The sequence below is a fragment of the Liolophura sinensis genome, chromosome 1 (genome assembly GCF_032854445.1).
Source record: "Liolophura sinensis isolate JHLJ2023 chromosome 1, CUHK_Ljap_v2, whole genome shotgun sequence".
Lineage (NCBI taxonomy): Eukaryota > Metazoa > Mollusca > Polyplacophora > Chitonida > Chitonidae > Liolophura > Liolophura sinensis.
Window position 1 is genome coordinate 69,138,496 of NC_088295.1, and position 104,023 is coordinate 69,242,518.

The window sequence follows — 104,023 nt, forward strand, 5'->3', positions numbered from 1 at the left end:
TGGTCTACTGTACACAGAACCAGGTATGGTTTATTTGTAGCCTGCTGTTAGATTAACAATTTATTTTAGGACAGCTCCTATATACTGAAAACTGAAGTCTGGTATCTGTACAAGGTATTAATCTTCAGACAGTTTTTACTAATTTGCCCATAAAGTGTCTCACCAGAGACATTATATCCCAGGGAAAGCCAATTTTCGAGATGTCCTTGCTTTGATTGTTCTTATGTCCCTTGTGGGACCATTCAGGTTGTCAGGCGTTGTTCTTTGGAGGTCACTCTGCAGGTAAAAAATTCTGTGGATCACCTGTGAGACTTTGTCAGTTACTTGCCAGTGTTTGTTCAGGCTCATAGTGTGCATATCTATGTGTCAAATATGGGAAAGTTTATCAGTAACATGTTGAAGGTTGGGTGTTTACCCTGGGCATTGCAACCATAAAACTGACTACTGAAATATTGTATAACTGAACAACTTTTGCGTATGGCAGTAGCAACAATCGGGTAAATAAATCTATCTATCTATGGTTTACCTGGACCTTTATAGGCTAAGGGAGACCTGTTCAAACATTGTTGATTCTCAGAGCAAAGAATCAGTCCTCCTATTTTATCATCTGATAAGCTGACTCAGGTAAGGTTACAGTAGCCAGTTGAGGCATTTGTAAATACAACTTAAGTGTAGAACGTCGTAGCGAATTGCCTTGTTACTTTAATAGCATGAATGACAGATTCAGGAAGTGGCCCTTGATACCCTACTTCAACTCAGACTGTTGTAATAGGCCATTTCCTCATGTTGATATATGCATGTATAAATTTCCTCCAAGCTCTCATACCCTTGAGATAAATTCACAAAACTCTCTTGCCCCACATTTGCCAGGGCTTGAAATATTGAGACAAAATGAGCAGAAACTTCAGTCAGATCATATCAAATACAGTTTTTGTGCATTTAAAGTTAGCTCCTCCAAAAGGTCCACCAGAAAAACATTTCTTCAGATAAAATTTAAATCTGCATTCACAATGTAAAGTGTGAAACAAATGGCCATGAAAAGCAAATGTAATTTCTCTTTTTCTAAATGATGTCACAGATGATTAGGGTCTTGAATCTATATTGGCAATTGATTGTGACATGACAAAAGACTGTGAAAAGTAAAAGTCGTTTTTGATTTTCAATAGACATGACTTTCCAACAAGATGAATAGAGAGATTATATCCCATTTAAATGTGCAACGTTTATGCACAGGTCCTGCTGTGTTTTTTTACTTGATCAAAGGATTTCCAAAATTAATACGCACACAAAACGAAATGGAGGAAGGTATTGCATGAACCCTAAGTGTAACAGACAGACCCAAGTTGATATCACTTGCATTTCATGAAAGTGTGGGTTAAAGAAAGAGGCTGTTACATATTCAACAGCTTTGGCACGTGATTTTGTAATCTCAGTGTGCATTAGCAATTAGTTTACAGGTGTACAACATGTGTACATGCCTACTCAAGTGCTAACTGCTAATCGTTAGGCCTACCTTGAGGCTTGATGGCTACCTGCTTGCAGAAATGATTTAACTAACCCAAGTCATTACAAGAGTATATTACCATACTGTATTAGTGATGAGTAAGTTGTGTGTCTCAGCTTTCAAACACCCCAGTTACATCTGTATCTGTATACATGAACACCGCAGGACGTATGTTATCAGACCTGTTGAGTCTTGCTCCACTGCCAGCCAAGGTTTATTAGCTGCTGAACCCTTTTATCTGTGAAAACTACTGCATTATTTATCACTATCAGCAAGAGATGTAAATGTACACACCTCATCTTACACTAAGCTAACATGTCACTTAACATGTACATAAGAACATAAATGTGTATCTCAAGAAAGCGAAAGGAAATTCCAGAATTTTCATGATCAACAGAAATATTTATTACCATACTACATGTTTATTAAATAAACATATACATATCAGAATGTAACAAAAATATATATGTATTTCTTAAAAATCACAGAATTTTCTCAACATACTCATCAATTGTTATGTTGACAGTTCTACACAGATTTCTCAATACATGTATATAAGCATTAACAACAGAATATGGCTGAATATTTATTTATTTATTTTATTTGATTGGTGTTTTATGCCGTACTCAAGAATATTTCACTTATACGACAGCGACCAGCATTATGGTGGGAGGAAACCGGGCAGAGCCCGGGGGAAACCCACGACCATCCGCAGGTTGCTGGCAGATCTTCCCACTTACGGCCGGAGAGGAAGCCAGCATGAGCTGGACTTGAACTCACAGCGACCGCATTGGTGAGAGGCTTCTGGGTCATTACGCTCGATTCACAGATGAGAAATACTTCCACATTTTGCATTAAAAAAAAAAAAAATGACCCATTCAGCTAAGCTGGCTCAAATACTTGGTAATGGAATGTTGAATTTTATTCAACGGTATTAATACTGACAAAAAAAGTTTGTAAGACACAATGCCATGCATAGAAAGTCACTTTTATCTGAAGTACATGTAGGGCTAGGAAATAAATATCCCACAGACACAAAACATTCAGAGATCGCTCCTCCTTACTCTTGAGCAACACATCAGTTTACTATCACATGTTTCCCTATCACAGTGTTTCCCTATCACAGTGTTTCGTTTATATTTATAAGCATAAAGCTATAGTCCACAATCTCATTAATAACAAGAACATCCCATAGCATAATGATAGGCACTTTAATGGGAATATTAAGACTTGAAATATCACAGCTATAACTTTTTAGTTCATTTGTGCCCTCAAGTATAAGTAATGTGCACACTACACATGCACAACCAACTGTTACATCTAACATATTGCTGGTCAAGAATACCTAAAATGTAAGTCACAAAACTTCCAGCGTACATGGCCAGATTTATCTTACAGCTAGTATGTATGTATGTATGTAAATCTTGTGTACATATCCAGAAAACAAACATACAAAATTACTTTTATGCAAAATAAGTTTTATCCTTCAACAAAAAACATCTGCCAGGAAAAAATATGCAATCACTATTCGCTAAATAACCAAGGATGTAGGATGTAGTAGTTAACCAATATTTTAAACACATCCACACAGTTTACTATCATTACAATAAAAAATGGCCATAAAAATCACCATCACTCAGTCTGCATGTCCAGAGGAGTCCTTCAGGTTATAAATGCTTTCACTAATATCACAGATGAAAGTTCACGCCAGCATATCCAACATTACCTTCTGCAAAAATGCCAACATCAAAATCAACCAATCTGAGAGAGTACTTTTTAGGCAGGAAATTATTAAATGGTATTAACACTGTCAAAAAAGTCCATAGGACAAAGCCCCGTGCTTAGAATATCACCTTTCCCTTAGGTAGGGCATGGAAATAAATACCTCACAAACATGAAACATCTAGAGATCACTCTCACAAGTTAATTTCTCATGCAGCATCTTGAAAATTAACTAAAAATGAAACAGAACTCTCAAACTAAAACACAAACATAACAAAAGTAGTGTTTCAAGAGAATGATATATTTGGACACAACAAAGAACAAATTAAAGTCTAAAATGTAATTCTGTAATTTAATTTGCCATTACTGTAATTCTTCAACCATTTTGCGTGTTTGCAAGGTGTTTATTCAAGCATATTCTGAAGGCATTATTCTGTGTTGACTGAAAACATTATACTTTTGGTGAAACCCAGAAAGTAGTCAACTCAACAAAATTAATTTTGTCTCCATAATCAAATTAAAAATGTGCACAAATTGCATTGATAGCTGCTGTTTCACATGCGAAAAGGTTGAGGAATTACACAAATTGCATTGATAGCTGCTGTTTCACATGCCAAAAGGTTGAGGAATTACAGTACATCATCTATGTTTACTGGTTGTCTTATCTGTACTACCATAAGCTAATTGCAGACCAGCACAAGAGCCATACTCTACCATCTTGCCACTAGATCTTCATATCCACACTGATACAATACACATGAGTCCATCGCTTCTTCCTCTCCCCCGTTTTACTGAAATGGATCCAGTCACTAGGCACCCGCTACTTGGCACTGTGCAGTGAGATTCCAATCAGACACCACTTTAATCAGACGCCACTTTGGTCGTCTCTTGCTTGAATGGTTACTGGATGTTATTAGGCTGAGGTCTGTCAGACACCTGATCCAATGATCAGCCTGTGTTATGTCAGTGTAGGGTATCCTTAACCCTTCACCCCTGTCCCTTTACACAGTTGTTGAAAGGCTGATGAAATATGGGATAAGACTGAGAAACTCCACCTTACTGAGTCTTTCCTCCTCCACCTAAAATAACAACAACAGTAAATACTGTATTCCTTTCCTTCCTAACAAACTCCAATACTGTGTCATTACTACCTGACAAACTCGCTGACAAAAAAGCTTCCGCCAAGCCAGCTGCATGCTCTGACCACCACTCTTGGGAGGAAATTGAGTTTTTCTTTCAATTGAAACTGATTTTTTTTTTGTTTTGACCCACCCTTTAAGGTACCAAAAGTGAATACTTTTGTACTTTACCATCCATGGATTGAAGTAATTATCACTGCCACATGAGCTCAGTTACAGCTGACCTCCTATATAATATTGCCAACTGATAGTTGGCACAAATTACAGTTATTGTTAAATGTATGTAAGGCTGCCTGGCACAAACTGTGTCCAGCGAAGGCCTGTGAAGTGTGAAGGCCTGTCTAGAAAACAACCAAGAGCATCAATATAGGCTGACTGAAACTCAAAACATGTGCAATCGGTGTTGACATCATTTCCCAACCATATTTCAGTCATAAAACAAGACATGATGGTCACGCATTAATGGCATAGGGAATATGTGGCTGTCACTTTCAGTCTGTAAAAGAACATGTCAAAAATGATGTTGGTGAGAGGTAAAGAAAAATAAAAATATTTATCAAATATTTTAATTTAAAATCATTAAAAACCTTACATGTAAGCTATACTAGAAACTAACTGTGCATCTAGATGAATGTTCCAGATAGCATACCCTAAATAACCTCAAATTTTGCCCACAAAAGTGCATTTTAAGAGGCAAATACTTACAAAATTATTTTTGGTACTGAAACTTACAATTTTCCAGTAGAATATCATTCCATGTTCCTAGCAAACCTCAAAACATATTTCTAAAATCAATAAAAATTTATGGCCATTTAGGGTAATTTAATTCTCTTGAAACATCATCCTTATTTGTCAGAAAAAAGCTAAAAACCCAGACATCGTGGTTATAAAACAAACTTCTAACATGCTTCTTCTGGCGAAACAATTAACGGCTGACCTTATTTATGTTGTGAACAATCTCGGTCCACAGCTGCTCCTCTGTCATTAAGTCCTTCTCCAAAGTCGTAGATAAAATTTCTTTCAGTGAATTCATAGAGATGTATCCTTTCTTTATGCGATCAACAGAGTGAAACAACTCCTACAAAGTGCAAGCAAGTATAAATTATTGATGAGATCACATAATTAACACTGGTTCAGACAATACCAACAACAGGCAGAGCAATAACACTAATACATCTATTTAGCAAGAGATTTTCGGAAAATAGTATTAAATTATTTGTTTGACTGTCGTTTAACGCTATACTCAAGAACTGTTCGTTTGTATCATGCTAGTCAATTGAGTGGGTGGTGAAAACCAATGCCCCTTGGGCAAGATACATATGAACTTTTCCAAATACACCATACACATATATGCACACTACAGAAGACCATTAGAAAAACCACACAAGCGTTGTTGACTATTTACTGTCACCAAGGCCCCATCAACAGTTGAAGCGAGGGAATCCACAATTCCGTTTCCAAGACCAGGGTTAAACCCAAAATTTGTGTCCCAGCAATTGAAAGACAAGCATCTTTAACCACTCAGCCAAGAGCCCCACTCGAAACTGGCTGTCTGTGAAAATACTGTAGACTACTTCACTGAAGTCACGTTCAAACAGTTCAAGTTGTGGTACTGACTCATCAAATTTGACTAGTTAAACTTAAGGTATAAAAGACACATCAGCCGGCACGTCATAATATCTCTGTATTTGGTGGGAAAACACTTATGACTTCCAAAGTATCTACTCTGTTCCATTCTTAAGACTTTGCTCAAATCTGATATTAGAACTTCCCAACTCTCACATATTTTTGTCATAACAATCCTACTGGCTCAGAGTGAACCCCAATAACTGATTGTAGTGTCCACCTGCCACATTGTAATAATGTCTCCATTACAATGGATGAGAAATGAGTGGCATCAAAGGTTACTGAGGTTCTAGGATGACTTAAGGGGTCTGATGAAAAACACTCAACCATTGAACATTGTAATGATGGATGTGTGCAAACTGAAGCCAGGGCTGGCTAAAGTATGGAATCCAGGCGAGACTAATGAAACCTTTTATTCCCCAAATTTCTGAGGCATTATCAAAATGTATGTTATACCTTTACATTTTTGTATACATTGTTGAGTATAATGACATACAGGGATCAAACACCTGAGAATATGAAAAATCTGCTGTACTTACAACATATCTGAGAAAAGACATCTCTAGGGAAGCTGGATCTAACACATTGAAGGCATCAGCAGGTGGACCACTGGAAACAAAACAGACACACAATCACACAATATAATAGTCAACACATAAAATTGTACAATAATGTCTTTATTTATAGAACGTCACAAAATGAAATCATACATGAAATCATAAATAAAATGTTAGTTACAATGGAACAGTTCTTCTCGTAACACTGAAAATGTGTCCAGTATTCTTTAAGTTTGGTTCAAGTTTAGCCTATATTTCCAGTCTTAATGAATAAAAAGAAGCACACATATACATATGGAATGAGAAAAGAAAGAAAGACTAAAGGCAAATATGAGTGCCATTCCCACAACTGTCACAACAAGCAGATTAAACCTGGTGGGTGGGACAGCATAACACAACAAATGTATGGATCACAACTTCTACTTTTTATATATAAGTATAATTATGCTTGATAATGGTATTACTACCTGTACCGAAGCGCCGCTCACTAAATAAATAGAAGTTGTGATCTATATATTTGCTATGTTAGCCAACTCAACTTCTAAATGCAATTGAAAAAAGAAAGTGGACAGGTTTCTGGATGGAGAGCACGACAAGTGGAAGATCAAGCCATATTTCTTTTGTTTTTAGAAAACTTGTTACAACAATGCCATTTATTCCATAACTGCAGTTTCATGTTAAGATCATTGATGAAGAAGCTTCATAATAACAAACCTTAGATCTTTGACTGTATTAGCTAGAGCATTCATTGTTATGAATTCATCCACACCAAAAAAGCTTTGAGAGCTGGAGATGTCATAAACCTGTAGAGGACACAAAAATCTGCTAAATATACGTCAAAGATATTTACATTTCACAGACCATAAGTATTGCAGTGGACACAGCAGTTTTTCAACCTGTGTTCAGAGTAAACCTCTTCCCTTGCCTGGCAACTGACAACCTTCCAGACTTAAAGCTGTAGCGTAACTAATGAGAGCTGCTTTCAAATGTTATATCACCAGTCACACACACATTGGATGGGGTGAGGCAACCCTTTATTAAAACGAAACAGCAGTTGAAGTGAATGCCAAATACATACATAATGAAACTAACAGCATATCAACAATATTTACTTCTGCTCCAAGATTTACAGCAGTATTTTTCAAAAAAAAAAAGATGGACAAAAACTGTGAATAGTTAAAAATGATAAATGTATTGACACTAATATGGCAAACATGACTTTGATGAATTTCTCAAAACACATACCTGTTTTAAATATTGTTCCTGGTGACTTGGTACTGGAAGCTGGTCAATCAGCTTTTCATATTGAATATGACTGAACAAAATAAACAAGCAAATGTAAAAATATTATCACATCACTTAGTGAATCAAAGACATTTAACAGAGTTTGAAAAATCACCTGTAGAGTAATTTTGTTTGATAAATATTAAACAAAAATAAGTACTCTTAACTTCAAAAGTGTCCTAATAAAACAGCATAAAAAAATATATAAATGCAAAAGTTCTTTTCTTGAGGATATTTTAACACACTGCACCACTGTTTTGTCTGCCTGTGCTCACTTACCCATCCATATCTGTATCCAGTCTCTGGAAGGTTTCTGTGAGCTCTGTCCTCTCTCCAACAGACACTAACTCATCAACATCTGCTCCCTGGGGATGACAACATTTAGCTTTTCAGCTGTATTCTACCATACATGTAGGCATACATGAAGGATAATCAAGGAATAGATCAATACTTGACTTGTATTTCCTCAGTATCACTGAAAAGTGTGTAATTTTCAGCTATCTTTACACTGATCTAAAGACAAGAGTGACAGGGGTGTCTCTGTCTCAGTTCACAGGCACAATAGGAACAAGGCAGATATGAAAAAATATCACTAGATAAGGTTCAAATCCGGACTACTTAGAAATGACTTATACCCTCAAACCGAAATGTCTAAGTCCAGCAAACAGTTCACTCACCTGTAGTGGGTTGACAGGAGATTTCTGTTGAGTTATCTCCCCTGACGCAAGTGTCCCCTCTGCATCTTCAACCTCTTCAGCTGGAAATGGCGAACTTACTCTGGAAAACATGATCAAAATTGTTTGTGATGTAACCATGTATGTCTCATGTGCGTGTAACAACCTGATACCAAGATGTGCACGCTTCACCTCTATCTCGTAATACAACTACAGTATCATTCTGCTCTAAAATATAACAATGAAAGTCAGCTTGTAAGGTCAGCTTTTAGTAAGTTTATATCTGCACAGAATCTGGCATGAAATCACTAAGATGTGCACCTAAAAGAAGCTCAGTAGATTATCCTCCATCATGATATTATGAGACAATTGGTGATTTTAAGCAGAAGAAAAAAGTGTGACAACGAAGATATCGAACACAACCTACAGGAGCCATACTGGACGGCAACGATGAACATCAATCCCAACTGACCTTTCGCTAACATCAAGCCACAGTATATATGAATTTAATTGTTGTATAAAAACTCCTGACAATCACAGTTGACAAGGACAGGTGTGACAGCCAGGAAATCAAATATGGTTTACAGCAATCTATCAGTCATAAGAATTACTGATGAAAATCAATCCCAAAACATCAGACAGATGTAAAGAAGGGTAGACACATGAACAGTACTTCTATATTCCCTAATCACCTTTCAGGTGGGGAGAGTTAAAGAATTAGGAGAGGTCACAAGTTCACTGACATACTCACTGACTCTACTAACCTTTCATCTTGCTGCACATCCTGCTCTTTGTTCCCAGCATCATCTGCTGTATCATCATTCTCATGCTCCCCAATTCCCACATTAGGTGCTGGATCATTTTCCTGCTGATTCACCTTCCCATCATAATCCACTTTATCATCAACCTCCTGCTCTCCAATTCCCACGTCAGCTGCTGGATCATTTTCCTGCTGATTCACCTTCCCATCATAATCCACTTTATCATCAACCTCCTGCTCTCCAATTCCCACGTCAGCTGCTGGATCATTTTCCTGCTGATTCACCTTCCCATCATAATCCACTTTATCATCAACCTCCTGCTCTCCAATTCCCACGTCAGCTGCTGGATCATTTTCCTGCTGATTCACATTCCCATCATCATTTGGTGTATCATCAATCTCCTGCTCTCCAATTCCCACGTTAGCTGCTGGATCATCATTCTGAAGATCCACATTTCCAACAATAAGTGCTGTATTATCTGTCTTTTGTGAATCAGGCGAGACTGTCTGTGGCATGGGGGATCTCGCAGTCTCCCTGAAAAAAAAAGAAAATTATTCATCATAAAACACATTTATGTCAACCTTCATATTGCTACATTATGCAAGAAGACACTACATCATACAATATGTCATGCCATATTCACAAATCTGTGAATGGCTACAGTTAAACACGCTGCTTACACTTGTTCAATCACACAAAATCATGTCAAAATATAAATAATAAATAGAACATTGCACAGTGACGGATAAATATCACAAATATTTTTCAAGTTAAAGGTGGAAATAACACATGAGATGCTCTGCATCTCATGGGAAACAATTTCTATATCTACTCAGAAAATATTTGATATTCAACCTTTATGCACAATATCCTCTATATATCTAAAAAAAAGTAACAAGTCACAAATGGGGTGTTCTTGGATGGTCCTGTGGTTATGTCGGACGTTTAAAATTGCATAAGTTGAAGACCTATCTTCAGGGCAGAGATTTCCTTGTTGGTACATATTTAGTAACTGAGCTTTAATGACCTGGTGAATTCAAAGGAAAAGAAGCTCCTAACCTTTGCATGCACATAGCATTTTAATAAAGGGGAAACTTTAGTGTCATTCAAACTCCCACTACCATTTTTTTTCTATCTATAGGAAATTTTGAAAGCAGAAGTAGACAGATTGGATGAACTCTTGTGCATGTACTTGAGCTGAAACATCAACTCTGTTAAAGATCTATTGAAATTTCTGCAATTCTCAAAGCCTAATGTCACTGTGTTGCCTAGAAAACAGTTATCAGTGCAACCTTCAGCCTACAAGCTTAATTAGATGGCATCTGATGCCTTGTAGTCTCATGCTTAAAAAACTCTTGCATTAAATATACATCACAGCTACTGTTCTGTGACTAGACAGCAAATGCCAAGTGAAGAAGCACCAAGACTGTCAATACCAAATGAGGAAGCATCAAGATAGCCAATACCAAGTGAGGAAGCACCAAAATTGCCAATACCAAGTGAAGATGCACCAAGACTGCCAATCCCAAGTGAGGAAGTACCAAAGATTGCCAATTGCCAATACCAAGTGAGGAAGCACCAAGACTGCCAATACCAAGTGAGGAAGCACAAAGATTGCCAATACCAAGTGAGGATGCAACAAGACTGCCAATACCAAGTGAGGAAGCACCAAGATTGCCAATATCAAGTGAGGATGCACCAAAATTGCCAACACCAAGTGAGGATGCACCAAGATGGCCAATACCAAGTGAGGATGCACCAAATTTGCCAATACCAGGTGAAGAAGCAACAAGATTGCCAATCCCAAGTGAGGAAGCAACAAGACTGCCAATATCAAGTGACAAAGCACTTAGATTGCCAATACCAAGTAAGGAAGCACCAAGATGGCCAATACCAAGTGAGGAAGCACCAAGATTGCCAATATCAAGTGAGGATGCACCAAAATTGCCAACACCAAGTGAGGATGCACCAAGATTGCCAATACCAAGTGAGGATGCACCAAGATTGCCAATACCAGGTGAAGAAGCAACAAGATTGCCAATACCAAGTGAGGAAGCACCAAGACTGCCAATACCAAGTGAGGAAGCACCAAGATTGCCAATATCAAGTGAGGATGCACCAAAATTGCCAACACCAATTGAGGAAGCACCAAGATTGCCAATACCAAGTGAGGATGTACCAAGATTACCAATACCAAGTGAGGATGTACCAAGATTGCCAATACCAAGTGAGGAAGCACCAAGATTGCCAATACCAGGTGAGGATGCACCAAGATTGCCAATACCAAGTGAGGAAGCACCAAGATTGCCAATACCAAGTGAGGAAGCACCAAGATTGCTGATACCAAGTGAGAAAGCATCAAGATTACTAACATCAAGGGAGAAAGCACCAAGTTTCCCAACCACTGAGGTGAAAGTAACGACCTCCTTAAACTAGTTCCAGGTGATTTAATACTTACTTTAACTGATCAGAGTTGTTTTTCTCTTGGTTGTCAGACTGTGGATGGCTGACACTGTTCATTGGTGGAAAAGTTGTCTTAGGTAAAGGTGACAGTGAAGGTTCTCTGAAACATGACAAAATGCTGGATCTTAGATCAGAAACTCAATCTGCTATTCCAATTTCTGTGGCAATATTCACTATTTAGTTGCGACCAAATTTATAATAGGAAGCCATATTTAAATGCAACACATTAATACAAGTGTGATATTTTAAACATCCAGTGTAAAATTGCAAGGAGTCACCTGAAGTTTCATGAAACATACTTCACAAACATTATCTAGCCATTCAGCAAATATAATGCAGAGGCCAACAAGGTACAATTAAAACTTAAGTTTTACTTTTCAATAGTTTCATGTTTTCAATATGAATCACATTGTGTAACATGGAAAAAATGGGCTGCCACACAAAAGGTACATGGACGTGACAAAATTCTGGAAATAAGTCTGCAGAAAAGTCAATCGCAGCTTGAATCAACACGTGGCCATGTTGGTCATTGGTCTTTGGACTAAAGACTCAAACAGATAAAACTTTTAACGAATATGGCAAACTTGCATACAGTCATCATCAATAGAGCTACATGTACATGTACCTTAAGCCCACATCAAGCACTCACCTGGTTGGGTCTGCCTCTCCTGAGGCACTGTAGCTGTGGGTTGGGAGGAGCTCTAGTCTGGGGAGAGGCGACGGCTTACTCTGGGGCAGGATAGACCCTGGGGGCTGGGAGGGCTTACGACCTGTCCACAGTTGTGCAAAACTTTAATTAAAATTTGTAAATTCTTTTGAAGAATGTTTAAGTTTTAAAGGTTCTCAGATAATTGGCTGTCTTGTAGGTACTAATTCATAGTGACATTGCCCATTTTATATGTTTACAGCTTTGGCATAATTACCACAAAATTATGAAAGTAATATTCTATATCTTCTCTGATAAATCATGTGGTGTTGAAATCATAACCATCCCATTCAAAAAAGTGGATGTATAAAGTTTTGTTGAAGTGAACTATTTTCTTCAGATTTTCCATGGACCTTATTCCATTAATTTATTCCATTTATTGAAGGACACAGAAACATATCACCTTCATTTAATTTCAATGAATAATAAAGAATTAAATAACCTTCAACCTTGCAGTTTATTTTATTTTCAAAAACCAAAATTTCCAGACTGCATACACTGCATGCTTGTGAATGTATCTTGTTGGGAATTACATAATCTAAATGTTAGTTGACGAGAATAAAAACAAAGTACCTTGAAATTCACTTTCTTTAAACCTTTTTATTTTTCTAATGTTTGACACAGTACCTTCTAAATTTCATACATGTAAGCTTACATAATTACTGCTGATGCAGTAATACTGCTACTCTATATTCTGCAGGATCCCACTGAGAAGTACACAGACATGACAAACAGGTGCGTTTAGTACAACATACAAGGAAAAACACTTGGTTAATGGCATAGTGCATAACAATTTATCAAACACAAAGAGTCTATAAATTAAAACTGAATATTGAGGTATCAAGGAAAGAAACTTTTCCCCCAAAGTTTAAACATTTGAATCAAGACACATGCGAAAGCCTGCAAATGGCACAGCAAGCAACAACATGGAACAAAAGACAATGACAGGAAATGAGGTGCGTTGCAGGTGCATCTAGTGGCCTAAGCTGCAGGTGCTGTCAGTTGGGTAAGAGTCAGGTAACATAGTCTAAACTCATGAGAGCCCGCAGACCTTTAGTGACACGGCGAGCCTGAGAGAGGGACACAGCTGTCTCTGACACGGGACCAATACCTGTGACAAAAGGTGAGTCTGTGGTCAGACGTGCAAATGCACAATAAAAGGTTAGTACAGCACATGGTGAGTACAGACAAATGGTGAGTAGAGACACATAATGAGTACAGGGAACTTCGCCTGTTCATATTGAACAGGATTTTAAAAAATTCATCATTTTGCCAGATTCTAGGAGTTCTATTGATCTTAGAAAGGTGTTTTGAGGTTTGTTTGAAGGCTGGGATACCCTACTTAAAATATTTAAGTTATATTTAAAGGAGAAAAAAAACAGTAACAATTTACAACATTTATCTGGTGAAGTCTAAAAAAAGTCTTTTATAGGCAAAATTTTAGGTCATTTACAGTGAATTGTATATCTATAAGATTTAGATTTGGTTCCTGTTTTGGAAACGTACCAAATCCTAATAAGGCTTATATGGTTTAATATTTGTTCTCAGTTTTTGATGACTGCAACATGAGGATTATTACAACACATAACATACACATATAACAAAGTCCATATCACAACATTCAGACATATTACATGACAACTTCAGAATACAGATTACAACACCTATTCGCCTGCATGGACACGTTTGTCTGGTTGTATCCTTACCTAGACGTAAGCTGTTATTTCTGTTGATGCTGGGTAGGAGTCCGGGTTTGTCTGAACGTCCTGACAGCCCCTGGGTGTTGGACCAGCCTCGTCTGATATCAGGGTCCAGGGCCAACTTGGGATTGAGTGAACGCAGGCCTGATGGAGCTGACGCAGATACTGAAACAGCAAACGTATCATTCATGGGATCACACAGCTTTTATACAAGACTCCAAGAAGAAGGAGTGGAATTAAAATTGTGAAAATCTAACTGTGAACATAATAATGTTCATTAGAAGGGATACAAAAAAAAATCATGGCTAAATAATTACAGCTACAGGAACTAGATAACTACCAGCTTTGACACATATATACCGATACACATTTACATGTAGCTTATAACACATATGTAAATAAAATGACTAAACACACTAGATTTAATTACAGTGAATCAGTAGCACATGAAGGACTCAATAAGCACGTGTGCTATTAACAAAAAACAATGAATGTAACAACGATGTGAGTATGTATCTTACCATCAGCATACATTTCCATGTAAGTCCTGTTTGGGCGTGGTTTGATCGATGCATGGTTTCTGAGAAAATGTACCAAACGGGATATGACATATACTTGACAAATTCTCTGAAACATCTTGCGTTAATAGACATCACATACTTTTTGGTTTCATAAAGAGTTTCTTGTTACAATGTAAGAATAATTTACAGAAAGACATTTACAGTGACATGGATTTTAAATGTATCAATACAAAATTCCCCATCTTCATTGACAACTTGCTCTTTTTTCCAATGACAAATGAAGCAGTTCAGCATCTACTGACATAAACGGTTTTATAAGAAAATGGATTTCCTGTCTCACCCAGGAAGTTTGATGCCTTTCCCATGGAAGAGATCCTTGGCAGCATCAGGCATTACCAGTGATTTCAAGTGCTGAAGTTCTCCATTTAGATCAAACCTGGGATACAAAGACAGGGGAGAACGTTCAGGCAAATACTGTACAAGAACAAGTTCTGAAACTGCATCTTCCATGGGCTTATTTCTAATTTCTACTGACAATAGAAATTCTAGACTGCTTTATACTCATTCAAGTGAGGGCATGTGTTTGAGTGAATTTTAGTTTAATTTAAATATTAAACAATCAAAAGAAAATTACATTTACAAGATGAGACGCTTGTATAGCCCACAAATGATATTTATATAATGACAGCACGGGGGCTTCATGTAGTTCACAATCACATTCTATCTCTTACTGACCAAATCTGTGACCACAGTTTTCGGTTTTCTAAAAAAATGTTGACATGAAAAAAAAATCTTAACGCATTACCACATAAACAGGTCATTATGGAAAAGCATTTATAATGATTGCCTGAGCATCAACAACATCCCAAAGTATATATACTGTGTAAAGATATACATTTATACATCACCATTAAGCCAATTCCCATGACTCTCCATTTAATACCATTAGTATATATATATATAAGTGGATAATAAACTGCTATGTGAAACATACAGCGAAACAACCCACTCACTGGGTTACAGTATACTTCACCTCTCCTCAAACTCTATTCTCCTGCCAGCCATCAAAAGGTCCATTTCTGCTCTGTGTGGCCATACTTCTTTGCGTTTCTTCAGCCCTCGAAGCTTTTCTATATAATCTATCTCTAATCTCATTCGATCACGTTGGCTTATTGATCTGCAAGTAGTAAAGAAACAAAATCATTCAACACAATAATTAACTTTTGATCAGACATTTATTAGCTTTGATCGATATTTATTTTGAAAATTATGACTATTGTTGACTATTTGCCCTAAACATTTTTCCATAAAGAACATTATTAGAACCAAGCAAAGATCATGAAATATCAGTTTTTGTCATGAAACTTCCAATTTCCTTTAGGATATCATCCTACTTTCCAAACAAACTTCAAATCAAATTCTAACATGAGCAAAATTCTCAGAATATGGCAAAATGAGTCACTTGTCTTAGTCATGAATAAAATTTTATTACATATGAGAACACTGCTCAAATTTTAATTCAGTCTTGACATGCTTGAGAAAAGCATAAAACTATAAATTATAGAAATATCAGCATGCCAAGATAGTATACCACAGCCTAAAACAATGATGGAACTCACCCATCTAATGGCCTTGCCCCCTCCCACTGAAACAAAGAAAATATAAATTAACATCAACATATGATGACTGCACATATGCAAAATAACCCACGCACATAAACTTCAATTTCAGTAAATAATATTTCATACAGTTTGAATGGAATCTTGTAAGCTCACTTCACAAAACTTTTCACATAGTCATATTTCAAATGCTGAAACTCTGAGTTGTCTTTTCAGCAGGCTGCTGCAAGTTTTTGCGAGGCACACGCACCCTGTAGGATCTGTTAAAGAGGTCAGTTATCCATGAGGGTTTGATGGGATGTGAGGGGTTGGAGGGCAGAGGAGAGGGCCTGAAGGAGTAGTGGATGTGTCCCAGGTCTCTGTTAAACCAGGAGAAGGAGCTGGCTGTGGTGACACGTGATGGTCTACCCTCCTCACTCTCATCCTCCTCAATGTGACCCTTCCGTTCAGTTTCACTCCCAGCAACCTCCATGGCCTGACTCCTCCACCAATGAGCCCCTACATGCTCACTTAAAGACCTCTGTAGCAGACAGCACCTGTGGGTAGTGGGGTGCGGGTGAGGTAGCAACACCAGGCTTTTGATATCAGACATTCCTGTAAATGTGGCTCCATTTCTCAAGGCTGGTACTGTACCACATGAATGTAGCTTGGGTTTATCCATGTTTGCAAATGTGGCTCCATTTCTCAAGGCTGGTACTGTACCACATGAATATAGCTTGGGTTTATCCATGTTTGCAAATGTGGCTCCTTTTCTCAAGGCTGGTACTGTACCACATGAATGTAGCTTGGGTTTATCCATGTTTGCAAATGTGGCTCCTTTTCTCAAGGCTGGTACTCTACCACATGAATGTAGCTTGGGTTTATCCATGTTTGCAAATGTGGCTCCTTTTCTCAAGGCTGGTACTGTACCACATGAATGTAGCTTGGGTTTATCCATGTTTGCAAATGTGGCTCTTTTTCTCAAGACTGGTACTGTACCACATGAATGTAACTTGGGTTCATCCGTGTTTGTGAATGTACCTCCTTTTCGCAACACTGGAACTGTATCAGATGAATTTAGCTTGGGTTTATTCATATCTGTAAATGTGGCTACTTTTCAAGACTGGTACAGTTTGCATCGCATGATCACATGCAGTATCATATTGGCATGGCAGAAATGCAGCATGTCCTCATCAAGCATGTATAAAAAAAACTCTATACCAATACATGAAGAATTCTGCCTTCTTGACCTAAGAAAACACCCTCTGCCAGCTGGTGCCTGCTCCAGACTTTACATTGTATGCAATAATTCTCCTGTGGAGTATGTCAATAATAAATGAATCACCATATACCCGTATGAAGGCCTATCATATGACATATAAACAAATACTTTAGGCTTCCAGCACAACGCTATTTGTGATGAATATCTTATGCGCTTGGCCCATTGTTTATGTGAATGAGTTGAAATATCAGCCGTCATTTTTCCCTAAGAAGCTCTATATATCAAAGGTAGCTATAGAGAGGATGTGTATTTCTCATATTCACTGAGCAGGTGGAGTTATACAGAGAGGCTTTCTGTCCCAGACATGAGGTATAGTTACGGAGGACAAATGGTCTTACACTGTATCTGTCAGAATGAAGGATGATTCCCCTCTTGGAAGGGATGGAATACTCTGGGCCGCCAAATGTATCCAAATGTCTCTTGGAAATGTGAACTTTCTTGAGCCTTGTGGAAGACCTGAAGAATGGGAGTAACACACAAACGATGATGTGAGTTATCTATAACATGTTGAATTCAAGTCATGAGGATGTATTTGACTCCTTTGCTAAAGTCCATTATTGAGTAGAATTGAATTTCGCTGAAGCTGAGGTTTCTAAAAACATATGTACTGGTAAGAATACTTGGTAACAGCTTCAGGTAGCGCACTACAGGAATGTGCTTACCCTAATTCCTCAGCCTTTTGCATATGAAAGAGCAACTTTCAGTTCAATTTATGCACATTTTTAAGTTGATTTTGGAGACTAAATTACATTGGTTGGATTGGTCCATTTTAGGTCCTCACAAAAAGTGTACCTTTATCAGTCTACATGGAATGCCTTCAAAATATGTTTGAATAAACACCTTGCAAACATACGAAAAGGCTGAAGAATTATGCTATGCGTGTAGAGCAGTGCAAAAATAACAAAACTAGGCTCCAATCTGGTTACCTAGATCTGAACTCTTACCCCGAACACAACTTTAAATTTTGACTTACATGAAATTCTGTGGCTGGAAGGGAATGGATTCAGGGTTTTGCTCATCTGGGGTGTTAGTCCTCATACTGCTGGTCATACTTGTCCTCAACTACAACACACAAGTAAACATAGGTCTCTGTAGCGAAGGGGTGTAATATCTATGGTGTAGGTAAAGATCTACACATATGACAGTTCTGGGCAAGATGAGTCATGATAGTACTTAGGTAAATGTCTTCCTAGCATAACACAAGTATTGAGACAGATCTCTAACACAGATAAGCCTGACAAGATAAATATCGGTACTTGGCTTTAAAAAAAAGGGCATAGGAAAATAGGAAAGGTGAAGAGAGAGAAGGATACGCGTTACGAATGAACAACCTAGGGTTAAGTCAACTTAAAGAAGATAGTTTTGGTAAAAATCTGTTATTATGTATTCTAGTGTGAAGCATTTCCATATAGTTTAGTTCTAGAATAAAAACTAAAAAGTGTGACTGCTGTCAATGTATGGTAACATGCAACTACATGTTCATATCTAACTCAGGATATTACATGTCATAAATGTATATTACTGTATTCTTTGATGGACAAAACTGTACCTTAACTCCCTCCAGAATATAATCTGTAATAGGCCCCATTCCGCCGGACGCTAATCTGCTAAGCAGCAAATCCTCCAGATTTAACTCCGCATTCATCAGATCCATTGAAAATCTACTACAGTTTTGAAACTGTCACACAAAATTAGACTCAATGATATTGGGTGATCTCTTGCACCACAAAACATATGTCAGACCAATCTGAGAATGGAGCTACCACAAACATATTAACTTGGTCTTGTATGGGTTAATGTTGTGTTTAACAAGGCCAAGCCAATACTTGTCTGTTTCTCTAACAGCAATGCTCACAGATAGTGTTTGTTATCTTCTGCACAGCATTACAAAACTAATGGTTTTCACGTCAAAGGAAAAATAAAGGGCTGTCCTAAACTTTTGGAGCACCTACTCAAATTTATCTGACAAAGTTTGCAAAAAAAGGCTGACAGCTGGAATGATAAAATCAAACTTTGCTTAAAGCACTGCCTTATTTATTTGGCTTGATAAACTGGTAATTAGTGTCAGAGATTGGTTTGTAGTTGTACAGCGAACATGAGCAGGAATTGGCAGTGGAAGAGTAATGTGATCACAAGAGGGTTGTGTGCAGTGAGGTGTTGGTCGCCAGGAGACAAAACAAAGGCCAACCCTTCACAAGGACGTCTGCCCTTATAGAGACATGCCTAAAGGAGCACATATCATTACCTTATCTTTTTGTGTTTATCAGACATGAAGTGCAGACAGACAATGGGTAGATATCTCAAAGGCAGGACTAGACACTCAGAGAGGAGTTTATTCTTCTTAATATTCTTCACAGTACAAATGTCAACAATCGATACTAATTTTTGTTTTCACAACAAATATTATGTATGGCCTGATTCCCAACATTTTAAAAATTTGGCATCTAACAGGTCTGTCACAATGCACTGAAAGCCATAAAAGATTTAAATACATACAGTAGTAAAGACGTACTAAAAGGAATACAAATTTTAGGAAGACAACGCTGGAGTTTTTGCCTGACAACTGTCCAGGAACTGACGATCAAGGCTGAAGTGCTACATGTTACAACATATTTTACTCCAAGAATTCAAGCTATGTGGGCTCTTTAAACCTATGAAGACGATGATCTGTAAGTCCAAACATTTTTAGGAAACGTTTTTAAAATACCTCACTAATGATAATGTGTTACATGGTGATAGACCACTTATAAGTACATGTTGTTTGCTAACAGAACTTAGATTCCATGCTTGGGGTTGATTCCACAAAGTGATTTCTGACTTAAGTCAAACTTTAAAATACTATGCTAAAGCTTATTTTGGGGATTTGGAAATTAAAATTTTGTCCACCTCATCAGTTTCATCTTAGTACAAATGTGTCAAAATTTTAGCTTTCATTACTAAAAACTAAGCATTCTGACTTAGGTCAAAAATGGCTTTGTGGAATCGGCCGTTGGTTATGAAGCATGTATCTACGGCCTATACTCTGGGCTCTGCTAAAATTTGTCTAAGGGAACAATAATGTGAAACTTCAAGACTAATTTCTGCCATCAAGAAAAGATAACAGGGCATTCATATAAAATCAGAATTCTGTAAAATGCTAATGACCATACTATTCATATAAGCGAGGATTGATTAAATATGTAAAATGCAATGACATTACCATTCATATGTAAAGTGAGGATTGATTAAATATGTAAAATGCAATGACATTACCATTCATATGTAAAGTGAACATAACTGATTGAATATATGTAAAATGCCAATGGCATTACAATTCACATAATACATAACTAAAATACTGAATGACCTGGCATCTGTATATTGTGACTAGGTGATGTGACATGTCTGTTGTCTTCTGCATGACACTCTGGCATATTCAGTGGATTAGTACTATAAATATGATGTCGGCACTGGCTACAAGGACACCATCATGATATAAACGATGACAGTTATTATGTAAACTGCTAATGCCATCCATATGGACATATAGTATGTGATGACTGAGTGATTACCGGCATGTAAAACACCAATGGCAATATCATTCACCAATGACATTCACTAACAGTATATAAATTATGAAAACAAAAATCTTTCTCTACGTCACTATACTTTAACTGCAGCTTGATACTGAATTATCAGATACATATCTGATGATTAAATGATTATGCAAAAGTACTATGCTAGTAATATATCAATTAAAATTTAGTAACTATGTACATGTAAAACACCAATGTGATAAAAATTGGTAAAATATGCTTTTTAATCAAGATACCATCTAATGTCATATGTAAATTAAAACAAAGCAAAACATGCACACATTTACAGTAACCAAACAGATATTCCAACAAAACCAATCCACACTTTTCCAATCTTTTCATTGAATTTCAGTCATAAATCCTCAGTACACGTATTGTAAATAATTCACGCATGCTCATTTACACCTACATGTACATCATCCTTGTTTTTTTTCTTTCAGTTGACTCACCTAAACATAGCAGCCAACAAATGATAACTGCTTAAGGTAAAAATCCCAGGTTAATTTCCATAACAGCAAGCATGATGGAGTATTTTGTCTGCACCAAAGGTGACATTGTGGTCAATATTTTCGTTGGTCTGAGTGTAGTGGTCAATATAAATCAGTTCTGTTATTAGAACAGCTTTAGATATATGTACACTATGACTTATTTGTACACAATGCTTATTAGCTGAGAATACAACGTTCAGTATTCAAAGGGTGAAATATACCTGGTGCAAATCACAGTTCTGTATTTGGTATGAAAAAGTTTTCAGCAATCCCGAGAGGCCTTTAGGTCTCACTATAATCCAGATTTGGCTTTTAAGAGCCTGGATATTTCTCCAAGACCTTTAGATTAATGTCTTAATCTGATTAAAGGCATTCACATACAGTACTCAGTTTCACAGTACTGAGTCGGGTGCTATATAAGCTACCTACAGACCCTGAAGTAGCAATAGTAAAGGCCAATGATCATACATACCTGTAACTGGCCTGAACATTTAGTCTGAACACATTATTCTAATGATATCCCCTTCCTTAAAATTCATATATGCCAAAAGATACAATGAAATAAAATGAATCAATATTAAATTAATTTAAAAATCCACCTGGTATGACAATTTAAAGAAAGAAACAAACAAAAATCGAAGTTCATCAGTTAAGCAAGACAATACCAAAATAATCTTGCAGAACAAAAATCAGCGCGCTCAAAATTAAGGAAAGTGAGAAATTTAAAATTACTCAACTGTTAACATTTATTCCAGAAAAAGGTGAAAGAATGTTGGTTGTTGTCTCTGGATGCAAATAATATTTGTGTTAAATGCAAATCTCAAACACATGCAGTAAAATATTATCTTTATGCTGCCTTGAATGAAATAGATGAATTACTAATAAACAACATATCTTACAATAATTACCCTAATGTTTTTAATTTTTGGGACAACTGGTCAGCTCTTTTTAACCAATATACATGTAACTGTAGCGGGAATATTGAGTTTCTCTTTTCTCCCATGGTGAGATCATGTAATCGTAGTGAACAACATATTCATATTTTTACTTTTCCAAATAACTGTGAGGGAAACGTAATTCTTTGCTTTCAGACGTATACCTTGGTGAAGTTTAACAAACAACAACTATCAGAAAGACTCCACTGAATTCCAACAAATTTTGCAAATCAAGCTTGGTAAGTATGCTGCCACAGATCAAGATGCTGCTACATTTTTTAACCTTGTCTCTTTCAAGATGAGCTATAAATGAAAGTGAACAGGAGTCAAATACTAAGGTTTTCTAAATGATTTTGAAGGATCTACAAGCCAGATTTAAATTATATAATCACTTCATTCTCTTTCCATCAAATATAGACTTATGCATCTTAAACACATAAGGTAACTGGGAACTTACTTTAGATTTTGGCTTCCGCATAACTTGTCCGCTTCTGTTTTTAGTGCCTCGAGCCTGCCAGACAGAAGTTGGTGAGAGACATCTCCCTGGCTCGATTGGAGGCAACTGAAAGTCACTGAACTCATTTCCTGACCTGCCAGCTAGGTTCATCCTGGCTCCCAAGGCATGATTGATGTGGGTTTGAAAGGCTGCTTCACCATAAGCATCAAACAGATCACTGTCAAATGTCCTAGGAGGAGGGGGGCTTAATGGCACACCTTCTTCTTCACTCATACTCAACATCTCCACATTTATCCCTGGAGGTTTTCCCTGCTCATGTCTTCATACACTCTGTTCACTACCCTTTAATAGGAAAACAGTGACGTTTGAAATCAAACTTAAGACGACATCTACTTCTTACATAATTTTGATACTGAAGTACAATATATATCTTACAAGCTGCCATGAATTAAAATCCCTCTCCAACACATCACTTTCATAACAATTTCTAAAGGTTAGGGTCTAATCTTCAAGAATAAGTTAAATATTGTCCTAGGAAATAGTTAAAACAAAAACATTGAATGAAAAAATAATCGGACATGATCATTTGGAATTCTCTTGTGATATGGCAGAGACAGAGAAATTCATGAATATAATGTGCACACTTTGAACAAACCTAGGGGCTTAACTCGGGATTTCATCAGTCTGGTGCTCTAGGACCCTAAGCATCGTTAAGGAGAAAGCGGACAGGTCAGTGAGATTAGTAATCGACTGTTTTCTGAAACTTTATGAAGCTTACTACAGGTGTGAATAGGACCCAGCCATGACTATGCGAGCGTCAGAACAAATAATGAACTTCGTATAAAAAGGCGAACTTAGTTATCCAGGACTTCTAGTTCAGCTGTTTTTCTTTTGATCCTGTGTGGTTTAGTGGTGCAAAAAATCTATTCTATTTTGATAGAAACGAAAAGAAAATTCCGCCTAAGAATTGTGCTAAGTTACGGTACCGGTAAGGCGGTATTTCACATCACTTGATCAGTCACTCATGCAGTTCACCTATTCACTAATTACTTATCAGTCACACGGGATTGTAGTTATTTCTTACACCGGGGAAAACTTTCCGATTTGTTCTGGCTTCCGTGCCAAACACAGTCAAGGATGACAGATGACATTTAATTGTCACATGTTACCAAAACTAACTTGTTTCGTCTTGTTTTGACGGGCACTACACACCCACATCCATTCAGACGGTTGGCAAGCACGCTTTTTGAAGTGCGCATGTGCAGAAAGTGGAGCGCGTGCCATTGTCGCATTACTCTAAAAATGTTTTGCATAACAATACAAAATATCTTGGTCTTGTGATTTTTATTTATACGTATATCTAAATATAATATATTGGCACGTTTTCATTTTTACTGCACAGAACAATGTGAATGAGCAAGATACGAGATTTGTTTTCAAGTATTACTTCCGGTATTTCACAAACCACGTGCAATTTTTTATTCCATTGATCTGTCAAATAGATTGCACAACATCTCTGGCTCTGCACGGGAACGTATAAAAGTGACAGACAGCAATGGGCATCACAAAGAGATGTGAACTTACGAGGAACAACCCACACCGTGGGGCTTTAACAGCTAGTGCTTTGCGCACATCAGTTAAAACAGCGCAGATTCTCAGAAAAGGTCCAGACAAGCTGCAAACTAAACTGAAAGATACAGATATAAAGCAAGAACATGGTATGCTCCAGCTTTTTTATTTATTTATTTTTTGTCAGTGTTTTGCTTGACGTTTCACATTCACACTTGTTTACTTAGTTAGTGTAACTCATTTTGACGGAAATAAGAGTATGGGTATTTAAATATGGTTTTTTTTTTTTTTTTTTTTTTTTTTTTGATTGGTGTTTTACGCCGTACTCAAGAATATTTCACTTATACGACGGCGGCCAGCATTATGGTGGGTGGAAACCGGGCAGAGCCCGGGGGAAACCCACGACCATCCGCAGGTTGCTGACAGACCTTCTCACGTACGGCCGGAGAGGAATATGGTTTTTTGACTGCACACAAAGATTGTCCTTTTCGATCTGTTTAATTTTGTAGGGTCGGTGTTTTATACTACATGTTTCTGATAATTTTGGAAAACTCCTGCCTTCTTCATGTAGCGATGACATTTACAGTTCATAAATCATGCTATTTTAAACTATATATTAAAATTTTATTATCTTTTTAAGGAAATTGCTAACAGTTCTGGCCTAAACTATTTTTAGGCTGTTATATTTCATTATGTTAGATGTATTTTTCATCCAGTCAAATGCTTTTCTTTAAGTCTAAATTCTCAGCTGACCAGCTAAGATCAGTGATGGTGTGCCCATCATCAATCCGGAATGTATCTGTCATTGCCCATGTGGACCATGGAAAGACAACTCTGACCGATTCGCTGCTCTCCCGAGCTGGAATTCTTTCAGAAGAACAGTCTGGTGGCCGTAGATTGACTGATAACCGTGAAGATGAGCAACTAAAGGGCATCACCATTAAATCCACGTAAGAACTTAATTAAATTAATTAAATCATCCATTCTCTCTTGGCATGTATGCCGGTTTGGACAGACCAGAATGAGTGACCCGGACTGGTATGAAGACCCGATTCGAGATTGGTCAGTTACAGATAAGCGCGTAAAACTACTTCCTGAACATCTGTTAAGACAAGAAATCACATTTCAAACTATTAAGAAATGTACAATATGTCACACTTTAGTGTAATTCAGGTCTTTTTCTTGGACCGGAGGATAGAAAAACACAACCCCAAATGTTAGCCCGGGAAACCTTTTTTGTTATGGATTATCTCCACTGTTTGCCCTGTTAAGTTTGGTTACCTGACTTAAACAACATATGACTCCGAACAAGAGCAATCATGCTCACGATCTTGTTAGTCTGGTCCAAGAAATAGACCTGAACACAAACCATAACAATGCATGTATCTCTGCGTAGCTTGAAATGTGCTCCCTTGAAACATGAGACCTTGCATTGACAGAAGTCAAGGCATTAGTTTCTATGTTATGTGTAGCTGATCCCTCTCAAACCCAGTCATTACACTCATCCAGTGTATTATTCTGGCGTTTAATGTATATATTGAGTACACACACTGTAACAGTGATATTACATTATAGAATGTATTTATATGAATATATGGTTTGTTATGCAATATCAAGTTTTGACTTCATAAATGAATTTAAATTATATGGTCTCAAGGAAGTTGTTGATGAGCCTACAGTTTGCCTCATTCTGCAGCCTTTTACCTACGTGGGTAAATGTTGTTTGGAAGTGGTATATCTGCATCTAAGCATCTCAGTGTGAAGCAAATAAGTCTAGATTCGTATATGTATAGTATCTGTGTATTGTGTACTTACCGGTACACAAAGTACTGTAGGTCATATACATGCACTTATCCAAACATGTTTTATGTTCAGGGCAATTTCACTGTACTATGACAAAGAAGACAGTCATGCTAAAGGCAAGAACACTGGATTACTGATAAATTTGATTGACAGTCCAGGCCATGTTGATTTCTCCTCGGAGGTAACAGCCTCTCTCAGAGTGACCGATGGTGCTTTGGTTGTGGTGGATGCCATCAGTGGTAGGTTTAAACACTCAAGTGTTATTGTTCTATTTATATATCAAAGTAAATGGTTTCTTACATGTAAGAACATGCAGGTTGACAGTCTGCAGGGTAATTTACTTGAAGAGGTTAAAATTTAATCCAATATAATTTATGTCATTATTTTATAATAAATCAGGAATTACCTTTCATAACATATCTGCCTGCCACACTATTACTTTCAAAGGTGGCAATAAAGTTCCTAGAATTTTATAATGCGGGTCACACTTTAGGACTATTTCAACAATATAAACTATACAGGTACAATTCAAGGTACTAAAAGGTAAATTCCAAAAATTTATGAAAACATTGCATGTGTGATGAGCATTCTGATGAGCTATTATAGAATCAAGAGATTTGTTAGGTTTTAAATTTTCTATTGTGAATAGATGTGTTTGCTCTAAATAATAATGCCTGATTTCTACATATGTCATTTAATTAATTATTCTACCAAAATTAATTCACAACTCTGCTGTTTCTTTGTCCAGGCGTTTGTGTGCAGACAGAGACGGTTCTGCGCCAGGCCCTGACAGAGAGAATCAAGCCAGTCCTGATCATCAACAAGCTGGACAGGTGTGTGTTTGAGAAGCAGATGAGTGTAGAGGAAATATTCCAGCAGCTGAGGTCAATTGTGGAGTCAGTAAATGTGCTGATTTCCATGTACAGTGAAGAGGAAGGACCCATGGGCAACATTAGTGTAAGTGATCAGTCTCAGTCAGAATCACAACATCAGTGTGGGTGATCAGTCTCAGTCAGAATCACAACATCATTGTGGGTGATCAATCTCAGTCAGAATCACAACATCAGTGTCAGTTAAGAGTATCAGTCAGACACACAACATCATTGTGGGTGATGAGTCTCGGTCAGAATCACAACATCAGTGTGGGTGATGAGTCTCAGTCAGAATCACAACATCATTGTGGGTGACGAGTCTCAGTCAGAATCACAACATCAGTGTGGGTGATGAGTATCAGTCAGACACACAACATCAGTGTGGCTGATGAGTTTCAGTCAGACACACAACATCAATGTGGGTGATGAGTCTCAGTCAGAAGCACAACATCAGTGTCAGTGATGAGTGTCAGTCAGAATCACAGCATCATTGTGGGTGACGAGTCTCAGTCAGAATCATAACAACAGTGTGGGTGATGAGTCTCAGTCAGAATCACAACATCAGTGTTTGTGATGGGTCTCAGTCAGAATCACAACATCAGTGTCAGTGAAGAGTATCAGTCAGACACACAACATCAATGTGGGTGATGAGTCTCAGTCAGAAGGACAACATCAGTGTGGTTGATGAGTGTCAGTCAAAATCACAACATCAGTGTGAGTGATGAGTCTCAGTCAGAATCACAACATCAGTGTGGGTGATGAGTCTCAGTCAGAATCACAACATCAGTGTCAGTGACGAATGTCAGTCAGAATCACAACAACAGTGTGGGTGATGAGTCTCAGTCAGAATCACAACATCAGTGTGGGTGATAAGTCTCAGTCAGAATCACAACATCAATGTGGGTGATGAGTGTCAGTCAAAATCACAACATCAGTGTGAGTGATGAGTCTCAGTCAGAATCACAACAACAGTGTGGGTGATGAGTCTCAGTCAGAATCACAGCATCATTGTGGGTGATGAGTCTCAGTCAGAATCATAACAACAGTGTGGTTGATGAGTCTCAGTCAGAATCACAACATCAGTGTGGGTGATAAGTCTTAGTCAGAATCACAACATCATTGTGGGTGATCAGCCTCAGTCAGAATCATAACAACAGTGTGGGTGATGAGTCTCAGTCAGGATCACAACATCAGTGTCAGTGATGAGTGTCAGTCAGAATCACAGCATCATTGTGGGTGATGAGTCTCAGTCAGAATCATAACATCAGTGTGGGTGATGAGTCTCAGTCAGAATCACAACATCAGTGTCAGTGATGAGTGTCAGTCAGAATCACAGCATCATTGTGGGTGATGAGTCTCAGTCAGAATCATAACAACAGTGTGGTTGATGAGTCTCAGTCAGAATCACAACATCAGTGTGGGTGATAAGTCTTAGTCAGAATCACAACATCATTGTGGGTGATCAGCCTCAGTCAGAATCATAACAACAGTGTGGGTGATGAGTCTCAGTCAGGATCACAACATCAGTGTGAGTGATGAGTCTCAGTCAGAATCACAACATCAGTGTTTGTGATGAGTCTCAGTCAGAATCACAACATCATTGTGGGTGATGAGTCTCAGTGAGAATCACAACATCAGTGTGGGTGATCAGTCTCAGTCAGAATCACAACATCAGTGTGGGTGATCAGTCTCAGTGAGAATCACAACATCAGTGTTTGTGATTAGTCTCAGTCAGAATCACAACATCATTGTGGGTGATGAGTCTCAGTCAGAATCACAACATCAGTGTCAGTGATGAGTCTCAGTGAGAATCACAACATCAGTGTGGGTGATCAGTTTCAGTCAGAATCACATCAGTGTGGGTGATCAATCTACTCAAAATCACAACATCAGTGTTAGTGATCAGAATCACAACATCAGTGTGGGTGATCAGTCTCAGTCAGGATCGCAACATCAATGTGGGTGATGAGTCTCAGTCAGGATCGCAACCTCAGAGCTGATTTCTGCTCATAGTCTTTGAAAACTTTCATTCACGGCACTCATTCTTTTGTATTCTTTAACATTTATGCTATGTTTATTTGACTTATTGTGTTGTAGCATGTATGTTAGATTTGTTTGACTCATTCTGTTGTAACATTTATAGTAGATTTTTTTATTGTAACATTCTTTGTATTAAAAGATGTATGAAGTAATACATTTGTTTGACTCCCTTCATGGTATTGTTATGTTACTTTTGGTTCATTTACTGCAATTAGAGTTTCAGATGTTAAACAGTTTTATTTCAAGGTGAATCTTTGAGAAGAGTAACAAACTGCTGTGTAAAAGACTGTGCTATAAATTTGTTTTTTAAGATGACTTTTTGTGTTTGTTCATTTACTGCAATTAGAGTTTCAGATGTTAAACAGTTTTATTTCAGGGTGAATCTTTGAGGAGAGTAACAAACTGCTGTGTAAAAGACTTTGCTATAAATTTGTTTTTTAAGATGACTTTTTGTGTCTATATTGATAATCATTTGTGTTGACAGTTGGACCCAGCTAAGGGGGACGTGGCGTTTGGAGCGGGAATCCATGGATGGGGCTTTACACTGCAGCAGTTTGCTCGTATGTACGCACACAAAATCGGTGTGAAGGAGGACAAAATGATGAAGAGGCTGTGGGGAGAGAACTACTACAACAATAAAACTCGCAGATGGTCCAAAGTACCAGAAGAATGCAGTGTTCGTGGATTTAACAAGTTCATCCTAGAACCTTTGTGCAGGGTGTGTAATATACTTCTAACATCAGTACCTTTTAAATTCTTATCATTTTAAAGAAATACAGACTCATCCCTGATTGACTGACGTGACCAAGGTTGCAGGTAATAACTGAGCCAGTGGGCAATGATTCTGTAACCCGTTAGGTTTGAATATTAGATCTTGTTTGAGTTTCTATGGCTGAACTGGCTGCCATCACATATACAGTAGAAATTTAAACATTAAATTTGAGATTAAATTATTTACTCTCGTAATATTTTTTGGTATCTGATTATTTCACAGTGCAATTATGCCTTGGCCCCAAAAATGAAGTCTTTCTCTTTGACTAGCTGTAGTATTGAAAATTCAACATATGGACAAATTCAACATGTGGACAAACTTTTTCCTGTAGGTTTTACACTTAGCAACAGAGAACAAGAAAGAAGAGCTGAAGCAGGTTGTGGAGAAGCTAAATATTCAAGTGAAGACCGAACAGTGGGAGAAAGAAGGCAAATATTTGATGAGAATGGTGATGAAGAAATGGCTGCCAGTTGGAGAGGCCATGTTGGAAATGATAGATCGCCATTTGCCCTCGCCAGCAACAGCACAGCGCTACAGGACAGAACTGTTGTATGAAGGACCTCAGGATGATGAGGTTGCCATAGGTAAACTCAGCATCCATTGTTGGATGCACATGTTGACCTATGTCCTGCATGAATCAGCAAGGAGTCCTGTGTAAAATATATGCAATTATTTAGATGATGTTTGGTGAGGATTGTGAAATGCTGTAAGCTTTAGGCCTAGATATCTTATTGAATAGTCCAAGCCAACCGTCATCTCACTTACGGCACACCTCCATTTCAAGGTACCTCAACCCAGAGGCATCTTGTTCAAATACATACCTTGTGATACATCCATAGTATATGGTCTCTCAAGCTTTTTCATTGGCTAAGACCGCCAGTTGAAGCGATGATATGTGCAAACTGTACTTACAATATCAGTTAGACTCAAAACTCTTGCTTATATGTATCAGTTTAACCAGTTATCAGCTTGAAGGCTTATTTTGTTGAATTTCTAAGGGTATATTTACTGGATCTTGGATAGTGAAGGATTTTGTTTGTGAAACAGTCCACTAGTAATTGTATGCCTTGTGTTTTCAGCAATGAAGGAATGCAACCCAAATGGACCTTTGATGGTGTACATCTCCAAAATGGTGCCTTCATCAGACAAGGCCCGTTTTCTTGCTTTTGGTCGGATCTTCTCTGGCACAGTTAGCTCTGGACAGAAGGTTCGGATCATGGGACCTGACTACAACCCAACCAGAGCAAAAGAAACAGATCTGTTCATCAAGAGCATCACAAGGTAGGACTCCTTTTTAAAATGGCTATTGGTTTGAGGAAGTCAGAATTCCTGAGGTAAACCGTTTCTTTAAATTTAAGGTTGAAGCCTCTCTTGTGTGACGTGCAGAAATCCATATCTGATAGTTGGAAGACAACTGGTTTTCATTGACCATTTGACTGCATAAATAGCCGTACAAGCATTGTTAACAGTCACCAAGGCCCCACATACTAAACCAGGATATTGAATGTAATCAAAATATTAGGGATCCATGAAAACTATTGAGATGTCAGTTTGCCTTCATTGAAATGAAAATCTTAGATTTGGAGTACATAAAACTGTTGCTGTAAAAGTTCATTTGAATGAATGATTATGGCGTAAGGCTACATCGGAAATATTTCAGCCATATTGTGGCAAAAAGTCCATATGAAGCCTTGAAAGCAAAAGTATGGCATTTTGTCAAATTCGTGTAGACATTCAACATTTATTTATTCGTGTCTACAGAGCAGTAATCATGATGGCTGGAGGAACAATGTCAGTAGGAGACGTGCCTTGTGGCAATGTGGTGGGCTTAGGTGGCATCGACCAGTATCTCACCAAGACAGGAACCATCACAACCTGTCCTCTTGCTCACAATATTAAGGTCAGCAAGCAAGATTATAAAGTAATGTCTTATATGGATAAAACAGTGTAGATTTGAATCCTAAAAATGTTATAAGAAATTATGAAATTATGAAGTCCCAAAGTTTGTCTTATCATTAGGATATAACATAGATTTACTAAATCAAAATTCAAATTTTAATTTTTATTCCTAAAAAAGTGTTTGATACTTGATTGGTTTTGAAGTATCTATTTTATAATAATAACATAACATTGTCAGCATGTACATGTAAATAGATCGTGTCATTTTCATTATAATCTAACTTTTTAGATATGAACAGATGTTGAGGAATTGAAAAATGTATTATCAGACTATCTTTTTCAAATTCTTCATTTCTTTAATTGTATTTCTACTGGAAATAATTCTGTACCAGTATTTACCTTCATCTGTCCTGTGATGGAGATAAGTCGCTGAATATGTCAATTTCCTTTCACACAGGTATTGAAGTTTTCTGTCAGTCCGGTTGTTCGTGTTGCCGTTGAACCCGTCAAAGCCTCTGAGCTGCCCAAATTGATTGAGGGACTGAAGAGATTATGTAAATCTGATACCATTGTTCAGGTAAGATCATTATTTCATCCATTACTTGTAGGTGGAACTAAATCCATATGATATGGATAGTATGAATTTTTATCTTTAGAATCAGTCATATTTTAAGGGGCTTATTGAGTTAGAGGATAGGATGGATATGAATATTTTGGCATTTTAAGATGTGGATAATTGCCATGGGAATGACATATACAATGCTTCAGGCAGTATAAGTTAAATACAGTTGTAATGTTTGTACACAGTTGTACTTGTTGCCAATTTTTCTTGTTTTTTTTTTTTTTTGTGTGTGTAGTGCACATCAGAGAATGGTCAACATGTGATTGCCGGGGCTGGAGAACTCCATCTAGAGATCTGCCTCAACGACCTTGAGAAGAAAATATGCGGGCATTGCACTAAAGGTGAGTGTGATATAAATTTGATGTGGACAAGGGGAGATAACCAGTAGGTAGTAAACTAAACCAGTGTTATATGTACATTCAAACCTAACTTCCAGTTTAAGCCTCTGAAAAGCAAGTACAAAATCAAAAAACCCTGAAAAATTGATTTTGTTATTGCACTCAGGCCCCTGAGGAAGTTGAACGGCCCATGTTAATGGATAGGATGTCAACAATTTGACCAACATTCCACTGATGGATGTCTAATTTTCTACTGCACTGAGGTGCAAATGTTCTGTGGAATGAACTATTTTTCTATCACTGATTTTCTGAATTGTATTCTTCTGTAGAAATCAGACCCACTGGTGACATACCGGGAAACCGTAACGTGTCCCTCTGACCGCGTGTGCCTGGCTAAGACAAATAACAAGCTGAACCGTCTGTTCATGACTGCCCAACCCTTCCCCGAGGGACTCTCTGAGGAAGTGGGATGAGGTTAGTGGATTTGAACAAATTTTCTGTTATTATGAGGTCTTTTGTGTGATGTATTTTGTAACACTCACAGCTGTGTCATTCTCTAGTCTGATAATTTTTCAAAAATGCACATGCATGTATATTTATGTATCTTTCTCTCTAGTTTTTGATGGTCAAGATTTTCCCATGCTGATAAATTGCCTGGTTTTACTCAGAATAAATAGTTTAGTCAGTTATGTTTCAGGGCATAATTTGTTAGCAATGTTGTATTTATAACATTTCTCTCAAATAAATTAAATTGCAAATTTCATCCCTAAAAAAAAGAACCTTCTGAAAAAAAAACAAATATTGAATTGTCAAAGAAAACGTATTGTGAACAGACATGTAGTTTTAATTTAATTATTACAGGGTATAGTGACTTCCACACAGGACTTTAAGGAAAGAGCCAAGTATCTTGCAGAGCATTTCGATTTCGAGTCAACACAGGCCCGTAAGATCTGGTGTTTTGGTCCAAACACCAATGGCCCTAACATGTTGGTGGACACCACAAAGGCCATACAGAATCTGAGCAGCATCAAGGACTCTGTGTGCGCCGGCTTCCAGTGGGTCACTCAAGAGGTGGGTGTCTTGTTATCAGGCCGTGAGGAAGCCAGCAGGAGCTGGACTTGGACTCACAGCGATGATATTTTCATAATTACCCCCATTTAGGAATTTATGTAAGAGTAATTATCCATATATTCAGATTTTGTCCATGCATCTCCTCAACAGCTACTGTGTCGATTTTGATTAAACTGACCATGCATCTTGTCTACCATCTGAACTTATGTATGCTTAAGTGTAATGGCAATCAAAGGATGATTTTCAAAATTACCCTCAGTTAGTACTTTGAGTAATACTGCTTTTCCATGTACTTAGATTTAGGTTGTGCGACTCTTCCTAAAGTACTGAAATTATTTCCATAAAACTTAGTGTACGTATTCATCTTCAATGTTAAACAAGCATGTTCATGCTTAAAATGAACATAAAGTCAGCCACTGAACTGAATTAATTAATAATGTAGTATTCCAGAAATGTTTTAAAAACATTTTAAAAATTCTACATTGCTTATCAACAAAATACACAGCAAACAATGGTCAGAACCTAGCCACTCATTTGGTGATCCCATTTTGCCATGTTATAGCTATCTAGAGTGACATCACAAAACCTAGGAGTTCTCCCATACCATATGTATTAAACAATGTGACAATGAGGAAATACAAATAAGAATGCCTGATACCCAACCAAAGAATATCAGCTCTGTTTCATGTTCAAAGGGCCAATATTTTTTTTTAAGTTTTGTGCTCGGTCAGGGTGATCTTTGTGGACACAAGCATTGTGTTTTAGCGGTTCTGCTCATCCTCCATTCAAACTGGATGTACCAGTAGTGCAGTCAGCGCTCACCTCAAATGGCCCATGAAACAATCCATGATGCCAAACTAAACAATATGATACCCTGTCATTTCTTTTAAGATTTTCTTAGTTTCCTGCCTTTTATTTTTGGAAATGTTGAGCAATGGAAGGGGGGTATTTTGGACATCTGGATTCTAGTTAATCACATAGATTATTTGGGTTCACATGTAACCTGCTGGAGTAAAATACTTGTATGTTGAAACTATGCCATATACCTGTTTCAATGGTGCAGAAGTAGACGCACAGTTTGGGTCATACATGGGACTAACAAAAGCCGGTGGCTATGTATGCCTATGCTACAACATCATAGACTTTGGCAAGAGCAATGGGTGAACCTCATTTCATGTGTGTGTGTGTGTGTGTTTTGTTTTTTTTTGCATCTGGTTTTCTAAGTGTTTGACTTGAATACTAGAAGATTCAGGTGTTATAAAAATTCATATAAATTGCACGAAATTTGCTGAACTGCGTGTGACTGCAGACGGTTACAACACTTTAAGATAGGGACACGTGTCGTTTATCTTGTCCAAGACCTGGATGTGCCATTCACATGCTCAAGTGCTGTTTGGCTTATTGCATGATCACAATCTCAACTTAAATTTGATTATACTGATCAACACTGATCAATATCACAGCCATCATATTTTGTGATTATGCAGCCATTGGCCCACAGTGACATGAATATCAATGTCCCATGTTACAGGGTGTACTGTGTGAAGAGAATGTCAGAGGGGTACGGTTTAACATCGTTGATGCTCACATTCACTCTGACCCCGCCCACATCCGGCAAGGGCAGATCATCCCAGCGACAAGACGCGCTTTGCTAGGGTCTCTGTTGACTGCCTCACCCCGGATTCTGGAGCCAGTGTACATGGTGGAGATACAGGTTAGACTTACATGTTTTCTTGATGTTTGGAGTAACTTTCAGCATTTAGTTTGTTAGTCAAATGGTAATCTCAACTGTTTGAGTATAAAAGTTCATCCAATCCTATTAGTGTAGTGTTGTTATTTGTGTACAGTAGTATTTTAGATAGCCTGTACACCCATATGATGTGTGTGTGAGTGGTGGTGGGTGGGCGGGGCGGGGAGGTGGGGATGGGGAGGGGATGCAGATAGAAACTAATGTTTTTTGTGTGTATTCACCATACATAATCACTTGGTAAACATTATAGTTTTACCTAGATCAGGCTAAACTTCAAACAGGCTGTAGAGGCATGAGAGCATCAATAGGGTTAGAGAAAGAGGCCTTAACAGATATGTCAGAATTATGGTCAGAAATATTTACCACCTCTCAGAGATGCATTAAGAAACAAGGTTAATTTCTTTCAGTTGATACTCGGCGAGTTTGTGTACGCAATAATTGCACATCAGCAGAAAACTGCTTATGATTGGAATGAATGAATGTCCTGATGCTGAGATGATGGTGCGCTTATAAAAATGTGGAGATCATTTTCTCAGTGATTCTGAATCAGCTGCATTAATTAAAACAAACATTTTGTAAAGAGATTTAGACTTGTTCCTTCCAAAGATTAACAAACGTACACAAGGTTGAAGACTTTCAGTCACATTTGTTTCACATGTGTTTACATATTAAATGCTTCATGGAGGATGGTATACATTACAGTTTTCTTTCACGAGAAAAAGTAATTGTAATATATTTCGGAGAGTTGTCTGTGCATTGTGTTGTAGTGTCCTGAATCTGTGCTGGGGAATGTGTTCAGTCTTGTGAACAGGAAGAGAGGTCAGGTAGTACAGGAGTTGTCAGTGCAGGGAACACAGGCCCGGGTTGTCAAAGCTTACCTCCCTGTCAATGAGTCTTTTGGTACGTTCATTACAAGATGAAGCATCCATCAGAGAAAAAACAGATCGTAAAGCTGAAATCTTTTTGAAAATAGGAACCTACATGCTAGCCTATTTTAATTAGTTCTCATTCTGCCTAATTAATATGTGCACATTCATTAGTACAGGGCCGTGTGATTGGTGTCTTGAGGTACTATCCTCATTGTGATCGGCCAGTATTTCATACTTTGTCTTGCAAGTAAAAATAAAGGTTAGTACTTTAAATTGCCATCTGCAGATGATACGGCTGTACGTGAACTGATCGTTGTTTGCAAGATGCATGTAAAATTGACAGATCATTTAACATTTATTTTCACTCAGTGATACTCAGTAAGATGTATGTCAAACTGTTTTTAGAATAACGTTTTTTTTTTTGTAACAGGTTTTGCAGCAGAACTTCATAGCAGTACAAGTGGACAGGCATTCCCACAATGCTTTTTTGACCACTGGCAACTGTTGCCCGGCAACCCTCTTGAGCCCAGCACTCGAGCTGGCAGCGTTGTGACTGATGTCCGATCACGTAAAGGACTCACCCCCCAAATCCCCCCTGTAGACTTCTACGTGGACAAGTTATAAATGACAAAGTATAATAAAACAAAATCTAGTGTCCATGTTTCAAGTCCATTATTCTGATAACTTTGAATATTAATTTTACCTGATAATAAAGAAATTTTCTGTTCTCGATGGATACAATTATAAATTGGATTATAAGTACAATTTTCGTAATATAATTCTGATAATAGGTTTAGTGCTGTGCTTAAAACTCAAAGCTACAGTACACGTTTTTGTAAAGTGTTAGCATAAATTATTTTAAAATTTTTGAGAGAGCTAAGTTTGTTGAAAAAAGAAATCATGAAAAAATAAAATATTTCAGTTGTTCACAAAGAGTGTGATCTTGTTTTGTGATAGTGTCTCCCATCTGTGAGTTGAGAGGTTGTTGGCTTTCTGATAATCATGTCACAAAAGCTGGTATGTCACATTAAAATCTCCATGTGATTTTTAATGGCAATGATCCAAGGTGTGCTAATTTACCCTGATCTGGCCAATGCAAATATCAAATACACCTTTGTACGATACAACACTGATTAATATGTGAATGCTCAGTGGCATAATATAGGAATTTTATACAGTGGCAAACCGTTTTATTGGTGGAGAGCCTGGAGTAAACCACTAGCCTTTAGCAACTAACTGTAGAACTTACCCCAGTGTTTCACATATTCAGTTATATTGGTGGAAGAGTCTTGAATGGACACAAGACTGGATATTCTTACAAGCACCATCAATTGCTCGTTGCCACAAAAAACACTAGCAGAGTAAACCACAACTTCCCTGTCCAAGGCCAGGATTGAACCCATGCCTGGTGTGCTACGTGAAGGGATGGTACCAGAATCTAAATCAGTAAGACAGGTGTTAACAGCAACCAAGTCAAATCTGATGTGACAGTTAATTCATCAGATTGTCATTACAAGAAGTGCTCCTGTTCCTAATGTGTTTCATTCATTTTACTTTATTTGCTTGATTAATGCTATACTAGGGGCCCCAGTGGCTCAGTTGGTTAGTGCACTAGCGCAGCGTAATGACCCAGGAGTCTCTCACCAATGCGGTCGCCGTGAGTTCAAGTCCAGCTCATGCTGGCTTCCTCTCCGGCCGTACGTGGAAAGGTCTGTCAGCAACCTGCGGATGGTTGTGGGTTGAACCCGAGCTCTGCCCGGTTTCCTCCCACCATAATGCTGGCCGCCGTCGTATAAGCGTAACACACCAATCAAATAAAAAAAATAATAAATAATGCCATACTAAAAAATTTTTCATTTTAAAGGATGCAGTTATTATTTTGATATGTGGAGGTAACCTTTCTGCCTGGGGTAAACCATTTACCTTTGGCAAGTTAATGTCATACACTTGATGTACATGTACAAATATCAACATCGTACATGATAAAATTGGCAGAGAAATGGCCTTCAACAAGTGTTAAGCTGTGCAAACAGCCAGTGACTGCTTATTAGAACTATGGCTCCATGCACAGCGAGAGAAGCAGAATCTAACCCAAAGTGTTAATGATTTGAGTGTTGTTTTAACATCGTGCTATAATTTTGCATTTTCATGATGGCGGTAAGTATCATGGGTCGAGGAAATTGAAGTGCCCCGGGAAAACCACTGTAATATTACAAAGTTACTTACAAACTTCACTATTAAGCTTTTTTTTTAGCACTGGAAAATATGGAAAAAAAAAAAATCAGGAATTAACGTACCAAATCTTTTTATTTCAATAAACGATACAAAACGATACATGTACAGACTGGTTACACAAAAACATGGACAAAATAGGAGTGTTTCTTTTTTCGAAAAACTGATTTGTAATGATCATTATATAAAGTGTAACGTTTTTGATCGCATATAAACCAGAGTAACATTGACTGAGTAGTACCCGGAATGTTCAATGTACAACAAAACAGAAAAAAGTACACACTTCTGACCGGTCTAACAATACAGGTAAAAGCACCACAGAAGCATTCATCCAAAAGTACATGAACAGCTCTGGAAAATATTGCTGATTTTGATCATCAGGCAACTTGCCGACAAAAAATCTCGGAAAAAATAAAAGGTAGGGAGGGAGGGTGGGGGGGGGGGGGGGGGGGGGTGAGGAAGGGAACAAAAATACAAACAAATACAAAACAAAAATCAATGGTGATATGAAAAATGGTAACAATAAATTAATGTAGGCATGTAATAAATATTAATAACCAGGGGAAATCTTTTTGGGGTCAAATAATTTTTCACTGGTTGAGAGAACAGAATTCGTTGTGTTGGAAGCTCCATGGACATGATTGTACAAAGCACATTAGAAAGGAATGACAGAAGACTATTACAGTTTACTATGCTGTTATACTAGACTCCACTCTACACACTAAACATCAGTTACAAATAGATAACTATGACTGACATAAATAATGTCAAAAAGAGGCTTGAGATTCTTTTATAAATCCACATCCAAAGCAGGGAAGACTAGCGACCTATGATGTAAGTACTGTATGTTTCTATGCGGTGGTAAACCCCTCTCTACACACACCACAGCTTCTGTCAGATTCCATTGTGAAGTACTTGATGTGGTGTTACAACAAGGACTATATGCTGGTTATCCAATGAGCTTGACTAGGTCAATAAGTTTCGGATACATTTGCATAAAGGCTGTTCTTTTCTTGCATCTGAATACATGACAGAATAGGCGTAACATTTCAAGGAACATACAAATGCATATTGACAAGCATGATTAGAACAGATTGATATTTAAATATTTATATTTTTTTTCCCTTGGATTCAAATCATAAACTATGCTGTTGGTCGAACTCCTTTTGGCATTAGTCTGATGACGAGAAACGTAATCTGACGTATCTTACATCTACCTGGTTTTCCAGTCTTCATGTCAAAAGGTACAACTACATGCTGTCTTTAATAGTGCCTCTTATCAAAGAATAGATAAAATAATCTGCTGTAATTAACTCCAATGTCTGTTTTCATTAACTCCAATATCTGTATTTGAGCGTATTTTAATTAGAAGATCTGATCAGTAACCTGAAGAAATCTCCTTCAATGAAAGTGAATACTTCATTTTCATGACCTGAAATGTATTGCATTTTGATTAGTATCTACTCTCAAAAACTGAGCAGTAGTTATGCAGTTGATTTGCTTTCATAGGATTATATTAACATTAATGGAACAGAGCTACATGTATTGGGAACATCTTGGAATACATGTATACTTGCTTGGCAAATAACATTCAACTACAAATGACTAATCTGTTTGGGCAACTGTGTTGCAAGAATGGCTAAAACAAATGAGTGATCCAATTCATAGTGGAATCTGTTGAAACTGACTGAATTCTGTATGTTTTAGTTACGTGACAGGAGACCTGTTCATCCCAACCAATGTGAGGTACATTCCGGTCTCATCACAGTACAAATACAGCATCATTTTATACAAACAAGCAAGACAACAATACCAGCTCTAACCTACAATTCTCCACAGACTCCCCACCCCAGGCCTGACAGTAATCAGCAGCGTTGACACTCTCAGACATCTCGCTCATTCACGAGGCTTATGACTCGTATACATTGCACCCTGACAAGACAAGTCTTTATCAGACAATTGGTTAAGCACCATTCAGTTTACATCGTAATACATGTATCGTCGAAACGAAACGACGGAGAAATGTTAAGTCACAAAGGCAGTTCTGAAGTTCATGTGTGATTTTGTTCATTCAGACAAACCATGTGATCTGAGCGCCAATTATGTGGAAGATTGAATGGAATGACTTGCCCAGATTAAAGGACTCTGCGACTTCACAATTGCCAGGTATTGTTGCATGGTCCAGAAATGGACAGGCACTTAACGGGTTTAAAGATGGTTTGGACTACTAAAGGGCAGCTAATTATTATCGTCACTGCTCTCTTCTGATTAAGACAGTGACCATGTTACACTTGCAAATACGAAACTAGGGTTTCACTGATACAAACAACACACAGAGTACAGCATATGAGATCTTTGGAAAACTGTCTACATACACTTCTGTACCAGCCTACATGTAGTCCGTCCACATGTAATCCACACTTAACCCCTTAGTGTACGGAGAACACGTACATGTATACATTAAAGCATTCAAAAGAGCCTCTTGATATTATGTAGAATAAATATATACCAGTAATAAATTAGGTGATACTAGGGAGTGTACATGTAGGATAAAAGAGTTATGTATGTACAAATTCACTTTTAACAGTAAGTAGAAAACAGTGAGCATCAGCCATCAACTTGGGAGCGCATAACTAGTGTGTATCCTACCCATGTGCAGTTGGAAATTTTGTGGTTCAGAAAATAGAACACAAAACAAAACTTAGTATTACACCAAAAACTTACCACAGAATGTACACACCTATGTCAAGGCCTATTGTTGGCTGAGCTCAATGAGTATTAATTAGTACAATTAACTCTGTTTTAGTTACACGTAGTTAACGGTGGGAAGAGCTGGTCAAATTGAACATCCATGACATCAAAATTAATACATGTACATGTAGGTCTACACTATACAAGATGACTAAGTTAAATATATCATGTATAAATAATATCTGGCCATATTGCCAACAGGCCCAAATAGAGGCTCTCTTTGACTCCATTTTATAACAACAGAATATTCAATGCAAATTGACACAATAAACAATAACAATAATAACACATTGCTCTGAGTCCAAACAAAAAGTACATGTAACTAACAAATTATACATTGAAACATTCTCTAAGAAAATATCCAGAGATGAACCAATACCTAGTTCACAAAAATAAACTATAAACTTCCTACAAATGTTAGGTGCAATATGTGACCAAATACTTTACAAACCTGAACAGAGGCCAAAGTACATCCAAGATAAATTTCACGTTTCTAATCTTTCTCCTATACTGAAGAACCTAGATATAAACTCATTCTTTAAATCAGATTCGCATTCCCTTCAAGTACCAAAACTTGATCTGCTATAGGACAATTAACATCACTATGAATACCAACTAATGACAATGAAAAAATGCACGGACGATGTACATGTACCTCTATGATTCTCTGGCAAAAGTCTGATGATAAGCTGTATAATTAATAAGTCAGCTGTAAAAAATTGTCAGAAAAAAAAACTAACAGCGTAAAAACAAATTACTTTCATGTGACCATTATTATAACCTCATTTCTGTGTCCCCGCAGGCCTTGAGCCCATCACTTGAAGGCCTTGCGGGGTGGGGGGCAAGGGGGTGGTAGGGGAGGGCGTTTCAGATGCCCAGCCATACACAACTAAACCATCATCACTGTATGAAAAATTTTCTCGCAGTCTGCTCCAGAGAACTGAGGTGTCAAAATGAGTTATGGGCATTCTCATGGAGCAGTCTGGTTGATCATGTGTTTGTTTCAAAGCTTTTTCAGACTATTTGATCAAATACTGATGTTCACAATTGATGAGAGATACCGGAACATGGGGTTATAACTTCTCATCCACTGAATTAATGAAAAACGTTTTTTAATTCTCACAAACATGGTTATCCTGGCCAAGTACACCATACATGTTTTGAAAAATATCAACACTAATTAGCATAGTTAGGAAGATACCTGGTCATACGTTTTAAAGTTCCCGTTCACAAGATTTCTTCCTGAGCAGGAAACCTGTTTTGTCCCTCGGGTGTACACAGCTTAACACCCTCAGACAGACAAATGTACTTGCTGCAGGCTGTGGCCTACCAGTAAAGATGCATCCATGATTTCTTTGCAATGTTGCACACAAGCTTGTTCAGGTGTCCTGGATACATTATTGGTGCGCTTTCTCTTACACCTGCCTGAGTATATTAGAACACAACTTGAGGGAACTGTTGTGTTTGTAAGGCCATCATTAACATGTGATATGATACAACCAAAGCAGCATCTCCTTGTGCCCAATACTGAAACTTAAACAGCAGTTTCACATCTTACTACCTAATTATCACTGTACATACCATTGTCAATTACTACACCTAACTACTTCTTTGTGTAATTAATGTTCATGTTATGCTCAAGGCAATAATTAAATAAGTTACTACAATGTTTGACGATGTGACAACCTTTACAAATTTCTAACAGTACAAAATCTCTTATTACAGAAACAATGGCAGTTGGCGCATGCAAAATGTCATCATTAACTCTAGTACATGCTGTTTTCACTATTACATACAAACATTGAAATTTCCAAGTAAAAATTTCATGACAAAATATATATACATGAATCATTGACGAAAATGCACAGTTTCAAACTGATATGAAATGCATCAAGTGTCTACAGAAAAACATGTAGTTAAAAATTTAGCATTAATAACAAAAGTGACTTAGTTTGAGCAATATTTGATACCAAAGCTTTAAGATGGGATGAAAATTCAGATCTGCTGACTCCAGGGGCAGCCGAGTCATGCCTTGTCCCCTGATTAGTGTGGAGGGTACAGAAGTCATCAAACTTGACACCTGTATTCTCTCTCTATCTGTGCCCAGACCACAGGAAAATAAATAAGATCAGATCATCTGAGTGTAAATTGAATCTGCCCCTTGCGGCGGGGAATTGTGGCGATTGAGTTCTGTTAAGAACATGTTCTGAGATTGTCTGGCAATGGCAAGAATAACACTTCTGTTTGGGTTTAAGTGGCAACATACCAGTCACACTGGGCATGTGCACATGTGTAGAGTGTATGGATGGTACACCTAATCAGTTAGACTGCACACGGTAAACTGGTCATGATGGTTAATGTAGCGGTTGTGGATATGAAATAGAGCTGCCTCAAACCTTAGTCTGTGTGACTTTGGAAAACATTTTGTTGACAGCCAAAAATATATATGTATATATATATATCTCGCACCTGTGTAGTTGATAGCTCTCTCCATTTCTATACTGGATTTATTTCCTAGACATTCTTAACATTCCATCGATATTACTCGTTGTTGTTGTAATGACTCCATCTGCTGGGTGCCACACTGGAGATTTGACATCGAGAACGGGTTTGAAACTTGACCCGGGCCATCATCATCAAGGTCATCTTCTGGATCTGCATCAAGGTCAGCATCTGCATCAAGGTCAGCATCTGCGTCAAGGTCATCCTGTTCAGGATAGCTCAGGTTACTGACACTCTCTGTGTCAGTGGATTGCGACCTCTTCATAGAGTTGGGGCCTGAAAGCTTACCCTGGCGACACGCCCAGCAGGGGCTAAGCAACTGGGGGTCCACCAACACCTCATCATTCAGGCCCTTGAAGATGATCCCGCAACACACCTCTGTCCTGAACAGAAAAAACCAATAGGTGGGGTTAACACAATATCGAAGCAACAAAAGTGAGAAAGATCTCATCCTGAAATCTTAAGACACTATGGGCTACCTGGCACTACAACCAGACAATTTTCAACTTGCTTCAAGCCAAGAGTTGACCACATTTATTTCCGGAAAAAAAGGATAATATCTATAACTGAAAGAATGTCACTTAGACCTGTAAATTGCTCTAATTATTAATTTCACTGGTAATGAACGTTGTATGGGATGAATGAACCAGCAAGGTCCTTAATATTTGACACTTGACCTGGGCCATCCTCTATGTAATATGTCTACTTCGGCTATACAGGCAGACGCTTTAGATTAGCTACAATTCAAGAAATTAAAATCGCTTACTTCTTCCAATAGGTGAGGTCCAAAAATGGACTGATTTGTGCTTTGGTAGCTCGCTTGAGGGTTTTACGCTGGGAATGTTTACTGGGTATATCCTGACTGTCCTCGTTGTCAGAGTCATCGCTGATACTCGGGCTTCGTGTTGAGGAGTTGCTGTAGGAAAAACCATCCGTCCTGTCCAAACTTTCCTCGAAAGCTGAAAACACAAGGACATTTCTAAACTGAATGACTAAACTTATAGGGACCGGAAATCAAATGTGAAATATATGCTTTGCCGTGTCTGCATAACAACCAATTCTTACAAAACTTGCTCCTATCATGAATGTCGGTGATGAATGTTTCATAATTTATTTAACTGTTTGAAGGTTGTTTAACACAGAGAGCTCAGAGTATAACCAATGCCCTTTTTTCAGTACCTGACAAAACCACCTGACTAAAAACAACAGGTGGATTCGAGTCAGAGTCAGGGCTTGATTGGCAGACAAAATCATTTTCACTTAAGACCAAAGACCTTAGAAAAATCTACCAGGGCTGACCTACTGAATGTTTATTCATGTATGCTATCATGTCCAGTCATACGGTACTTGTGCATAGTTAGGACTGAGAGTTCAGATAAGCTGATCAATGTTAAGTGGTTTGCTGGGTGTTTAATGTGTCTCTAGCTGGATAAGATACATGTACATTTACAACTTATGATCTCGTGTCTATCCCTAACACATATCATCACACAGCTTCAGTTAAGATCACTACAAGTAAACACAAGTATCAACTCCCAGGATGATAACAGAATACCTTGTCAAGGTTTTTCCTCTTTTATGGAATGAATGGCTTCACATATATGAGCAAAATAGGAGCCATAATGTGACAAGAAGTAGTTTACACCAGGAGACAGTAAATGGTTTTTGAGGACATATTTGATCCAGAAAACATCAATATACACAAAACAGTCCATTTGTATTTTTATATATTTTCTATTAAAGCGCTAGTAGGACACATTTCAAAATTCATTTTACATGCAAAATACTTGAGGTGATATTAGATTGCTGTTAAAAGGGCTTTTTTTTTTAAAAAAGCAACTGGAACGGTAAGAGATATGTTTACGAACGGTTAGTCTCGTAAACTACAACAAATTGATCTTCAATAAATCCTGCAGGTTTGTGACAATTACAGAGGCTCCTAGAGAAGATGTAACCACCTCAGCATGTTGTCACATGTGCTTGGAAGCATGGCCATACATGTGAGGCTGCTATCATAATCACAGCTATTACATACTCTCCTTCACACACACACATCTCTTTCTTTCACTTTTTTTCTCGGACATCTCTGAAGGCCACTGCATAAAAAATGCAATCAGGCTAGTCTGTATCTAAAGGTTACAGGGTTAAAATCTGACAGAAGTCATTGCCCTAATTAGGGCGTAATCTCTTTATGTAAAAGTCGATCGCAAGGTGGCAGGTTTTGCAGCCTGTGTTTTGTTCAGGCTTGCAATGTTGACAAACAGGATGAGTATATATATCAAGAAAGAAGTAGGCTCCCGGCACTTCTTTACTACACATTAATTGCTTTGTATGTACTTTAGATGTATGCATATATGTGCATGTGCACTGTACTTCGATCTTGATGCAAAGCCATGCATTACAAACTACACAAAGCTGGTGTAATCAGCAGTACAATCATAAATGTTGAACGGCACTGAAGACAACACCAAACGACAGGATTGTACATATGTACATGTATGCTGAGGGTTTAGCATCACACATAATAATTTATCACACAACGACGAGGAGTCCATTAGGTGTGTGTGCATGTGCTCTGTTTACCTCTGGCAGAGAGAGTCCATGCTGCTGAAGTGCTGTTGCCACTGTATCATGCCAAAGACACCATGCATGACACCCCACCCAGTCACACTATACGAACCACAGGCCAACCAGTCCTGTTTCCTAGCTCTAAGCTCTCTTTGTTGAGCATGTACATGTGCACATGTACTGATGAGAACCAGAACAACCGAACCAATTGTAGAGAGTGTACCATACAGTGCGCAAACACAAACAAGCACATGTTTACAGTTCAGGTGCATGCTCTGTGTGCTTGATGAAAGTATTTAATTACTCATATCACAGGATTACGGTATAAGACCAAAACTGACTGTATTTTGCCTATTTCTGAACGTTCTGTTCATCTTAAGACAATGTTTTGACAGGTCATTTAAATGCAGCTACTGTATATGTATAAGTGTACGTGTGAGCCAATGGTATATACGGTGTACATGTACTAAGATACTCGCATCATTAGTTATTCCCGACTTCTTGTACATGATTCAGATTCACTGGCATGCAGTAAGAAACTGAGTACTTGTAGCAAATGGATATGGGAAAGAAGACAGCTGGCTGGCGTCATTTAGTGCCGGCAGGTCATAGAATGACGTCAAACAAGGAATGACCATCAAAGGGATGGCCACTGATCAGTTAGTTATTGGAAATGAAGTAGATCAACTGGTGTGTCCACTCCAGCCCATCCAGCTAAAGGTTATGGCCTGTCTCAGAACAGGCTGACCCAGGGGCTGTGTTACAGAACAGTTCAGAGCTGTTTACACCTGGGTGGACTGAGGTCAGCACAGGTTGTTTACAGTCAGAGCTGACTAAACCCACCAGCTTAGTCATGGCTACAAACTTGTACAAAAGTTACTATACATACATCTACATGTACACTACTTCATGTACCTGCACTCCATTCAACTGCTGTATAAAATCACAAGCTTTTACAGCTAAATCTACATGTACCAAAGACACAAGTTTAGTGAGTGAAAATACCATGACAGTAATTGTGAAATGTGATTTGTTTCGCTGACTCACCAGATTCTTTAAGAAATAATGAATATCTCCTATACCAGGAGGAATTACATAATACACAAATCACATGTACAACATTAATAAATGTAAACATAAATCTGTAGCTATAAAAATATGACAGTGCAAAAATTTTCAATCGTTGCCGGCATATTCAGTACAGCACAGTTCATGTACAGTTCCTAGATATAGTTGGCGGATCAGTGGTTCACACCACCTTAACCCTTGAGTACATCACAGACAGTACACACTGACTGAAGGACCAAACACCCACATCATAAAGTGAGAAACACCCACTCCCATTGGCGTAATGTGGGGCAGTCACAATGAACACACACTCCTGTGACTTCACCTACAGAAGTACTCACAATTATAAGCTAGCTGTTGACTACAGCTTCTTGAAAGCCCACCTTCTCAATGTGGGCAAAAAGAACAATGGAAACTGAACTACATGTACTACATATAGTAATAAACCTCTTTCGAAGTCTTACGTTTACTACAGAATCCTTCCCACAGTACAAGTAGTTTGCCTTATGAATTTTTTCCCCTACTGACATTCTGTTACATTAATATGTGTAATACATGAATGTAGAAATGAGTAAATTGTGAATTGTGATGCTGGATTTTAATCTTAATCTAAATCAGCTTAATATCACGACAATCACTGAATAATTACATGATAAAGCCAGTGAATGAATCTGAAGACTTTTTTCACAGAAAACGTCAACAAGCAAGAAAACGTTAAAGTAGGGACATAACTCAAGTCTCTATTCCTGTATAAAACTCTACATGAAGTCATTACCATTTTCAGACTTATATGGGCTTTGATTAGGTGTGCTTTACTCTAGCCTGCGTAAATGTAACTGGCTACAAGTCTATGGGACAAGTTTTCATCAACATACAACATGCTGATTTACAGCATCTTTATGTGTTAATAAATCTAACCTGGTGTCAGATAAGTAACAATCAACATTAATTAAAACTTTGTACCATTAAATAAACTTTTGATGAAGGTTATCAAAGATAAAGACAATGGGACTGTATTCTTAGGTTACTTTGTTAATAATCATCAAACAGTACAATAATATAGTATCGTTCTCATGGGGTAAGCTACCTGTACACTATACGGTCTAGATACAAAGCTGTGTGGCAAAACCTGTTGTAATAGCTGTAATTTTTATGTATGCCTCATTTATATGAATGTATACTGTATCTTGTAGTTGATGAAAAAACAGTGATAGTGCATCTATTTTCAAGGAGACAAGTTTCATCCTTTGTGCAGATATATACATGTATATTGCTGAAGGTTTAAAAGAAAAATGTGCACTCTACTCAAAACCATATTTAAAGTAAATTAGGTCAAGCCAGCATGGTTGAAAGAGCTTAATTATTTTAAGCAACCTTATACAATCTATAACTTAGATGTGACATACATTTACAACCTGCATATTATCTCGAGGAAATCTTAACCAGTGGTTAACTAGATTTGTCGGTGGGACCTCCCGGCAGGAAACGTGCATCAGAAAACCACATGAATATATAACCTTATTTGGTTTCCTGTTTACCAACTCTAGCTACAGAAGTTCTGACGTGCGTACAAATGTACGTAATCACAGGTGAAAGAAAAAAAAATATCACATGGTAAACTAGGAGGTGTTTAATTGAATGAGGTGTTTGGTAGTCCAAGGTTACCCAGATTATTGTGTTAATAACTTCCAACAAAAAGCATAGTTGTCATCTTTAACATGCTCACAGGATTAACCTGTACCTACATGTACAGCAATAAACGAGTCATTGAAGATGCAGAGTGAATTTGTCCAGGTTAACAGGTACTTAAGAGCTGACACAAGATAAGTTAATACTCAGGAACATGTGTGTATGAGTGCATTTGTGTTTAGGTGCTTGACACCTAGTAAGGGCTTTCCTTATATCTGTATCAGTCTTGAAAGCAGTTACTGGTATCATGCTTTTGCTGTTACAATGGCCAATGGTGTGATCCATACACATAAATGCCTTGGGAAGGCAGTGTGGCTCCTGATCCACTAAGGACATTTAGGAGATTTATTTGTTTATTTGATTGGTGTTTTACGCTGTAAACAAGAATATTTCACTTTTTAGACGGCGGCCAGCATTATGGAGGGAGGAAATAAGGCATAACGTAGAGGAAACCCACGACTATCCACAAGTTGCTGGCAGACCTCCCCACGTTCGGCTGGTGAGAAAGCCAGCACGAGCTCCCGGCAACGAAATTAATGGGAGGACTCTGGGTCATTGCGCCAGGCTGGCATGCGAATCCCCTCGGAAACAAAGGCCCCAACACTTAAGACAAAAAACTCACCAGACAGGTCAGTTTGCAGTTGGCGCGGGCTGGGGATTCGGTCAACCTGCATCTCTAAACCAGCTCTTCGCTTCTTCAGAGAGCGGTGTTTGTGTTTCTGGAATGGCCGGGTCTTCAGTTTTAAGGTAGATTTGGTTCCTGGTCCAGCTCTGGCATCTACGACCTACAACAGCCAACAATACAACATTAGCATGTATTAGGTTTGGTACAAATAACCCATGACGAAACTTCCTAATGGAACTATGTAATCATTTTTATCTGTACCCATTGTACATCACCAAGACAAAGCCAGGAAATGCTTTTTCAACTTTTGTTTCCTCACATGATAATGCTGGCTACATTGTATAAGTGAAATATTCTTGATTATGGTGTAAAACACTAATCAACTAAAATAAATTAAATAAATTTGCAGGTTTCAGATATATTAAATCTACTTTTTACAAATGAAAACCACAAAATTTCCAACAAACTGAAACCACAAATCACTGCATACAAAAATATTAAGTGCATTTTTTCCTTCTTTTTGTATCCAAAATGGAGTGAACCTTGATTGTCAAGCCTAAAAGAGGCTGTTTAAGGAAGACAAGATTGATCAGAATTTATGATAACTACAAACCTTCTGACCGTTCACAAAAATTTTACTTCCTTGTTGAAAACATGCAGTCTTATCTAACATTTGTATCCAAGCAGAGCAGCTGCTAATGCCTGCAACCATGGAAACCAGACAATTCATGTGTACTCATGGATGTTATATATATATAGTCATAATTTGCACCCTGTGTTTTGTAACAGACCTGTAAATGTGTTAATCAACTGGCTGCACCCAGTAGCCCTGAACACTGAACTTTGTATTTGCATGGTGAATAATATATGTTTATCAATCATTTGTTATCACCTGGGATAATGGCTATACAGGAGTTACATACTTCACTCATTAAGCAGGCTGGAACAACTTAACTTAATTTCTGCCCATAGACACATAATGAAATGTAAATAACTATTTTGTTTTTGTTCCAAAAGAGCCACCTACAACAAAATGTACACCAACATGTGGGCAGAGTGTTGTAAGTTTCTCTGAAGCTTGGATTTACCAAAGGCAAATGTACGACTGGTAAATCATAGCACATACCAAGAACTGAAATATTTTTTCTTCATTTCACTGAAATTGAACTGAATCCATTTTAGCTAAGGGAAGGATCTTTCACACCAGGGCGATGTGTCTCCATAGCAAGTGTGGCCACTATAGTTGCACTGATATTAACATGCTTGATATCAAAGAAGTTGGAGATGCCACATTAAAGCAACGGTTAGTCTATACCTCAGTTTGAAGCACTGTTAAAATTGACAATGTATTAGTGTAAGAGGAAAATTTTAGTGATTCTATAACTATCCTTCCCCTTTTCACCACTCGCTGACCAAAACAAGTCAAGCCACCACACGCATGTCTACAGCATGACCAGCTACATGTACATGCATATATGGAGCTACGCAAGAAGTAATAAATTGAAACGGACACATGAGTTTTTCGCATAGCTGTACATACATGTACAACTGACATTCTAGGGTTATTAATATGGAATGACCAATAGACACCTTGAGAAAAACATGGGTGTTCAAAGGATTCGAGAAGCACTCAGCCTGAGAAATGTATGCTTTAAACTTCATCACGCCTTGTAAATTTTAGTAACAGCTAGAAATTCTTTTATGTCTCCTTTACAAGAGCTACGCAGACACCAGTGAATAGGCAATGAGAGGAGAAATCAGAGCAGGCTTAATCCTATTGATATATATTGTTACTGGAAGGACATAATCACTGCTGCATAATTAAATCCACATAATCACTGCTCATAGAATTGAATCCAGTATGCCGTCTGTAGGTGCACAATTAATTCTACCATTTAAGCGAGTAGTTAGGTCTTGTACCAGACCTACAATATATTGTCATGCACCTTGTATTCCCTCAATTGGCAGGTCATAAAGAGGTGACATATGGCCTCTACAGTTAGTTAATTAACATGGGAGATAAAGTAAAACTGATGCAGAAATCTGCGATGCCTGAGTGAATTGAACTGTCCTATCCATGACCTCGATGAATAAATCGATCGGATCAGTCTACACCAACATCAGTTCGACAAGTGCCTGATGTTTATCATTCTATATATAAAACATGGAGCCTGATGTCTGTCTTGCTTGAAATACATTCTACCTGATTGTGATTGCGGCGAGATATAGAGACAAATTGAATACCTGTGATCAGAGGTGGAAGAAGTATAGTGTGAGCTTATTTTCCATACATCTATATACCTTAAAACATTATCAGACGTACACATTTCATTTTCACAGTGTGTAATATACTTTATTCATTTGATTGAAGTTTAATGTAATATTTAAAAATTTTAGGTAAGAATATGTATGTTCGTCCATCAAATTTTTGACACTGTATCTGTTAACTTGTGTTATTCACTTAGCAAAGAGCCTGAGTGTAAGATGACATGAAACCCTAGGCTTGTCTGAGCAATATGATTGACAGATGAGTTTGTAGACATTAGGATCATAAATCAATTAATACCTATATGACAACGTAACACAAAAGTAGTAGTAGGGAGGAGCCAACAATGAACAATGTGAAAAAACAGCTGCAGAATGTAGTCCTTCATTCTTCACTACCTGCACATGTAACAGCAAAATTGAAGAATAAAATTAACAGGCCAAAATATTAATGTATTACAAAATTATATTATCAGGTGGACAACTTCACTGGATACAGGAAGGACATACACACATGTTCACGCACAGTCCAAAACTCAAACAAACTCAACCTTACCTTAGCTAGGTTTTTGTTATAGATTTCATCATGCTCTGTTCAAAAAGCAGGATAGGTAATATGTAAAACATCACTGTTGAATTGTCAAGAGATGTACATGTATCAACAGGCTTATTATGAGAAATTTATATGCATGCAGTTACAAATGTGCTTCATGGCCATTACCAATGCAAATTACCAGGGATATAAAGGTACAGGAACACCCTTGACTGGTGCATACACATGGACTTTACCCATTCCGCATTGCATGTGGTGAGCTGTGAGACGAATGATGTGCCTGCATTAAAGGAACACTGGCTGGCATGTCTGCCTCCATGGCGTGGCATACATGTACTCTGGGCAATCTGCCACCCATTATGCTTCCCATGTCGAACAGACGTATCATTCGTTGTGGGAGTAACAATTTACTTTGTTTTACACCGTGAAAAATGGAACTGACATTTATAACTGGCCAGGTGTTCCAAAGACATGATGCAAAATTGTTGGGAGAAAATTGTCCATTAGTGACTACTTAAATAACCATGCATGGGCAAAGTATTAATTAAGGACCATTGTTCTAAAGGCAGTTGATAATGGCTCCACTTTTGTATTCATGAAGGCGTGTGATCACTGACAGGGTTTCTCGGGGAGTGTGTTGAAAAGACGTATTGCAATTTATTGTCAAACGTCAGATGATTGGTCAGATAATGTGATTATGTATAACGTCACCAGTAGCCCAGTAAGCCTTGGTGCCTACTGTGGCCGTGTTCCCTTTACCTGACCCTATTGTTAAACATCACTCAGGTGAGAAATATGACAATTGTCAATGTCATGCCAGTTAAACTTTTGTTTGAACACTTCAGCTCAGGCATGTCTTGGCTGTCCTCCCTTCCCCTAATTTGCTCGCTGCTTCCTGCTTCTTTTCTTTTTTCCTAAACGACTGGTGACAAGAGCCTCCTGACATACACAGCCGCAGGAGTGTTTCCATTTATTCTCGTCATAGCGGCCCAAATCTGAAAATCAATATAGAGCTGGGTTCATCTTCAGGTCTTCTCTCCTTGTCTCAGTGTGCTAGGCAGGAATGTTGGCTCCTTCTCTCTCATTCCCACACAATGTCCAGCCTTGGCTGTCTCTTGACAAAGCCTGGCTGGCTGGATCATTCTACCCAGACAGCTTGCTCTCTTCAAAGTTACTGCCAGACACAGACCACGCATGCATGTACCACTTACAAGGTATGTCCGCAGACAACCATCCTCAAAATGGTTCAGCATCTCGGTCTACCAACCAGTCATGCTAACAAACCACTTTGACACATTTACATCTTCACAGTCTACCAGACATGTTTACAGAGTCAGTCTACAAACCAGACAAGTTTCCATCCTCAGACTACCAAACAGTCATGCTAATGTATCACTTTGACACATTTACATCTTCAGTGTCTACCAGACATGTTTACAGAGTCCGTCTACAAACCAGACAAGTTTCCATCCTCAGACTACCAACCAGTCATGCTTACATCTTCAGTGTATCATTTAGACACATTTACATCTTCACAGACACTCTTCTAGCCAGAAACACTACAACCTAATTCCTTAACCTTTGTGCGTGACAATTTTCAACGCAATTTATGCACTTTTTCAATTTGATTTGAGGCAAAACGTTGTCTGTTAGGATGGCCAATTTCAAGGTTTCAATAGGTGTACATTTTTATCAGCCTACACAGAAAAATGCATCTCTGAATACTCCACAGAATCCTGTACTATTTGACAGAAAAATGTTTCTCTGAATACTCAACAGAATCCTGTACTATTTGACTTGTACTTGAGGCTTTTCTCTCATATCATTTACATAAATTAACATGCTGGTACCAGACTTAGCAAGAAAATATTGGATAACCCAAAAACAAAATACAGGAGATGGATTCAGCTCAGAGCAAAGACAGAATATTGTGATCAAACAGCATTATAGTGTATTGTATTTCGTCAATCAAGAGATTTGGTGGGTTTACATTTGCTGCAACTACATGCATTGTATATTGCCTTGAATCAAAAAAAGATTGCATCACAGCTGGTTAAGACTACAAAGCTCGCTAAGGGCAACCAGATTATTAAATGGGTGTAAAAAGTTACTGGGAAAGTAAATCGAGTAGGGGTAGTTCAAAGGCAAACAGGTAATCAAGGGAATCTACAGGTCTTCAGAGCGCAGTTGGCTTAGGCCCTTCTCTTGTTCTGAAGATTTGGCAGGGGTCTGTTAGCATAAACTTAAACATCACCCCGGGCTTTTGTTTTATCGGTGGTTTACATGCAGGCTCAGGGCTCCCCGGAGGATATGATTAACACAGGAACTGGGCCAAATAAACAAACCACTCTGTTGACACCACAGCCAACTGGTCAAGAAACACATACCCCGATATATGTTCAGTAAACTTTAGATAGAGCTAAGAAATTTTAAATCTTTAGGGGGTGGGGGGTTTATAGCTAATACAAGGATAACAATTTCAACTACTATTTGATTGTCACGTTGAGTTTTCTTGACGTGATTTCATGTTGTTGCGCACGTAGAAGGCAAGTCATGTTATAACACTAATCGGCTTGGCCAGCAAATATAGCCCCCACATGTCCTTCTCTCCGGTTACATTTGCTACTTGTAATTTTGCGGCCAATGTGCACAGCCTTATGTCAGAATAATGAAGCTAATTTGCCCAATAATGATCACAGGGTTAAAAGATCACGTCAGTCTTAGGGTTGAACAGACAAGGTTTAATCAATGACTTCGATAAAACTAATCATCTACACTGAATCCGGCTGTCGTATGTCATTACATGCAAATGTCATTTTGAAATACCCTTACATACGAACTAAATTAAAATGGCATGAAGAAAAGAAATGCTACATGTACATTTTAGTCAGTATTACAGACTAACATGTGTAGAGAACCACTCATTGTATTCAACATCTACTTAGGTTATCTGTCCTCATTCCTCAGAAAAAGTAAACCAATCCAAGGGCATAATGATTACCCATTAAGCTGATGGGCAGTTAACCAGAAAAGAAAAACACACAAAACTGTAAACACATTTTTTTTTGTGAGACTGTTTTGTAGCTTGTTCTGTTTGATCTTTTGAAATAACTGCTCTCTCTCTCTCTCTCTCTCTCTATATATATATATATATATATATATTTACATGTATGAACAAATGGTATAAAATACATGTACATGTATTTTCTGTACAAATACTCAAGAAACCTCACATGCAATCTGGCATATTTTGAAGACATTTCTGGTCTTCTCCAAACAGCATAAATGTATACCTTGGATTTTGACCTGGGTAATTTGTAGACAACATTATTTATACAATGTTAAAAAACCGAGATATATGCTTTAGGTGAATGTGTTCAAATGTTAACTTGTCTCACAATAGTTATTAATTATAAACCTGATTAGGGATTTGTGTCATACCAGGAATGGTTCGCCAAATCATGGTGAAAAAATTTCATTGCAGTGTAACTATGCATGTAGCTGTATTTATACTGACTGACAATGGCTGGGATGTACATGGATATACAAGTTATACGTGGCTCTCCTAAAATATGTTGATAACCCTCTAAAACTGGCTGAACATCACACAAATCTGCCTGATCCTTTGTTCTTGACACACTCAACAAACTTGCATGTACAGTGCAGAGTATGTCAGAAATACATGTACACTGTACAAACCTTATCAAAAGTACAAAACTCAATACACAACTATAAATTTAACTTAACCATATGGATTGGCAAAAAAACAGGTGAGAAGAAAAATAATAACAAAAAAAACAATTACACATCTGGAGTATTGTCAATTACAAGAAAGGTTGCTTTTGCTCAATAAGCTCAGTATGGATTCAACTGACATTTTTACACATGAAATGAAAAGTTATATTGTAATAGTAAAAACAATAAATCACTGTGATCAAGGCCAGCCTGGTCAGAGCTTAGGTTTCATCTTAGCTATATGTACAATAGATTGGTGGAAAACAACGACCTGGGGCACTATATTTATCCACAGGTGAACCGCAAAACGAAAGCTAAACACACCTGGTTAAAATGAACTTGCTAAACTTAGAACCAGAAGTGTACTTGTACATGTATATTTATCAGTCATGCTTAAATGCAATGCAATGTTATAACACAAACAAGTATACATCTCATTTCACCACCAAAACTGTGGCAAGTAGATCATAACTAACTTCCCACAGGTGTAAGATATGTCAATTCAGTAATAACCTGCTCTAGCTTCTGAGTACAATGAGGTTACAGTATAGTTACAGTGAGATAATGGCAGTTACAAGCTTTGCTTAGACAATAAAATGATTGTCAATTAGGAAGGTGCAAAACCACAGACTAAAAATATCTCCTGCATATAACGATGGGCTGGATGCTTAGCTGTCAATTTGGTTTGCATATTTTACATACACATAGAAAAAGGTGAATATATTGTACAGAATAATATTACGGGCCTACTTAATATGAATTTTATGCGAACAGGACAGGATATTAGGGGCACCTTTCACTGTCCAGGTTTCACACAACACAGTACACACACTCTCCTGTATGTGTTTATACGGGTGGCTATGTACTGAAACACAGCTGAAAACACAACTCAGGTGGAGCCTTTCCTTAAGTTAATTTGCCTGTCTATAAATAACACATGAAGTGCCTCATTACAAAAACTTAGAAGAAATAAACTCAAGTCAGTTCTTTATATACACATATACATGTCTTTTGTGCATGCAAGGCTGAACATAAACTTTAATTTTAAGAAAAAAAAACAAAATCAAATAAATGTACATAATTTTTTTTTTTTTTTTTTTTTTTACGGAAGTTGACACATCTCCAAAATACCTGGTCAATCATCCCTCCCAACTTATCTTCAAGTTCAGGAATAGGATGTGCCCAGGTCAGGTTTGTCCACAGCCTTAAACCCAAAAGCAGTGAAAAGGTTGAGTATTTGCTGCTCCTTTGTGGGGATCATTATCTTAGCCCAGGATCATGTGTACTTTACATGTCAATTAAAGCCAGACAACTCCTGTCAACACAACTGTTTTCTGAGTCGCATCTCCACGGGAAAGATACCTCCAAAAATCCAAGTAAACCTTGTAATCAATTGCCATGGCAAGGATGGATGAAATATACACCAATGCCAGTGAAGTTGACTTCAAATTTACATTGCGAGATGAAACAGTGCTAGCCGGACTTTATCTGGCTTATTTCTTAAGCCAAAGTACATGTGTATGCATTATAAGCATATCAGCAGATACATGTACATGTACCTCAAGATTTCCAGGAGTTTGCCAAAATGCGTTGCTAAGAGTTCTTGACTGAAAGAAGACAGGAGAACTCCAGATATCATAACTTGGTTTCATCATCATGTGTTTCAATACATCCCTTCATTCACGTGTAATACAGTCTGTTATATGAATTAAAGCCATCTTTCTGGTGACAAAACAGAATATGCTTGCAAATTCAATTCAATATTTCCAAATCAGAACTATTAAATTATAAAAGTCTGACAAAAGAGCTTGAACTTTAAAACACAACCTTCATGATACATGTTTTCTGATTACTAACAAAAAGTAAATAAGGTAATTATCATGGTAAACCTTCACATCAATTTCACAAAAATTTAATTAATTAGAATGTTTCGAAGACTTTATCATTCTCAAATATTACAGAAAACAATTCATTTTAAGTATTTTATGCATAGTACACAACCTTCAGTCTACAATATTCTATTTATTATTTATATTTTGACAATATTATGAACTTGTGCATTTGAATACGATTTTATGTTAAATATTTTTAGTTGTAGGCCTTCACAGACTACATATTGTCATGTAGGGAATGTTAGAGTTGAATGAACCTGTATTATGACATAATCTCGCTGATTGAAGCATTATAAAACAATATGTTTCTTCACAATGACGTGAAAAATTAAGATGTAATAACAAAAGTTAGTAAATCCTGACTTTACACTTACATATGAATAATAAATTGACATGTATACATATATACACATACAGCAAGACAACCTTGAGATTGCTTACATGTAGTCGTCCCCCCCTCCCTCTCATAAGTATGCAAATTAATGTGATATTATAACTACACACAATGGCACTGTATTCCGGTTGGTGAAGTCAGACAGCTATTACGATATGTCAATAAATGATACTTTCACAGTGCTGATGTCCTCGGCCGTCTGCGTTCTCCTGCTGGTGACGTAAATCAGTCTGCAGCCTGAGTGAGCCGACGCAGACAACAACGCACATCTTATATTGATTTTACCTACGCCTCTTGTTATATTCTTTAGAGGAACAGCATCGCTGCCGGCATGGAATTCTCCGGAATCTCACTAATCAGATTAAAACTCATTAACCTGACCCTGTTTTTCTATATTCCTCATCAAATATGGAGTGAACAACACAGTTTATACAGGTGGAGTTTCTTATAAACATGTACACTGATCAATGCTTAAGAAAACAAGCATAAACCTTTGCTTGGCTATCTGGAAAACTTATCTTCTGGGTAAAGACCCAGACTGCTTAAAAGATCGCTTAACACTCCACAATGTACATGTAGATAAGAAAACAACAATCACTTGACTGGTGCACAAATAAACAATGTAGTGATCACTTTCACCGTGCACATAAGAAACTAGTAAAATCTGTGTCTACATGGCTGTGATATGTGGGCATTTTATTTAACCATTAATACATGTATGGAAATGGAAATGAGAAGTTGTAAATGTAAAAGTTTTTATGTGTGTTTCCAAATCACAAGATCACATTCATAAATACAAAGACAATATCTAAAACAAAGCCTTCCAGTTGTTTTTCTAGTTATACATGTATCAACGGGTCAGCACTTGTCCAGAACCAGTCCATATGACTGATGTCACAAACGCATCTAGGATTTTTGTCAGATGTCACATAATGTCAAACACCTGAGGATCATTGTAATTCAGCCATCAACTCAGATAACAACTGAACATCAAATTTATTTTACTGGAAGGAGAAATGGAGAGGCTTCATGAATCTCATACATGTATAGATGAGCCTGCTCTAATAGCCTGACTGAGCTCTTTGGCAGATACATGATGTGCAAACCACAACAACTACATGTATGATGAGCTTTTGTGGGCATTTATTAATAAAGAAAAAGCAATTTGATGTTCAGGACATACTATGCCCCTTACATTTGTTTCAATCTACAATAAATTCATTAGATTTCTGAAGCACACTTAATACAGCTTTTCACCATTAAAAAAAATGACATAACTTTAAGTAAATGGCAAGGGCAAGGGCAAATGAACTAAACAGCAAATGAGGTAAGGTCAAGTAGAGATGGTCAGTTTATTTCAATCTGAAAATGAAATGGCATCAATTCCATTTCTAGATGTACAGTTTAACCGTAGCCTGTTTGACAAAGGTGCAGATCAATATAACAACATGTATGTGCTTGGAAAATTCAGAATAATTCAGCCAAGGAGATGACCAGGCATCAAAGGCCTAAGTGTCCAGCGCTCAGAATATGTGTTGTGTAACAAAAGGGGAAACCCCAACAGCTTGTCACTGGCAAACATCCAGGCCAGCCTAAGTGTTTGTGTTTGAAGGTGGAGGTAATCTGAGAGCTCTGTATGGTACTGGAATTCTAAAACACACAGATGGGCCCTACAGCCCACTTACAGGAGGGATGGGACTGATGTGGAGGAAGGTGCACAGTAGATGTTGGTCAGTTACATGTAACCTCTCTAATTTCAGCATTCCGGCCATTTCCTTGTGGGACTGCCTGGTACCAGATAGCACCTATTACTACCACATGTTGTCTTCACATTTTCACAAATATGCCATATACAGGTACATACATGGGTATACATTCCTCCATGGAACTGAGCACCAGTTGATGCACATGTAGAGATTACCTCTGTAATTGCATTCCAACCCATACAAAGGTTGAAGGCTGTATCTTCACATGTAATTATATCAATGAGTCAAATACATCTGCATGCTTTACTGTGAATACTACAAATCTAGAGCCCAAATCTTTTAAAAATAAGACTTTTACACATCTAACCATTAACTGGATAATACATGTATATGCAAGTTTTGTAACACACAAGGAAAGACTATGACATGCAAACAAAGAAAATAAAAAAATTAAGTTGAGGAAATTTTATGGAACTATTGCATATTGATTACCATGAACTTTCCTTTGTTATTTCAACTAAGATGGCAATGAATACATTTACGTGAACCATCATATTTACTGAAAATGAACAGCCTTTTCCTACATGTGTATATATTTATTGGGCTAAATTCACTAAATCCTACCTTCATTCTTTGATTTACATGTACTAGCAGAGTAGTTTTGTTAAAACTTAATGCTGATTTACTAGAGTACACAACATCGAGATATTCTGATATCTAACTTTTGAACTTTAATAACATTAATGCTGACATGCTCATGATTTTGTGTTACCACACTCAGCTTGCTGGAATGTACATGACACCCTGTATATGTTATCAAACAAGTGTTTGTTGGTAGGTAAACTACTGAGCCCTCAAACTACATACATGTATCTAAATACATGAGTCAGTGTATAGACTGGTTAGAGCCATGGCCTAACATGTAGGCTACGAGCTGTCCACTAAAGCAGCTACACTTATATTGAAGAGGTACCTGTACATGAAGTAGCAACAGCTACTGTGGTGTATTGGGTGTAACAGGCAGTACATGCTTTTACCTCTTTCTAACCAAATCAAGCTACCTGCAGCTCTGTGTTAAACCGGTCTGTATCATGATTGAGTCATTGCTTACTAATGTTCCCAAATAATCCATCACCCACATCCGCAGTCTGACCTACATTCTGGCCAGATAGAGGAGTACATGTACATATAGATATGTACCAGTTCATCTTCCTCAAGGAAATAAAGACGCCAGATATCCAGATACATTTACATGTACATCAAAAAACCATTTAGCTTATAGGTGTATACCTGTACTTGTAGTATACCGACAAAAGTGGACAAAGCCAGGCTGTGATTTGTAGGATTTATAACCAGACTTCACTGTGGCCTACATGTAGCAGTGTGAGTATACAGGTACTGACTGTACACATGTGGCCTTTCTCACTAAGCAAGCAAGCAGGGAGTCAGGCAGCAATTTTATTGACCCCCCTCTTGGCAGACAGGGAGGCTGGATGGGTTAAAGAAGCAGGCCAGCCATGGGTCACTGGGGCAGGCATGTGTACTAATCAAGCTGGAACCTGGGGCAGCACTTAGGTGGGAGGGGACCAGAAAATCTCTTACACAAGGAGGAAGTAAATGTCTGTACTACATGTGTACTGACCACACAGCACAGCCTTAGTCCTGGATCAGGAGTTCGGACATAAATTTTCATGAAAATGTGTTGTGTAATGGGAGTGTGATCAGCTGGTAAACCTGCTCCATTACACATTTCTTAATATGCATATACATGTACCGAGACTCACATAGCCACCTTCAGCCATGTACCCCAGGCCCACCAGGATGTAAAGCCTTGAAGGATGTTTGACGCCCAATATTTACATGGTACAAGTTTAGGGGAACTCCCTACAGGGCTAATCTAATGCGTAAAGCTACAAGCTGACCCCCTTGACACTTACAGCAAGAAAGAATGTTGGTGAAAACCTGCATATAGGCCTGTACACAACAACATAAGGGTACAGGAAGCTGTGGGTGCTACAACCACACCTACGGATATATAATGGCACAACAATGACAGAATTAGGCCTTTTGACATATATACATGTACGACACATACAGCAATGCTGTCTTATGCATCTTTACCGAAATGAATTAGGCCATTTTACCACACACTTTTTACCATTTGGTATTTGATTTTGTGTTTTTCAAAACATCAATGATAGCACAACTGTATTTACTACTACTGTTCATACATAGGTTTGTTTTATATTGTATAGCTCGTCACACCCTGTTCATAACTAAACATACAGCGAACTCCCCTAGTGCATGGTCATGGACCTAATGGCAGGCCTCAAATGCAGATGTCATGAATCACATATTCAAACTATAAACAGATTAACACGCCAGTGAAAACATGCATGAACCTCATCTTGCATATTTATAACATAACCACGTGCATATAACATTAGTCTCCATGTGCTCAATCAGCATATATATGGACATGTACATTTGTTAGATCAAATAAATAGATCTGACATCCAATAAAAATTCAAGAAGTATCAATTTTTATATACAGCTGTATACATGTATGTATGTATGTATGTATATGAACATATATATATATATATATATATATATATATATATACACACACACACATACATACACACATAGGTATAAAAGTAAGATTTTTCTGATGTGGAGAAATGATCTAACAAAAAAACAATTAAGCCTTCTCAGCTTTCTACATCTTTGTATTCCGACTGCAGTTTCAAACATCTCGTTCTATCAAGCAATAAAGTGTAACAGTTCGACAGACTTTACATTTGGGCATGTTTCCAGGGAGTAAACGGTCATTAGGACAACAAATAATAATACTTATATATATATATATATATATATATATATATATATATATATATAGTTATATATGACCGTATATAATCAGCGTTCCACATGAAGTTGTCCAGAAATATCTATGTAACACATGCATTTACAGAGGAATTTATGACGCTAAAGAAAATGTGAAACAAGTTTAGGTAAAAATTTGCCAGTCAATGGTTTACTTACATGGTGCCAATGTCTGTTTGTGCCAGTGGGTAATTTCTTCCATCGTTTCACCAAGAGGACACAAGCATTGCAGATCTCACCTGCCCTGCCCTCACCGATCCGGAAACACTTCTCAAACTCTGCCTCATACTTTTTACTGTCTGTGAAGCGAGAGCTGGACGACTTTGCACGGCATATGCAGCAACCGTTCACACTCCTGTAAATCTTGGGCTTATGAAAACTGAACATTTTCTTTGCAGACGGTTTTGCCCACAGTAAATGTTTTTCGCTACAACAGTGCAAGCCGGGTAGTTCGGTAGTCCAATTTTAAGTCACTAGGTGACAACAGAAATTCTTCAAGCGTGTAGGGGTAGCCACCTAAAACAAGAAAATAAACCATGCATGACTTCAAACGGGTGATATTTTTATGCATCAAAATAAATTTAGATTAGGAGTAATTTCCTGTCAAAAATATATGCATAGGTACAGGCTGGCAAGGCCTATGTTACTCAACTGTTTGTTTCTCATGGCACTGTTAGCAAAAATAGGCACGCTGAGAATAATTATCATTAATAATTTATATTATTAATACTTTCACCAAAAAAATGTATGTGAATTTTAAATTTTAAAAAATGCAATCTAAAAGGTCATTTGCTTTGATTCCTCTTGGAATTATATCCTCATCAAATTTTGGGCCTTTGAGCTTATAAAAAACAAGAATTAATCAAGTGTGGCCTAAAAGACGTCCTCACATTCCAGTGCCAGTTGAATACCTAAGAAGCTATCTTGATCAAAGGCCTGATTTAGATTAACCACCTTCAAGCACTGCCTATCTTTGATCAGTCTTTTTTACATTTTTAGCAATACTACATGTTCATTGTTAAACACCACAACAAGCTATTGATAGACAACAATTATACAGCTACAAAAATGCAACAGATCAAAAAACATTAATAAGCACAGGTATTTCAGACTGTTAAGTGCAAGAAAATGTACCAACATTCCTGATGTACCTATGTGCACAGTAATGGGTCATTGCACTAGATTTCAACTGGCAATTCAAAGTTCACTTAACTTACAGGTATATCCTAAAAAATTATATGAACTATACAAAACATCATCTAGGTGTAAATGATGAATACATATGTAATAGAGTATATTTTCATGCACATAATTATAACACTGATGTGATATGCATAGTATGTGACAAATCAAAGCGAAATGTTCTTCAGCAAAACCACATGTGATAGTCAGTACCTCAGAGACCTCATAATATAAAACATTACCAGTCTATGTCAACATTAGATATTTATGGCACTTGTCACTGTGCTGTGAACCTTAGACCTATAGGGCAGCTGTGAAAGTACAAAACTTAAATAGCTTCTGTTAGTTTTACCCTTTTTGTTACTTCAGGTGAATATACATGTTTATGACTGTGCACATATGCCCTGAATGAGTTAATGTGCAGTACTTTTACTGAAAAAGAAAAATTTAAAAAAAAAAAAAAAAACCCTCAAGAACACTGTCAGTGGTCTTTCAATTGATCAAATGAAATCTCAGAAAAAAGTGCACAAAATTCACATTTCTAATCCTCTGTTAATAAGGAAGAAACCAATCTTACATGTAGATCATTGTTGATGTGGCTGGTCAACATGGTGTTGTTAGTGGGTTGTACCAGGAATACATTGCAAGCCTTGTGCTAATTCTGTCAGTCAAACTGACTGCACAACCCATTATATACAGAAAAGATGGCATGAATCACTACATTTATCGGTTTACACAGCTACACATAGTCTGTTGATGCATCGTTCATATACATTACGTAAACACACAATGTGCTTACTGTAATGCTTGGGTGGACAACATACATCAATGTCTATAATACTTACATGTACATGTACACTGTAGGTGTCAGATGACAACTGTCACCAAAACTTATTTAGTGACAGGTGAAAGCAGATACCAGTATTTCACATTTTCATACAGAAATTCAGACATGCATATAATTAATATACACCTGGAGGTGTTACAGGTTACCATCATCGTCATTTCCCTTCAATACATGCGAGATTCTTGGTCACAATACAGGGTTGACTATTGTGGCATTTCAGACATCTTGATGAAATCTGGTAACCAATCCAAAGTGATAGGATAATAATGCTGTGACTAAGTGCATCAGGTTACCACTTAAGACAGTAAGTGCACAGTAAGTGACAAATTAACAATGATCAGATTTGAACTTATAAATAATGTGAGGCTAGATTGCTCAGTAGTAAACAAGGACCTTACCTATCATTGTCCTGCACTCCACAATAGCCTATCGTCTGTATACCTACTTTCTTATTACCGAGGAGTTTTCCCACAACATTTTTTCTCACTACCCAAATGGGTCCTGATAAAAGGTTGCTGCTTCGCTGTGGCTTATTTTCCCTTTGTTCTAAACAAATTCATTACTCAAGCTGACAATATGCTATCTATCTGAACAGGCTTTATACCTAATTACTTCACAACCAGATACATCATCCACGCCATTTGTGTAAAATTCTTGTATTCAAAATTGCATTTCTGATTTCTGTCAGCCTCTCTCTCTCTTGATTATTGTTTTACGCCGTACACAAGAATATTTCACTTATACGAATGCGGCCAGCATTGTGGTGGGAGAAAACCTGGCAGAGCCCGGAAGAAACCCACAACCATCCGCAGGTTGCTGACAGACCTTCCCACGTACGGCCGGAGAGGAAATCTGAATTGTGATAGCAGATAGTGTGCAAAGACAAAGTAAGTTCAAAGCAAGTAAATTCAACTTAAACTGCCTGCAGTCTCATGGCTTCCAAGCAGTCTGTTTTCAGCTCCTGCTTCAATACAGAGCGGTTTGTGACATGACAATGCAAGTCGTTTAGCAACATGGAGATGCCGGTATGTTAAGACAGAGTAACTTTTGGAAAATCATGGACAGCTTATCGGGTTGACAAAGTTGTGTTAAATTTCAAATGTTTCATGATGTTTTACCTTCAAACACTGGCATGCTTCCTATGTTTTTATGTTTTTAATAGATTTTAATGTCTTTTCGAACTTTATGTAAATAGTATTGCTCTACATGCACATCAAATTTCAGAAGGATCGGTCCATTTGGAAAGATGTTTAAAGGTTTTGCTTTAATCCAACATGGCTGCAAAACTAAGTGACAAAGAAGCATATTTTTAGGCAGCTGCTGTCTCCTAGTGTCTTTGCGACAAAGAGAACATGACAGAGATAGGGGGAAAACAGAGAAAAATTGGATATGAGACACCCTGATTTCAAACTCTGGCTAAAATAATATCCACAAGAATTTTCCTGCCAATTTTTTTAACACCTGCGATCTGAATTTTTCAAGACAAAGTTAATACAATTTTTGCAAGAATGCAGACTGGCAATTTTCTGTCACTGACACTGCACAATTTACATAAAATATAAATACTGAAGGTTTAATCTGCTAACTTACTTGCACATATAGTCCAATATGTAAAATACCTGGAGCAGACAACTGGATGTTACACAGACTGTACTGAACAGTTGTTGTATTTTATGCCTACTCTTATAATATTCATGAGACAAAACAACTGTGGGTTTCTAATGGGAACTTCAGTCGGCCATGCAACAGTACATTACCTAATTTTCAGTGTCTTCAATACCTGGTCCAGTTTACTGTACAACTTACGACGAGAACATGTCTGCTCACTGCGCATTTCAGACCCACATGTCAACAAGTACAACAAAGAGTAACTTCAACGATCAACACCTCGCCGTTGCTTAGAACGACTCTATGTTCACCCAGCACAGAATACACCGAATGACAACACCATTTGCTAACTTAAAAATCGGCGGTCAGAACATCGTGTCATCCTTTGTTCCTCAGGTCGCAAGAGGAAAATGTATAACTGAAATTCTTAGCGAATGAATGAACTCGCGATGACCCTCTCCTCGGGGCATGAGTTAAACCTCATTAGCATGATTTATGCAGTGGTCATCGTTTTTGCAGACGGCAAATTTTCAGATTTCCTCCTCAGACTAATATGCAACCTCTAGGTCTATCAGACAGCCTTTTCATTACCTTCGAACGCCTGTCGAGGAACGATTAGGCACGTGTTTCTGTGATGTTACTCAGTTTGCGGGCCCTTGGTATGCCTGTGTGTTCGCTAGTCGACGACCCGGTCACCCAACCCCCGCATATCCTGAACAAAGAATTTCCTTTGTCACAAGCTCCTAACGGGCGGCCCAACAAATGCCCATAACTCTCCCAAATTTAAATGACAGTTCCAATAATACCAAGCACACATTACAAAAGACATAACTCTGTCATATTTGTTCATTTTTTCTTACCTGCCGAGGCTATGATATGTTAAACGAGAAAAATATTGACCGGATACGCATGTGAAACGAGCCCGCGCGAGAAGCCGGTCTCGGGAACTGTCAAACCCAGCGCAAGCCAACTAGCTCTACTCTGCCGGAAGCTCAGTTAGAACAGTGGCAAGAACACAACACTGATGACATTTAACAACCGATCTACGTCGTCTGTCAGTAAAAAATAACGTAAAGTATCCTTACCCAATGTATCAGCGATCCCTCGTCCCTCTCCGGTTAATGTGCCGTGCACTTCCCTGAACCCTTTATCAGCTGTTCAATGAACACGCATGTGCGCGCGCCCTTATCATGTAAATGACGCCTCCCATAAATGGACTCGGTCTTCTTCGTTCGTCATTCGGGTGTTCTCGGTACATGTGCATACAAATTTAAAGCCTACTTTCCCGGTCAAACTGCAACACCTTTGTTCAAAGGCTGACATTTGTTACTGGCGTGAGAATCGTATTAACAGTACTTCCTGTTATAGTTATTCCACACAAAAACTAAAAAAAAGGCATATGCTTTTTCGAATAATGTTGTCACACTAGAATGTTGTCCATACATGTATTTTAATTTTTATCACGATGAACTTTGTGTAGGCTATATGCAGTATATAAGTCTGCCCTCTACGGGAAAACTTTTTCCGGCCTAGGCCTACATAAAAATTGTGATGTTAACTGTATATAACTTCTGTACTAAATATAGTTAGGCCTTTGCTTAACTTGGTTTAATCATGAATGATTCAGCTGTCTATGAAGGTATTTGTTAGCTGGGTGAACTTCTGCTAGGCCTATAGACCCACTACAGATTTACAGTAAAAAATCCATTTCATTATGTAAATGAGCTAGATCAGATTCCTCGTTATGTTGGAGCTGTTCATTTTGAAAATTTTAAGGAAAAATCAAACCTACCACACAGTTCAATTAAATACAAATTCCTTCTGGTTTACTCGCAGATTTCTGAAGGTACCGGTGTCTGGCTGGAGCAATGGTTTCCTCTATTTAGTCCTGTACGTGAAAATAATCTTGTGTACCGGAACCTTGGAAAATGCCAATTAAATAAATAAATCACCATCACATGGGCATAGGGGAGGAATCTATATAGCCTAGGTACTGTCACTAACCCAGTCGTTGAATTCAGGCAGAAATACCTTTATATCCCAACAATCTGATTTCTCTACAACTTTTTGCAGTTTCTCTACTGACTGGTCTCATCTCATGTAAGCTAACCAACCGCCAACTTGAGCGCATGGCATTATAATTTAGCACAACTAATTGAACCAATAAAAAGTGCCATGTCTGACTGGAAGACAACATTAACAGTTATGTCCCTCGACCCCCAATTTGTAACCTGTGCACATTCAAAAGATAGGCTTCAGGCCTGAAACAAGATAAGCACCCGACCATTAGTGACAGAAAGGTGTAACTGGACATGTCAACATGCTATTTCAGAAATCTGTCACAGCACAATTCATACAGATCTGTTCTGATTCCTGTTTGAAAAAAATTTCTGAATAGCACCACTGACAACTGTTTGCCACACTGGCAAATGGACCAGTTTTGGAATCTTTGAGTACACTTATAAACATGTACATCCACATTATTTTTGCCTTTGGCACAGAAACAAAAAACAGAACCAACCAACTACTGGTTGCAAGAATTTTATTGGGATACTTTCAACTCCTTGCAAAATATGTGCAAAGTAATGGGTACATGTTGATTCTCGTTCACTCCTGAAATTGTTAAACCTAATAAAATTACAATTGATTCTTAGAAAGTTTAAAAATAAAGGTCACTTAGTACAACTGATAACTGACCTTTTCACTGTACACCAAAGTTAAATTAATTGCAAGCTATAACAACCCTGTTTTGGAATGAATTCCTTCAGGTTCCAAATAAAATGTCAAGCCAATCCAGAAAACAAAATCTTTTTGCCAAACAGAAAGCATTGACACAACTATCTTCCTGGACAAAACTGCAGCTTTATCAAGGTAAGCATTAATTGGAGCCCACACATTTCTTGTTGTCATAGCATCATGGGGGATACAGAACACATTAATACAGCACATATGTGCTCCTTTGATATTTTAACACAATTGGCACACACAACTCCTCAATAAGTTTAATACCTGAGCCATTATATAATTCAATCATGATCTAACATCTTAAAACATGTTAAAAGCAGTGATGTGTACTTTGCTGGATCCAATACCCCATCGCCAACGATTACATAGGACACAAGCTGTAAAGACTGGTGGCAATATTTAAGACAATATTCCTGTAGCAATTACTCTTGTGAGGAGCCAGATTCAGGACTCAGTGTAAAAATCAAGTTAAGAGATTAGCTGAATAAAAAATATCATACAAATAATAAATAATTTGGACTCAGCAGGCACTGTGATTACGACTGAGTAGATGACAGCTGAATGACAATTTAATAGAATTCTTTTCACAAATAGTAAGGCAATCAGAATGGCCTATCACACAACATTTACATTACTCCAAGAGGAAAATTTGAAACAATACAAGGTCAGGTAAGCGTTTCCATTCAAATATTGTGAAATGAAAGAAAACCTTGCTGATCTTATCTTAGCATTCAGAATACATAAATATGTCAGAAGCTTTACCATCATTGTTCATTTATACTAAAATTTGGGACAATAATTTGAATTGTTCTTAAGAGGATCTCGAAAATAGAAAGCACATCTTTCTTTATAGTTAACTCAAAAACAATTCAGAAGTGCACATCAAACCATCGGTATCTATTTTGTGCAACAGACTGGTTGTCATAACTAAAGAATTAAATCCCAAACATTTAACACTGGGTAAAAAAAAAAAAAAAAAAAAAAAGAAATACAGATGACATACATTTATTCTTTTATTTATTTCAGCTTGAACACAAGACAATTTTGGGAGTTCATCAAGGAAAGAAGTGAAACTCAAATAGCAGCACATTTTGATATGTTGGGAGGACACTGCCCTATCGACACAAATGTCCATATACACAGATTCTTAAGACCGATGCTGTTTTTAAGTATTTATCCAACTTCAATTATAGGCATAGCAAATCCAAAACCGCCACTTCTTTTTCTTCTCCATGCACTCCCAGGTTATAAAACTAGACAAATCTTTGTAAGGCCAAAGAGAGATCAAATTCCCTTTGGCCTTACAGTCTAAAAGTTTTGGACAAGACGGTATGCACAGTGCCATACATATACAACAAGTTTGTGTTTATTCTTCACAAACAGACACATACTGACAATATGTTACTGTATATTTTTTTCGCGTGTTATCACAGAGTATGTGGTTACACTGAAAACATTGTAATGTTATAAACTTGATAAATGGTACGCTATACACTAAACATGTGTTCCTTTAGTCAAGGAAGCACATAGCACCACTATCAACAGTAATATGGAGGGCTTTTTACACCAAATGAGCTTTTCCATAAAGAAACTAGTCCAAGTTAATGCAAGTAACAAATACCAACCCTGACAGAGTCCATGAAGTATTTCTAAGCCGCTGATTTACAAAATAACTTGCATGGTATCCTCTATGACACATACTGACATTGTTTACACGTATCATACTGTATTACAACATGATGTGTACGACTAACAGTCGACTTTGTTGCCACTGTTTCTATCATAACACATTTGACAGATGGAAAACAGAGTTAAGTTAACATTAACCAGAGCTACAACTGGCAACTACAGTTTACAGAGTGCCCCTGAATGTCTTCCTTGTGTATAGATGTGAGAATACATTGGCGTAAATAAAACTGTATTTTTCTTAAAGTTTCTTTCAGTATTACAAGACACAGCTACCTAGCTAACTGACCTATGCTCATTAAAATATGTACCACGAAACTGCTTTCTGACCAGTGCTTAAATTAAAATAAGCAAACACTTTAAAAGACCAGGTTCCTTACTGAAGATATATGTGAATACTGTTATCAGACAATTCACATTTTTTCACACGAGACCCTATAGATAAGTCCCTGATGTATTCACAGTATCTGTACACCCTCAATACATATCTTACACGACTAAATATATGACAAAGACGCTCGGATTCCTTGAATATACATCTATATCGGCTCGACCTGAGCGTAAAGAAAGCCTAAATACCAGAACACAACTCAACATTTTTTTCACAAGCCTTGTCATTTTGATATGCACCTTGGGCACGAAGGGATTAGTACAATGATGTATGGAAGAAAGGAAAGTCTGAATACCGAGCAGTTACAAGATATGTACAGATATACACAAACAGTACGTGAGAAAATCTAACTTAAGAGCTTAACAACTGTACAAATCTAACAATTAACTTTGTTACATTCAAGTGGCTGCCCATAGAGCAACCATGCAACTGGAATTTCTAGGGTAATCGGGTTGGGCACTGTTGAAGACTTAAATACTGGGTCTAGGAAGGGATGGGACCAGGGTTTCAATATTGCATACTACTGCATGAATGCACATAACACTGTTCTTGTGTTACTTGAAAATTTACAATAAAGTACAAAATAAATTGTACAATACATAAGACAACAAAAGGCCCTTGATGCACATGTACTGGAGGTTATTTTTGTCCCTGCTGACATCAGATTTATTAAACCTGCTGCATCACAGCCACTGTGCAAGTAACTTCATGTATTTAGGTTGACATACATGAGCCAGCATACCAGCAGGATGTTATCAGTCTGTAACAGTAGTCACACGCAGAGTTACTTCCCTCTTCAGCACCATAATTCACCTCAACACCACTGAAATTCTGATACTACACTCCGAACTTGCATGAAAAACTTACGTTACAACCGAGTTATATTAGCCTGGAATTCCCCAGCAGACATTTAGTCATGCCCTTGGTTAGTCTGGTGAAATTTCTCTTCAGTCCTGCTTACACAGCTAACAGTCAGCTCATTCACAATGGCCTGTAGCTTCAACCTATCACTCCATATGCAGGCAGCTGCTACAAGTCTGCCTTATCACATAGTTGCATCCACACATTAAAGTAATATCAGATTTCATTAACAGTTTGCCCAAATGATAAAGTCTGATGCGGTGAAGAAATTTGTTACTAATCATCACATATAAATACAGGCATAGTCACAGCTAGATGTGCCCGTCTCATACTGGCCCATTCTGCAGTTGGATAGTTGTTGTTGATGTCATTGTAGTTGCTTTGTCATATTGCTCCATGGCATCTTTGGCTTGAGCCCTGCAATCAGAAACATGTCGTCATAGAATCACAAACTTTCCTCACTTCATTACTGACACACCAAACAAAACATGACAAAAATTTCACACATGAAACTAAGAAATAACTTACACAAATATACAGATAGGCAGTCTGTATATTACTGTACAGTATAGCTTCCATTTAAAATGCCGCTTTGGGGACAGGTTTGTGAGCTTGTTACAGGCTAACTCGCGCTATAATAAAATGACCTTGGGATCCAGTATACAGTCTATCTTACAGGACACGATTTTGACACTGAACATACTGAACAAAGTATTGTCAATGCAAAATGTGTTTGTCAAATACATTTTTATTTAGTTAGTTAATTACTATAAATGCACAAGATTTTCTGCTAATTAAGAATTCAACTAGTATTCTACTGTACACAAGTTTTTATGTACGGAACACAAGCATTTCAGCACTGCTCTACTAGTCATATCCTGCGAAGCTAGCCTTTTGTATGGCGTGATACGTCTGATCTGCAGAACTCGGTGTATGTTAACCATTTCCACAAGCTGAATTCCAGTAACATAGTTTCATCCACTTTATTTTAAATAAAAATAGCTGAAACACATTTGGTATCCAATTCGCCCACATCTGCTTGTATCAGAAGTAACTCAATGAGCTATAAAATGCCTCAGATTCAAAATGGAGGACTGCAGAGCAACTGAACAAAAAAAAAAAAACAATGTTCACCATTTTAATGTACATCATGCTAAATCAATGTATTAAGTGAAGGAAAGAGGAAAAAATTAAGAAGCCATTCTGAAACGTTTGAGTGAGTTCATCTCAACTCTCATATGTCAGCATGCTGGTCACCGCTGGTAAGCCAAGTCTCACTCCCTGTAGTTTCACACTTTGCCTTATACGTTAGCCATTCAATAAACTGATTAAAGTTATCAGCATTTACTGAAAGTGTACAAATATTAATCCCTTTATGAGGTATGCCTGTCACAAGGAGCGAAATGCGTTCTGCATTGCTGACGAAGCTACACACGCAGAAGTAATGCCACAACAACAATGCCACACGTGCGTTTGGAATGAAACTCGCTCAAAAGGAAATGTAACCAGTTACAATCTCTTCCATTATTCATAGAAAAATCCATTTCTTTTTACTAGAGCCTAAAATATCAAATAACACATGGGTCACACACCACCAGTGGGAAGTGAAGCAAATGATGATGTGTTATTTATGTATATTCCTTTGTGAAAAACCTTTACTCATTTGCAGTTTTACCTTTTCTCACATGAAGGTACACCACAGATTTTTGGGGGACTAGAATTTGATTGCGTTATATCTGATTTCGTGCTGTATCGAGGCGTCTTATAGTGAGGCTACACTGTACATGCAACTTGATCATTTAGCAGGTAAAACCATGGAACAATATAATCTGATTCTTAAATCTTTCCTAACACAAAGTGCATGCACTTCAATATGCAATTTATGCATCTTAATCATTTCATTTCAGACAAAAAAATTTAAAGTGTGGCTTGATTAGCTTAGCTGCTTTATGACCAGTCCTAGACTGCTAGTCAACCATTTTTTGACAACTTTCAAAAAACTTTGTGTCAGATTTGTTTTTACTTTCTTTATGCAGATGTTGTCCAGGTTACAGTACCAGAGGTGACAAGGTTTGAGGAGAGTTATTAAAAAACTGCTTTCAGAATTTTTGTGAAAAAGGCTTGAAAGAATAATGCTATGTGCTACAACACGCACCAAGCCCCACAACTGAAAAATTATGGCAAATCATTGCATCACGCTGCACAGTTGCTGTTGGAATACAAAACCACTTGAGCAAAAAGCATTTCTGCTTCAAATGTGCCTAGTTTAAGAAAAATTCCTCTTTAAGAGCTACAATTAAGCAGTCGTCTTGACTGAGCAAATGAATGCGCCTACCTTAACTGTTCCATGGCAGTCCCAGATTCCAACTGGCCTTCCTTCTCCCGGCTGGAGTTTTCACTAGGCTCGGCTTTATTATCATCCAGAGCAGGTTGGGAGCTTGTAGCTTTGGATTTCATTAAACCTGAGGCTGCAAGGAAGCTACAAAAGAGTAAACATAAAGAATTCAGATATACAGTCCAAAGCACTTTAATGAGATTCTCGAACAAACAAAGCAATATCAATATTACATGTTGTACCATCTGTAGATCTATTTAAGACAAGAAAATCATTTGAAAATTTGCAAAAATACACAAAAATTGGCAATGACACTTATGCAAGACGTTGTCAATTGTCATGAATGGCAGTAATTACAAAGAGTAATCTCAAACTGCTGCCCTGTCTTAATGAGTATATGATAAGTGAGTGTCCTCAACAGTAGACATGGTTTTGATTATTAACTGCACTTGCCAAGAAAACTACATCTACCCATTTGAATATCTGAAATGCTAGAAAAATTCAATATATCGTCTATAAATTAGCATTCCAAAAAACCATCTTAAATTACAACAAAGAATCTCTACATTCAAGATTAAGCACAGAAGTGAAAAATTTACAATAGGATAAACATGATCATTTTAATATCTGCAGTGACATATGGGAGTGTGGTTCTAACACCTTCCAAAGCGAACAACTATTTTACTCTCGCCAACTATCCTTTTTAATGATAATATAAACCACAGTTTCCACTAGCTATAATTAAGCAAGAAGCCTGAATGGTGAACATCTAAAAATTGTTAAATCCCAAGGTAAACATCCCACATATAATGAATGGTAAAGGTGAGATTGCTAACGCCAATTTGCTTGATTTGCTTTGATTCCTCCAGGGAATGACAAAAATTACTTTCAAAAGTGAAAATAAAATATCTCATAAAAAAATGCTTCCAAATTTTAAGATACACAGAAAACCTCAAAAATTTTTTAATGTGGAATAATGCAAATGAAATTCTCCTTAAGTACCCTAAATGACCATAAATTTCGTCCATAACTAACTTGCCAATATTTCCTAATTCTGAGAGTTCTACTGATTTTAGAAAGGTGTTTTGATGTTTGCTTGGGACATGGGATGATATTCTACAGGAAAATTGTAAGTTTCAGCAGCAAAAATAGTATATTGTGATATTTATTTGCCTCTAAAATACACTTTTGTGGGTGAAATTTTAGGTCATTTAAGGTAATAGTAAGCATTGTAAAAGTGCAAATTTGCAACACTTTTCTGGACCCTCAATAAGTAAATGGCTGATATTTACTTAAGGGAGGATAAAAGATAGACGTCCAAAAAAAACTGAATGACAGAACAACAGGATTAAAAACCCATTTAGTCACAGCTAAAAACAAGAGTTCAGGTGAACACAACATATGCCCCAACAAATGCATTTGCTTGAAATGTATAAAAGAATACCAGCAGCCTTGTGTTGAGTATAACCTCTGAGGGCAATCTTCACAGGTGTTATGATAGGTATGTGGTTACCAAGACAATCGCGCAGGTGGACAAATGTGGCCAATGTGTGGAACACAAGTGGAGTTGTTGCCCGGACACGAAATCATTTCTATTTAGATAGTATATGTATATATATATATATGTATATATGTTGTGTATGTGTACATATATATATATATATAGATATATATATATGTGGAAAACAGCCATCCGATTTCCATGACAACCGCGAAAATGGACAAGTGTAAGTTGAAACACACGGTCCTTTGTATATCTATGTATCCACCAAAAGTTAAACCTCTACGTCGAAAACAATTGGAGTTGTAGGCTGGACATGAAATCATATATATTTATATAGTATATATCAGGAAAATTTCTATATGGTTACCATGACAACCGCAAAAATGGGGAGATGTTAGTCGGGATACATTAAACTCTACACAAAAAAAACGTTGGGAGTTGTGGCCTGGTCACAAAATCATATATATCCATACAGTATATAGAGGAAAACTGGTGATCTGGTAACCATGACAACCATGGAAATGGACAAATGTGAGTAGCAACACATTGTCATCTGTGTATGTATGTATCCACCAAAAACTAAACGTCTATACAGAAAACAGTTGGAGTTATAGAACGGACACAAAATCTCAGCTATTTATCTATTATATATAAGGCAAATGGCAATTTGATAACCATGACAACACGCAAATGAACAAATGTGAGTCGCGACACATCATAATCTGTTTATGTATGTATCCACCAAAAATGATAACTCTACACGGAAAACAGTTGGAGTTATAGCCCAGACACGAAATCATATCTATGTAGTATATATGATGAAACTGGCATCTGGTAACCATGACAACCACGACAAATGGACAAATGTGAGTTGTGACACATCGTCATCTGTGTATCTATGTATCCACCAAAAATAAAAAAACTGTTGAAAACTGTTGGAGTTCTAGCCCAACAGCCGAATACGGACAGATGGAAGGACAAAATCGCTATAACATGATCACTCCGCCTATTGGCAAGGGCGTATAATGAGAAATAAAATTCAGGTACATGTACTATTTCAAGAAGTCTGGTTACATCCTTACACTTTTTCTAAAATTTGGTGCAGTTATTGCACAGAAACCATGGTTTGACAGATACAAATTAATAAATCTGTTTCAGTACCGAATAACAATTAAAAAAAAAAAGTTAAAGCTGTTATCCAACAGCGTTACCGGGGTCTACACAACTAGACTTCTACCACAACTGGTAGCCTGATGTCTATTAAGTTCATGATAGTAGTGAAAACACACAAAAAATTTAAAGGAATGTACTGGATTTGAATCCTATACTGCAAAGCATAAATTACAATTGGCCAAGTACTGAAGACTAGCACAGAGATTAGGTGGCTTTGATCTTCCGCTGATACCCATGGACAAAAGACAGAAAGAATATATGGTTGCAGGGCTGACCCCAGTTCCCACGGTAAATGGCAGTTAATGATTTCAAGCAGTCTAGCATGAAGCTCCCATGTTATTTACAGACGCGATTTTGTCAAATTTTTGGTGGCTTTTTAGTCATATTATGAAAACAACAAAAAGTACAACAATAATTCTTAAAGATCTATAAACGTGATGTTAAGGGGTACCAGACAGTTTGATTGTTTTATGATTTTAAGCCGTTTTAAAAATTGACCCACTTTTGAACCATGTTCATTGTTCAGCTTTAGCCTTAGTTGCATGCTAAAACTAAAAGCTTTTTACAACCTAGGTAGGGCGATCCACCTAAAAACTGTAAGCGAAAAGTTCATCACAATAGGTTTAGCCGTTTTGGAGAACAAGATTTTTTTAGCTTATCAATAAAATTCAAAATGGCCACTAAATCATGTGACTGGTAAAACAGCATGAAACATCAAAAGTTGCTTCATGCGTTCCTCATTAAGACTTCAAAGTTTGGTTTTTCTACCTTTAATAGTTTTTGAGATATTGCAATTTTACAAGCTGACTAAGAATTATAATAATAATCCGAACGATTTCAAGAGGTGTCTCGCTCGGAATTAGCACGGACCCCTAATAAAATAAAAAAAAATATGTACAAATTCCACACAAGTAGCTTTAAACAGACAACGCCTTCAAAAGTCAAAACCAGCTTTCTGTTTCATTTGTCCACTTAAACTGTTACAGGTCACTGCCCAGCTTTGTTGGGTTCTCGGTGCTGGGATATAGTACTGAATTCCCATAGACATGGTGTAAAGGTACAAAATGTCATAATAATAAAGGAAAAATAGAACACGTGAATTTAAAAAAAAAAAAACTTTTAATATTTTAACAGTCTTGTGGAAAAGTATACTTCTGACGTATGTTTATGTGTGGATTTTTACAACAACAACAATAAAATAAACTAAAAATGACATTAACCTGGGCTCTCAGACTTTCACAAATACTGTAATTCTTCAATTTCAGGCATATTCTGAAGGTATTATTGTGTTGACTGATAATATTATACTTTTTGTGAAGCTCTGAAATGGACCAATCCACAATGTAGTTTTGTCTCTAATATCAAACAGAAAATGTGCATAAATTTCACTGAAAGTTTGCTCTTTCATATATGCGTAAAGGTTAAGGATTATGGCATGCAAAACAGGTAGAACATATGAATGAATATGTTACATGTACATCTTTTCCAGGTTTAGTAGATGAACAAAACAGAAAAAGAACAGGCCCACAGAACATTTCAATACAACATATATAATATGACAACAGGTTGCAACGGTACTTCTAACTCACGCAAAATTAGAGTTTAAGTCGTCATCATCATCGTTGTCGCTATATGAAGACTGCGCCAACCTAAAGAAAGGAGCGCAAGCATTGAATTACTAGGATGCTAGTTCATTAACTCATGCTGAAAAAAGAAGGGAAAACCCATGCTGGAAAAAAAAATCATGGTTTAGTTTTGAATTATTGTTGAATAAGACATATTCACATAAAACAGAAGATTACACATCCAACATCCAAAGGAAAATCACCATCAATTCTAGTAGCTACAAATAACAAGTGCATCAGAAAGCAAAAAAGAAGAAAGCCTGGTGCAGCAAGGATAGAAAGAAAGGATGCAAACATTATTTTTCCACTGCAGAGGGGGTTTTGTTGCCTATGTATGTGGATGCTCGGAGTACAAAATATACTTCTCCATAACATCATCGCAGTGCTGACAATCTCCATAAATCGGATCTAGTAGTTGCTCCCTATCATGACTTGGTACTTACCCGAGCTAAAGTAACATGTTTTTCCAGCATATCTGATAATCCACTTTGAAGAGTTGTCAATAATCACCAATCGGAAGTGACATTTCAGACCACAAATGCATGAAGAGCTGGCATCCCAAAATCTGAATTCTATCAGACATATAGCTAGCAGGCTAGAAATATGTGTTATATACCATGTATAGGAAGCACAAACAAGACCTGATTACACCGAGAAAAAAATGATTCCAGGCAACTGTGGTAAGTATTCAATCATAAAATGTACCTAATCCAAACTGATGATTATCATAAGGATGTTAAACTTAAAAGTGATGATAATTTAGACAGCTTTCCTTCTAAAAGTAAACAAAAAAAGACATTAAAGCTACATGTGCTATGAGAGGTACACCAGACTGCATAGGGGGTCCTTTAGACTAGGTTTCAGAGCCAAGGATTGCAGGGTATTTTCTTACATAGGTGATTAGGGGTGAGAAACAAGCAGATATGACAAATTGAAACATGTCCAACTAGCAACAGCCTTATTTAGTAGGATTAAGGAAGATAGTAAGTGGTACATCTTGGGCTCAGGTATAACCCAGCTGAACATACCCAGATTCATTAGTGGACGTGACTTGGGTATCCCCAGGCACTGCACTGCCTTCCACCACTGGCACCTCCTCAGCAAGTTTGGGGTTAGAGGAATCCCCAGATCCACTAGGTGGTACTGTAGGCTCTACTGTCGTGGAATCGGGACTCATAGCTCTGTACAGGTGAGTCAAACATGTAAAGCTGAGGCCTTAGTGACAGAGTGCAACATAATCAGTCACTCATGAAGAAATTTAAAAATAATACTCTTTCAAGACACTGCTACAATAATCCAATAAAATCAGGTAAAGCACAAATTCAGTCAAATTAAAACAAGCCATGTATTTTAGAACAGCGGCCACGGAATAGTGAACATTATAAGGTTTATGCATTGCATGGATAAAAGCTGTAGCCATGCGGAAACATGCTAATAGCACAACACAACAGATCAAACCATGTCATTCACTTACTTCTGACCAAGTCCATCTTCGGTAGCAGAGCTGCGTTTAGTTTTGCTGTCACCCTCTGAGGCTTCGGATACCTCATTAGCTAAATCAGCAGGAGCACTTGCAGCTACTGCAAAGAAATAAATGTGCAGAACTGAGTTCTCACCAATCCGTTGGTCAACAACATGAAATATGTATATAGCACAGGACATCAAAGATTAACAAGGGAGAGATGAACTTACACCAATAATGTACTACCCATATATTATATTCATACCTGTTCAACAGTACATAGGTAATACCACAATTAGCTTGTACAGGTATCCTTACAATTATTTACACCACCACCATGTCTTATATGCATCACGACTCAATGAGAATATCATAACTATTCTACAACTTACAATAGGCACTTGATCTGGAATTGTTTTCTGTAGTATCCATAGCAACGGGTGAACTACTTCTTGGACCAGGGTCAGTGCTGTAATCAACAAAAAATGTTAGTTTTTCATCCTCAAGTGAACAAACTCACTAATCAAATAATTTTGATCCATGAATTATATCCTGCATATAATAGGAGACAGTAAAGACGTGAACAAAAGAATGTTTAAAAGAAATGTTTTACAAATGTATGTCACATGAAATAGCAGAATAAGAAATAAGTTGCTTGTAACAATTTGACAAGACTACATTGTCATACAATAATTTATTTGTATCTTTAAAGTCCCAAGTCACATCAAGAAGTCACTTATGAGAGAACTCAGAAATCTGACTTCTGCAGGACAAATCATGAACAACAAAAAAAACATGTTATTTAATTGGCATAAAATTTTCCAAACGTCACATTCATTAAAGACCAGAGCAACTCATAACTCCTGGCGACACTCAACTCTGCCCACCGACACCAGCTCAAGAAAGTACATGTTCCATGCATAATAAGTTTTATCGCTTGACACAAGGGGCTGAATGCAGGTCTCCCTATACTGATACTGATATATACACTTCCCCTATACTGTGTTGTATTAGGAAGAAAGATGCATATGTTTACCTGGGGGCAAATTTACTAAAATCTGCCCAGTTGTCTGCAGCCTGGGTGTTTTCTGACACTGCACTGGTATTGGCTGTAGTGTTTCGGGATGCTGAGCTTTCCCATGGATTTCCCATGTCCATGGCAACCGGAGGGATTTCGATGGAAGAGTCAAACTTTGCCCATCCAACTGTGAACAGACACCTTTCGTAAATATCACTTCAGAAAATATACTTAAGCCCAGAGATCAGTTTCACACATTTGTTTTATATATTATTTCTTAAAGAATAAAGTTCCTATTCTCCAGAAGTAAGATGGGCATCGATTTTGCTTTCACTAAATTTACACTATACATGTGCCACATGTGTTGTAGGGCTAGATAAGAAAATAATGCAGACTTGTCATTCTTTCCTTACTACTTTCATAGTTGTATCACCAACAGTCATTTCTCCCTACCTTCAGTGGAGTCTATTTCCATTTTCTCTGTAGAGGGCTGCTGAGGAATGATCTTAGGAGAGCTGAGTTCATCTTCGCTGTCTGTGCTGTCATCACTGTCAGCATTGGTCTCTCTCTTTATTGGTGAGCTGGAATCTCTGCAAGGAATAACAATGCGTCTGTCTGTCATTTGTATTACAAAACTACATTCAAAACGCTAGATTTACTTGTACAGGAATACAAACTGATACAGCTACTGAAGACTGTGGCTAAGACAATTGCCTTAATGCAGGACCTTTCCCACCTGAAGTAATTTGGGCATAGTCTCTGTAGTCTATTGTACATTGTTGAATTTGTGGTGACATTTTCTGGCAAACTGGTTATGTACTTCTTCATGTGTTGCTCACTGACAATGGTCAAAGCAGCTTGGACCTGAGTCACCATTTTGGAGTGACTTGGTTGACCTATGCCATTTCTAGTGAGTGCGTGAGTGCTTGGGGTTTAACGTCGTACTCAACAATTTTTCAGTCATATGACAACGAAGGAATCCTTAGGGTGCATGCACGTGTAATGTGTCTCCTTGTTGCAGGACGGATTTCAACCGCTCTTTTATTTAGTGCTGCTTCACTGAGACGACTTACCGAAGGCAAGTAAGCTGCCCCGCCCGAGCCATTATACTGATACGGGTCAACCAGTCGTTGCACTATCCCCTTCATGCTGAACGCCAAATGAGGAAGTTACAACTTCCTCTTTTAAAGTCTTAGGTGTGACTCGATCAAGGATTGATCCTGGATCTACCAGTCCCGAAGCGGACGCTCTACCAACTGTGCTATCCGGGCTGGTATATGCCATTTCTAATCATCATGTAAAGAGAATGTAACTTAGTATATTGGCAATTTTGATACTTTTCATATTGTACAACTTACAAGTCTTGCATTTATCAACACAGGTTAATAATGTTTGACATGTAAATAGCGCATGTGTCCATGTGGCTCACTGATTTTCAGCTTTACTGCCGGGAGACATTTCTGTCGCATTACCTTAAAAAATGTCATACATACCCTGTTCCTGATGCTACGGTAAATGGCTTCTCTTCCCAGATATCTTCATCACTATCATTGTCATCAAATGGCTGTATGTTTTCATTACACCTTTGTTCAAACATTGTGGACCCTGGCTGCTTGATAAGAAAATAATTAACAATACCTGTATCAGTAAAACATGTGAATTTAGAGCATTTCAAAGAGCAGAGACGTTCATCATGTGGGTGCCATCACATTACATGATAATGGAGAACAGCACATAAATAATACTTTACCTAAGTTCTTAACAGTCTGACTAGATATGAGATACTGAAGCAGACAGAGTCTGAAGAGTTAAGACTTGGAAAAAGATGTAAAGGAAAGACAACAAATAATATAACCCAAGTTATTCTGGAAGTGGCAAATTATTTCTATAATCCGAGGGCCTAGTTGTTTCCACTTACATCACCTGAACCTTGTTTTGCCTTTTAATAATATGTGTGTATCGTAAAGGTGACACGACACATTTTTTTTGTTGCTTTCAGATGGCACGTGTTTAAAAATATTGGTTGGTTGAAAAGGTTGAAAAATTAGGGTATTTGGATTCTCGGTTGTACAACATCACAAAAACAAAATGTTGATCTTTATAACTTCATGCGTGATATTTCATTGATGCCTATAAACATATGGACTCGTGTTGTCTTTTCCTTTAACAAAGTGTGGGAATTCACAAGTGCCACAACCACTGTAGAGATGACGAGTTTGCTCACAGATAAACATTCCCCATCTCATAAGGCACTATGAACAGGTATACATATATTTGGTTTCTTGCTTAACCCCAGGTTATTTAAGACAAATTCACAAATGGACAAGAAATTCATCATAGCTTACTTCATCATCTTCATTAGCTTGTATGTTGAAATCAATGGTCGAAATTCGGTCTGTGAATGTCAAACTGCAAAGGCAAAATATAATATATACCATATATATACATACAGGTATGTATTATTCAAGGCCCAACCTTGAACAAACCTTTGTCAATGACCGTAATCTGAAACACTGCTTATATCATGACATTCACAATAAAAGACGTTGAAAAAAAAATTGGATAGGTATGGTAGTTTCTTACATAAACGGTTACATGTGTTCACATAAAGAGGCTAGAGCAGAATCCTGGCACACCCACATATACAGTAGATATAGTGAAAACTCACAAAAGATAACAATGCCTTTAAGATCTGCATATGTCAGGTAGGTAATAAAGATGAATATGATGTCTCAAAATGCACAATCACTTACTCCACTTTTTCCTCCTGTTCAGCAAACTCTTCTTCGTTGAAGCCAAACTGGTCTATGAAGTTACTGGTCATCTGTTGCAGCTGATAATCAGAGAAGGCCTGATGAATAAATGCCAAACAACACTAATCACAACAATATGCAGTTTGGGTCGCTAAACAAAAACCAAGAGGCCTTCATCTGCAATCACAGTACTAATGCCAAAAGGAACACTTCTTCAAACCTAGTTTCCAGAATATGCATGTTCATGGCTGGAGTGTTTAAGACCCAACGACATATCAGCTGACGAGCACGGGCCAAGCACTAGACTATGCGGAAACAGACGGAAACATGGCAGCGACATATGGAAACTGATTTCACCTTGAGCTATTCATGCACAACATATATGTTGCTTTCTAAGCAACTTAAAACTCTCACATTATAAAACCACATTATTTGGAGCAAAATATAGCTCTTTAATTGGCTGTTTCAGTATTTGTTTCTAGGAAGTAAGGCAGCCATGCATTAAGTTGATAAAAAAAAAAAGAGAGATCTTTTTAAGTGTGGCATTGCTTTAATACTTATGTGCAATCTAGAAGAAAAAAGTAAAATTACAGAGCGAAAATGTTGAATATAACCAGGCAAAGTACATTAACATTTAACCAACACTGAAAAGCTGTTAAAAAAAACAGCAGGCATGGAGCACAGGTAATAATCTACTCAGATCATGCTAAAAGAATCAGGTGAAGTCTTACCTGTTGCATGGCTGTGTCCTGAGGGAAGGGAATGTCACGGAAGTCAGCATCGTCATCCTCACTACTTGAGGGAATGGTGTGATTTGGAACCTAACAATAGCCAGTATAGAATGGTACAGGCTGATGCACTAATTCTTATTACATACATGGAAATTAAACAAAACTATCAATAACCAACAACAGATACAACAAACCATTTACAACTATTTCTTTCATATGTTTCTTGCATGATTTGATTTATTTATTCAGTGCAGTTTTATGCTGTACTAAAGAATATTTCACTTATACTACAATGGCCAGCATTATGAGAGGAAACTGGGGAAACATACAACAATCTGCAAGTAACTGGCACACCTTACCCTTGTGCAAGTTTCTTGCATGATAAATTCTAACAAACGTTAGAGATTTAATAATGGTACAGCGACCATTTGACAGCAAAATATACTATCTATTTATAATTTGAACCAGACATAAAACAACATACATGTTACTCAGACATCAATATTAGACCACTGTAATAAAAAATATATGTAAATCTGAAGTTCTACCAAAAATACAAAGACATTGGAAATCTTCAAGCCCTCAAAAAGCTTACCAATTCTACAGTGTTCTTTTTATTCATTTCAGTTAAAGCACTCGCAACAAAGGATTCCCACTGTTGTCTTGACTCTTCGGGTACGCCTGTAAGCAAAAAGGTATGTTCTGGCTTATGTAAGTCATATATTGAATTCCGGCTTATAGATAGTAACAGGTGTTCTATCATAATCTTAAGTCAAAGTTAGAACTACTGCTTACAGTAAGATGCAACCTTATGGCTTTATGGTAACAAATCTACTGAATGCCACTAAAGGAATGTATATATGTATGTAAGGTTTTACATCCTGCTTAACACATTTAATATAACACCCCACCCAGTCGTCACATTACACTGACTCCAGGAAGCCAGCTCTGTTTCCTTGCTCTAACTTTTCAGTACTGAGCACCAAGCATCATTTGGTTTTTTTCAGTCTTTAGTGTAACCAAACCCAAGTTTGATCCCAGCTCTCCTGGGGTAGAAGCTCTAACCATTATGCCACCATCGTTGTCACTAACTGTAAGACAACTTGAAACAAATGAACTCAACTTGAAAATGGCACAACACCAACCTTCATAGCTTTCTTTTAAAAGTGTTGCATTTTCCCCTTTTTCCAAGCAGCATAGGACATCGTTTGCAATACATGTTAAATGCCCCATGTAGCCCTGGCGATGTCCCCCATTCTTCGTTCTAATAAACAAAAATATTGGAAAAAAAATTAACATGCAGAAAACATATACAAACTGCAACAAGATGCCAAATGTCAACTAAAACTTGCAAACATTTTCTGAACACTGTTCCCTCTGATTTTAATTTCAAGCTTTCATTAAATTTTTATACAGATCAGTTAGTGAGATTGATGTGCATTTAGGAGAGTACAACAATGATTTTGAGCTCAACATACATGGCTTAATCAACCAATCTATATTTGAACTGATGAAAAAGACAAGACCATGAAATAGCAAATCAGCTCCAAAAGCAAAGCATAAGTAGAAATTCAACGTGATAAAAAAGACTGACAAATTAATTAAGTTAATTATAACTTACTGGACTTCATCATTTTGTTCCCACCCATCTACGATTCTTTGCAATAATGTACAGTCAGTTAAAAGCTGTTGAGTAAAAAGAAATACAAAGACAAAAGAAAACTGCATAAATGTGCATTACAAAACATACTACACAATAGCATATCACCTTGTTTAAAGGAGAAGAAAATTTAAATATCAAACAAATACCACTGAAAAGAGTATGCATTTCCTCGCAGGTGCATGCACGCAGAAATTCTAATATGTACCTCACGTTGATAAATTATAAATAAAGTCAGCGCCAAAATCTGCTGTGGGTGACTCCATTTTTCCTAAGAACTAGTCCTGAAGTCTTCTGTGTTAGGAGGAGAACTGTTGTCTGAAACTGCCAAAGTGCAGTTCGTACATTTCTGGTAGAACTCTTCTTCCCACAAGGTAGCGAACACTACAGTTCATTTTCCACTTGACGATCGGGAAGCCCGAATGTTGGATGTAGGTTCTGAGTTTACACGAACAAGCCGGCAGTTTCAATGTCTCTCATTGGCTGAGAGGCAACACACACCCAGCATAAATTACAGGGTGTTAAACATGGAGGATGCGATGGACTCAGCGATTTATGCCATCTTTGCCATTTTCAGGCTTTACGTGTATGGTGAGGAAAAATCGCAAAATTATGCAGCAGGCACCACCAGATAGAACTAAACGTGCTCTTTTCAGCCTACAGTGTCATGTTTTTAAGTTTTCTTCTCCTTTAATTCTACTAATATCTTAAAACAGAAAATGCTTTTCTTTTGCCTGAATTACATCCTCACTTGGTAAAAATTCACATGAAAACTTGTTCAGCAGATTCACTGAACGTTCCTTTTCCTTTGACGAAAACCTCAAATCTTACCAGCATCAGTTCTCTTTGAAATGACTCCTTGAGGTTAATAACCAATTTAAAGTATCTGCGACACAGACACATTGAAAGTATTTAGCCTTGCCTACATAAAAGTACAGGTATGCTTTATCTTAAACAATATGGAATGTATAGTATTTATCTTACACCAGCCATGTAAAGTATATATATATATATATATATATATATATATATATATATATATATATCAGTCAATGACAGTCATCTTCAAATATCATATGAAGTGGCTTTGATAATAAACAGAGGAGGGCACCATAGCTACTAATTTGGAGTATACATGTAGTTTGTGTAGTTTCAGTGGAATAATGCCCAGCAAGAACCGGAAAGTCTTCATCCAGACTGAATATGACATTCCCTGGTTCCTACTTAACAGTCAGATTTCTCTACAAATCAGTTGATCTTTTAATGTTAGAAGCAATCGAAACACCTCTTATCAATCAGATGTTGGGGTAGATTCTCCAAGGGAGGTTAACCAAAAGAGGGTAGACTAGAGTATTAAGACAGGATGTACATGTATGATAAGACAACTGCAAACTGGTGACGTACCTGTGAAAGGAGAGGATTCTCTGTCCTGCCCTCCACTTGAGCTGGAGGATTAGTGAGTATTGTGTTCACACACTGCTCCACTTGTGTGTGTAAAAAGTTATTCCATATGTATTTAAAAAAGAGATCCTGAAAAAGTAACAGGGTAAGCTACTTCATTTCGTGTATATGAGATTACACGTGCTTTCAAATGTGTCCGTTGTAGAAAAAACACATAAAAAACATGAAAGCCACATATACATGTAGGAAGTAGATGCAATGTGTAGATCTCTAATATACAAAAAGAACAAAAGTCGAGCAAGACTTTCTCAGAGACGAGATTGAAGGAACAATGTTATAATGTCAGCTTTCCATTACAATTAAAAACCTTATAATTACTATATTTCAGTTGAAGTTGAGCATTTTTCTATCAACGTATTATGCTTGAATCTGATTTATTCATCTCCCTTTATTAATAGAAGGCCACTTAAAAGATTTTGTGAAGTTTAATTAACTGCTAATCAGATAAACTTAAATGTTGGCATCAAAAGTATCATTTTAAAAACTCAGGTATCAAACTTTAGGCAAAATACAGTAAATATCAAATGTATCGGAAAACCAAAATAACTCATACCAATAATACTCGAATGGTCCCCAGACTCGACAACTCCTGGTTGATACTGTGTGTATTTGTAGAAACTAGAGTTGTTAAAAGACGAACTATCTGTAATCTTGTGTTTCCTAAAGGAGGATCCATTACTCCCACTGTTGTAGGCATTCGGCTATACTTTTGCTGAAACCAAAAAAAACACCCACATTGTACATGCTGTCATAATCATCAACTAGATTGTCAGTAGAATGGGTAAATTAAATTTGTTAAAATTTGTTAATTGCTTGCCAACAGAACACTTTTAACTTTTAGTTGTCATTCTGTTAAATCATAGTGATGTCTTCTTGTGACAAGATGTCACAATACCATCCGTATTAATACTAACGTTTCACTTCCGATGGCATCAGCCATAATACTTACAATTCTGACATGATCACCACCACATCAACCCAGCCATGATACACTGATAGCATCAAGCCACTGCGCCATTACTATGGCACAGAGGAAGTGTGCAATGTGTGTAAAATGTGTAATCGTTGCTTAGAAAATCTGGCTGGTTAATTTATAGCGGCAGTATTTTTAAATGAACTATGATGCCAGGCTATCATCAGACAATGTACGAACAAATATTTGACCTATCCTGTTATGCTGTGTGCTTGTAGCTGCTGTCTTATATTAATCTTTATTATCAGATTTACCTGAAAAGCACTCGTATTTGCAATCCTAAGTTTAAAAGGGGAAGGGACTATGGAGGAGGAGGATTATAGACAATGGACACTGCATTGTAGGTGGTTTGTGGCTGTTAACCCAACAATGCACTGTTTGTTATTTCCGAGTGGTTTTAGATGATCAGTATAGTTGGCATGCGTCAACTGGCCCTCTAAGTGTTTGAACATAAGAATCTTGTGGACGTGTATACAAATTCTTGTTGAAAATGTAAAATTCAGAAATATGGGGCTGCATTCAAAGCAACTTAAGGATTCCAGTTTCCACTTAATAGCACGGCAAAAGGTCACCCAGCAGACTAATTCGCTCCCGTGACAGTCCCTTGGAGAGATTTCCATGTGAGGCAAGAGGTCAATCCTCCATCATATCACTACAGTTTCAATTTAAGTTTTCATTGGTGATGTCTGGCACACAGCTGTGCCATCACGATGCATAATAACTGTAAAGGTCAGTAAAATATGGTATATTCAAACGTTAGACATTTGCAGACATATCAGACAGAAGTATGCCTGGAACCTTTGGTAAAGAGACAGACCCAGTAAACACTCTTCTGTCTAGGAGAACTGGAAATGTTACTTACCTTTGGTGGATCCAGTAAAATGTTGTGGAAGTCTTTCAACCTTGGTTTGATAGCTTGTAATACATTAGTGACTCCTTGCGCCAGACGCTCAGCATCTAAAGCAGTTATCTGATCAAGTCCACTGTCCAGCCTGTAATTAAGAAAATACTTAATAGAAGATTGATAATCACATCCTCTTTGCTGTTGTCACAGCCACACTTGTAATTTCAGACAAGAAACATCTAAAATTATCAAACAAAATAATAATAATCAATCTCCATAACAAAGCATTAATAGAGAACAAAGACAAGAAGAATACAATACAGCTTACATTTCAGTTTCTTACTAATTTTAATCAGCCTGATGCATTCAGTGAAACTTACAAAAAACAGCAGCATACATCAGGGGTCAAAATGTTTGTGTGTTGACCTCAACAAAAATTGAGGTCTTGCAACATGAGATAAAGGTGTGAAATGTGTTATATTCTACTTATACTATTGTACATTAACTCTGAAGTGAAATGAAATACGACAATCATTTATGTGTCTGAAATTATGTGATGACCTGGCTTCGATTTGATTTTTTTTTTTCAAATTTATTTTGATCCCTTAAAAACGAGCAAACGACCAACCATTTTGACATCTGTATTTTGGGGGATTTCTTCATTAAAAGTGATGAAATTTCAAATACCAAGATGGACCATGATAACATATCATCAAGAAAATTAACAATGCTGCACTAAATGAAGTCTGAAAAACCTGGGTCTTGATAGAGCAGTTTACTCACCCTTGTTTTCTGAATTCCAACAATGTCTGTACAACAGACAGCCCACTAACAATACAGGACTCATCCTTCTCTCCATCCAACATATTACTTAACAACTTTGATACCATTTCTTCTCTGAAAAAGAAAAAACAGGACATTCATTGCATGAGACAAATGAGATCAGGGATTCATAGAAGTCATTTTTCCATTGACCGGGTGAATCAACTGAAATTTGTTTTTTTTAGTTTATTTTAACTGACCGTTTGAGATACTACTACTATTAAATATTTTTGTACATTACTATACTTCAGTGAATAAAGTAATTATCACTGCCTGCCTACATATGAACCCAAGATGACATTCTAGCTGATACTGCAAACTGATAATCGGCATACATTGCAGTTATTATTACATGTATATCAGCACACTAGTCCACTGAAGTCTGAAAGCCTACCGAGAAAGCTTACAACATAGCGCCTCAGCCTAGATTGACTGAAACTCACAACATGAGCGATTGGTCTTGGCCTCACTTTTAAAAAATATTCAATAGTCATGAATCAAGAAAGAATGGTCATGCAGGCCTTTATTTTCGTAATTCTTTACCAGAATCTACATGGATTCCTATAGGTTTGTTTTGCGGGAATCCAAAAGAGTCTAGGTCAAATCTTACACCAGAAAGCATGCAGTTACTCCAAGTTTTTATATGTGGTATATAAAATCAAACAGTTTTTGGGACTCTGGGTGACATAAATATCATTTTACAGCAGTACAAATAAGCCCCACAACTGTGAGGGCCAGCAGGGCCAGTTGACAAAAAGTCGTTCCGATTCCCATTTGCTTCTGGCGTTTCATCGCTGCTTAATAACCCAAAAAATATGTTTCAAAAAATGTCTTCACGAATCCTATTTCATTGCTATCTTCTCATTAGTTTTGACTATTTTCGGTTTCAATCATCCTCTGTAGCTGGTCAGAACTGATACCACTGTTGAAGCTAACAAACGGTCGTTGTGTTGTTGTACACAGGTGGCATTTCCCACAATTTGTTAAAAGCTCACTCATTGGTCCACAGGAGAGACACAGCTATTGGGATAGCCTGTGTCATAGCAACATTCACTAAAAAACCAACACGTGTTGACTACTTTTCTGTCACTTTTATCAGCATGCTGAAGAATGATCGAACTAAAGAAGAATAAACTTCTACTATGTTTAACCACCACGCCCTAATGCACCAGAGTATGTGAACACATCTAAAGCCCTCATTTTCCCTCGCTGCTGTTAAAATTTAGCTTGGCACACCAGACTTTCTTATCCTAATTCGCCAGCACGTTAATGATTTCACTCCTGCTGTATCGCATTATTTGTCAGTGAGCATATACTAAAGAATTTCCTTGCAATGTAGGATAAAATCAGTTAGGTAATTTTGCAGTTTATTTTGATCTCTGTTCGTTAGTATATAGGTTCTACTATTTATATGTTTGGAGAGTTATCATGGCGAACAACAACAACTCCCAGTCGAAAAAACGTGTAAAAAAAGTCAAACAAAACACGCATTATGGTGATGTTTACGGCAGTACATCCATTGATTGAGCAAAGGCATAGTTCTGAATTCCAAATTCAAGAACAATTGGTCATTTTGAAAATTATTTTTGTGACTTTCTTACAAGAATTCATGCAGATTCCCGAAAAATTTGGTTTACAGAGTGAGTCATGGTGAAAATAGGATTCCCACTGAAATTGAATCCCTGATTAATGGTTTAGGGCATATGTGGTTGTTGCTCTCAGTCAGTAAAAGGACATGTCAAAAATGATTTGAAGGAAAAAAAAAACATTACAGAAAATCAAAAATCATGTAAAACCTCCCTAAGCTGAATAGTGCGCCAGATGAGTGCTCTGTAAATTATCTAAATTCTCTTGAAATATTATACTTACTTGTCAAAATAAACAAAGATTTCAATCAACAAAAGCAGTTCAAAACAAAATCTGATTTGACTTATTGACAGGGTACTAATCACATGAAATTTACCATGAAAATCAGCCACCAGAAAGGAGAAAATTAAGAGATTCACAAATAGAGATTACCCCATGGAGTATTGACAATAATGATATTTAAATATAGAGGTTACATATTTAGAGCAATAAAATACATTGCTGCTCTCTGTATCAATGAATTGCCACTGTTTCCATGACATATACGGTTGGATCTCAACAGCCTGAAAAGTCCTGTCTGGCACACAACTCTATGTTACATGAACTAAGAACAAGCTTTTATAGCGAATCAATGCCGCTGGTAAATGTTCATAACTGGCAAAGAAGGTTTTACTTTCGCTGCTAATTAAGCCATTTATAAAACTTTGACTCACAAAAACAAAACCTGGGGACAAACTGTATGCTTGCCTTGAAAGCAGCTGAAGATAATAGCGCCACCTGACGTCAGGGGGAGGAAACGAGTCAGACCGCGTGCGCTGACATGCAGTCACTCGCGCTCCGTTAATGTCAAAAACAGAACAATTGGAAGCCAAAGTAGATTAAATTATTCGTAAGAGCTGATTTGGCAGAGACCAAAGAAGCTTAACCTGTGTCATATTTGATTTCATACGCCCCTCTGCTTCTAAAAATTGTCTTCTTAAATCTAATCAACCCAGAGGGTCGTGAAAATTTCTGTCAAAGGGAGATAACTGGCAACGCAAACAGGTTGCTTCGCAGATCTTTGGATATGTTCAAACTGAGTTCATGCAAAATTTTGAACATTACTTCAACCTCAAACTGAATAAATATAACCTATTATTGAGTTTTTGACCGAATACTGGCTCCTCCAGATGACTTCTGTGAGCCCCTGCAGATACCTCTAAAGTTTTTACGCATCAATGTTACCAATGTTCTTACACAGCTGTAATATTATAGACAATACACGAATGCATGAAAAAGTTTTCATCTTGGATGTGCCTGAATTAAAAATACTGACACAGTGGAACCACAAACACACTGTCAGATCAACACTCACGATTCTATTGCTGCTAACAATGGGTCAGCATCTGCCCTTTCTTGTAACTGTGACATGAGATCACGACTTAACTTGATTATGTCACACAGGGACTGAGATGCATTGTAGTGTACCTAAAAAATAAAAGTAAAATAGCAAATATGAGTTGTGTTATACTGCACAGAAATAAACAATAAGATTGCTGTTGCCAAGTCAAACATTTTTATAGATGTATCTGCATTTTTATATGAAGAAACACATGTTCTGCTGTTTATCTCTAAAATTAAAACCATACATGCATTCAACTGTATTGATTTTTTTTTTTTTTTTTTTTTTTCGATTGGTGTTTTACGCCGTACTCAAGAATATTTCACTTATACGACGGCGGCCAGCATTATGGTGGGTGGAAACCGGGCAGAGCCTGGGGGAAACGACCATCCGCAGGTTGCTAGCAGACCTTCCCACTTACGGCCGGAGAGGAAGCCAGCATGAGCTGCACTTGAACTCACAGCGACCGCATTGGTGAGAGGCTCCTGGGTCATTACGCTGCGCTAGCGCGCTAACCGACTGAGCCACGGAGGCCCCTCAACTGTACTGAACTATATTTTTTAGTCTTTATACTAGGTTTTATAAAGCAAATACTGAATGCTGTAAATAGTGCCACCCTTCAAATATATAATATAAACAATGTTTACCTCTTCATCTTCCGATGGAATTATTCGTGCAACTAATTTGTCAACAATATTCTGCTCATTCAACCACTACAATACAAAAAAGTGGTATTAATAAATCAAAAGACATGGGAATAAAACTCACATGAATGGAACATTTTGGCTACATGAAAACTGTATAATTAAAAATGTTGGGTGTTTAATATACTTATTCATATTATTTCAGCGGGTTGGTCTCAATGCCATATATATATTCACTGTGCTGCCTTGCTGGAACAACCTTATGTCAAACCTACCCTACACTACATCTGAGCCCACTTATACCAAGCCTTCTTAACGTTACGAGCACGTAACTACCATGGCAACCAGCAATGTAGGCATTGTGTCGCCATGGCTGTTATGTACTTGTAACGTTAAGTGGGCTTAGTACAAGTGGGCCATGAAACACAGTATTCTCAAACCAGTCAGCCACTACTTGGCCTAATCTCTTATGCTGACTATTAAATATACCAAGTTGGGGAAGTACATTTATCAAGAGTATTCTCTGACAACAGCTGATTTTGGTTTGAAACTGGGGCTAGCTTCTGTCCCTTATCTGATCAAGACTGTCACTCACAATGCCAGATGAAGTTTAGTTAAATACAAAAGTTAAAGCTCCAGTCTTCCAAATGAGACTGTTGTGCTTACATATCTTACTCAAAACAATAGTGTTCTTACATAGACAGGCACTTTTTCATCACTTAGTTTAATTTTAGCATGTGAGTAGCCCCAGGTGGCTACATCAACTCCTCTCTTTATACTGGGCTGATAGGCATCGTAGCCACAGATTATACTTGGGATGTTGTGTATGCGGGCAAGCTGAGAGGAAAGAGCCAAAGTTGACACCAGTTTTGGACAGCAGCCATTGTTTGGAAACGGCTTATCGGACATGGCGTGAATCGGTATGCGATATACCGTTGGCTGCCCCCATGGCTACGATACCCGTCAGCTCAGTATAAAGAGACGAAATGAAGTAGCCACTTGGGGATAGCTTGCAAGATAAGGCAGGGTTCAAGACAAACTAAGTGAAGAAAATGAATGTTTCATCTGATACAACCACTGATTAACAGTCAATTTATTCACTGGATCAGACTTACAACTGTAGTCATGATAGAGGGTGGAGGACACAATGGAGTTCTCTGACCCTCTAAAAAGGAGAGCAAATCTTGTAACTCATAAACTAGCAGACCTTCCCACTTACGGCCGGAGAGAAAGCCAGCATGAGCTGGACTTGAACTCACAGCAACCGCATTGGTCAGAGGCTCCTGGGTCATTATGCTGCGCTAGTGCGCTAACCAACTGAGCCACGGAGGCCCCCAGGAGATGCAAAATTTGCTTCCTAAACTTAAAGGGCCAGAGAACTTCATTAACCGTAAATACCCTGTCCCCAACACCCTAAATACCTTGTACCCAACAATGCTGCCCATAAATGATGCACGTCAAGTTGGTGGGACGAGTAAGATTTAAGATTTTAACATCACCAAAATCAAGCTGTTTATCAAAGTGGTCAATCACTTGCATTCTTATTTAATGACTTACATTAATCATAGCTGTTCTCACTTCAGGAGAATCTATACATGTGATCAGACGAAGGAGGAGGTCCATTATAGCTGATGTTCCCAGGTGATACATTAAAGTACGCACAAAGTCATCCTTGGCCTTCAGGTAGTCAAAAATCTAAAAATACACACAGAAAACAAATGTATTCAAATCACAACAGTGATAACCAAGATAAATATCCTGAAGCCCATTCTCAAACTGATACACTAATTGTAGAGGCAACGGAGGCCTACAGATCTATAACACAATTGGATAGAATTGATTATTTATTATTATATGCTTGGTATTTTACCCTGTACCACAGAATATTTCACTTATATAGCAGCTGCCTGAATTATGGTGCGGTGAACTGGGAAAAGCCCAGGGGAAACCCAGAAGCATTCGCAGGTTGCCAGAAGACTTTCCCACATACAACAGGATAGAGCTGAATAATATTCTTCCCTTGGTTGTTTTTCTTTTTTCTTTTGGCTACAATGTTCTGTTGTAGGCGTACTAATTGTATCAACACTTTTGTTTTGCAATACTGTCTGATCACCAATAATAATTCATTTCTTGAAAAAGATTCAAAAGATCTGAAGAGTTGTTAATACATGATATACAACAACACATATGTGCCATCACCTATCAGAATTAATTAACGAACAAAACCTAACAAATTAATAAACTCTTTCCAACTGCTGATCGTGTGGATGAGCAGTGAAGAGAGTTGAGTAAGGTGTTAGTTCAGCCCTGAATCCCATGTCTGCATGCCTGACTGTATGCTCCTCTCACAGCCTACATACCATCTGTGACTTCCGCGTGATCAACAGTCCCATCACCTTGCTGAAGAAACTCGCCAAGAGGGGGTTGAGTGGCTTCTCAGATTCCAGAAAGCCATACAGTTTGTCGATTAGAGTCTGGTCGTCTGCCAGCTTGTCATTGATCTGGCTGACGTCCGAAGTGAGGAGCTCGCAGGCGGTGTTAGGGTACCTGATGGAAAGGTAATGGCTGTTGGAACTATTAAATCTACCGACACGCTTTCGGAGGAATCAGTAAGGTCACCTCCACTCGAACACCTTTTGCGTCCATGCTGAGAAGTGTTACATCTTTATTTTTACAGCTACATGTCAAATGTACTTTGAGGTTAAACTCTGTTAGTATACAAAACACTACATACCAGAGACACAATATTTAAAAACATTCTTGTCACCGGATATTTCTTCTCTAATTATCAAAAAGGTACTATTGAATAATTACTAGTAAAAGTCAATCATTTCAGTTCAAAATACAACATTTAGAATGAAAGAATTTTCTATTGAAACTTACTTATATCTATTCTTCTCATCTGCATCACTTGACGGCTCTTCGGTAATAAGCTTTACCATCTCCTCCATGTTATCCTCTCTGATCAAACTGTAATCATGGAATGACATGGTAAAATGGAATGTTTTACAAGAATGCAAAGCCATAAAACCTGGACTCAACGTTAAATTTACTTTTGACTTTTTATTTATTTTTTGGTGTTTTACGCCATACTCCAAAATATTTCACTTAAACAACAGCGGCCAGCATTATGGTGAGAAGAAACCAGGCAGAGCTCGGGGGAAACCCACAACCATCTGCAGGTTGCTGGCAGCCCTTCCCACGTATGGCCAGAGAGGAAGCCAGCATGAGCTGGACATGAACTCACAGCAACCGCATTGGTCAGAGGCTCTTGGGTCATTATGCTGCGCTAGTGTGCTAACCAAATGAGCCAAGGAGGACCCCTTCTTTTGACTAGGCACATCATCTGGTATTCCTATACCATGCAAATTATCCGACATTCAACAGAATACCTTGCCTCATGTTTTACACAACCTTTTATCTTGGCAAGTGTCAGACCATTCATCATTTTTCTTGAATACTATAAATATACCAATATACCTCAGACTCCCCCCACCCTCAGAATCAAGTTTTTGATCAAGGGTGTGTACTATACAGTAGAACAGAAGTCGGGTGATTTATTTCCATTACAACTGGCTGTTCGTAGAAGTCGGGTGATTTATTTCCATCACAACTGGCTGTTCACAGAAGTCGAGTGATTTATTTCCATCAAAACTGGCTGTTCGTAGAAGTCGGTTCATTTAACCCATCAAATTTGTGAAATTCTTTTTAAGACTGAATCTGCACAATACATAATTACGTCAAAACAGGGTCACATCAGAGCGGCATGTAGCTTAACCGTTTATTTGCATAAACATTTTCGGGCTGCACTCATATTAATGGTACTTCAGGTCGCTGAGCAGCAAATCGTTTACTGCAAATCCTTCAAGGTTCTAGTCCTCATCATCAACCATTGTTAAGTTTTGGGTGAGCCAGTTATTTCTGATGGATGAGCCACCAAGCTTTTATAAGGATAAAGCAAGCAAAACACCTATCAATGCGGACGTCATCTTGTGTAGCCAATTTACCAGATGGCACAATCACTTGCTAATACAGTTTGGTATAATATGTCTTACATGTAAACTAAGGAAGATACAGACAATACATGTATTAAAATAACATATAATATACAAGTATGGCTTTACTGTGCAATCTGCTAGGCATAACAACGCGGGCTGACCACATGTGTCAGCAGGTGTCAAAACCTGCAGGCACAAAGCATTTTGCATCAACTGTTTACAGCTAATTGTGACTGATCAAGGATGACACACTCTGAAGCCCATCAGCCTATAATAGGCTATTATGAGGACATACACCTCAAAAATGATGGAGGCGCATCATACACAGGAAAAAATGTTTTTCCAAAATACTTATGGCCAAGCTGACTCTGCAAATTATACACGAATGTAAAGTATATTGGGGCATCTAATCTAAATAAAAATAAGACGATAGGGACAACTGTTACAAAGAATTTGAATATCAACCCCAAAAACACATATGCTTACAAGTCAATCAGCTTTCTGTTCTGAGCTTTACATTCTTGAAGAATGTCATCTTCATCCATCAGTTCTTGCAGTGTGACATCCTGTAAAAAAATTCAACTCATGTTACTAACTACTGGATATTCATGTGAATGACATTCAAAGTTTTCACAAAGTGTGCAACTGTAAACTTTGAAAAAAAGCCAACCCATCATTTTATCGGTCAACACAGAATAATGATTCCATAAAATGCTTGAATAAACACCTGCAAACATGAGGAAAAGTTGAAGGATTACAGTAGTATGTAAATATGAAGAAACATGCCTCTTTTTCCAGAAGAGTATCCACATGGGAGGACGTCATAAGATTGAACTTCCAAAACATCTTGTCCCTGCAAAATAAAAAAAGAAAAAATGGACAACCATGAAAACAAGGCATATGCATGATTATTTCAGTCATTACAGTAGCAACTTAGCTTATAATTTATTCATACACCTGTTGATTGTGTTTTGAGTCATACTCAAGAATGTTTTCTTTGGACAGTCAGGGTTATGGGATAATGGGTAGTGGACACCTACGTGTATTTCCTTCAGATCTAAAAAGAAACACTTTGAGGAAAAGCCAGCAAGGACCACCTGGCTTAGAAGTTAATATTTACTTATTAAATTTGGTGTTTTATGGCTTTTAATTATACACTGATGGCCAACAACTGGTCCTTAAATATTTCACTTATACACTGGTGGCCAACTTTATGATAGGAGGATGCCAGACCTTTCCACGCACGACCAGAGAAGAAGCGAGCTTAAGCTGGATGAATTTACGGCAACCTCACTGGTGAGATGCTTGCGTAAGGGATAATCATACTTTACCCGTAATTTTCAATTTCAAATTCTCAGTTATTGCGAATTAAATTATTATTTGTGCAGACTGCTGAGAGACAGGATCTTAACACACCCTTTTTATATCAATCAAAAAAACACTTTAACAACTTTCTCTTGCTGTTGTGGCAATTTGACATAGCGACACATCGCCATTTTATGCATGCAGGCATGATGGTGAAAATATTTTCAATAAAGTGGATAAACTAAGTAGGAGATTTATTGTTTCAGATTTTACGTGTTGTCATCTGTTAATGGTATAGCCACAGCATGGTGTCTAAAGTAAAGCATTTCACACTGACATGCTCATTAACAAGGCAATACACATCGTATTTCCCAGTTGTGTTTGGTTTCAATGCCTTAAAAATCATTTCTCTATAAGCATTATGATAAAATTTTCACGTTAACATAGTCATACCTTCATAACATCAGCCCTACTGTCCTAAGTTTTATTTCATGACATGTTAACTTTGTATAGCGTTAAGAACATTTGCAGCACAGAAACTGACACACTCCTTCGTTTCTTACCTATTGTACGGACGTTGTTCCCTTCAAACAACTGTATTTTTGCGAGTTTGGGTGTAAATCTGTATATTTCTTACTACCATCACAACGTGTTTGTCAAGTGAAATCCAGCTGTCAGTTGGATCATCCAAGCAGGACTGGAGTTCGTCACTCCAGGTCCTTGAAACCCCGCAGCCCCCTCACTATTCGCCTTCGCCAAAATTTACAATCATTGGTGCCTTTCAAACATACAGATACACCATCGTAAAGTTCACGTGCGCCAAGCAAAATGTCCAGTTTCGAAATCAAGCGTCAAAATGTGCAGATCTCAGGCGGGAAAACGACAGGTTCCATCAAAATGGCGTACATTAGAAAATAATGATCTCGTGCTCAACCCATAATTCGCGAGATCTCATGAGATCGGTTTGCGACATGTCGTAATCATATTCTGTTTGACTCGTACCTTGTCTGTTGTCATTTTGGAAATTTAAAATATAACTTATAACGGAATGCATACGTCGAAATGTTTTGAATATAGTTTAAGTATACTATACTATTATATATATTTGGTCCAACTGCCCGACCTCTTTGGAGGACAAAGTACAGGGTATTAAGAGGATTAAGATTAGGATGAGATTAAGGATTTTCAAGAAGTAAAGAAGTTAGATCAAAAGCCATGGTATCGTGAAGACGTGCTGATTGCAAATATTTGCGTAGATTTATACATCCTGCCGGACTATGCTATACGACATTAGCTTGCATTGCGGTTAGTTGATCCTGGATACAAAATGTATCTAGATTGACCAATTTCCAACAGTACTACAAACAAGGTGTGACTCGAAGCCCCAACATGTTGACAGCTTTCACAAACATGAGAGTGAAAGACTGCTCATGCTTCTTCTACCAGTGACTTGGGCCCTTCACATGCGAGAAGAATTACACGCAAAGTACAGGCACGAAAGGTTTACGCAGAAAGCATGTAGGAAAATTTGTAATCCGATTTTGGCCTCTAGCCGATGTAGACCTATTTTCTGCGTTTAATTCTATTGTAGGCCTATGCTGCTAGGCTGGCTATTAGCCCATCCACCCATTTCTCAACAGTTTGTATAGAACACGATAATCAGACGAGATAGGACCTACTGGTATCTACCGATTAGGTTCTGATACACGATTAGACCAATAGTAAAATCTTTCATCATTTGGGCCTCCAACAAAACAGCCTATATAGTTAAATACATATGTATATAAACCTACATACGGTACCATAAAAATACATGTATAGTCGCCCATATTTTATACAGCCTGCATATAGTCCTATCTGGGTCTTCGCGTAACTGTATCATTAGGCATACAGGCATAATAAAGACCTATACAACCCGCGCTCTTCCCGACCACCGGTAGGAGTCTAAATCACCAACCATGTAATATATAGGCCAATACAGGCCTAGTCACCTCTTGATATACATGTGTAGGCCCTATATAGATTACTAATTTGTGGGAAACTCCGTGGACACGGAAGCTCGCAAGCTGACATGCACGAACACATATACATAGGCCTATAGACTTTGTACGATCGAACGACAACGTTATCGTATATATATATATATATATATATATATATATATATATATATATAGGCCTGTGTCCATTTTGGCTGACGGCTTACACGTCAATCAGCTTTCTGTTCTGAGCTTTACATTCTTGAAGAATGTCATCTTCATCCATCAGTTCTTGCAGTGTGACATCCTGTAAAAAAATTCAACTGATGTCAGTAACTACTGAATATTCATGTGAATGACATTCAAAGTTTTCACAAAGTGTGCAACTGTAAACTTTGAAAAAAAGCCAACCCATCATTTTATCGGTCAACACAGAATAATGATTTCATAAAATGCTTGAATAAACACCTGCAAACATGAGGAAAAGTTGAAGAATTACAGTAGTATGTAAATATGAAGAAACATGCCTCTTTTTCCAGAAGAGTATCCACATGGGAGGACGTCATAAGATTGAACTTCCAAAACATCTTGTCCCTGCAAAATAAAAAAGAAAAAATGGACAACCATGAAAACAAGGCATATGCATGATTATTTCAGTCATTACAATAGCAACTTAGCTTATAATTTATTCATACATCTGTTGATTGTGTTTTGAGTCATACTCAAGAATGTTTTCTTTGGACAGTCAGGGTTATGGGATAATGGGTAGTGGACACCTACGTGTATTTCCTTCAGATCTAAAAAGAAACACTTTAAGGAAAAGCTAGCAAGGACCACCTGGCCTAGAAGTTAATATTTACTTATTAAATTTGGTGTTTTATGGCTTTTAATTATACACTGATGGCCAACAACTGGTCCTTAAATATTTCACTTATACACTGGTGGCCAACTTTATGATAGGAAGATGCCAGACCTTTCCACGCACGACCAGAGAAGAAGCGAGCTTAAGCTGGATGAATTTACGGCAACCTCACTGGTGAGATGCTTGCGTAAGGGATAATCATACTTTACCCGTAATTTTCAATTTCAAATTCTCAGTTACTGCGAAAGTTAAATTATTATTTGTGCAGACTGCTGAGAGACAGGATCTTAACACACCTTTTTATATCAATTAAAAAAAAAACTTTAACAACTATCTCTTGCTGTTGTGGCAATTTGACATAGCGACACATCGCCATTTAATGCATGCAGGCACGATGGTGAAAATATTTTCAATAAAGTGGATGAACTAAGGAGATTTATTGTTTCAGATTTTACGTGTTGTCATCTGTTAATGGTATAGCCACAGCATGGTGTCTAATACAAAGTAAAGCATTTCACACTGACATGCTCATTAACAAGACAATACACATCGTATTTCCCATTTGTGTTTGGTTTCAATGCCTTAAAAATCATTCTCTATAAGCATTATGATAAAATTTTCACGTTAACATACAGTCATACCTTCATAACATCAGCCCTACTGTCCTAAGTTTTATTTCATGACATGTTAACTTTGTATAGCGTTAAGAACATTTGCAGCACAGAAACTGACACACTCCTTCGTCTCTTACCTATTGTACGGACGTTGTTCCCTTCAAACAACTGTAAAAATAATGATTACTAATTTGTGGGAAACTCCGTGGACACGGAAGCTCGCAAGCTGACATGCACGAACACTTATACATAGGCCTATAGACTTTGTACGATATATATATCGTACAAAGTCTATAGGGCAGTCTATAGATTGGGCAGGGAATTTTACATTCCCCAATGTCTGTTCGCTGAACCTAAATTTGGGAACAATTATAGAGGTGGCGACAGATTTCGTAAGCACCAAATATCTCACTGTAATTGTTTAACCGTGGAGAGCAAAGTGTATATTATTCCCCATCATCATCGTGGCGACCCAAAAGAAAAACTGTAGTTATATTCCACATAGAA

General features: G+C 37.6%; 4 protein-coding genes across 12 annotated transcripts; 1 reads left to right on the forward strand and 3 right to left on the reverse strand.

Annotated features, from left to right (window-relative positions):
* Positions 1 to 3,855: 3,855 nt before the first annotated feature.
* LOC135463582 (uncharacterized) lies at positions 3,856 to 24,223 on the reverse strand. The gene is made up of 20 exons (XM_064740892.1): positions 24,172 to 24,223; positions 22,993 to 23,334; positions 18,511 to 18,599; positions 17,876 to 17,993; positions 16,277 to 16,302; positions 15,691 to 15,834; positions 14,998 to 15,093; positions 14,658 to 14,716; positions 14,143 to 14,301; positions 13,488 to 13,565; positions 12,380 to 12,500; positions 11,726 to 11,830; positions 9,271 to 9,801; positions 8,510 to 8,609; positions 8,112 to 8,197; positions 7,794 to 7,863; positions 7,263 to 7,351; positions 6,531 to 6,600; positions 5,303 to 5,443; positions 3,856 to 4,305 (listed from the first exon to the last, which is right to left on the reverse strand). Exons 2-20 carry the CDS (start codon positions 23,272 to 23,274, stop codon positions 4,228 to 4,230), a joined length of 2,442 nt encoding a protein of 813 aa, XP_064596962.1. The 5' UTR covers positions 23,275 to 23,334; positions 24,172 to 24,223; the 3' UTR covers positions 3,856 to 4,227.
* Positions 22,695 to 37,516, forward strand: LOC135482258 (elongation factor 2-like). The gene is given in 18 exon segments (XM_064762146.1): positions 22,695 to 22,774; positions 23,037 to 23,166; positions 24,495 to 24,710; positions 25,297 to 25,511; positions 26,437 to 26,603; positions 27,113 to 27,321; positions 29,761 to 29,994; positions 30,380 to 30,632; positions 31,128 to 31,329; positions 31,810 to 31,948; positions 32,405 to 32,524; positions 32,805 to 32,885; positions 32,887 to 32,910; positions 33,237 to 33,381; positions 33,776 to 33,978; positions 35,510 to 35,692; positions 36,496 to 36,628; positions 37,028 to 37,516. Coding segments are annotated over 16 exon segments (2,505 nt in total). The 5' UTR covers positions 22,695 to 22,774; positions 23,037 to 23,166; positions 24,495 to 24,707; the 3' UTR covers positions 37,222 to 37,516.
* A 1,751-nt stretch (positions 37,517 to 39,267) lies between these two features.
* Positions 39,268 to 68,248, reverse strand: LOC135482266 (SIN3-HDAC complex-associated factor-like). Of its 2 annotated transcripts, none has more exons than XM_064762157.1 (5): positions 68,189 to 68,248; positions 63,626 to 63,982; positions 50,030 to 50,192; positions 44,849 to 45,041; positions 39,268 to 44,465 (listed from the first exon to the last, which is right to left on the reverse strand). In XM_064762157.1, exons 2-5 carry the CDS (start codon positions 63,851 to 63,853, stop codon positions 44,105 to 44,107), a joined length of 945 nt encoding a protein of 314 aa, XP_064618227.1. In that variant the 5' UTR covers positions 63,854 to 63,982; positions 68,189 to 68,248; the 3' UTR covers positions 39,268 to 44,104. The 2 variants fall into 2 exon arrangements, with proteins under 2 accessions (XP_064618227.1, XP_064618228.1); XM_064762158.1 differs by lacking the exon at positions 68,189 to 68,248 and adding an exon at positions 67,964 to 68,055.
* Positions 68,249 to 70,823: 2,575 nt separating this feature from the next.
* LOC135482268 (serine/threonine-protein phosphatase 6 regulatory subunit 3-like) lies at positions 70,824 to 100,948 on the reverse strand. 8 transcript variants are annotated; one of them, XM_064762168.1, is made up of 27 exons: positions 100,626 to 100,948; positions 99,544 to 99,610; positions 99,244 to 99,323; positions 97,643 to 97,729; positions 97,120 to 97,306; positions 96,317 to 96,454; positions 94,763 to 94,828; positions 94,089 to 94,201; positions 91,109 to 91,222; positions 90,344 to 90,473; positions 89,062 to 89,220; positions 88,452 to 88,577; positions 87,009 to 87,073; positions 86,533 to 86,651; positions 85,983 to 86,068; positions 85,388 to 85,477; positions 84,657 to 84,736; positions 84,249 to 84,312; positions 83,397 to 83,515; positions 82,357 to 82,493; positions 81,922 to 82,090; positions 81,278 to 81,354; positions 80,898 to 81,003; positions 80,452 to 80,604; positions 79,388 to 79,447; positions 75,122 to 75,265; positions 70,824 to 73,203 (listed from the first exon to the last, which is right to left on the reverse strand). In XM_064762168.1, exons 2-27 carry the CDS (start codon positions 99,601 to 99,603, stop codon positions 73,113 to 73,115), a joined length of 2,820 nt encoding a protein of 939 aa, XP_064618238.1. In that variant the 5' UTR covers positions 99,604 to 99,610; positions 100,626 to 100,948; the 3' UTR covers positions 70,824 to 73,112. The 8 variants fall into 8 exon arrangements, with proteins under 8 accessions (XP_064618238.1, XP_064618235.1, XP_064618233.1 ...); XM_064762165.1 differs by having other exon boundaries at positions 83,397 to 83,512; positions 84,657 to 84,754; XM_064762163.1 differs by having other exon boundaries at positions 84,657 to 84,754.
* Positions 100,949 to 104,023: the final 3,075 nt, after the last annotated feature.

Coding starts and splice junctions, on each gene's coding strand:
- LOC135463582 (XM_064740892.1), bottom strand. CDS start 23,274: ATGTTGAGTATGAGTGAAGAAGAAGGTGTGCCATTAAGCCCCCCTCCT. Junction 16,303..17,875: donor TTCATTCTGACAGATACAGT/GTAAGACCATTT, acceptor TCTTTGTTTCAG/TGGGAGGGGGCAAGGCCATT. Junction 12,501..13,487: donor GGCTCGCCGTGTCACTAAAG/GTCTGCGGGCTC, acceptor AACTGTGGACAG/GTCGTAAGCCCTCCCAGCCC.
- LOC135482266 (XM_064762157.1), bottom strand. CDS start 63,853: ATGTTCAGTTTTCATAAGCCCAAGATTTACAGGAGTGTGAACGGTTGC. Junction 45,042..50,029: donor ACTGCAAACTGACCTGTCTG/GTGAGTTTTTTG, acceptor TTGTGTTTTCAG/CTTTCGAGGAAAGTTTGGAC. Junction 44,466..44,848: donor GACCTCACCTATTGGAAGAA/GTAAGCGATTTT, acceptor TTTTCTGTTCAG/GACAGAGGTGTGTTGCGGGA.
- LOC135482268 (XM_064762161.1), bottom strand. CDS start 99,603: ATGTTTTGGAAGTTCAATCTTATGACGTCCTCCCATGTGGATACTCTT. Junction 84,755..85,387: donor AGGACACAGCCATGCAACAG/GTAAGACTTCAC, acceptor TTTATTCATCAG/GCCTTCTCTGATTATCAGCT. Junction 79,448..80,451: donor ACGTCCACTAATGAATCTGG/GTATGTTCAGCT, acceptor TCCTTTCTTTAG/GTTGGCGCAGTCTTCATATA.